This window comes from Felis catus, chromosome B4 (genome assembly GCF_018350175.1).
Source record: "Felis catus isolate Fca126 chromosome B4, F.catus_Fca126_mat1.0, whole genome shotgun sequence".
NCBI lineage: Eukaryota > Metazoa > Chordata > Mammalia > Carnivora > Felidae > Felis > Felis catus.
The window spans coordinates 29410130-29554308 of record NC_058374.1 but is presented as its reverse complement, the minus strand read 5'-3'; the positions used below and the strand labels follow the sequence as shown (position 1 = coordinate 29554308).

The following is a 144179-nucleotide window of genomic DNA, read 5'->3' as shown; positions in this document are numbered from 1 at the left end:
CCTGCCTAAGCCAATTTGGTCACCCACAATTATTGGGTCCTTTTAAGGATGAATGGATATGGGTCACCACAAGGTAAGTAGGTTTGTTACATGAAACTACCTCTCTTTTGGGCAGTTTGTTACAAATGAAAGCAAGTCTCAAGAGAACTCTGTCACACCTCCAGATATTTACTAGCAAGCTGGCAAATAATAGTTGTAGAGCCTGTTCTGTAAGTTCCATGAAATGGCAGCTCTTTGCTCTCTCCGGCCTGCCATCAAGAATCTTGCATGAAAGGTTTGCTTAAGGTGCACTCAACAATGTCCTCGAAGCAGGATTCAGCAGACGTGGTCAGGACTGGGTGAGAGAGACTCCTCTGGAAGCCCAGGACCCAGGACTTGGGCACCATTTCAAAGTATACAGACAGCAGGCTTGCAGGGGTAGGAGGATCACAACAATGTAACAATGTTTAAAGCTTGTTCACACAGCTTAAGCCCCTGTCATTTCACCAGTGTAAAATCAGTAAAGCTAATGGTTAAATCCTTGGTGATGATCTGAGATAAGGCTAACTGAAAGGCCCAGAGTTTTCCTCTCTGGAATATGGGCTCCAATATGGAATAGCTTTTCAAATGCCAACTAAACACCCCTAAATTGAAACCCCAATTAAGAATGGGAAGACCACAATTTACACACACACACATACACAACACCTTTGCTTAAGTACTTAAAAGTAAATTGCAGACCATGTAACAGCTTACAGCCTTTCAAATCTCTTTTTATGTTTAAAATTTCCTTTTAATTTTTTTTAAATGTTTATTATTGAGAGAAAGAGAGAGAGAGGAGAGAGTGGAGGAGGAGCAGAGAGGGAAAAATACAGAATCTGAAGCAGGCTCCAGGCTCTGAGCTGTTAGCACAGAGCCCCACGTGAGGCTCGAACCCACAAGCTGTGAGACCATGATCTGAGCTGAAGTCGGACACTTAACCAACTGAGCCACCCAGGCACCCCTCTTCTTGTGTTTTAAAAGTAAATTACAAGGGTGCCTGGGTGACTCGGTTGGTTAAGCATCTGATTCTTGATTTTTGACTCAGGTCATGATCTCATGATTTGTGAGTTCGAGCCCCACATCAGGCTCTGCTCAGAGCCTGCTTGGGATTCTATTCCTCCTTCCCTCTCTGCCCCTCCCCCACTCACTCTCTCTCAAAATATATAAACTTTTTTTAAAAGTTTATAATAAAAAGTGAATTACTGCCAGTGTAACAGCTTACAGCCCTTCAAATCTCTTTTTGTGTTATCCAAATAGAAAAACACTAGACACAAAGTCATAGAATGAAGATCACACCCAGGCTCAGTATTGTGCCCAACAACATAGCTGGCTATGTGCATGACCCTCAATCCTCCGTCTGCTTACCTGCCATCTCTCTAGGTTTATCCTTCTGTTGGCAACCCAAACCATCTGGGGAAAGTGCCCCTACAATGACTACATGATAAGATATAGAAAAAAATCAGAGTCTCTTTTTGAGAGAGAGAGAGACAGCACAAGTGGGGCAAGGGCAGAGAGAGACATGGGAACAGGGGATCCGAAGTGGGCTCCGCCCCGACAGCAGAGAGCCTGACACTGGGCTCAAAGTCACAAACTGAGAGATCATGACCTGAGCCAAAGTCAGACACTTAACAACTGAGCCCAGGTGCCCCTCCATTTTTTTGAAATGGAAAAAAAACTCAGGGTCTCTTAAAGGGTAGATCTTGGTGCCCTGAGCATCTACTGCAAATGGTTCATGGAAAGGTTACAGGGCAGGGGCCTGGAAGATGTCCCTGAGAAAGGAACCCAGAAGGACACAGTCCCTGGTCATGGAGGAGCCGTGAGTGAACAGAGGTTAGACACCTGGATGTGGGAGGAAACTGGAAATCGGAAGTCAGAAAGGAGAAGTGCAAGACACAGTTGATTACATACGACCTTGAACATGGAACATGAACAGATTAAGTGTCCATCAGCTGCCTTTGCTATTCATGACTTTCCAGATTAGCCAGTTCACGTGTGGGTGACTTATTTTTTTATTTTTTTTGTAATTTTTTTTTACATTTATTTTATTTTTTTAAAGACACAGAGAGACAGAGCACAAGTTGGGGAGGGGCAGAGAGAGGAGACACAGAATCCGAAGCAGGCTCCAGGCTCCGAGTTGTCAGCACAGAGCCCGTCGAGGGGCTCGAACTCACAAACCAAGAGATTATGACCTGAGCCGAAGTCGGACACTCAGCTGACTGAGCCACCCAGGCTCCCCTCAAGTGTGGGTGACTTTTTAGTAAGTAGTGCTGATTATTCATTCTGGAGAACTTTGACCAAGAGGTTCTTACATTTTGGTTCGGTTAGGCTCACCAGGGGAATTTATTTGTAATGCAGATTCCACAGCCCCATGCCCAGATGTCCACATTCAGTACGTATGGAGTGGGACTCAGAAATGTGTATTTTTAAATACCCCAGGTGATTCTATTGCACACAAACCAACGGGTACCACTGCCCTAGGTTTAGTGTACTTTTTTTTTTCTGCAACAAGGAAAAGAGCTCTATTAATTATTTAAGTACCACATACTCCATGTAAAATTTGAACAATTCCTAAGAGTGTAAAGGAAAAAAAAAATATCCAGCTGAAATCCTAGCACCTGAGATGTATGGTTCTCTTATGAACATTTTAGAAACTATCACCTCAGGAAATGTTTAGGCATCAATGAATATATATACTCTTGTATAAGTAAGATCATATATATTTGGATGCATACATATTTAAATGCATTTTTTTCTTTTGTTCTCTTTAGTTACCCTCCCCCACTCTTGCCCGCATCTCTACACCTGTGATTGTGTGTCCCTTCATATTTTTCTCTGTTTGCATAATCATAAAAAAATATCTACATGAGATTTTTGTCATTATTTGACCAAAATATGTGTGAGTGTGTGTTTTAATATTCACCATATATGTATATACATACGCTGATCTAATGATTCCTTTTAGTGGCCCCGGTGCACGGTACTCCATGATATGGCGCAACAGGAGCATTTGTTGTTTCCCGTATTCTGCCACCACCAACAGTGCTGTAAGAATCATGCCCTGCCCTCAAGGAGTTTCTAATATTTTAGGCTCAGCTGTTGTGTTTGGAGGCAGATCCATCAGCTTTTTGTTGTATAACACACCAAAACTCAGTGGTTTAAACTAATAATCATTTGACTCAGAGTGAGGCCAGCTGGGTGGTCCTCCTGCTCTGGGCTGGCTCAGCTCATATCTATTGGACTCCTACATGCATTTTTGGTCAGCTGGCCTCACTCACAGGTTGGCAGGCTGTTTGGTCTGGGGGCAGGAGGGCCTCAGCAGGGACGTCTTGTCTGCTCTGTGTGGGCCCCCCTCCAGGAGGCTGGCCCTGGTTTTTTTCACATGGTGTTCACAGGGTTCCAAAGAACAGCAAGAGAGCACAAGGCCCAATGTGCAGGTCCTTTTCAAGTTTCTGCTTGCACTTCTGCCACATTAACTTTTCTCTCCCAAAGCAAGACAGACGGTCAAGCTCAGAGTCAGTATGAGAAATGGCTACTGACGGGGAGCAGAATTTGCTAGCCCCAAACATTCCACTTTGACATTTTCATCTCAAGGCAATTGAGTGGAAGCAGATACAAGAGAAGCCTCTCTGCCCTCCCCCTATTTGCCTAAAAGCAAGACATAAATTTGTACAGAAGTCAATCACCGACAACCCTAGCCCCTTATCAGCCCAGAGAAGACTATCTATAACTTTACTGGCTAGACCTTACCTTCCTTCGGTGTCCTATATATTTGCCTTTTCATAACTTGCTGCCCGAGAAACTCCCAGTCTTTTTGTTTTGTGTTGTCACTTCTCTGAAAGTTTATTATTTTTGTTCTGATGTTATATAAGCCTAAGTTCTAGCCACCTGTTTGAGTTACTCATCTCTGAGTTTCTCCCATGTGTATATGAAATATACATGTTAATAAACTTGTTTGTTTTTCTTGTGAATTGTCTTGTGTTATAGAGCCCCCGCAAAGAACCCAGAAAGATAGAAGGAAAAAGACTTTCCCCTCCCCTATACTACCCAAGAGTATGGATTTAAGGAGGGGAATTATGCTTGCCATTCTTGCTGACAACTTACCACAGGGACTGTCTGCTAAGAGGTTCTACACGGTTAATAGAAAACCAAAACCCTTGGGAAATTGGCGAATCACAAGAAAAGAACCTATCATTTCCTGCCCAAAGATTGGTTCCAACGATGTGACAAAGTCAGCACATTTCTGATGATCTAAGTGTTGCAGAACTTCTCACTCCAGGACTCCTGGGACACAGTCTCCAGAAGAGCTGATTGACACTTTCTGGTCTGTTCTCTCTCCCTCTACAAATGGTCCCAAAGGAGAGCTGTCCTGGCAGCTGCTGTCTGCACCTGCTACTATGAGGCCTCAGAAAAGTTCCTTTTTCCTTGGGGCTCATGTATCCCGGGGTTGTATGTGTATATCCTGTGGAGTGACCCATTTAGAGCAAGTCCTTAGTAGAACACCAAGCTCCCACTGGTATTATTTTTCTGACTCTGCACTGCTATCTCTCAGGGTCATCTCTGTTGCCCGCTTTTGACTTTGGTCTTGGGAAACTTGGATTCTAGTCATGTGCATTCTCAGGCAAGTCACTTTATCTCTCTGGATTTCACTCCTTCTAAGAGAAGCGAAGGTCAAGAATGGTGCTTTTCAAGATCTAATGTGTATACAAGTCACCTGGAGATCTTGCTAGAAATGCAGTATTTCAGGCCCCACCCTGAGCATACTGAGTTAGCACCTGCTCTTTCACAAAATCTCCTAATCTAAGCAGTTGTTCTCACTGTTGACTGCAAATTAGAATCTCATGGGTAAGCTTTAAAGTAAGGGTGCCCAATAAATTTCATATATAAAAACAAAAAACAAAAAAAACTCCTAAAAAAATAAATAAATAAAGTAAGGGTGCCCAGTGCCCCCTCCTACAGATTCTGATTTCATTGGTTGGGGTGCAGCCTGGACACCGAGCTCCCCTGGACTTGAAGGAATTGGGAAAGGAAGGACAAGCGGGACCTGGAGAGAGTGCTCTAGAAGACTCAGCCTTTGGTAGAGGAGCTCAGCCACTGCCAACCTGAAGCCAGCAGGGAAGTGGGCAAGGGGAGTTAATATCACACCCCCTCATTTCCTGCCAGTGCTTCCCATTCATTGAACCCAACTGAATTCCAAAGCACAAGGAAGCCCAGTTGATTCACGCCATAACTGTCAGCCTAGTTGGATGGAGAAGGATGAACAATGGGTCTCAAATGGCAAATAGAAATTGCTCAGCAAAGAATGTTTCTCTTGAAATGCAGATTCCTGGGCCCCATGCCAGACTCATTGCAGTAGGTCTTCCGTCTGGAGCTGAGACCCAGAAATCTGCATTTCTACAAAGTTACAGAGATATACACACTAAATTTGAGAAGGGCTGGGCAAGATAATCTCTGAAGTTCTTTCTATGCTATTACTCCTTACCTAAACTGCTCATTGTTCCCTTATACTCACTGCTACCGTACTTTGCTTGGCTTTTCAACTTGTGTGTTCTGCATCTCAAAGTCTGTTAGCTTTATTAGGTCTGCTTTCCACGTTTACAGTCTCTGAGCTGAACCTTGTAAGCGGGATGCTCTGGTTTGCTGTTTGCCTGGTCACATCGTGGAAGATTCAGCAAGCTGTAGCTGGACCACAAACACCCAATTGTAGCCCTCTCATTTTCAATCTAATAATCACAGGAAATGTCGGCTAGAACTTCTATGTAACTGTTCTCTATCCTTTTCTCACAGCCATGATGAAGAGTAGCAGGGTCTCACCAAACATAGAATCTCACTTTGGAAGTCTTCAGGCAGATATTCTCTGTTTTAACACATAAATATTAAGAATGATGGTTTAAATATTTACCAGAGGAAAATGGGAGGAGTATATTCTTGAGAAGACATTTGACTATACACGACATTAAAAATTCCTGAGGACTGAATCTTGTATCACCTTTGTGTAACCCAAACATGCTATGCTCCACCACCTGTAACTACAAACAGAAGTCACATTTTATGCTGATGCTCAGCTTCATACATCACAGTTCTCCATTGGCTTGATCATAGAAAATGGTTTTACCTCAGATCTACTCTTCCCCTCCCCGAGGATTTCTAGAGGTCAGGGTGCTTCCCATGTGTCCACAAATGTTCTGTTAGCTGCAGTCGCCACGAAGTGTTCTCTCTGTCCCTCCTTTCTGGTTCCCATGGGTCCACAGCTGCAGCCCACACCCTTTTGGGGAGAAGCCTCACCACCACCACTGCCCTCCTAAGAAGGCCGCAAGCCATACCCAGGATGCTATCTCTGGGTGCTTCCAAATTTCCAGTCCTTGGGAGTATTAGATTTGACTTGACTTTCATGAAGAGGTGGGGGAAATGTCCACCTCCCTGTCCTGAAACACAGTTTTCATGGCACAAACTGTTAATTATTTTAATTTTTTTATATTTCATTTTAGATAGAAAGAGAGAATGGGGGGGAGGGGCAGAAAGGAAGAAAGAGGGAGAATCCCAAGCATGTTTCATGCCCAGCATGCAGCCCATGTCAGGGCTCCATCCCATGATGCTGGGATCATGACCTGATCTGAAATCCAGAGTTGGACACTCAACCGACTGAGCCACCCAGGCACCCCAAATTGCTATTTGAAACCACCGGGAGCTTCTGCCCACTGCTGGAGGTGGAGTCTCTATGTTGCCATTGTTGAAGCTGGAAAACAGCTGTATGAGAGTTGGGAACCAGGTGTTGTATTCTAGGGTAGAAACTCTCTCTGGGCTTCAAGGAGGCCTTCCCTTTGTTTCAAATAAGGACAACTCTTGTCTCATTGTGGAAACCTCAACATCAATAAAGTAAATCAAACGAAGATGTTTCAGACTGAGACGTTAATTAAATATTTTCAATTATGTCAGTTGGGTGGATCTTCAGCAGCACTATAATTTTGCTGATATTTTGTAAAATATGTATTTTGACTGGACTGTTCCTGAAAAGTATTGGATTTTTTTTTTTTTGAAAAGTGTGTGTGTATGCATGTGTGTGTGCATGTGTGCGTGTGTCTATGTGACTTTTCTGCTCAAGTATTTGCTTTCAGGACATCATGAGATGAGACCTCACCAGCCATATTCTTCTTTTCATCTCAACTGAAGGAGAAAGAAGGAACTTGCCGACACTGGACTGGGCTTAGGGCGGAGCCGGCAACACCGAACGGCTGGAATTCCACACCTGGTGTTACATAGGACTAGTGATTCAGACTGGGAGAAATATATGATCAGCCCTTATGCCTGCCCCACCTGGGCCACACACAACCACCCGACACCCTGTATGGAGGCTGAGTGATATCCCACCTTCAATTATCCTTCTGCAGAAAAGGAGGGTGGCATCCAGGGCTCTGGGCAGGGGGCTTATGCTCTGGGGCTTCCTGGAGGCTGGGGGCTACAGAAAGCAGCAGCCAGTTGGAGACTTCCTGAGAGAAAGCTCACTCACAGTTTCTAGGAGCAGTGATGTCCAATACTGGATTTTGAGGTTTTGTTTTCTGCATTGTATTTCCTTTCGGTCTCAAGCCTTCGGTCAAGTTGTGTTACCATGACAACCTGGAGTTAGCTATACTTCAGAGTCATGCCTGTCCAGCACTCAAGAGCATGGTGACAGAAGCACAGTGACAAAGTTAGCAAGGAGCGACGGCAAAGAGAGAGGGAAGAGGGCTCAGGGTGGAAGCAACAACCAAAAAAGAACATTTTCAACGCATATGGACTCGTCATAGACTCTCAGAAATATTGGGAGAAGGGAGCCCAGCAGACTGGGCTTTCTGCAGTGAGGCAAATGGCAAACTGGGCTAGTTGGGTGGAAAAGTTTACCACCCTTCCACTACCTCATCACCAAGGCTGAAGAACTTGACATCTTCAGCCATCCTTGTTTCCTCACATCCTATACAGCCCTGCTTCTGCCTGGGATCTGACAGAACCCTTAAGCCCAATTTCATCTTCTCACCTTTGCCCTCTGCCCTGAATCTCATAAGAAACAATTCCATCCATTTCTAACCTCCTGAGCACAGTCCAAGGGACGAAAAAGGGAGTGAGTACAATGGCTCTCTCCCTCCTCCTCCACTTCCTACCATCTCCTGGGATTATGCAAAACTGTCCTTCCTCTCAGGGCTACAAAACAAAAGTCCTTGTGCACATAAATGGATTCACACAGAAGCAGCTCAGCCAGCTCAAAACATTGTGTTGCATTTATCACTAGCTCTCTAATGGACTCTTTTTGGTGGCCTCAAGGGGAACTCTAAGGGCAGCTTCACCCCTTCACGTAAGGTACATCTTTCTGCCCAGGAATGTGCAAGAAGAGAAAGACCTTGTGTGGCAATTTAAAGATGAATCGCAGGGACCTATCACACCAATCACCTGTCTCAGTATGGACATCCCCTTCTCAGGCAATCCTCATCTGAGCACCAAGCAGCTCTTCCCAGGGCGTCCAGGCTTCCCTCACTGGGCCCGAATCTCTACTCTTCCAATCCACGAGGCCAATCTTGCACTATCCTGTCCCTGGCCACCACCGTAGATGTCATCTCCCACTTACTCTCTCTTCCCACATAGTCTCATCCCCATTCTGCTCTGTATTTCCTCTCCAATGACCCTTGCCTTTCCCTTGTTTCTTCAGGAAACACTATTCCCTCACAAACAAATGCTTTCATGTTCTTACGTGTTAACCCATTTATGCAGTCAGACAGCAATATTTTTAGAGAGTCCATAAATGTAACAGGCATTGCCTTGTGTATTGAGAATATAGTGATAAATAACATAAACAAGTGTCTGCTCATGGGGCTTACCCTCTACTGGGGGACAAATAAGATAAATGAGTAACAGTAAATAAATGACCAAGAAACTTTCAGACAGTGATAAGAACTTTGATAATGGAATAGAGTGATTGGAGGCACAGAAAGTGTGCTTTCTTAGATAATTTGATTAGAGAAGGTCTTTCTAAGAATGTGATATTTGAGACAGATCTAAATGGCGGGAAGAACTCAGCCATGGGGCAGTTCCAGGTTGAAGTTCTCACTCTATAGATCGGCACCACTATACATTTGTCATTTCTAACCTTGGATGTGCCCTTAGAACATTCCGACAATCCTTTTATGTATGCTGGCCATACACTCCTCACATGCACTGCTCACTGGATATTCAAAATGTTCTCAGAATCATATCCATCCCTGCCTTCTTATCTCTCAAGAGAGTCTGTCTTCTACTTCACAGAGACAACTTGAGAGTATCAAAGGACATCTCTCTCAATGTCCTGCCTCCCTGTACCTGCAGGTACTACTCCTCTGAACCCATATTTTCTCCTTCCTTCTCATCTCTGTAAAAGTGTCCCCTCCCCCCTTTCTACATTCATTATGTTCTGGATCCCATATCCTCCCATCCCCTCAAGGACATCACCAACCTTTGTCTATAGTTTCAACTTTTCCCTCTAGACTGGCTTCTTCCATTCAGCATGAAAGAAATGTTCACATCCCTCTCTTCTTAGCAGGAATACATTCTCTCATGAACTGCTGATGGCTGTGTAAGTTGATTAAAATAAAAATAACAACAATAATACATTCAACAAGCATTTTGCAATACATTTCAAAAAACTTAGACTTTTGTTGGGGCGCCTGGGTGGCGCAGTCGGTTAAGCGTCCGACTTCAGCCAGGTCACGATCTCGCGGTCCGTGAGTTCGAGCCCCGCATCGGGCTCTGGGCTGATGGCTCGGAGCCTGGAGCCTGTTTCTGATTCTGTGTCTCCCTCTCTCTCTGCCCTTCCCCCGTTCATGCTCTGTCTCTCTCTGTCCCAAAAATAAATAAACGTTGAAAAAAAAATTTTTTAAAGACCATATCATATATACCAAAATGTTAACAGTGATAATGTAGGAGAGAAGGGATTATATGAAGCAGTTCATATTTTCATGTCCCAAATGCATGTTCTAAATTTTCTATACTAAGAATATAAGGGTTACTAATGAGGGGTGAATTTATTTTCATATTCCTCCTTTGTTCCTCTATATCCCTTAATCACTTGTCTTCTTTCAGCGATAAGCTTTTCCAGTGAGTAGCTTTCTCTCATGTGTCCATTTCCTCCTCTGCCATTCTCTTCTCAATCCACTACACTCTGTCTTCTGACTCAACCATCTCCCTGACATTCCAGTTGCAAATTCAGTCGTTCCCTTTGCTGTCTACATCTTCTTTCACTTCTGTGCATCATTTAATATCATTGTCTATTATCTCCTTGAAATTCTAGCCTCTTTGGATTCTGCAGCACTCTTGGTTTCGATCCCTTTTTTCTGGCCACGGCTTCTCAGTCTCTTTTTAGGTCTCTTTTCAGACACCTACCTCTTAAATGTTAGCGTTTCCTAGAGTTCCATCTTTGGTCATCTATTCTCATTCAACACATTCTCCTGGGTAATTTCAAAGGCACACACAGCTAACCGTTCCAACCATGTGCCTCCAGGTGATGGCACCAGCATAGTGTAAGCAACTGCCCACCAGATAGTTTCACCTGAAGGTCCTACACATTCCTCAAAATCAACATGTCCCTAACAGAACTCACATTTCCCTAAGAGCTTCCCTCGTATATTCACTATTTTGGATAATGACTTACCATCTGGTCATTCAAGTCAAAAATCTATAAATGGCCCCAGGCCCCTTTCTCCTACATTTCCCCAACCCTACACACATTAGTCTATTTTTTAAATTAGGGGTTCCAAACCATCACCTCTCTTTCAAGATGCTTACTCCATATGACCTCTCTCAGTAACTGATCTTGCCTTCTCAGAGAAAATTAAAACTACCAGTTAGAATTCCTTCACCTTCCATGCATTCTCTACCGTGCTAGAAGCTGGAGATATAAACATGAAAAAAGCACCTGGAGCATCAAGTCTATTGAGCATTGGGGATTTGTCTGAACATTAGGAAAGATTTTTTTCCCCAACTGGTGTACGTTATGTTAATGTTTAGATAAGACAAGGTGTAACCTGTTTGGTCAGATTCAAGGATAACTTTGAATTGCATGATTGAAAATGGCTAAAAGTCAAGGCAATAAAATGTGGCATAGGTATCTGAAAAAGTTTCTGTAAAAATCTTAACCCCTAAAAATGCACAGCTTGCAACTTGAATTCTAGATTGTTAATTTATATTTAAAAATCCTATCTTTGGATCCACTCATCTAAAAATACATAGCAAATCTGAGTTCAGCCTGTTTTCTGTGAAGGCACACAGAGACAGGCACAAACAGCACAATACCACTGCTATGATGGACGCAGGAATAGAGTTCAATGATCACAAAGATGTGTGAGGAATGTGAAGGGAAGCCTCCACAAAGAAGATATCATTTGAGCTGGGACTTGAAGGACATTTACAGTTTATCTACGTATAGCCTTTCATGTTCCCAAAAGGATTAATATAGTTTTGAAAACAAATGCAGGACTCTTACTTCCAGAAAGATGGGGTGGACATACTTTTCCCTATTCTTCTCACCGAGTACAGCTAACACCCCAGACATTACATGTGAAACATGTAAAGACTCTGAAAGGTAAAGATAAGGCAGTCAGGGACCTCTGGACACGAAGAATGACAAGGAATGAGTTCCCTGGGTTTTCTTTTTTGCCTCATTATCCCAGGCTTGGTGCTGGAAAAACTGGCAACATGGAAACACCAATAAGAACAGAAGGAAAAAAAACACCCAAATTCAAGAAAAGCCTGTTCTTTCTCCCCGAAGGACCAGGAAAGGGATAGCCTAGAAAAACAAATAACTTTCAGATGGCCACTGTCTTTCAGGCAAACACCACAGAGAAAGCTATGGCTCTACCTTCACTCCCAACAGCAAAGAGAGTAGGGAGCCTAGGCTGCCACCCTTCTCAGGTCGATAGTAATGAAGCATCTACTGGGAGTGGCCGAGGAAACCTATTGGAGAATTAAGATTTTCCCCACTGTACAGAGGTAACAAGGCCACCCTCCATGGTCTCATCAAGAGATATATGTGGAGCAAAAAAAGCCATCCCTGTGCCTCCCATCCAGGGTGGTCTCAGTGGTGGCCTAGAGGGGGGCCTACATCTCACTCTTTGTTTGCAGTAACAAGGAGTCCCTGTCTCCCAGGTGTCAAGGGAGGCACAATAAGAAACCCAAACTTCAATCCTTATATGGCAATGAGGCTGAGCCCACCCTTTGTTGTCAGAGCAGTGTCAGAGTGGTCTGCTGAAACAAAGATTTAAATAAGATCCAGAGTTCCCCAACATAATACTGAAAATGTACAGGTTTCAAGTGAAAATCACTCTTGTGTCAAGAACCAGGAAAATCTCAAGGTGAATGAGAAAAGACAGCCAACATATGCCAACACCAGAATAACACAGACATTAGAATTATCTGGCAAGGATTTTAAAACAGCCATCATAAAAATGCTTCAATAAGCAGTTGCACACTCACTCTAAACAAATGAAAGAATAGAAAGTCTGAGCAAAGAAACAGAAGCTATGAAGAAGAACAAAATGGAAATTTTAGAACAGAAAATAGAATAATGAAAATGAAAAACTCATTGGATGGTTTATCAGTAGAATAGAGTGACAAAGGAAAGAATCCAGGAACTGGAAGGTAGAACAATGGAAATTACCCACTCTGAACAACAGAGACAAAATGGATTAAAAACAGAATGAACACAGCCTCAGAGACCTGGGGGAAGATACCAAAACATTTGTGTCATCAAAGTCCCAAGAGAAGAGAAAAAGTATGAGGCTGAAAAAATATTGAAAAAATAATTACTAAAATTTCCTGAAATTTGGCAAAACACATAAACCTACAGATTCAAAAATCTGAGGGATCCCAAACAGAAAAACCCCAAAGAAATCCACACCAAGACATATCAGTCAAACTTATGTAAACTAAAGACAAGGGGGAAAAAATTGAAAGCAAGGAAAGAGAGATAACACCTTACCTATAGGAGAAAAACAATGTGATTATGTTTAATGGAGTCACTGAGTTCCTTAAGTCTATTCTTGTTTTAGATAATTCTTTTTTCTCTCTTTTGTTCAGCTTTATTACTGTCCATTATTCTGTCTTGTAGGCCATTAATTCATTCCTCCGTTTCTTCTTCCCTCCTGTTGTTATCAAACATGTTTCGCATTTCATTTAGAGCCCTTTATCTCTGCTATGTTATTCCTTATCTCTGTGTTAAGAGTCTCACTCCCGTCTTCTACTCTCTTCTCAAGTCCAGTGAGCATCCTTATAATCACTGCTTCAAACTCTCCATCAGGCCTGTTACATAAATCTATTTCACCTAGCTCTCTGGCCATGGCTTTGTCCTGTTCTTTAATTTGGGACAAATTCCTCTGTCTTCTCATTTTTTCTAAGTCTCTGTGCCTATATCTCTGTGTTAGAAAAGTCAGCTATGTCTCTGTTCTTGAGGGTAATGACTTTATGAAGAAGAGGTCCTGTAGTGCCCTCGTTTGTATAGTGTCCCCTGTTCTCCAGGGCCTGGCACTTCCAAGAGTGTCCCCAGTGTGCTGTGTGCACTCTGCTGTTGTGTCCTGGCCACTTTATCCTTCAGGCCAGTCATCTGCAGAGGCTCTCTTTGCCTGTTGTGGGCAGTGTTCAGTCCCTGGTCTGAATGTGGTACATTTTAAATCTGCTTGTGAAATAAGACCTGTCACTGCTGCCACCAAAGATAAGGGCTCATAAAACTCCCAGGTCAGGTGATGTGGTGCTGGCAAGGGTTTAAGGGTTTGGACCAGTCTTTTGGCGGGGGGGGGGGGGGGGGGGGGAATGAATGGGGGGGTGTCCACCTCGCTGGGACTGAGATAACTGTGACCTGGAGGGGTTGTTCCACAGGAATGCAGGGGAGGGAAGGCAGGGCTTGGTGTAAGCTAATTAGGTTTCGAGTGTCTGGTGTTGTGCTGTTTCCCACAGGTGGTCTTGGGCTTATGCTCAGGGGCAGGAGAGGGAAATGGCACTGGCTAGTTCCTTTGTTCCCAGAGGGGTCTGTCCATGAGTGCTATCTCTCTGGGATGCCATCTGAGATGAACAAATAATCTCCCCAGTGTGTGCCCCAGATGCTCTTCAGATTGCTATTTCCATGCTATTTGTCCATGGGTTGTTGGCCTCCCTTCTATCCTAAAGCAACCCCAGTGTCCTCCAAGCTCTCCCAGAGCCAAGGAAGCTGACCTTCAGAACCCCACTGGTTGCAAGAACTCATGAAATTCAGCCCCTCTTGCTTTCAAGCCAATTGCTATGGGGATTCCTCTTCCTGGTATGGGTTCCTCCATGTGCCTACTCTGACTACTCTGTCCCTTCTCTGTGACTAAGGCTCCCTCCCCACCACAGCTGCCATTGTCCATTTCTCTCCCAAACCATGTCTCTTCACTTCCTACCTTCTTCAATGTGACTTCTTCTCTCCCATTAGTTGTGGGGTTTGTTCTGTCAGACTTCAGGTCGATTTCTGGAGTATTTAGGATGATTTGATAGTAATCTAGTTGTATTCATGGAATGAGATGAGCCTCGGGTCCTCTGACTCTACCACCATCTTTCCCTCTCAAGTCTAAGAGGAAAACGATTTCAACAACAGCAGATTTCTCATCGGCAACCATGGCGCCCAGAAGACACTGGCACAGCATTTTTCAAGTGCTGAAAGAAAAGGGATGTCAAGCCAGAATTCTATATCCAATGAAACTATCCTTCAGGAATGAAAGAGAATCAAGACATCCTCAGATGAAAGAAAAGTATGAATTTTCAACTAGCAGACCTGCTCTAAAAGGGTGGCTAAAGAATGTTCTCTAAACAGAAAGGAAGCAGTAAAAGAAAAAATCTTGGAGTATGAGGGGAAAAAATAGAAAGAGTAAAATATGGGTAAATTTCCTTCCCTGCAATTTTCTAAATTATGTTTCACAGTTAAAAGTAACACTCTCTGATGTGGTTCTCTCTCTCTCTCTCTCTCTCTCTCTGTCTCTCTCTCTCTCTCTCTCTCTCTCTCTCTATATATATATATATATGTGTGTGTGTATATATATATATACATGTGTGTATATATATATATATACATGTGTGTATATATATATATATATATATATATACACACATATAAAGGATGTAAAGGGAGATACGGTTTGTATAGTTTACTCAAAGGGGTAAAATCTTGACGCCAGTACCAGTAGACTATGGTAAATTATATATTACACAGAGGTGGCACAAGAGAGATTTTTGAAATGGTGGAACAGTTCTAAATCTTGATTGCACCGATGGTTACATGAATCTATACATGTGGTAAAATGACATAGGATTACACATACACACACACTTTGTACCAATGTAAATTTCCTGTTTTTGATATTGTGCTATAGCTGCAGAAGAAATTTCCCCATTGAAGGAAACATAAAACTTTACCTAAAAGAGTTAGGACTGTAAACATCATGGCTGGCAAATCATAGCTCTTGGCCAAAGCTACTCCACACCCAGCAGGTGAACTCAAAGAGCTTTCAGGGCTGTGTTTGAGATAAGAGTCAAAAGACCTTCCTGAAGTTTTGAAAACCTTTTGTGAAAATTCAAATCACCTTTTGCATTCAGAAAGCTTAGCAATTTGAGGGCAGATGATAAACATGAATGACTAAATTTGTAGTTAGAGGAAAAACAAGGTGAAAACCGTAGGAAACAGTTTTCGCTTCATGGACCAACGTTCAGATAACCCAAAGCTGAATGAGAAAAACAGCTCAGAAATGAGAGAAATACAGGCAGAGAAACAATAACGAAAGGAAGAAATTGAATGGGGTGGTGTGGTATCATGCAAGCCTTTTGTCATTGAAGGAAACACTTGAAGGCTCTCTGGTGTCAGCTCAAGTTTAATCCTTGCGTCACACAGTTATTTGTATAAGAGAAGGCAAATGCTCCTGGACTGAAATCCCATCATCCTCTGTGAGGACACTGGGTGTGTGTTCCCAGCCCACATATCTCCCGTTAAATGTCTTGGTAGAAGAGCTCTACTCACTTCCTCAAACCTGCCAGGTGTGAGGGGCTTCATTATGAACAGGGAGCTATAAAGCACCATATCTATATGATATAATAACCAGCAGGGTCAGTGACTTTCTCTTCATTTTTGTTTCTTTGCTCTGAGCTATGTATTTAAAATAAGAACATAAATAACAATTCGTCTGCATTTGTTGAGTGCCTACAGAGCACCATGCTAGAGCTTTGGAGGCAACACCCCCATGAAGTGGGTGATTAGTAGCCACCTACAGAAGAGGACACTAGGGCACAAAGCCACTGCTCAAACATGGCTCTGACTCTAGAGACTGCATTCTTTTTTTTTTGTTGTTTATTTATTTATTTATTTTGAGAGAGTGTGTGCATGCACAGGCAAGCAAGGGAGGGGCAGAGAGAGAGAGAGGGAGAGAGAGAATCCCAAGTAGGCTCTGCCCCCTCAGCACAGAACCTGATGTGGAGCTCAATCTCACTGAGGTCATGACCTGAGCCGATATCAAGAGGTGGATGCTTAACCAGCTAAGCCACCCAGGTGCCCTGGTAGAGACGGCATTCTTAACTTCTCCAAAGCCTCCCGATGAAGAGGAATTCTAGCTTTTTTCCCCAAGTGCAAGTGAATCTGCTTTTTCGCCTGGATACAATTGGCATTTTCTTGAGGTGGGAGGTTAATTAAGGAGCCCATCGCAATATATTATGATATTTTCATGCAAAATATAAGCTAAAGTTCCAGTGACTTGATGTGGGTTATCAAAACAGAGACTAACAGTCTGAGTCATAGAGTAATTTATTTCAAATTTGGCTTCAGCACCCATCGCTAAGTAATTTCAAAAGTAGGCCAGCGGCGTGGGAATGGCCAGAATGACGTCATGATTAGGCAATACGATTCCCACCCTGAAAGACTGAGGCCTGCATTCAGGCAAGGTTCTTGCCTCTTGCCTTCCCCCACCGCAACCACCCACCCATCCACAGTTCCGATTAAACGAGTTGCTCCCCGTTTTGTGGTTTTTATCTCCTAGCTATGCAGCTGCCTGATGTGCTCTCATCTTTCAGGTTGAGCTGCCAAGTTTCCATTCTGGGCTCCAGAATGAAGACAAAGAATCACCCTCCAAAGTGGTGCTGGAGCTTTTTTCCCCGTCCCTTTTGGCATCAGTGTTTTTAATGGAAACTTGATTCACTTGTCACCAAAAAAAACAAAAACAAAAAAAAACACAGAGAGTGCTGCATCAGAGGTGTTGGACAAAGCCTCCCCACTGGGATTCTATTTCAGGGGTGATCACTCTGCATGCTGAGAAGAGGGCTTCAATGAAAAACCAGAAAGCAGGTTCCTCCCGAGGGGTTGGGTGGAACTTTTCTGAGACCCCAGGGGATCATTTTGAGCAGGGGAACATTCTTGTGCCAAATTGTGTCAATCCTGGGAGGTTCTCCCTCTCTGGGATGAAACATTCACAATTTAATGAAGTCAAACATAAAAACATTAAGATTCAAATGTTTTGAATACTTAAATACCATCTGATTGTTCTCAGAGATGGGCTCCACTACCCATGAACTGCTGGCCAAGCTGTAAAATGGGAAAGATTATAGAAATCCCTACTTCAGGGTTTGCTGGGAAGATTGAATGAGGTAAGGACACAGATTAGTGACCAGGCACACGGAAAGCAGTAGAGTGAGATATTTAATGGCAGGGACTCTGGACTCAATTACCTGCGTCAAAAATCTGTTACTACCATTTATTAACCAGGTGAACTAGAGCAAGTTATTTGATCTTTCAGAGCCTCCATTTCCTCATCCAAAATGGGGTGGAAGTGATAATAAATGTCTCCTCATAAGGTTGTTGTGGGTGTTCAGTGAATTAATATGTATAAATCATCCAGAACTATCATTAACATATGATATGTCCTTTATAAGTGTATTCAATCCTTATTATAGTAAGTGTCCAATAAATGGTTTGTATGGATATATTATTAGTTAATTTTTCCTTCTCTAACACTACATGCTAATATTTAGATGCCTATAGGTGGTTTTAGACGAAATGGTCATCCTTGCCTATATATAGAATAAACTTATGGCTACTAGGTCAGAGCTCAGAAAGAGAAAGATAAATAATATTTACTGAGCATCTACTATGTGCTAGATACTTCATGTGTATAGACTAATTCAATCCTCATAATCAACCTGAAGGTAAATGTACTACAGGTGAGGACAAATATGCAGACAAATAATAATTTACTCCAAATCACAAAGCAGAGGACAGCAAAACCAAGATCTAGAGACAGATATGGCTGAATCTAAGCCCACATCTTACCCCTGTCCTCCTGCCTTGGGAAGGAACTCAGATTGAGGTTTATCACCCCACCTGCTCAGTGAAACCCAAACTTACTTCTAACAGGAGGCAAGGTCTTTCGTTCCACTTTAGAATATAGGTTTGGAGACGCACACACCTCCTGCTGACAAAAATTCCCACTGACGTGTAAGCATCTGACATAAAATCCTTTCCTGATATCAGATTTGGTGGTGGCAGGAACAAAAGGGCACTCATCCTAGAAGAGGGAAGCCAGGTCAAATTTAGGTCATGACTTACTGCTGTCCTGGTCAGTTCTGCTTACTCTCGAGAACTCTAATTTTTTAAAATGTTTATTTATTTTTGAGAGAGAGAGAGAGAGACAGAGCGCGACCAGGGGAGGAGCAGAGAGAGAGGAAGACAGAATCCAAAGCAAGTTCCAGGCTCCAAGCAGTCAGCACAGAGCTCAACATGGGGCTCAAACCCACGAACTGTGAGATCATGATCTGAGCCGAAGTCGGATGCTTAACTGACTGAGACACCCAGGCGCCCCGAAAACTCTAATTTTTAATGTCTGTTCCTGGTGGGGCTGCCAGACTTTAAAGCCTATATCTATATCATCTATATCTATATCTATATATCTCTATAACTATATCTATCTATATCATCTATATCCATCATCTATCTATGTATACTTTAGGGGTGCCTGGGTGGCTCAGTCAGTTAAGCCTCCGACTTCAGCTCAGGTCACCGACTTCAACTCGCGGTTGGTGAGTTCGAGCCCCGCATCCGGCTCTGCGCTGACAGCTCAGAGCCTGAAGACTGCTTCGGCATCTGTGTCTCCCTCTCTCTCTGGCCCTTCCCCCCTCTCTCTCTCTCTCTCTCTCTCTCTCTCAAAAATAAATAAACATTAAAAAATACTTTGTTATATATGTATACTTTATATTTTATATTTTTTAGTATATGAGTATGTCCTGTGCAATATTTGGGACATACTGAAAAGTTATTGGTGGGTTTTTCTAAACTGAAATTCAAATTTAACAGGGTATCCTGTGTTTTAGCTGGCAGCCTTAGTTCCTTGACCTGAAAGATTTCCACTGAGTTTGTCACAGAGACAGAAGAAATAAAGATACCATCACTGAGCATCAGAGAAATAGTCCTAATGCCTTCCTAACCCACAAGCTTAAAATAAACTTTGGGCTGCACTCAGGAATGTCTGGTCTGGGCCTAGCAACAGCATTTTCCAGAGTACCAAAAAGGGCCTGTTGACTCAGGGAGTGGTTGCCAGGTCTGGAGTAGCAGCAATGAGATGATGAGGAAGAGTGGACAAGATGGGACTTCTGTGTGTGTGTGTGTGTGTGTGTGTGTGTTTGAAGTTTGTTTTATTTTGACAGAGAGAGAGAGAAAGTGCACATGTGTGAGTAGGGGAGGGGCAGAGAGAGGTGGGGACAGAGATCAGGAGTGGGTTCTGTGTTGACAGCAGAGAGCTGGACCCAGGGCTCAAACTCATGAACCGTGAGATGCTCAACCAACTGAGCCACCCGGGTGCCCCTTGCTTTTGAACCCTTGTGTTAGTTTCCTGTTGCTGCTGTAACAAGTCACCACAAGCTTACTGGCTTCAAACAATGTTCGTGTATTATCTCACAGTTTCTGTAGGTCGCATGTTCGGGTGGACTTAAACATATACTTTGCTTAGTGTCTCGCAAGGCTGCAACAAGGGGTTAACCTGCCTGGGCTCTCCTGGAGGCTCTAGGGAAGAATTTACTTCCAGGCTCATTCATGTTATTGGAAGAATTTAGTTCCTTCTCATGCAGTCACAGGACTGAAATTTTGGAGTCTTCACTAGCTGTCAGCTGCAGGGATTTCCAGCTTCCAGACATCACCTGCTTCATTGGCCCACGACTCTGTCCACCTTCACCAGGGCATCCAGTCCTCATGCTTCAGATTTCTCTGACTTCCCCTTCTGCTGCATTTCTCTGACTTCTGCTTTCCTCTTGTACTAAAAGTTCATGGGATTACATTAGGCTCACCAGATAACCCAGGATTATCTCCTTCTGTTATGGTCAGCTGATTAATAACCTTAACTACATCTGCAAAGTCCCATCTGCTATGTGATATAGTACAGTCACAGGTGTAACACCAAGGAGCAAAGATCACGGGGTCAGAATTCTGCCTTGGAAGTTGACAACTCATTCTGGCCAGGTCTGATGACTTGCCAAAGCAGAAGAGCAACTTCCCATAATATCAGGGGCTCCCTGTGTTCACTTGGCCACTTCTCGTGTGGTGTGAAATACTCAGGATAGAATCAGAAGATCTCGGTTCTGATCCCAGCTCTGTATCTACCAAACCAATCCAAGTGAACTTAGACAAGTCATTTTTTAAACAATTCTTTTAAGTGTATTTATTTATTTTGAGAGAGAAAGAGAGAGAGTGAGCACGAGTGGGAGAGGGGCAGAGAGGGAGAGAGAATCCCAAGCAGGCTCTGCGCCATCAGCACAGAGCCGGATTTGACGGTCGAACTCACAAACCGTGAGATCATGACCTGGGCCAAAATCAAGAGTTAGAGGCTTAAGCAAGGGAGCCACCCAGGCATCCCAACAAGTCATTTGAAGTCTCTGTGTCTCCAGCTACTTTACCTGTTAGGTGTAACATATGGGATAAGGCCAAACAGCTACATGTGGTTTTCAGGCCTGACCACCTGCGATTACTAAGGTTCCATCTGCCAGTCTTCAAGGGGGGAACCTGCCCTCCTACACACAGAAAGGAGTTGCAGTCAGGGCCTCGGGTCCCCTGCCAGCCTTGCTCTTACATACATCCGCATTCCTAGCCCAGGCACATCCATCTGAAGTCCTCTTTATCAGGGAGGCTTTGGCAGAGTCCTTCCTCAGGAGACTCTGCCAAGACCTCCTTATAGGGAAAGGGAGGAGAAAACTCGAAGACACTCTTTCTCTACGCTGACTTGGTATTCAGTACTTTTCCACTCCAGTCCTCCTCTCTTTGTTCCCCCACCCTCAGCCCAGCCCTGGGTCCATAAGCCTGGGTCCAGGAGCCTTTTGCTCAGAGCTCCCTCAATAGGGAGACAATTTCCCCATCTGCGCTGATACATCAGACCCTTACTTAGTTCTATTCCATGGGGAAAATGAACAGGAGGAACCAGCACATTTCCCAACCTAGCTTCTTGCTGCTCATGCTAGGCAGCAATCAAAGGCTTGACTGTTATTTCTTGTTGGCTTGTCGTCTTCATCGGCTACTCCAACACCTGGTAGTCCAGCTCTCTCCAGCTCAGCAGAGCACTTGACAACACTGGACTGCCTAGTTGCTTTAGCAGAGACATGAGTTACGTGGCTCATTCATTCATTTATTCAATAGCATTTATTCAGCACCTGTAATGGGCTGGGCACTTGCTAGGTGTCAGCGATACAAAGATGAGTAAGACCTGTTCCATCACGGCAAGAAGGTTACATTCCAGTTGGGGCATGTGACCGATTAATTATGACACAGTGTAATTAATTCTCTCATCAGGTATTTGTTGAGGGGCACCTAGGTGGCTCAGTCAGTTATGCATCTGATTTCGGCTCAGGTCATGATCTCACGGTTCATGAGTTTGAGCTCCGAGTCGGGCTCCATCCGCACTGGCAGTGCAAAGCCTGCTTGAGATCCTCTGTCTCCTTCTCTCTCTGCCCTTCCCTGCTCATTCTCTATCTCTTTCTCTCTCAAAATAAATAAATAAATGTTTCTTTAAAAGTCTTTGTCAAAAGCCTAACTTCTCACTTGAGATCTCATGATTCTTTGAGATAAATTTTATGGTTATCTTTATTTTACAGATGACTAAATTAAAGCTTAGAAAATAAATATTTTGCTCAAAGTCCCACAGCTTGTGATAGATCAGGAATCAAACTCAGGACTTTTGATTTAAACATAATGCTCTTTCCTTTATCCCAGTTAGAGACAAGTTCTATAAGGACACAAAAGAGGAGACTGATTCTTCCTGGGGTTAAAGAAAGAAGGCAATGCTGTAATCTTCAGGACTTTGGAAAAAGTGGAGTGCTATGTATGGTGCTTTCTCTTATTATCATCATCATTTACACTCTTATACTTTCAATACATAGACAAAATAAAAGTTCCAAGTCATCTATAAGCCATCATGCAAAGACCTGCCCTCTCTTGGAGGTGGAAAGTCCTCCAGTTGTCTCTGTCACAGACCTCATTCATAGTCACTTCCCCCGAGTCTGTACTGATGACATCTTGCTCATGCAAGGTGCAGATGGCTTTCTCCAGGAGGGTTTTGGGAAAGTCTGCCTTTACATTATGACCCATTAAACACAATGACTCTCAAAAACACTGGTTCTTTAATGAGGTCGTTTAAGGATCAGAGTTCTATCTGAACATAAAGGAATCCATTTATTCCATCTCACTGGCTTGAAGGAAAAAGCTAATCGTGGGTGTTTGCAGAATGCTGGGTAACAATAAAGGGCGAAGCACTCAGAGCTAGAAGGACAGCAAAAGTGAGCATGATGTAATGGTCTCCTCCCTAAAATATTTCCTCTCAGCTCCCCACGAGTATGAAGTTGTTGGCAAATATTTAAGATAAGTACTCTTGTCTAGATCCACTCACTGGTGCTCTAGGGCTCTGTCCAGACAGAGATGAACGCCACGGAGCCTAGCCTAGCATATGCCCCTCCAAAGTGGCTTCTTATTTTCATTTGTTTATTTCACCGCCATTTCCCAGTCCTTCTTCCTTTCTAGGGTGCCTTAGGAAAATGCAGCAGGCCATAGAGCACCAGAGTCCCTGGCCTGTGGCTTTGCATTTGCCCCCTGAGAAATTCTGCAGACACAGAACGAGTCCAATTTTCTTCTCTTGGGTCCCCCTCAGTGACTAGTTATGATACTCTTTTTTCCTCTTAGCTCCCAGGTCCTCCCAGGCAATAGAGCTTCAAGGTGAGAATAAAAAAGATTGACTTTAGTTCAGCCAGGTTTTGTAGCCAAATCATATCCTCACTCAACATAAGCCTTCCCAGTTATCCAATAAGACTAGTGTAAACATTTATTATCTGAAAGTTTATAAAATACTTTAAGTTCATCGGAGAAGCGTCCTAGAGAACAATAAAGAATCTTGCTGCTCTTCTTGGCTACTGCTTAGTAATAGTGATTGATCATTGGAGTCCATGTTCATTTGCGTTTCTTCCCTTAATAAATATCTATTGAGTATCTACTTACACGCAGAGTTCTCTGCTGGACACCCATCATGGTACAGATACACCATCTCTGTCCTTCCAGAATTTAGCATTTACTACTTAAAATGAGCAAAAAGGAAGAACTAAAAGGTGTCCTTGGTGGTGTGTCATGTTGTTCCAAGCAATATGTCACAAAATTGGACATTTGGAATAACCACACAAGGTTGATCCTGACACGGCTGGCTTCACTCATATGCTTCTCTAGACATCTGAGCGGCAAGCCCAGAGTCCTCTTGTTGGGCTTAATGCTTAATGTAGTTTGGTGTCTGCAGGAGGCCCAACAGAGTTAATTTCAGGTCTGTTTGTGAGCACTTTGGGGCTTTAAGTGCAGTCATTTTTAATTCATGTGATTCAGAGGAGACCCTGAAATAGTTGGCTTCCCAGACCTAACAGCCGGGGGCATGAGCATTTTCTATGGGACTAGGGACACCACGCCTTAGTTGGGGCAGGGAAAGTGATGACTCACTCTGAACCACTTAGGTAGGGCAGGAAACAGCTGATTCTTTTGTTGCTGTTCTAGGCGGGGCCTGCATTCCCTGGGTGGACAGGTTGCATTAGGATTCTGGCCAGAGTTTTAACTGCTCCTCTCTTTCTTCGATTCTTCCTGGGGATCTGGGGGAAGAGAATTGAGCCATGGGATGAGCTAAACAAATAGGAAGGAAACATGGTGCTCTGCCAGGCCATCTGCTCTAAGTAGGTTCCAGTAAACCTGAACAGTGGTGCCTCATAGGGAGGTAAGTGGAACCAGGAGGAGCACACAACAAACAAGTGATTCTTCGCACACTACTAGCTTGGAAGCTCAGAGCACCTGGTGAGCAACCCCCAAAGTTGGCACTTTCCAGGAACTGCCAGCAGCCTAAAGAGAGCCTCTTACTTGGGCACTGCTGGGTTGAATTTCATTGAATGGTGACATTAGCTTACTTCCATTCTTCGCATCTCAGAAGAATCCTCATTTGTAAAATAAGATTGATAATAGGAGTCACCTAGAGGGTTGTTTGTGAAGATTAATGAATAAAAACATACAAAGCACCTGCATGGTTCAGAATTAAAGCTTAAAATTTGGCTATTTTTTTATAAGGGTGTCAAGAGGAAGACATGCATGGATCAACCAATTGGTACAGACGCTGATTATTAAATTATGGCTGGAAGCAACCTTGTGTTTTTCTTAGCTTTAATGAGCCATAGCAAAGAAATAGTGACTCTGCACCTTTGAAGCCCAACCTGGATACAGGTCTCTCCTTCTAAACCTGGGGCCATGTTCCTTCCTGGTGTAGACCAGTACACTTCAAACTTGAATGGTACATAAGTCACCTGGGAGTCTCACTAAAATGCAGATTATGACTCAGTAGATCTGGAGGTAACTGAGAGTCTGCATTTCTAACAATCTCCTGGGTGATGCTACAGATGCTGGTTCACAAACTCTGAGTACTGAAGATTCAGTCCCATAGAACCCCCTGTGATGGTGGAAATCTGCACTGTCCGATTCAGTAGTTACTAGTCACTCCCCACATCTGATCATGGAACATTTGAAATGTGGCTCTTGGAAACTGAAGTTTTTATTTAATTGACGTGTGAATAACCACATGGGGTTAGTGACTATAGTATTGGACAGCACAGCTCCAGACCCAAATGCTCAGAAGGTCAAAGTCGTGGATCCTCGTTACAGTCACAAACAAAACTATGTTCAGGACTACATTATATCTTAGATGACAATGGAGACTGAGCAAAAAAAAAAAAAAAGTATATAGCTCTACCCAATCCATCTACACACCCAGAAAATAAAAGGATATACTCTGGCACATGTAAATGTTAGTAAAATAACCTTCTTATTTGCAGATGAACTTCCTGGTAGAGCTGTCTGATCGACTTCCTTCTCTTGCCTCTGAACCTGGAGCTAGAACTGTTTACTACCTGCATGTTGGAAAAGAAAAAAATAAAAAGAAGGTATTTCATTAGTGATTAATTCAGTGATGTCCTCCGTTTCAAAATTTTCACTTCTTAGTTGTTTTGCTTGCATATTTTCAGGGTGAGCCCTTCATATCCATATATATCATAGAAATAGGCATTGTCTGAACTTAGAAAATGGAAAGTTGAATGAACTTAAATAGGTAAAAAGATCTTTATCTGATTGTATTGAAAAATAATCATATAAGAACTTGGAATGTTTAATAAAGAATTTTGTCAGGTTGAAAATTATAATCAAGTCCTTCGCTTTCTTCACAGTCGTTCCAAATAGTCTTTGATTTCTACAAGTGCTTTCTTGGATGGGGTGGACGTGTCAAACATCCTGGATAAATAGTGATGAGACTTACACCCATATCAGTGACAAATAACTGAGTCTGATCCAGAGCACAGAGCTGGATTTTGAATAGAAGCCAGGGCCTGGTGCTTTCACATTGATATGAAGAGGAAGCCAGCCTCCTTTTTCACCACATCTTGGTGAAAAATGCGTCAATGTTATTAACTGCATTTGATATTACATGTAAGAGATCAATTTCAATCATCTCCAAGTTGTTGTACTGATTTGAGAAATGATATTTGGGATTTTTTCTGACACTTTGCATTTTTAACATGTGAATATTTGGAACCATAGGCAACAGATAGGTACAACGTAAAGAGCTATTATATTAGCTCTGGCTGTATATTGATTATATGATAATATAACTATAATTATGAGAAACTCATTGCAACAAATATCAACTAGAATTTGATAACAATTAAGGATATAATGCTTATCTTTCATTTCATGACAATAGAAAATACTTTCTATATCCACATTACATTTTAAAAAATATTATAGAGATGAGATATATCAAGAGACGATCTGATATATGCCGCTATATCATGCTACCAAAATGTGTAGAGAATAATGAAAGGGGGACCTTTCCTGCCATAGAGAATAGTGAAAAGGGGACTTTTACAATCAACATTCACATAGAAATTAAAGTGGGTGTACATGAAATGCCTTCAACAATAGACTATAAAATGCATAAACCTTAGACATTTTATTATGACACAGCACGTAATAGATTCAAGGTTAACTCTCAGATGAGAAAGAATGCCAGTGGGTCAAGGTATAAAGGAGTATTTTTCTCTTTTCTCTTCTTGTCACCTCCTCTCTCCCCTATTTTCCCTTTCTAGCTACCTCTGTTTCTTAACAACTTTTTAAAGTTTTTCTTTTGTCCTTTGTTTATCCCATATCTTCTTCCACTGGAGAGATGTGTCCTCATAATTAGTCATCAAAATGTACCCAGTCCTGTGCAAGATGTGACAGAAAGGCATAAAGAACACATAGAAGTTTCCTTCCCAGAGGAAATTTAGAACGATATCTGGAGACAGCCTTCATATATGAATCAATGAACATATAAGGAACATAAGTGATTGAAAACCACGCACCAATCACATAGAAAAGCCAAGGTGGTTACCACAAGAAGGAGGAGAGAAAAAAATGTCAATGGGAATTCACGATGTAAGGCTGATGGCTGGAAAGTCAAGCCAATATTGGATGTTGTAGGAGAATAGGAGAGGCTAAGAGTCTAGTTTGCAATGAGAATTCATTCAGGTAAAAGCAGTCTGGGCACACAAGGCCACCAAGGTGAGAGCTCCTGAAAGAAAACCTTCAGCAAAGCTTTTACTGTGCGCCTATTGGCCGTGGACAGGCTAGCTCTGGCTGTTCAGTGGTACCTGCACCCACAGCAGAACATCTGCCCAGAAGAGACAGAGAAGTATATATATGGATCATAAACTCAGGAGTAATGCAGGGATCTAGGAGTTGATGATTGGATCTGAAACAGGCAGAGCTGGGTCATCAAGATCTCAACCAAGCACTTCTGGGTGGTTTGAAGCTGCATGTTCCTTTTATCTTATTAATTGCCTTTCAGAGAAAGTGCTGGGTAATGTTTTGTTCATGTTTAATGATCCGGCCTTGACCATCAGCCTGGGAAAAAATTGGTCTGAACCTATGATGGTTTTACATAGCACCTTTGGAGTTGAATCTTGTGAGTTGTGTTCTTAATAAAACATATTTACAAAAGTGTATAATCATGGAATTGACATAAGACAGATTGACAGGAGAAAAACAAATTTAATTTCATATGTCTGGGAACCCTGCAAAGATATGAAACTCAAAGAAGTAACCAAAGCAGTCAGCTTTTATACATTTAGAGAAAGAAACAATACATTTGTAAAGAATTGACAAGACAAAGATGTTTGTGCTTAGGGTAGTAAATTAGTGAAAAAATAACAAGATTTGTTCACATAGCCTTCTTGTCCTTAAATTCTCTATATCTGATAAGGATGCCTTCCATCCTCCTGATACACATAGAAGATTTATTTCCTGCTTTTAGGGGGACAAAAGAGCGTCGGGGTGTCCTTCCACTGACTTTTATTAAAAAACTTTAATTCAAAATAATCAATGTGCCCAAATGGCGTATTTTGGGATAGCATATCCTGTTCCTCTTCAGGAGCAAATAAAAGCAGATAAATAGTCAAGGCCTTAGGAAATACAGGAATTGAGGAATAAGAAACCAGAATGTGGCCTTGATAAATAATGAAACCATAAAGAATAAAGAAGATGGGGCTCCTGGGTGGCTCAGTCGGTTGAGCGTCTGACTTCAGCTCAGGTCATGGTCTCACAGCTTGTGAGTTCGAGCCCCGCGTCGGGCTCTGCACTGACAGCTCTGAGCCTGGAGCCTGCTTTGGATTCTGTGCCTCCCTCTCCCTTCCCCCAACCCAGTCGCATTCTGTCTCTGTCTCTCTCAAAAAAAAAATAAACATTAAAAAAAGAAGAAGAAAGAAGAGAAAAAATTATGATCACTTAAAAAATTGTTTAATTCACTACTATAAATTAATGGGATAGAGTTGAAAATGACAAATATTGAAATATACAATAGCTGAGAGGTGAGAATATAAAAGCATGTTCTTAAATTCTTCAAGTTTGAGAACTAAGGGACATCAATGAGATTGCATCTACTAGCACCACAAACAGATTTGAAATATTAAAAACTCATACAATTATTTTCTTTACTCATGCAAATGCCTCGATAGTTGCCTTTTCCATTAAATTGATGAATAGACCTTTGTCTCAAGTGTCCTTGAGACACAGCCTTTGTTGAGAATTCCTGGGGGTTGGGTGGGGGGAGTAGATGAGGGAGGGAGAACGGTACTATACAGTAGTTTAGAAGACAGGATAGTTCTTAATGCAACTAAATAGTTTTTTGTTAGAGTCCCAGGACATCTCTGAAGTTAGGAAGCCATACCCAAGCACGTGCTTCAGAGGGTGTTCTTGTCTGTATGTCAACCCCAAAGCTAAGAGCTTTTCTATGTACTGCCCACCCTTTTCATATTATAGTTATTTGTCCCTCTGCATTCCCATTGGCTGAGGGATTGAGTGATCATTGTTATTCTCTAGCTAGCTTAATATATTTGAAATGTGCTTTAAGAGGAAAAAACAGAAGGAAAAAGCCATCACAACTAGATTTGACTGTTGATTAAGGAGAAGAAACAATGGTACTGGTTTAGTCAGGATTCTTTTGGTTGGAGTGATAGGTCCCCAGTTCAGACTAGCTAAAGCAAACAGGGGAGGTTATTCAAGGACATTAAAGTGTCTTATGGAGCCCAAAGAGAGGTGAGGCCAGGTCTCAAGAAGGAATGATCTAGCCTCTGAAAGGCTGTCAGCACCATCTTGTTCTTGCTGAATGTATATCTGGGTCCTTCCTTCTCTCACCCAGGCCCTGAATCCTACCTTAATCACAACCTTAATCTTTTAGATTTCTCTCCAGCCTGGGCACCTAGTAGGGGCTTAATAAGTATGTACCCAGCAGGTTAGTTCTTCACAAGGTGGACTGTCAAACCCCCCAGGACACCGCACACAAATTATCATGACATTGACAGGTCTAGGGATTGCCACAAAGAGTTTGTGTCGTATCATTATTTTACATCAAACAAGGAGGCAGCTATGATTGCTGTGGGATCACTTGAGTGCAGCAGTCAAGAAAGAATTCTGACTGGCTCAGCCAGTAGAGCATGCAACTCCTGATCTCGGGGTTGTGAGTTTGACCCCATGTCAGGTGTAGAGATTGCCTTAAAAAAATAAAATCTTAAAAAAGAAAGAGAGAAAGAAAGAACTTTTGAGATGTTTTACAGTGTAACTTAGTGAGTTTATTTAAGTAACACAGGGACAGAACCTGTAGGCAGAAAGGGGCTCTATGCTCTATGAAGCTGGTGTTTATATGCTTAGTGCTCAAAGGCAAGGGGATGTGCAGGCAGTATTAGATCATAAATGTCCTCTTCAAATTTCTACTCATAAAACTACTTTTGCAAGATTTCCCTGGAGCTTATCATTCAGTTTGATATTAACAATCGCTGAGCTATACAGGCAGTCATGAGACCCTGTAAGAATATAGCAAGCAGCACCTATTTGATCCTTATCAAAACTATGCAGACTATAGGTCAGCCTTCTGGGATAAAGGTGAACATTTTTCTGCTTCTGTCCCTCATCATAATGACATGTCAGTCCGTATTTCTAGATAGAAAAAGAGATAAAGTAATGAATCCAAGTAACATTGAATAGACGCAGTGGTGGTTTACTTTGTTTTCAATGTTCTCCCTCATGTTAAATATCTAAGCACCAAGTTTTGCTCTTCCTTCCAAGTTTGGTTTGAAGTGGCTTCCAGTTTGACGCCTTCAAGGCACAGTTTGATCCCAGCTTGATCAAGAGCCACCTCCCTCTTTGTCAAACTTCAAAGAGTTTGGCAAAAGTTCTTCTTCTGAAATGCGTGTGTGTGTGTGTGTGTGTGTGTGTGCGCGCGGGCGGGCGCGTGCACGTGTGACCTGTGGCTTTCTAGGAAGAAACAAAGTAAGACAATCGAGCTCCAGCCTTTGATTCAAAATCTTCTCATCATCTGTGCTTCTGCATGACTGCAAACTGCTGTGTTCTGTCCTCTTCGTTCTGTGCAACTTTCCACACACTCCTACCCAGACCAGCCTTCCAACAGGATCACACCGAGTTCCCATAAGCTTAAAAGATTAATGAACAAAGACAGCCCTATATTATTCTCTTTCTTTTGGTCCTGCTCAAGGACTCCCTGGGCATGCTACCTTCTGCTTTGAGCTGCAATCACTATTGTTCCCTGTACTGAAGACTGTACTGTAGGTAGGGACCAGTAGTTTCCCTGCCCAATGCCATTGTGCTGAAAGAGCTCCCTTTTCCCTGTTGCTGCACCCCCAGTGGCCTAGGTACTGTTGGTTCCCAGGGGTCCATGGCACTGAATGCCTCACCTAGGGGGTGGCGCCTCTGTGGTGGGAACAAAAGTTACCTCTTTGCTCCTGACAACCAATGCCCAGATCATCCTGTGTTGTTTTGTGTTTAACAACTCAAGTTAAAATGCATTTTATCTCTAAGACAGCACTTTCAATATTATGGCACTTTGAAGATAGTGTGTAAGCACAATATAAACAAACCTGCAGTGAAGGAAATTTTATGTTTTAATTTGGTGGAATGTGTGTGTGTGTGTGTGTGTGTGTGTGTTTTCAGTTTGGTTAAATCACAATCTGCAGCTATTTAGAAAGGAACAAAAAGTAGCAGTTTCCTGATCCACTTGATAAACAATTCTGGGCCTCCAGTCTCTTTCATGGTCCATGGGATTGAATTTAAAAGCCAAAACATTAGGTTTAAATAGAAAAAAAGAATGCATTTAAAAAGGCAAAGCAAGATTCTTTTTTTTTTTTTTTAATGAAACTTGAAAACTTGACTTGAAAGAGATTCCATGTGTAAAGTTGCCTGAGGAAGTTTATCAAACTTTTATTCTTTTGTTTTATTTTTGCTTTAGGTAAGAAGCAATTCAGAATATGAGTTTTGACACCATCAGTAGCTGGACTTTGTATTCTCTTTCATCAATAAGCAATTTCATTTTCTATATAGTTGTAACTTATTTATAAAGAGAAGTTTTATGGAAAGCTTCACTTGCCAAGCATAGCTCAAAGGTACTTCACACCGCATTTCTGGAAACCTCTGTTTTCTTTTTAAGACCTGCCTAAGAAAGCTACGTCGATGGATGTGAGAGACTTTAAACTTCATATAGGTCATTACCTTCATGGGAAAAAAGACCATCGTAGACACAAAACAAGAAAGAGAACTTTCTATTGGAGTGATCATATCATAACAAAATTATTTGTAGTTTAAGAGAGATCAAACATCACATGAACATGGGGTTATCTTTATTAACATTTTACCAATCTTGTCTGTAAATAGTAGTGGAGTCGTTTGTCTATACCTGGCCCAACAATATCCACATAGATGACATTTGCATTTAGTGTCCTCCTAACGTACTTTATAAACATTTTTCCCCAGATGTCTGATTCCGCCAAGGAACCCCCACCTTGGTACCTGCTCAGACCCATGAGAACCTGTGACTTTTATGTTTATTTATTTGCTTCAAATTTGTTTCATATTGACTTTTTCTTCCATGATAAAGATATGCTTATTAAAGCAAATATTAGAAAGTACAGACAAGCAAAATAAAAATCACTTGTAAACCCATTCTTTAGATTGAATGATGTGGTAGGTGAGCCTTCAGCTGTGACATGGTGAGCCTTCAGAAAGCAGTGTGACAAAGAGCAGGGTGGCCAGAGGGACTGTTGAGTCTCCAATTTACCTCTGGTGGGAGTGGAAGCAGCTGTGTGTGCGTGTGTGTGTGTGTGTGTGTGTGTGTGTATAGAGGGGATGCTCAGTTCCTAATAAGTTGGGGAATTTGAACATTTAGAGAAGGGAAGAATCCTCTAGAAACTATGATCAGTTTGTCCAGAAGTGGAGCATGTAGTGAAGCAACCAACTATACAAACGGAACAAGAATATTTTTGTGCCCACTGGGGAGAAACAAGTTATTCTATGTGTCATTGTGCCTGTATAGGTGTGTGTAATTTTTACTGAGGGCAGCACATTAATTGGTATTCATTGCTATAGTACAGGGAACTTCAAGCATGATTGACAGAATAGAGCAAAGATTTTTTTTTTTTTTTTTTGTAAAATGGCTTTTCTGACCTACCTCTCAAGTATTGAACTATTTTACTGATATGCCAGGCCAGTTACATTCTGTGTCATAATTGGTTGGATAGAAATAGGGAAAAGCCTATAAAAGATATGCTGGAGATTTACTGAGAAAAGGAACTCCTAGAGGCAGGTAAGTTCTAAAAGTTTCTGAAGCCCCAAAGCCCTGAAATCTTTCCAGCCCAACTCCCTACCTCTACCATATGCCATTGGCCTGGTAGCAATTACAGCCTCTCCTTAGTCACAAGGTTTTGTTTTTCGTTTTCCATTTTTCTAAAATTTAGAAACATTTCAAATGAAAACTTCCAAAGATAAACACAAGTAGAAAGAACAGTATAGTTAACAGCTAACCACTGAGGTTCAAGAACTGCCAATGGCTCCAAAAATCACTTTGAAGCAAATTCCAGACATCACATCATTAGATAGATGATGATAGATAGATAGATAGATAGATCTTTAAAACAAGGTAGTTAGGGGATGAGTGGGTGGCTCAGTCGGTTAAGCATCCGACTTTGGCTTGGGTCATGGTCTCGCAGTTTGTGAGTTTGAGTCCCTCATTGGGCTCTGTGCTGACAGCTCAGAGCCTGGAACCTACTTTGGATTCTGTGTCTCCCCCTCTCTCTGCCCCTCCCATGCTCATGCTCTCTGTCTCTCAATAATATATAAATGTTTAAAAAAACTTTAAAAAAAAACAAGATAGTCTGCTTAGGCTGCCATACAGAATGCCACAGACTGAATAGCTTGAACAAGAATTATTTTCTTGCAGTTCTGGAGGCTGAAAGTCCAAGATTAAGATGCTGGAGGGCTGGTTTCCAGTAAGACCTTTCTTCCTGACTGGCAGGTAGCTGGCTTCTCACTGGGTCCTCACATGACCTTTTCTCTGGTGTACTCCTATGTCTCTTCGTCTTCTTATATAGACACCAGTTCTATTGAATTAGGACACCACCCTTATGATCTCCTTTAATCTTAATTACCTCCTTAAGGACCCCATATCCAAATACAGTCCCATGCAAGTTAGGGCTTCTATATATGGATTTGAGGGGAGAGACATAATTCAGTCCAAACACAGAGATTTCTTTTAACATAAATACAGTATCATTATCACATCTAAAAATAGTAACAATAATCTCTTAAAATTCAATATTTAGCCAAAGTTCAACTTTATCCAATTATTCTTATAAATATTTTTTATAATGGCTTCAAAGTTTCATCTTATTTTTTTTCAAAATTTTCTCTTATTGATGATAGTCTGCGGGAACATCTTGTTTTTATCTTTAAATCCATCAATAAGCATGCATTTATTAAACACTACTATATACTCAGCATATTTCTTTAAAAATTTTTATTTAAATTCTATTTGGTTAACATACAATGTAATATTTGTTTCAGGAGTAGAATGCAGTGATCTGTCACTTACATACAACATCCGGAGCCCATTACAACAGGTGCCCTCCTTAACACCAATCACCCATCTAGCCCATCCCACCCACATCCCTCCACCAACCAACTCTCAGTTTGTTTGCTATCTTTAAGATCTCATGGTTTTTTTTTCCTTTCTCTTTACCCCCCTCCCGTATGTTCATCTGTTTTGTTTCTTAAATTCCACATATGAGTAAAATAATAGGATATTTGTCTTTCTCTGACTTATTTCACTTAGCATAATACACTCTAGTTCCATTCATGTTGCTGCAAATGGCAAGATTTCCTTCCTTTTGCTGGCTGGTAATATTCTATTGCATGTCAGAGCACCTAGGTGGCTCAGTTGGTTAAGCATTCAGCTTTGGCTCAGGTCATGATCTCGCAGTTTGTGAGTTTGAGCCCTGCATCTGGCTTTGTGCTAACAGCTCAGAGCCTAAAGACTGCTTTGAATTCTGCGTCTCTCTCTCTCTCTCTCTCTCTGCCGCTCCCCTGCTCACATTCTCTCTCTCTCTCCCTCTCTCTCTGTCTCTCTCTCAAAAAGAAATAAACATTAAAATTTTTTTTAAATATTCCAGTGTATGTATATATACCACATCCTCTTTATCCATTCATCTGTCGATGGACATTTGGGCTCTTTCCCCAATTTGCCTATTGTTGCTAATGCTGCTATAAACATCGGGGTGCATGTGTCCCTTTGAATCTGTATTTTTGTATCCTTTGGGTAAATACCTAGTAATGCAATTGCTGGATCATAGGGTAGTTCTATTTTTAACTTTTTGAGAAACCTCCATACAGTTCTCCAGAGTGGCTGCACCAGTTTGCATTCCCATATACTCAGGATATTTCTAAACACAATGAGGAGCTAAATATCCAGGTCAGTAAATGGTAAGTAATGAAGTCAAGGACTTGAATAGGGCCAGATGACAAAGAATATTAAAAAACATTTTTAAAAAGCATAGCAAAGTTTAAACTTGATTCAGTTAAAAACTGATAACTGTTGAGGATTTTTGAGCTTTGAGATAGCAGGATGAGCTTCAACTTCTCCAATGAATGACAACGCAACAGTGACAATTTCCTTCACCTCTCATAATGTCTGAATCCTCAGTTGGCTGAAAGATCAAGAGAAATAATGCTTGTTTTATACAAACGTGATGATAAAAATATAAAGATTATACTTAGTTTATAGAAAGTTGTCATTATAATCAACTGATTAGAAAACAGGAATCTGCAAAGTAAGACTCTAACTATATACACATATATAGCTATATTTTAATACTCAATAAAAGATTTTAATTAAAAACTATATGAATAATATAAACAAGAACATCCTTGATGGCCAGGGGAAATAGAATGAAAGAAATTAAATTTCAAGACTCAAAAAGTAAGTTTTTCTGACATTTTCTACCTTTGCATTTAAGTTTTTTCACTATATAAGTCTTAACCAATGCTGTTAAGAGCTAAGTACATACACAGACAAATGCTATGTAAAGGAAATTTAACTATGGTTATTTTGAGCTAAATGGATTATAAAATAAACCTAAGACCTCATTACAGGCCAAGTTTTTGCAAAGATATAAAAATTGAGCTGTGGTTGGCAGGGATGCGTGTGATGGAGTTTTGAAACACTTGTAATCTATGAGTCAGTACCTCTGGAATGCTGGAGAAAAAAGAATGGCAGTAATCAATCCAAGAGGACACAAAGGCATGTGCTCTGTGAACTGTTCCAAGTCTATTTTAGCAAGTGCACGTGTCTCCAAAATGAAAGATACTCTCCAAATGGTCAAATGGCATCTGGATCATATAAGGGTTTTTTGTTGTTGTTATTGTTGTTGTTGTTGTTGTTGTTGTTTAGTCTTTTAAACCATTTCAAATTCAACAAGATTCTCCAAAATCTTCAGTAAAAAGAACAATTTTCAAAATTTAGAAAGGGCCTTAAGGAAAAGGCTTTATTGGGACTGGAGTTTACCATTAAAAGGATATTCCATAAAAGCACATAATTCTGAATACTAAAAAAGCAGAAAATAGCACGGAAATATCACAGAAAGTAGACTGTGTTTTGTTTGGTGATTTGCCAAAAGGATTCACAAGACTCAATGGCAGGTTATACTTATGGCTAAAATTTATTACAGCAAAGTATACTGAGCAAAAGCAGCAAGAAATAGATGTGCATCAGTGGAGTCCAGAGAGGTTCAGCACTGTCTTCCAATGTCCTTCCCCATCTAAGTCCGTACAGGAGCATTTTCTCTCTGGTAGATCTATCTGGGATATAGATGGAATGTCTCTGCCTAAGGAAGTCCATTTGAGTCTCAGAATATGAGGCTTTTACAGGTATCTATGTATCACCTAGATACATTCTACTACACAACCAGCCATGGCAACCAAAATCAAAACTCCAACAATTAACACAGATGCACATCATTACTCTTGAGATTTGCACAAAACAATTTGACCAGCCAGCACAGCGTGACCCATTGCTCCAAGTGTATATAACAAAATTATCAATCATTAACATAAAAAAGATTCCAGGGACCACATTCCTAGGTGTTGGCCAAGGGTCTATTATGGCTCCTTTGGAGACATGTAAGGAATAAGCATACAGACCTGCTGTGATAACTCTTTAATCACTGGTATTTTGGTATGAACCAAAGGGAGCAAGCTTGCAAGTGATAACCCTGAGAGCATGCCTTGTATGCTCCATCACTCTTCCTTTCCCAAAGTTTCTCCTCCAGCAAGAATGTCTTCCACATCCTCTCCTGTCCTAATTTCCAAATCCCATATACCCTTCAAACTCCCAAGGTACTGGTTGATTCCCCAGAGACCCATGTTGAGCTGGTAGCCATTATCGTGCAGTCAGGACCAGCTACAGAATTTGCAGGGTCTAGTGAAAACTAAAAATACCGGGCCACTTGTTCAAAAACTATTCAAAAATTTACTATAGTAAAGCTTGACAGTGACAGTAAAATTTTAAATCAAGAGAAAGACCTAGCACAGACAGCCCTGTTGCATGGGTTGCACACCCATGAAGCCCATCCTGAGCGCAATGATCTTTCAAGAGGCCAAATTACCGATCAGAAAGATGACTTGATGATACGTTCTGGGTCCATCCATGTTGTCACAAATGGCAAGAACTCATTTTTTTTTAAGTCAGACAGAGAAAGGCAAATATTATATGATTTGACTTACATGTAGAATCCAAAAACCAAAGCAAATGAAAACAAAGAAACAGAAACAGCTCATAAATACATAGAACTGGTGGCTGCCGGGGGGGGGGGGGGGGGCGGGGGAGGGTGGAATGGGCAAAATAGGTGCAGGAGACTAAGAGATACAAACTTCCAGTCATAAAATAAATAAATCACAGGGGCTCCTGGGTGGCTCAGTCGGTTGGGTGTCCGACTTTGGCTCAGGTCATGATCTCACGGTTGGTGAGTTCAAGCCCCACGTCAGGCTCTGTGCTCACAGCTCAGAGCTGGAGCCTGCTTCAGATTCTATGTCTCCCTCTCTCTCTCTGCCCCTCCCCCACTCACGTGCACGCGCGCGCTCTCTCTCTCTCTCCTTCAAAAATAAATAAACATTAAGAAATTTTTTAATAAATAAATAAATCACAGAGCTAAAAAGCACAGCACAGGGAAAATAGTTAATAATATTGTAATAATGTTATATGGTGATAGATGGAAACTACATTTATCATGGTGAGCACTGAGTAATGCACAGGATTTTCAAATCAATATGTTGTACACCCAAAATGAATATAACACTGTATGTCAATTATATTTAAGGTGAGTATACTCACCTTAAAGTCAGTTCGCTCAGTCCTGCCCATCGCTGGCAGTGTGACCTTGGAAAGTCACTTAGCCTCCCAGACTAATTCCTCCTTGATATAACAGGAATGATATTGACACTGAGTTCGTGGGGCAATTGTGACTGTTGAAAGAGATAATATACATGGAGGCACTTTGTAAACTAAAGTGCTATGCAAATGTTATTAGCCTTCTCTGCAGAGATATTTCCTTCTAGGTAATGAATACTGGCTGTTATTTCCTATTCCCTGGATAGTACTCAAGATGCACTGGCAAATACTTTCTTTTCTGAAATTTTCCCCCAGACACTAATACTTCTCTCATGATAGCATTATAACATAACCTCATATTATGCTTTCCAAGTCATACAGTACAGTTGCAGTGATAGCTGATATGTCAGGAGAGACTGATACATTCATATCATCCCGGTTGAATATCTTCTATGGATGGCTAATCTTCTGCACCTGATGTTTTATTCTAATTAACTTCAAATTCATAGTGTCATTTCCAAAACTTGTCCTAAATTGCAGATCCATCATGCTATATAATGCCTGCAGTTGTCTATGAGCAAAGTACATTTTTCTCTCATAATCTCTTACCTTCTTAACTACGGCTATGTATACATAAAGATCTTGGTAAATATTTTGCCAAATGAATGAATCAGTAAAGGAATGAATGAAGAAAGGTTATAATCTGGAGATACCAAAAGATTAAATGCTGAAACTTGTTTATGATCACCAAACATGATTACCTTTGATGTCAGAAATAATTGTTTTCCTGATTGCTACCTAAAGACTTCCCACACACGGTATTGTATCCTAGGTAGTCACAGTACTCAATCCTAGGAAAGACACAGTCGTAGTGAGAGCAGCTGCTTGGGCTGATGTAGAGTAGAATGAAGTGAGATGAGCCACAGATCAGCTTATGCACACCAGCCCTTCCTGGATGGGAACAGAGCTCTTGCCTTGGGGTTCTGAGTCAGTTTCAAAGTTGTCAAAGGGGGCATCCTAGAGCCAGATCTGGAAGTCGGTGGCACTATTACTTCCTGACTTTCCTCCTTACTCTCCATCTCTCCCCTCTTCTTCCCCCACCACATAACAAACACACAATCAGGGCCACTGTTGATCTCTCTTAGGCCAGATTCAAACCATGAGTCAGCTCTAGGACTGTCCCCATCCCCATGGAGCACAGGAGTTGGACTGGTCCTCTTAGAAGAAGTATAGTGTGGACCTGAACTCTTGGCTCTGAAAGACTAGTCTAGCTTTTGGAAGGTGCTTACAGGAAAGAAACCAATGATTTTCATTCCAAACTTCTGTTTTTTTATATGTCTTTGGGTGGCATGTATTATCAAAACTCAATTAATGTGTGCTGTAAAACTGAGTAGAACTCCCACTCTGGTCAACTCACAGAAATGGAGAGGTCAAGTATAGAATGTGACTGTGATCTCTGATAAGTCTCTTTGTCTGAATATTTGGAGACTACCCAAGAAATTCCAATGAAAGTAAATTGCTTACTCTAAAAATGGAAGTGTTCAATTTTTAATGCCATGAAAGAAACAATTGAATGACTCAGAGCATTCAGCCTTTAGGATGATTAAGAAACCCCAAATTGTTACGACACTAAGTTCTTAAATGAAGCAGAATCCTCTTTGAGCAAGTTAAAATCTTTGCTGCCTGTGCTCCCAGGGCTCTAGAAACAGAGTGAAAATAATTAAAGCATGATTATTGCAACTTTGACAGCACTCCTGATTTGGAGATGATCTTCAGCCTCAGAGATCACAGAATGCTTCAGTTATATACTGGCTCTATTAAATAGAATAGTAAGTCAAAATGTGTCATCTTGGAGGAGCTAATGTTTCCTAGGGGTGGATTTAGTGAATAGAATTTTTAGCAGTTAGAATGAGATTTTTTCTTCTTGCTATAAGAAGTGGCTTTTCTCAGCTAGACAATGATGAAACTCCCTACTGTTGGAAAAGGAGAGAACAGTCACAAACTATGTTATAATGGAAGATTCATTATGAACTTTGGCTTTTAAAAAAAGCCATAATTTTCTAGCTTGATCACTATTAAATTTGCTCCCACCGCAACAGCAACACTTTTGCTCATTACAATTTTTGGTCCCTAACACTATTCTCTACCAGAAGGTGAAAGGACTCCTAGAAGGTACCAGATTCCATGTCTTGGGATAAGAAAAACCAGGATGGTTTTAGAAGATCACATCTTGCCAAAAAGCAAAAATGTCTCTAAGGAAGCCAGAAACAGGGCTAAAGGGCAAAGCAACTTGCTTGAACAGTCTCCTGCTGTAAAATAGAGCCTCAGCAAACAATAAATGTTATTGTTAATATAATTAGGACAAGTTGAATCTAGGAAAGGCCATGACTTTACAATACCCCAAAAGAAACATTAACATAAAATTATACAAAAGGTCATTGTGGTACGTACACAAGTGAGTGTGAGGAAATATTTTATTGTATTGATTTTAATAAATAAAAGTATGTGTGTTTTCTTTCTTTCTTTTTATTTTAGAGAGAGAGGGAGAGAGTGAGAGAGCACGTGCAAGCAGAGAAGTGGGGCAGAGGGAGAGACGGGGAATCTTAAGCAGGCTCCATGCCCACCACAGACCCCAGCATGGGGCTTGATCCCATAACCCTGGGATCATGACCTGAGCTGAAATCAAGAGTCAAATGCTCAACTAACTGAGCCACTCAGTTGACCCTTTCTTTCTTTCATTAAATTTATGCCTATTTATAAAGTGTGGACATTACCATCACACTCTATCCATGTGAGTGAAAATAGTGAATACAAGCTAGTGGAAAGTCCCAGAAATTGTGGACACAGTACAAAGTACAGGACATTTCTGGTGGTCACACATAAAAACAGGGAAGAAAGGGTTTAACATGCAATCACTACAGAAAGTCATACATAAGACAGAAAAAAAGGGTTCAACAGTGAAAAATGAACCAAATGTCCTAAAAGAAAGCTAACTATGCTTCTAGGTAATTAAACCTCTTGATGGCCCTACTAGTTATAATGAAATACCAAAAAGGAATAAAAATGGTTTTAATAATGGTAACAGATGAAGTGGACCTATCAAAATGGAAAAACATGTTATTTAATACTAGCCAGCCAGGAGTTTAAAAATAAATCATTTTGAAGAAAGATACCAAATTGTAAAAACAAAAAACAAAACACCTAAAACATATGCTAAAAATGATCTTGAACAGTTTTACTAATAAATGGAACTGATAAATGGAGCTTGACTGTACACAGGAACGTCTGCCCTATTACCCATAGACTCACTCAGGTCTGACTCACATCAGATCCTGTGCTCTGACCAAAATTTAGTTGATCAGCTCCATCTTATAAATGGTCCAGTCCGGGAATATTCTTTTGGATCTGGTAAGATCACTGAAATCCTGGGAAAGTATCCAAATAATGTAATGAAAACATTAGAAAGATATTGAAATAAGAATAGCTATAACCCCCAAACAGTATAAAAACAAGTTCAGGGGAAAATGAAGAAATATGGTAGGGCCATTTTGATGATGTCTCGGAAGTAATCTGAGTGTGATAATACACTTTATAATCATTTGTGTATGTTTTATCAAAGGATTTCAAATGTTTTTAAAAATCATCAATACTAATACATATACCTGTAATCATTTAAATTGTTTAAGGGAATTAATTAACTTGATTTTTAAAATTTAATTTAGAGAGAGAGAGAGCACACGAGCAGGGGAGAAGGGAAAAGGGAGAGCAAGAGAGAGAGAGACAGACAAACAGAATTTCAAGCAGGCTTCACACTCAGCACAGAGCCGGATGCAGGGCTTGAACCAACAATGTTTGGCATTGGGTGCTCAACTGACTGAGGCACAAAGGTGCCCCTAATTAAATTGTTTTTTAAATGCTCAAAAGAAGTTTTAGTTTTCAGTGATACTTACTAAGGTATATGAGTTTAACAACCTGAGCATTAAACAAAGTATAAATAGTTGTGAATATTCCTTTCCATGTCCCAAAGCATTAAAGAGTGTAAACATTAGGAGAGGTGACATGTGGCAGGAATAGCCTGGACTAATGACAATGCTTAATCAGGGAGGTGGTAATGCACTGGGGCAGGGGAACAGAAGGCCTTTCTTGTACCAGATTTATTATGTAGGCTTATGGGTAAAGAGATGTTTATAACATTATACTCCATACATTCTTCTGTGCTAAAATATTTCATAAAAAAACAAATTTACAAGTGTACTTGAAGGAAGAGAAACTCTCTCTGATAAGAAAGAAGGTCTTAGTCCAAAATGAATGGCTAGATTGGCTCAAAATATACTGAAAAGTGTTCACACCTTGTAATCTTAACTCCAAAGGCAGAATTTTTCCAGTTCAAAGCTATTTTAAGATATTCTAAGCAACGTATGATGACAAATGGTAGCTCCACTTGTGGTGAACAGAGCATATTGTATAAACTTGTCAAATCACTATGTTGTGCACCTGAGACTAATGTAACTCTGTGTATCAACTAAACATTTTAACAACTGGTCAGGTTAGATAACTACATTACCATTATCTTGTATCATTTGATTCTAATGGCATTAACCATTAAGCATACGTTAATATATTACATGTCTTAGGTTTTTATGAGATTGTTTAACATAATGTCCAGAAATTAAGTCACAGTGCCTCTGCAGACTTTTGCTTCTGCTGTGCTTCAAAAACTGCATGTCTATGTGGGAAAACACTTACTGCACTAACAGTGTTTGATTTGTTGGCTTAAGCAGGCAAGTTAACAATAAGTTATTTTTAGCTTTTAAAACTCCAGTCTGGTTAATGTACAGTGTTATATTAGTTTCAGGTGTACAGTATCATGATTCAATAATTCTACAATTCAATTCAATTCTCAGTTTTCGTCATGATACGTGGACTCTTAATCCCCTTCTCCTATTTCCCCAATTCCCCACCCACTTCCCCTCTGGCAACCACCAGTTTATTCTCTATAGTTAAGAGTCTGGTTTTTTATTCATCTCTTTTTTTCTTCATTCATTTGTTTTGTTTCTTAAATTCCACATGTGAGTGAAATCATAAGGTATTTGTCTTTCTTTGACTTTTTTCACTTAACGTTATACCTTCGAGATCCATCTATGTTGTTGCAAATGGCAAGATTTCATTCTTTTTTATGGCTGAGTAATATTCCATTGTGTATATATACCACCTCTTGTTTATCCATTCATCTACTGATGGACACCTGGATTGCTTTCATATCTTAGCTATCTATTGTTAATAATGCTGCAACAAACATAGGGGTGCATATATCTTTCCAAATCAGTGTTTTCATATTTTGGGGGCAAATACCCAGTAGGAAAGTTGCTGAATCCTATGGTAAGTCTATTTCTAACTTTCTAAGGAACCCCCATACTGTTTTCCATGGTGGATGCCCCCATTTTCATTCCCACCAATGGTGCACAGTCCACATCCTCACCAACACTTGTTGTTTCTTGTGTTTTTTTTTTATTTTTTTTTTACATTTTATTTATTTTTTTTTTGAGAGAGAGAGACAGAGCACAAGTGGGGGAGGGGCAGAGAGAGAGAGGGAGACACAGAATCCAAAGCAGGCTCCAGGCTCTGAGCTGTCAGCACAGAGCCCGACGTGAGGCTCGAACCCACAAACCGTGAGATCACATCCTGAGCCGAAGTCAGTTGCTTAACTGACTGAGCCACCCAGGCGTCCCTCTTGTGTTTTTTATGTTAGCCATTCTGACAGGTGTGAGGTGATATCTCACCGTGGTTTTGATTTGCATTTCCCTGATGATAGAAGTTGTTTTAATATTAACTTTGGGAAGCAACAGCTATCATGAAAAACAACAATACAACTAATTCACAGCAATAACCCATTAGTGCAATATAGTGGATTAACTTTACAAGAAAAGACAAATATGAAAAATGCAGGTCTAGTGACATTCTGTACCTTATGCAGAACTTTGCAGTGGTGCAAAGCTATCATTTCATAGTCTGAAAATTGTGGTCCATCTAGGACACAGAGAGGGCCATTGTCAGCACAGGGAATTTTGTTACTAAGATTCACTTAAAATGGGTTCTTTTGTAATAGTCTTCAAAGAGAAGCTCTGTATAGAAGTCATTGGCAGGCCTCATGTCTGAATTAAGAACTCAATAGCCAAATTATGAAAGAGCCCAAATGTCCATCAACTGACGAATGGATAAAGAAGACATGGTATATATACTCAATGGAATATTACTTGGCAATCAAAAAGAATTAAATTTTGCCACTTGTAACCACGTGGATGGAACTAGAGCGTATTTTGCTAAGTGAAATAAGTCAGTCAGAGAAAGACAAATCTCATATGATTTCACTCATATGTGGAATTTAAGAAACATAACAGATGAACATAGGGGAAGGGAAGGAAAAATAAGATAAAAATAGAGACAGAGGCAAACCATGAGAGATTCTTAAACACAGAGAAAAAACTGAGGGTTTCCGGAGGGGAGGTTGGTAGGGGGATGAGCTAAATAGGTGATGGGTTTAAGGAGGGCACTTGGGATGAACACTGGGTGTTGTAGGTAAGTGATGGATCACTGGGTTCTACTCCTGAAACCAATACTACACTGTTTAACTAACTTGAATTTAAATAAATAATTTTTTAAAAAAAGAACTCAAAATCTCTAGACTTTTCTCATGTCTGGAATCAAGAACTCAAAATCTCTACCTTTAGGAAAGATTACTTTTTTCTCATAGTTGCCCCTGAGGGTTAGCAGCAAAGTGGAAGCTGAGAGAATTCTTCACTCATTCCAACTGGATTGATTCCAACTGACTATCCTTAATGCATGTATACTAAAACTTTGGGTTGTAATTTCAGTTAATCAATTCTGTGTTTGCTGATCCCACAGTTTCAGAAATGTCAAGATTTGATGCTTGTTATTTGAATCCAGACTGGCTCTTAAACATTTTCTTTTTTCTTGGTAGCTTGTAATATTACCTCTCTGTTGTATCTTGTAATAATTACTTTTTTATTGCTAAACTCAACTCTAAGACAATGGGGTTTGGGGACATCTCTCCTTATTAACATAGTCACTATGTGCTAAAAGTGAAAGCAAATAAAGGAAACATAACACAGGTACTCACAGCACTGCCTGCAGGATGTCTCAGCTCTGCAAGGATCCTGTGGTAGAGGGGAGGCACCACCATGTGGTCCAACACAGCTGAGTTTGGCCTCTGGCTTCTGGCATTTGGCTGTGTGACCTTCAGCTAAGTATTTTACTTTTCTGGGTCATAGTTTTCTAAGTGAAAATGCCTAACAATACCTTTCTTAGTACGGATGTTGTATTCAGGGCCAGGATTAGGATGAAGTAGAATAAGATGGTTACATAAGCACAGAATCGGAATCTTTCTTTACTTAAAAATGTTGATATTTGTTACATTGTAGATTTCTTTGCATTAATTTTGATTTTTAAAATAGTGCAGGGGTGTTTGGGTAGCCCAGTCCATTAAGTGTCTGACTCTTGGGTTCGGCTCAGGTCATGATCTCACGGTTCGCAAGATTGAGCCCCGGGTCGAGCTCTGTGCTGACAGTGCAGAGCCTGCTTGGGATTCTCTCTCTCCCTCTCTCTGCCTCACACCCACCCCTCAAAATAAATAAAATAAATAAGCCTTTTTAAAAAAGTCTTTAAAAAATGGTGTATTAAAGTATATTATTATTTATTTCCTTAACTGAATTTTTGTGAATCCCTCTTAATTTATGCCTGAGACATATGCCTCATTTCCTCACTCTGGTCTCAGCACTGATTGCATTTTCTATCTTTATAATTTGCAACATTATCCAAGGCAGAATTCTGGGAATAATCCCAGATCCCTCATTCTTAACCTCCTTCTGCATCTAAACAATTTGCAAACTTCATAGATTCTACTCTTCCTCTCTCTCATTGCTCTTCTGTTCTCCATTCCTACAGCCCTATTTGTGTCTCATCACTTCCCTCCAAGATGACTCCAAGAGCATCCTAACTAGTCCACCCTAACTAGTCTACCTGTCTTCCTTCCGATGCATCCTCCAATCATTGCCAGTGATATCTTTCTAAAAGACAAATCTGATCACATCGCTCTCCTGCCTTCAAAGATTTCTCCTAGCTTTCAGAATAGCCTAAGCTCATTCCCAACCCTTTCATACCCTGGCCCCTGCCTAGTTCTGTAGCTCATTTCCTGCTGTAGCCTACATACACTCTCCGTACATTGTGCTGTTTCATGTCACTGTGCCTTTGTACATACTGTTCCCTCTCTCTGGAATGCTCTTCCCACCTCTTTATCCAGCTGACTTCTTTTGTTTCAAAGTTCACCTCAAGAATATATCCTCTGGAAGGGCACCTGTGTGGCTCAGTCAGTTGAGCATCCAACTCTTGGTTTGGGGTCAGGTCATGATCCCAGGATCATGCGCTCAAGCCCATAATTAGGCTCTGCACTGAACATGGAACCTGCTTAAGAGTCTCTCTCTCTCTCTCTCTCTCTCTCTCTCTCTCTCTCTTTCCCCCTTCTCCCCAGCTTGCACTCTCTCTCTCTCTCTCATTCTCTCTCATTCTCAAAAAAAATTTTTTTTCCTCTGTAAAGAATTGGCTGCCTACACCATTGAATTTATCTACCTAGTTTCTGTGTTTCCAAAGCACTTCATGTATCTATCTCTATCTACTATCATGCTATGCTGAATTCATTGATGTACTGACAGTACATTAGACAGGAATCCTTTAGAACAGGAATCGTGACTTTTTATCTTTGTTTTCCATCTCCTAGCACAGTGCTGATGGTACTCAGTAAATATTTGTTAAATGAATGAATTATATGAAAGGCATAATAATACCCAGGATACAGTAGGTACTCAAAAGAATGGGTCTTCTTTTTTTATTTGTTTTTGCACCCAACCACCCTAATAATAAATTTAGAGTCATCGTTCTCAATAACCAGATACTTTTTAAGAATTGATACTTTTCTTAAATAAAGAGTCTCAAGGCATTTGTTGATTTTATCACCACTGGTTGGAGGCTTTGTTTGAAGTTATTTTAAGTTAACTGAACAAACTGGGTAATGACGTGTGCTGGTCCCTGCACCCTAAAGGATGGATAAGAAATGATTGCTGATCTCAAAGAACTTTCAATTTAATACAACTCAGTGTGACAAATACTCACTGTATGCTTCTATAGGACATATTGCAATAAAGTGCCAGAGAGTGTCATACAGAAACTATGGGGATCACGTAACTTGTACTTGTAGAATCAGTGGAGTGAGATGCTGGAAAGGACATTCCACATGGAGGGTACAGAGGTGTGGATGTGGGAAGCCACAGAACATTTGGAAACAGAAAACAGGTCCAATGGGGTACATGTAGGAGAATGGAGGGAGCAAAGGTCATTGAGAATATACTGCAGAGGATGTAAAATACCACAGTGAGGGATTCATGATTGACCTAAGGCAACAAGAAACCATAGAAGGTTGTTGAGCAGAAGAGTGTCATAACCAGAGATTTGCTTATGGCAGGTTACTCTGCAGTAATAGTAATAGTATCATGGATGTTTACCATCTAAAAGGGATCAAGCCATTGTGAATTACTTAAAAAAAACAAATACACTGAAAACTGTACCTCTTCTTGAAAGACTAAATGTGAGAACTCATACTTAAAAAAAAAAGGAACTATACACTACATTTGAGTAACCTAAAATATTTTAAATTTAGGAATATTTGTGTGCAAAATATGGTTTTTCTCAAGTTAGAAGGAAAGGTTGGTGGAAAATTGTTGCTTCTTATTTACTGAGTTGGTGATTTTCCATTCTTCCTACTCAAGGACAATCTGTGGTCTGGAGGTCTTGCCATTCATCCACTAGATCTAACAGTCAACACAGAAACTGGCTAGAACTCACCTCTTCTCTTCCACATCTAACATGACCCTGAGTGTGGCAATCTCCATGAAGAGATATGAAAATGAGCTGATTTCTAGAACCCAGAATAGCTGTTTCTCTAGAACATGATATGTTCACAGTAAAACACCAGTGGTGTGCATAAACTATTTGAAAATACATGATGTAAGTGTCACCTTAGGAAAATCTGATGTAGAAATGTTTGTGAAATCTGAAGACATAGATAAATAAAGGTGTGATTCTTCATCCTTATTTACCTTTGCATTTAAGACAATTAGATGTATATATGGACTTCTGAGGACAAATGAGTCATGAGAAACCAAGTTTTTCCATACTTCAGCTGTCTTAAAAATCTCAGGTTACAGGGGTGCCTGGATGGCTCAGTTGGTTGAGCATCTGACTTTGGCTCAGGTCATGATCTCACAGTTCTTGAGTTCAAGCCCCACATCAGGCTCACTGCTGTCAGCATACAGACCCTTCAGATCCTCTGTCCCTCTCTTTCTGCCTCTCCCCCGCATGTGCTCTCTCAAAATTAAATAAAACATTTTTTAAAAATCTCAGGTTACAAAGAATCAGGTGAAACAAAGAATCAGGCACAACACAAAAGCTAAGAAGCTTTTGAATTATTATTACTCCCAGGAAAACAACTTCTGGAGCAACAGGGCAGTGGTGTTCTCAAACTGTGGTATAAATTAGAATCATGAAGAAGTTCTTCTATAAGGGGCACCAGGCTGGCTCAGTCAGTGGATTGCGTGACTCTTGACCTTGGGGTTGTGGGTTTGGGCCCCACATTGGGTGTAGAGATTACTGAAAAATAAAATCTTCAAAAAAAAAGAAGTTCTAAAAGAACTGTGCCTGGGCCCCATCTCTGGAGATTGTTTTGGTAGCTCTTGGGGAGGAGAGGAATCAGTTATCTGCATTAAACACACGTACATAATTTTGATACCAGCAAAGTATGACAACCACTAAAAAAAGGACTACTCAACCTCATGTCTCCCAAATCCCCAAGGACCCAACTGTCTTTTTATATTTGTCTTTAAAAAAAATACTTGTCTTTTTATATTTGTACAGTATTTTCTAAAGGGAATGCATGCTTTAAATCCTTTATGATTAGAGTAAAATTCTTCCAGATGGTTGAAATTCCATTATCTTCACATTCTTTCCATATTTTATAATGAGCTGACATAGGCCCATGGAAAACTAAGAGAATAGAAATAGAAATGCCATTGGAAGATGTGTCGGTCCAGATGCACTGAGCAGCACAGGCCAAAATGGGATTAAATGTGTGAGGTTTTTATTAAGGAAAATGATGCTGTGAGGGAAAGTGGAGGCAGGAGGAGGGGAACTAGGGAAATCTGGGGAGAACTCACCAGCCCCACACATCTGACCCCAAGCGAAGGAGGAAGAGAGAATGCTGGGCAGCGGCATCTTAGACCACTGTATAGTGCAAGGAAGATTCAGCAAAGCTGTCAAGGATTTCTCAAGATGAAATAGACCTAAGTTTTTAAAAAAGGATTTAGATTTGATTTCCAGATTCTTCCTACCTGTGTGATCCTCAGAATCAACCTAGAAAATGACCTTGAGAAATTAGTGGCTTTGAAGTACATCGTATCTCCTAAAGAAAATTTCCAACTATCACTGAGATCTTGGAGTATTTTTTTTTATTTAATTATTTAAACCTCACCCCTGGAGAAGGGCGACTTATCACCATTCCATTAGGGATTCTATATCACTCATTCATTAAATTAACAGAACAAACAAGATTCTAGAAATGGCTCCTTAAATGCAGAGTGTTCTGATGTTAAGCACTTTCCACTATTCTGGCATTACCAATATTTTGGATATTCCTGTACATGCCACAGTCTTTGATTCTCAGGCAAATCCTAGAAAGGCAGCTGGGCCGATAACAATGATTACTGGTGGCAGTTCCATAGAGTAGATATTCATTATTTCAATTGTTTCCAAAGCATCCAGCAACATATTAGGATCTGCCTAATCCCTACCATTTTAGAGCTTCCTTTCCTCATATAGCATCCATTTACCCTCCAATGACATACTGCTTAACATTTCAGTCTGAAGCTTCCAATGAAGTGCCTAAATATAACTTGTGTCTAAGAGGAAGGTTTTCCAATAGTAGTATATGCAAGCAGCCCCCACTTTGTATAGTTCCTATGTGCCTGAATTTCAGTTACCATGGTTTAGGTAAACAACACTAGTTCTCCAACAATAGTTCAAATTTCAGTTACCATACACTTGACAGTATGGAGTAATTGCATTCAGTAATTGCTGCTAGGCCTTCAGTCCACAAATCTCTATGTAAATAACAGATGTGCAATACAATCGGCATCCAACACATCACTTCTTTCCAGGTCTACCAGTTATTGGCCGTTGCACATCTGCTATTCAGTTCTTGCACAAACAGCAAAGTGTGAAGTTGTGTAGACTTTTTGTCTCCCAGCAATAAACTCACGTGACATTTTACAAAAATGGGTGACAGAAAGAAGGAATTGGGCAACAGAGATGAGAATGCAGCAAAGAAGCAAATAGTGATAAAGCTAACAGTGAAACTTGAACACAATACATGAGTTTTAGAAGAACTAACAGTGGGAACGATGTCTCTGCTCCCGTGGACACCTCTAGAGGTACAGCCAGAGGAATTCAGTGAAGGCAACTTATCGGCATAAATGGGGAAAGCAGTCATGATGGGAAAGGATGAAGATATCCCAGAGGAAGTGAGGTTGGCAAAAAATTCACACTAAAGGAACTCACGGAGACACTACACCATATTGAAAGCACAAAGGATAAATGTTGGAAACTTAGGAATGTGACAATTCACTAAGGCATAGAAAAGTTGCTTGTTCCATATTGCAAGTTACATGACAAGAAGAAGGCAAGCGCTATCCAAATTATTGATAGATTTTTACAAAGAAATTAAACACATTAATCTTTACTGTTTCTAATGTGTTAACTTATAATGTACTAAATGTCAGTTCTACTATTTTTTAATTTTTAATTTTTATTTACTTATTTATTTAAAGTAGGCTGTATGCCCGGCATGGGGCTTGAACTCACAATCCTGTGATCAAGAGTCACATGCTCTACCAAGTGAGTCAACCAGGCACCCCAGGTTTGTTTGTTTGTTTGTTTGTTTGTTTGTTTTTCTATGCCTTAATAACTGACAGAGTTTTTAACGTTTTGAGAAAGTATTTAAAGGTCATAGAACAATTGCCATTTTTTCCCACTAATAGTTAAGATTGTTTTGCATGTTTCCAACTTACACAGTCATTTTTACAGTCCTGCCCTACTGTGCAAAGTGAGGACTGCCTATATACATTTCAAAGGGGCAAAATATCAAGAAACAAAATCACAGAAATTTGTATCCAGTTGATAGTCTTCTGTAGTACTGAAACACACTTCTTCATTCTACCAATTGCAAATTGTCATTTAAGTTTTTATTTAAAAGAAGCAACTGTTTAAAAATGTTCTTTGAGAGCAAAAGCCATCACAACCATGTTTGACAGAAAAACACAACTGTTCAAAGAGCCTCAGAAAAGTCACCCTTGAATACATTTTACTACACACACCATTGTAACAGTTACTGCATTATTCCAGATTTCCAACTCCTTTTTCCCCCAGTAAAGCTTAACGTTTACATTCAATGCCATAAGTCTGAGGCAACCAGGAAGATAGTTTCTTAAACAACTAGAGTTTGGAAGTTGCAACCTTCAACTTTCTGCTCTTTGCTCCATATATTCTCTGTTTTTCCCCCCACCTCTTGTGGAATCCAACCCCCCAAATTACATTTCCACCCCTGGGTGTTCCCTGGGCCAGCATTACTACACCAGCTGTACTGAGAACACCACTGTACTACTTAGAGGGACATATATTTTACATGTGCATACAGACAAACATAATTGAGTGAAGGAAGATATGAGAAGCAGATCCGGGATTGTGCTTCTGGACCGAAGGACTAATGAATTAAAGAGTAAAGCTGGGGGATGGGATTTGGGGGAATTAGAGGAAGGTGGTCAAAGGTAGAAACTTCCGGTTGTAAGACAACTAAGAACTTAGGGATGTACTGTAGAGCATGATGACTGTAGCCACTGCTGCTGTGCGACATATAGGAAAGTTAAGAAAGGTGATCCCAAGCGTTCTCAACACAAAGAGAAAAATTTCCCCTTTATTGTTTTCCTTTCTTTTCTTTTTACAGTATCTATATGTTCCCTGAATCTATTGTGGTCATCATTTCACAATACATGTAAATCAAACTGTCATGCTGTATGCCTTAAACTTATGCAGTGATGTACATCAATTATTTCTCAATAAAACTTGCCAAAAAATAAAGAGAAATGCTTTCTGCCTGATATGACCCTTGTGCTGTGAAAGCAGCCAATGGCTTGGTCAGGATGGAATTCCTATGAGGCACCTGGGACAGTTGCCCTGAGGTGGGCTGCCAGGGATGAGTCACAGGGAGAACTGGGAATCTACCCTTCCCAGCCCCTCCTCTAAAGGATGAAACTTTGATGACGCTTCAGCAGGGAATGCGGTTGCCAGAGTGTGTGTGGCAGTGAAAATGTGTAACTGTGGTTACATCACTACCCTGATCTCCCACTGTGGGCGTCACCCACTCCTGGACAGTGCTGGATCTTCCCTGCTTCCTACTTCCCACACAACTTCCTATTCTCTCTGCTCTGGAGGCAGACTGGGAAGTTACACTTTCAAGGGAATAGGTGGTTACATTTTCAGGGCTTGGCAACCAAGAAGAATGGCAATTCCATATACAGAAGTTTCTCTTCTTACAAAGACATAAACAAAGTCATTTTTTCATGTTTATTTATTTATTTTGAGAGAGAGAGAGAGAGAGCATGAGCAGGGGAGGGGCAGAGAGAGAGGGAGTGAGAGAGAGTCCCAAGCAGGCTCCAAGTTGTCAGCATAGAGCTCGACATGAGGCTGGATCCCACAAACCAAGAGATCATGACATGAGCCAAAATCAAGAACTGGCCACTTAACCAATGGAGCCACCCAAGCTCCCCTAAACAATGCCATTTCTTAAGCTGTCCTAAGTGACACCACATCACTGATTAGTGGTGGCAGCAGGGCACAAGTGATGTATTTTCCCCCTAGATCGGCCTTATTGGTCTCTAAGATGGTGGAAAAGCTGCTAAAACATGGGGCACTTGGAGATGACTGCTGGGAAGGGGAGTGAGGGATGTGGGCCCTGCCTAGAGGTGGCGTAAAAGATAAGACCACTGGGTAATGCTAGAGGCAGAGTGTCAAATTCACACATGAAGCCTCAGTCCCATACCTTAGAATGTGATGGTATTTGGAGATTGCATCTCTAGAGAGGTGAGCAAGGTAAAATGAGGCCATTAGAGTGGATCCTAATCTAATCTGACTGGTGTCCTTATAAGAAGAGAAAATTTGGCACACAGAGAGACATCAGGGATGTGCACCCTCAGAGGAAAGACCATGTGAATATATGTTGAGAAAGTGACCATCTGCAAGCCAAGGAGAGAGGCCTCAGAAGAAGCCCGTTCTGTTGACACCTTGATCCTGGACTTCTAGTCTCCAGACCGTGATAAAATAAATTTCTGTTGTTTAAGCCACCCAGTCTGTGGTATGTTGTTATAACAGCACTAGCACGCTATTAGAGGCTTGATAGACCATAATTAAAATTAAGATTCACCTGAAATTTTTTTAAAAGGGAAGAACTGCCAAGGTCCCCCCAAACAAAGAAAGTCTGAGGAATTGTCACAGGCAAGAGGAGCCTAAGGAAATATGGTGATTAACTGTAAAGTCGTATCCAGATGAAATCCCAGGGGAAAAAAGGATAGTAGGTAAAAACTAAGAATATCCGAATAAGGCTTGGACTTTAGTTGATAATAATGTGTCACTATTTGTTCGCTAAGTGTAATCAAAATACCATATTAATGATAGATGTTAGCAGTAGGGAAAAATGGGCAATGGGTGTGGGATTCACAAAAGCATTTTGTATTAACTTCACAATTTTTCTGTAAATCTAAAACTTTGAAGTTTAATTTTTTTATTTATTTTGAGAGAGACAGAGAGACAGAGAGAGGGTGCAAATGGAGGAGGAGCAGAGAGAGAGGGAGAGAGAGGGAGTCCCAAGCAGGCTCGGTGCCCTCAGTGCAGAGCCTGACACAGGGCTTGATCCCACAGATGTCGAGATCACAACCTGAGCTGAAACCAAGAGTCTGACGCTCAACTGACCAAACCACCCAGGCAGCCTTGAAGTTTAATTTTTAAAAAAGAATGGGAAGCAATATATAAAATTCTAAGATGCTCTAGTGGCAGGAATGCCATCAGTAGTTGCCTAGGAGGGGCATTTGGGAGAGAGAATCACCTGCAAAGGGGCAGTTGGTAGGGGGTAGAGGGACTATTATGGTGGTGGCTACAGAATTGTACATCATTAAGAAAATTCATCAAACACCTTAAAATGTGTGAATTCCATTGTATGTAAATAATACCTTCATAAAAGAGACAAAGGTAATGGAAAGATGTTAAAAGTCTCTTAAGTTGTTGTATAAGTGGTTGTGGAAAATCACTTTAGCAGCAGGATAGAGAATGTTTTGGGGATGAGATCAGCACCAAGGCAATTGCAGAAGCCCAGGCAAGAAGAACAAGCCAGAGTCTGAACAAAGAGCTAGTGGGTTGAGATGGATGATTTCAAACTACACTGGAGAACAGCAATGGCAATTTAAACAGCTAGTGCTCACACCCATTTTCTCTTTTCTCCCAGCCCCTGAGAAGGAGAGGATATCATCCTTGCTTTACAGAGAAGAATTGACTCCAAAAAAGTTAAGAAAATCCTAGGAGCTTAGAGAGATGTCACAAATGGGCTGCTGGCAGGTATCAGGACACTTCTCTTCCTGTTAGAGTTCACTGCAATTGATGTTTAGGTCTTTTTTTTTTGGGGGGGGGGGGGACAGAGAGAGACAGAGCATGAACGGGGGAGGGGCAGAAAGAGAGAGGGAGACACAGAATCAGAAACAGGCTCCAGGCTCCGAGCCATCAGCCCAGAGCCTGACGCGGGGCTCGAACTCATGGACCGCGAGATCGTGACCTGGCTGAAGTCGGACGCCTAACCGACTGCGCCACCCAGGCACCCCGATGTTTAGGTCTTAATATTGCCCTTGGTTATAATATTTGTTTATGCTATGGAAGGTGATAGTTACACAAAATATAGCAGTATAAGCTATCACGTAGTCTTCCATTTTAAAATTTATAGACCACAAAAAAATAAATAAAATAAAATGTATAGACCACAAAGCTCAGAGATTAATAGCACATTGCATACCAACCTCCAGATCAATAACACATCTCATATCTACGTTCAGGGAAAAGAAAACCAAAACGTGCCCAAGTCAGACATTAATAACAGGTTATTTATTTTTTTAATGTTCATTTATTTTTGAGAGAGAAAGAGCGTGCAAGTGAGCAGGGGAGGGGCAGAGAGAGAGGGGGAGAGAGGATCTGATGTGGGCTCTGGGCTGACCGCAGAGAGAACCCAATGTGGGGTTCGAACTCACGAACCCCAAGATCATGACCTGAGCTGAAGCAAGACACTCAACCGACTGAGCCACCCCGGTGCCCCAATAACAGGTCATTTTTAAAAACACCTGATAACTGAAGGTCATTGAGTTCACACTTCTCTGTATCCCCCAGAGTGGGTAGCACTGTGCACTATTCTTACTTGAAGTACTATAATTATTCCTTGATTGGTTTGTCTTGACTAGAGTCTTATTTATGTGATTTGGGGGTAAATGAAGGCATTTCCCACAGTGGAGCAGACTTTAATAATAACCACAGAAATTATTTTTTTTAATAGATGACACTGTATGAATGAAACATCCCAAGGGAAATGGAGCTTATTTTCATTCACATGTGGTGACAAATAAAATGTATCTGTGCACACACATGATTGAGGGGACCACCTATTATATGAGCCTGGAATGGATCTAATATTTACTGGATGCTTATTTATTGAAGTATTTGTTTTAAAGCCTTTATTCCTCACTAGAAGGGGCAATGTCTGCATTATTTGCCATGTTCACTGACAGGTTTAGGAATCAATAAACACCCATTGATTAAATGTGTTTGTTACTACATAATGAGGCAGGGATTTTGTGTGTTATTTCAGTGAACCCTCTCACCAGCCCAAAGGGTAAGAATCATTCTAATTGGGGCGCCTGGGTGGCTCAGTCAGTTAAGCTTCCAACTTCGACTCAGGTCATGATCTCGTGGTTTGTGAGTTCAAGCCCCGAGTCCGGCTCTGTGCTGATAGCTCAGAGCCTGTTTGGAGCCTGCTTCAGCTCTGTGTCTCCCTCTCTCTCTGCCCCTTCCCTGTTCATATTCTGTCTCTCTGTCTGTCTGTCTGTCTCTCTCAAAAATAAATAAAACATTTTTAAAAATGTTAAAGAATCTTTCTCATTAAACATATGTGTAAACTACAGAGCTTCAAGGTTCTACAGCAAATTAAGTGCCTACACCCAACAGGAATTTGAAACCAGAGGTACATAGACCTGCAAACGTGGGCTTTTCCACTGATTAAGAGTAGAGAGACAGGGCGCCTGGGTGGCTCAGTCGGTTAAGCACCTGACTTTGGCTTAGGTCATGATCCCACTGTTCGTGAGTTCCAGCCCCACATCAGGCTCTGTGCTGAAAGCTCAGAGCCTGGAGCCTGCTTCCAGTTCTGTGTCTCCCTCTCTCGCTGACCCTCTCCCACTCATGCTCTGTCTCTTTCTTTCAAAATAAATAGATGTTAAAAAATTTTGAAAAAAAAAAAGAGTAGAGAACCACCTCGGAACCATGTGTGTGTACCTGGAAAAAGTACTCTTTGCTTTTGCTACCCTTCGGGTGCTTCCTCTAAAAAACAAATTAAAAAAGGCCCTACGTATATTACTATTTTCAACCTTCCACTGGATAATGATTATAATTTCACATTTAGATTTTCTTTAACTCATGAGTTATAAACCAGCAGTTTACAGGCTGAATCTGATCCTCCAATATGTTTTGTTTAGCAAGTGATTTTTTAAAAATTGAATTTTTGGGGGTGCCCGGGTGGCTCAGTCGTTGAGCCTCCGACTCTTGGTTTCCACTTAGGTCATGATCTTACAGTTCATGAGTTCAAGCCCCGTGTTGGGCTCTCCTACTCTCTGCCCTTCTCCAGCTTGCTCTCTCTCTCTCTCTCTCTCTCTCTCAAAAACTAAATAAACAAACATTTTTTAATTGAATTTTTGCACAGCCCCCACCAGACCCTGTTGTCTAGGACCATGCTGTTTTGCTCATTTATGTTACCTGCCTAACCACTTGCAGGCAGCCCTAGAGGGGCTAAATTAAAACCAAAGCCCAGTTAAAATGCTAATGCCCCTGGCAGGGGTTAATACTTCTGTCACTAGTTTGTACCTTCCTGTGACTAAGTGTACACCTCTACCGAGGAGAGATTTTTGAGGGGGAAAGATCGAACATCTGAGTGAAGAAAGCAGAGGACATACTGGGAACTGGAAGAGCGAGAAATCAGAGATGGTCCATATTTCTCCCATAATCCTCTGCCTCCCTGCCTCCTATCCACCTCTCAAAGCTTTCCTTTGTCCACCTGCTTAATCTCAAGTAGGAATCCTCAACCAATAATTTCCTGCTAGTTATCATTTGTTTCTCTGGAAAACTTAATAACCACAATAATTACCCAAGGCAATAATGTTCTGTAGTAATCTATAACTGAGATATGCCTACTGTCTCAGCCTTGCAAGAGCTCACTTCCCTTTATGCCAAAACATGAATAGTCTAAGCCTCCATCCTGTATGGAAGGCCAGTATTTTTATTAACAATAATTAACTTTTATTGAATACTTATTATGTGCCAGGTACTTTGATCTTAGTTTAAGCAAGAATATACCTTGTTTATATAAATCTTCATGAATAATCAATAATTTTCAAGGACAGAAGAAGCAAAACCATATTTAAGAAAGAAACATTATCTGAAAGAAATAATTTGCAACAATGTAACCCTCACAATGAAGACAAATGTTGGAAACATTAGTGAGGACAGTATAGCTCATTTTCTAGAATCATTTTTTTTAAGTTTATTTATTTTTGAGAGAGAGAGAGAGAGAGAGAGAGAGAGAGAACACATGGGGGAGGGGCAGAGAGAGAAGGAGACAGAATCCAAAGCAAGCTTCATGCCATCAGGACAGAGCCCAGTGCAGGGCTAGATCTCATGTATGAAGAGATCGTGACCTGAGCCAAAGTCGAACACTTAATTGACTGAGCTGCCCAGGCACCCCTCTTGGATCTTTTTATTACAAAACAGTATCTTTACTAAAAAGTCAATCAACATGTTTTTTTCCAAAAACAGGGGTGTCTGACTCTTGATTCTGGCTCAGGTCGTGAGTTTCATGAGTTTGAGCCCCGTGTCAGGCTCTGGGCTGACAGTGCAGAGCCTGCTTGGGATTCTCTCTCTCCCTCTCTCTCTCTTTCTGCCTCTCCCCCACTTATGCACCCTCCACCCCCTCACTCCCTCCCCTCCACTTTCGCCCTCCCACCTCCCACTCTCATCTCCCCCCTACCCCTCCCTGTCCCTGCTCTCACACTGTCCCTCCACTCCTGCACTCCAGAGCTCTCCCACACACGCATGCTCTCTCTCTCTCTCTCTCTCTCAGAATAAATACATAAACTTAAAAAAAAAAAAAGACTTGCAGGAACAGAACTTGTGGCTATTTATTCTTCCTAAGGGTATTATAAGTGGGACAGGCGAATAGGATTTGGGTTGAGGGGAGCAAGGAGGAAATAACAATGCAGACATAAATGGTTTAATATGAAAGTTACAGATTATATATATACAAAGTATATATCACAGATATGTGTATTATAGATGTATGTACATATGTTGCATATATGTATGTGAATATGTATGTGTATAAAGAGATAGCAAAGAATTCTATTATAAGCTTAGCTAGATCTCACATTTTCCTTATAGTCCTGAAAACAGAGAGCAAGTTATTTTACAGTGAGTGAAATTTGGCAAAAGGTACTCTGAACTACTTTCCTATATTGATTTGAAGATTTTGTAGTCAGGACACACATTGTACTCTGATGCTGGCAAGTCATTTGCTTATTCTCAGCATACCAATGATAAAATGGAAAAGCTGCCTGTGAATTATAGATACCCTACCTAGAGTTTCCATTTTGACTTGCTAAATCAATCAAAGTGTATTTGATTCCATTTTATCACAAATATAGTGTTTACATTCTAGCAGAGTCTAACACTTTTGTAAGTCTACCAAATCTTAAAAGTCAGGGAAATAACCCAAATAAAACTTGTCCACTTGTCCACTTGATCTTCAATTTTTCTCAATTATAACAACACATTTTCTTTCTAGTGGTTCCCCCACTCATCAATAGTAAAGCCAGCTCTTTGTTTTCCTGAACATCAGATCTATCAACTGCAAATGTGCTGCATACAAACCATTTTTAGAGACATCGAGCAATTACATCCATTCTAATGCTGCGAATAGAAGGTTCGATGCCTAATAGGTTCACCCAGCAGATGAGATCCAGCACTATTTAATTACTATCCATAAGTGATATATTTGCAGTTCCAGGATCTTGAAAAAGACCACAACCCTTATAACAGTTGTGTTTATACAGCTTTGACATAGTAAATAACTTGATTATGTTGCATTTTTGTGCAGCTGAAATCCAAAGGCAGGGCTGTAGTTATCCTGATTAAAGTAGTACTTTCTTGCAGAAGGCTTACCTGGAATGGACGTTCCAATAGGATTAGGATTAGGATGAGAGAAAGCTCACCTTCTTAACTAAAAGGGTCTCCCACTTTAGTTTATTTTATTATTAATATCATTTTTACTTATTTATTTGAGAAAGAGAGTGCTCCTGTGTTCAAGTGGTGGGGGAGGGGCAGAGGGAGAGATAGAATCTTAAGCAGGCTCCACCCCCAGCACAGAGCCAGACTCCACCGTGAGATCAGGACCTGAGCTGAAATCAAGAGTTGGGTGCTTAACCTACTGAGCCAGGGCCCAAGAGTCTCCTACCTTAATCCTGTCTATACCTAAGATGCCTATGGTAAAATATCAGACCATATTGCTAACAATTATATTGCCAATAATACTTAAGCTCCTCCAAAATAAGAGAAAATTATTCATTACTTTCTAAATAAGCTTTGTCCTGACTTCAAATCTTGTGGATTGATAGTCCAAAGGCAGGTGGGCAGTGGTGACGCACATCCGGGTTCAAGCTTTCAAAGGTTCAGCAGCATTAGGACACACACTAGAAAGAGTTTATTATGGCGCTCTGTTAGAAAAGCTGGAAGGAAGTACCTGAACTTCCGGGTAAGTGTTCACTAAAAATGAATTTTAACTTGTCTGCCTTTCAATTCAGTTATTCAGGCATTTGCTTTCAATTTTATTTTTGGTAAAGAAAACAGCAAAGGAAGAACATAGACTGAAGTTCTTACTATTACAAATCAAGTCTTTGCAGGAATACACAGTATAGACTTCCTAAGTGCTCTGCAATAGTGGTATGGTGGATTTCGTGATGTGTCAGCCAAGCTCCCAAATCCCCCATTTATGATGTAGGCTTGTGGTTGACTCCCAGTCTCCCTGGGAATCGTCTTCCACAGAAGGGAGCTGCCTCACCTAAAATCAGGCCCCTTCCCCAGGGGTAGCCAACATCCAATGACCAGCTTTTTATCTGTATTAGAATGACTTTGATGGGCCATCCCTGTTCTGGAAAAAATCATTTCCCACACAATCATTGGAGGCAACAATGCATCACACTGCCATTCCTCTGCTTAATGCTGCTTCGCTCATTTTCTTGTAGGTGGTGTTGCTGAGAGCACACCCCAACGAACCTCCTGCAAACAAATCTCTGCCTTCGAGACTTTTTCCTGTCAAACCCAACCTAAGACATACGGCAAAAGTTTTTGTTAGACTTAAAAAATAACTACTTTTATGTCATTGTAGATTATTACTGTATTAATTTGTTTTCAGCAAATGGACTGGCTGCAGTAAAATTCTTGCTGGTTTTCCTGTGCATCAGTCTGCTTATTCCTAAAAATATAAACATGGTTGTATATATGTTTATTTAAAAAGGAGTCTGAAAAAATTACAAATTGTAGAATATATACAAGTCCGGTTTAAAAAAAAAAGAATTAACAAGCTTGCCAAATCATAGTAAATACATGAATAAATAGGAAGGTCTTCAGTTTCTACTTTCTCAGTTATGGGCATTCTCCTTATAATGATTATAGTTAACATAATATATATTTAGTATTTATATATATGACATATATATATTATTATATGTAATTGTTAATATTAGGAATAAGAATAAGAATGAATAAGAATAAGAATAAGAATAAGAATAAGAATAAGAATAAGAATAAGAATAAGAATAAGAAAGAAACCTTGGGCATTGAAGACATGACCGGAATGTACCTGGTCAAACCATGGTACATCCAACCCAGTGTTTTGCATGTGAGAGGCAGATTTGGGGCAAGATCTTGACTGTCATCCGTGATTTCATCTCCAAAATGTCAGGAAGTTTCTCCAAAATATCCATTCTTTATGCTCTCATGGCACTGCTTTTAAAGGACCTATCCCTGTGATTTATGTTTATTTTAACTCCTCCACTAGACTAGGACCTCCTCATTGAGAAATGATCCACATTTGTATCCTACACCATCTCTTGAGCAGAGCAACCATAATTAATAGTTACTCATTGAATTTCAATTTCAATCAGTATAGGATTTATTAGCACTTATGAGATCCTGAGCACTGAGCTAAACATTGTTGAAGAAAATGAGTCACACTTACTGTCCTCAAAGAATTTATTATATTCTTGGGGTTAAACATATTTAAACAGCTAGACTGGCTAATTAAGTATGGCAAGTTGAATATTCACATTTATCTTTGATCCCCCTGACATTCCACTAAAGTAACAGTAAAGAAACACAAAAGTCCTAAAGCTACAAGTGGAAAGAAAACTTAAAGATCATCAGCAAACAGGATTTCAGCAACATGTTGAAAATGTGTAACTGCCTACATAGGCTGGAGAATGCTAAAACCTAGGCTTGCAGGGCAGAAAACCAGAAAGTAAGTCAATTCTTCACACAAAATGCAGAAAACCTCAGGAATTGTAGACACCAAGAGGCAGGGGTGCAAGGTAGAGCTGAAAATAGGTAGGTTTAGTTGAAAGATTATATTGGGAGCAGTAAAATGCAATCCCCTCCTACTCAAGTGCCAGAAGATTGCCCCATTCCTCAGCACAACAGAAGGAAGAAAGCACTCTCTGAGGAAGTTGAACCAGAGAGACTGTGGATTCAGGGACACCAGACACAGCTGAAGTTGTGATGAGTTGCCTTACTGAAAACAGTGGCTCAGTGGGTTGAGCACCTGACTTTTGATTTTGGCTCAGGTCATGATCTCACAGTTCGTGAGATCAAGCCCTGCATCGGGCTCCATGCTGACAGTGCAGAGCCTGCTTGGGATTCTCTCTTCCTCTCTCTCTGCCCCTCCCCTCCCCTCTCAAAAATAAATTTAAAAAATTAAAAAGAAATCCACTCATTTAGAGAATAAAAATTTAGAAAAGCATATATATGTTTATATACAAACATATATATGTTTATATATATGTTTATTTCAGTTTGGGATCAGCATACCAAAAACATTAGCATATCCAAGAAATGTTATCACATATTTGTGTACACACACACACACACACACACACAAGCCAACATAACAGTTAAAAATAAACATGACACGGGGCACCTGGGTGGCTTAGTTAGTGAAGCATCTGACTCTTGATTTCAGGTCAGGTCATGATCTCATGGGTTTGTGGGATCAAGTCCCACATTGGGCTTAGTGCTGACAGTGTAGAGCCTGTTTGGGATTCTCTCTCCCTCTCTCTCTGCCCGTCCCCTGCTTGCGCTCACTCTCTCTTGCTGTCAAAATAAATAGATAAACATTAAAAAAAATAAGCATGACACACAAAAGCCAGAGATGGAAAATAAGAAAGACAAGAGAAGCATAGGTAAAAAGAAACTAAAAAAGCTCCCTGGAAGAAAAATGCAGATCACACACAGATGATCAGGACTCAGAAGGAATCAGACTTCTCAACAACAACAACAACAACAACAACAACAACAACAACAACAGCAGAAGCTGCAAGATGGTAAAAAGAGCTATACAAGTTAGGTAATATAATTATAATGCACAATTTAGCTAAGCTGTGACTGATAGAATGTAAACACTGTACAATAATTAACTAAAAATGGTGATGGAAATATGTTGGGAAGAGAAGGGGAAGAAAATGTGTGTGTTGAGTCAGATGAGGGGCAAAATATAAATAAAATATATATAAACTCTGATATAAAAGAGTTATATTTTCCTTTAAAAAGAATAATAAATCAGGGGTGCCCAGGTGGCTGAGTCAATTAAGCGTCCAACTCTTGACCTCAGCTCAGGTCTTGATCTGCAGGTCATGAGTAGAAGTCTCATGCTGGGCTCTGTGCTAGGTGTGAAACCTACCTAATAATAATAATAATAATAATAATAATAATAAATCAAAAAGCAGCAATAAAGGAATGTTATGTTATTTAGGACATGGAGATAAATACCAGAAAAATTGTTAAAGAGTTAAAGTGATAGCTTTGAAGAATAGAAATGAGGACTGGAGTGGGTTGAGCAAGAATTTATGTGGTTCATTGTTGTAATTCTACTTTAATTATTTTTTAAGTTTGTTTATTTTGAGAGAGAGAGGGAGAATACACAGCAGAAGAGGGGTAGACAGAGGGAGAGAGACAGAATCCCAAGCAGGCTCTGCACCATCAGTGCAGATCCCACATGGGGCTCAAGCTTATGAACTGTGAGATCATGACCTGAGCCGAAATCAAGAGTCCAATGCTTAACCAACTAAGCCACCCAGGCGCCCCGTAATTCTATTCTTAAACAATGGATGTGTGCTATTTTGATAAAAACATTTTAAAAATATGTTCTAAAGAATTAAACTGTGGTCTTAAATAGAGTGCAGGAGTTTTCTATCTGACTGTGAAAGAATTCTATTCTGAACAACCATTTGCAGGAGGTGGAATTTGGGGAAAGATGAATGGAGTTTGGTGGCCATAAGGAAAATTCAGGGTGAGATCACAAGACTTTGAAATTAGCAAAATATAAGGGGTCAGTGAAAAGGCCAGTTGCCAGGAATCAAGAAAGTAAGATGTTGAACAGTGAGAAAATCCTACATAAATAGGGGGAAGTCAGATGATAGAAGGCTTTGGACTCTAAGCAGAAGAATTTGAACTTGCTTCAGTAAGAAAAAAGGGAGTTGTTGTGGGTTCTCGAGCAATGCAGTGATGTAATAAAGAAAGGTTTTAGGGTATTTAATGTGAAAATTATTGTATGTAAAATAGTGGATACGGAAGGGAATTGTTTGGTCTCTTTCACCATTGTATCCCCAGAACCTGTCTCAGTGCCTGACTGGTAGTGGGAGCTCAACCCATACTTACTGAATAATCAAATGGAAAAGAGGCTGGGCATTGTCCTAGTAATCCAGACATGTGGTAGTAAGGCTTGGGACTAGGAAGGGATAATAGAAATGGAAAGGAACAGGTGCCTCTTGTACACATTTCAAAAAAAGAAATACTGTAATTTCCTATTCTAAATGCCCATTTAAAAAGTCATTTCACATTAAATATAAACAAATTTTCTCATAGTAATAATGTTATAAATAATGTTACATTCTTAGGCCCTCTCTAACTATAATTAGTCTAAAATATAGTCCAATCTAAGTACATATATTATGCTTAAGTAACATTTAATAGGGTCGTTTCTGGTAGATAAATTTTAAGTTCCAAGTTGTGGGTTTTCATACCAGTTGTGTATTGCCATTAATAAATTTTCAAAATTGAGCATCTTTAAACAATAACCATCTATGACATCTCATGATTTTGTGGGTGAGGAATTTGGGCAGGCCTCAGCTGGGTGATTCTTCCGTTCCAAGGGTGTCACTTAAGATTACTCACTGATATTTATCTGCAGGGTGTACTGGTCTGGACAGTTCAAGGTGGCCTCCTTTGCAAGTCTGGAGCTTGGGTAAGGACAGCTGGAAGGCTGGGATAAGCTGGGACTATGGTTAGAGTGCCTACATAAACATGGCGTCTCTAGCAGGGTAGTTGATCTTTTTATGTGGCAGTTGAGACTTCTCTGAAAGAGTGTTCCAAGAGATCTAAGTGGAAGCTACAAGACTTCTTCCCACTTAGTCTTAGATAGCATGCAATGCATCACAATTCTGCCACATTATATGGTTACAAGTAAGTCAAAGGGCCAGGAGAGAGGCCTAAATCCAGGGATGCTTGCTTTGTTGGAGGATCATCTTTGGTGGCTAACTTCCACAATGGAGATTTAATGTTCTAAGTTTGTATAGGTACTTAATTCCTATCCTTCTCAAACTATTCCAAAAAATACAAGAGGAAGGAAAACTTCTGAATTCATTCTCTGAGGCCAGTATCACCCTGATACCAAAAGCAGATAAAGACCCCACAAAAAAAGAACTACAAGCCAATATCTTTCATGAATACAGATGGAAAAATCCTCAACAAAAATATTAGCAAACACACCCAATGATACATTGAAAAAAATCATACACCACGATCAAGTGGGATTTATTCCCAGGATGCAAGAGTGGTTCAATATTCGTAAAACAATCAATATGATACATCACATCAATAAGAGAAAGGATAAAAACCATATGATCATTTCAATAGATGCAGAAAAATCATTTGATAAATTACAACATCCATCACAATAAAAACCCTCTGCAAAGTAGGTCTAAAGGGAACATACCTCAACGTAATAAAGGTCTTACGTGATAATCCTACAGCAAACATCATACTCAATGGAGAAAAATTGAGAGCTTTTCTCCTAAGGTCAGGAATAAGACAAGGATGTCCACTCTTACCACTTTTATCCAACATAGTACTGGAAGTCCTAGCCACAGCAACCAGACAACAAAAAGAAATAAAGGGCATCCAAATTGGTAAGGAAGAAGTAAAACTCTCACTATTTGAAGATGACATGATGCTATATAGAGAAAACCTGAAAGACTCCACCAAAAAACTACTAGAACTGATAAATGAATTCAGTCAAGTCGTGGGATACAAAAACAATGTACAGAAATCTGTTGCATTCCTGTACACTAATAATGAAGCAGCAGAAAGTGAAATTAAGAAAACAATTCCATTTTCCATTTACAACTACACCAAAAACAATAAAATATCTAGGAATAAGCTTAACCAAAGAGGATGAATTTCTTTTATTAGTGTTTTATGGAAGATATTCACAAACCAAGAAACAAACTCTTAACTATAGAGAAATGATGGGTACCAAAGGGAAGAGGTGGGGGAATGGGGATTAAAGTTATACTTAACATGGAAAAAAAAAAAAGAAAGAAAGAAAGAAAAGAAGAGAAGAGAAGAGAAGAGAAAAGAAAAGAAAAGAAAAGAAAAGGAATGCCTCTGTCTTTACTGTGCCAACGTTGTTTAAAGTTTTTTAAAACTTTAGCATTAATAAAAAGATTAAATCTCAATCAATCTGTATAGGTACAAGTACCACTCACATTTTCATCAGAAAAAAGTTGTATTAATGAGTCTCAAACTGTGTCCTCAAGGAAACCTGTTTCATTGCTAATGTGGAATAATGCCAGTCTTTTCCATATTTGGAAGAAAAACTGGGATTAACCAATTTTTAAAAAGTCAATCTTTAGTTTCACTATGAAAATAATTCTTAAAGCCTATTGCCTGATACCACTATTCCTCACTGATGTGACAGGACACGTTTTTAGAAATATTTTGTTTTTCAAGTAGCATTTATCTCCTTCCTGGTCCTAGGCAGAGTCAGGTTCTTTATGCTCCCTTGCCCAGAAAAAGTGTGAATGTCAGATCCGAAAGCAGAAGTCTCTTGCAGACACTTCCCTCTCTGGATTTTGTTTTCATAAAGTCTGTGCTTCCAGAATCTGCTGTGCAGAAGGAAGGAAGAGGCAACAGTTGCAACCAAAGTGCCTTAAACAGCAGATGTTTCCAGAGCTTAATTCCTTGGCCCTTCCATCAACCTCCTTTCCCGTCCCACACACATGAGTCACCTGAGTCACCTTTTTGGAACCCCGACTGCACGGAGACTTTGAAAATCGCTGCTCTAGAGCAATCATTCCCCAGGTCTGAGGTGAAGACACAAAGGAATGGTGGAGTGGAAGTTGAGGAACTTCAGACACAAACTACCAGATTTCTCTTCTGCATGTATAAAGGATGAAGTAAACAGCGGAGTTAGAGGTACCTGGAACTTGTTCATAGCCTGTGAGTATGGAAGAATGCTGATACTGGTAATCAAACTGGAAAAGTTGAGCAGTTGAACTGAGTATTGGCAGGAAGCAGAGGACAATTAGTTAGTCTCTAGAATGTCAAATGTAATGTTAAGGTAATGCATCCTAAACAAGGTGGCCTATAAGCTGCTAGAGGAATGGGAATGTCACGCAAGTGAAAAGGTCAGGGTTGTAGATAAGAGTCTAGCAACTGTTGAAGACATGGGCTCAGAGAAAGAGCAGAGTGCAGAGGACAGGGTTGTCATGAAATCCTGTTAAAAAGATGGAAAACTAGTGGCCCACCTGCCACAACAACCTCCTTCTTTGAGTGATTGCTTCTCTCTTTCACTGAAAATTTTGTTCTCTAAAATTATAGACTCTCAGAATCATTGTTTGAAATTATATCAGTAAGAATAAAACATCCTACTCTTTCTTCGAGGCTCTAAGACATAGAGAAGCTGCCTTGATTGACTTCCAAGACAGGTGCAGAGATTTGGGTCAGAGGTTTCTGAAGACAACTTTCCACATCTATCTTAACTTTGTAGTCCCCAAGGAAACAGGACTTTGGGTCCACTTGTACTCTAGACCTGAGGTCACATCTCTGCTTTGTTTGGAGCCTACTGAAACACAATTTTATTAAAATTTTACCTAAATGCCACACTTCCCCCAGAGCCCTTTAACTCCATCTTTGCCTTTGTTTGGCGAGATGTCCCGGAGTTCCTCAGGTGTGAATTCTCCCTCATTGCTGTGGATCAACAAAGCTGTGTCTGTTGAAGTTTGGATTAATTTCTGCAGGCATTTGGATGGTAGGGCGAAGACTGAGCACTGGAGGTTTGTACACTCCAATCATTCATTTTTTACAAACCAGAGAAAGGGTTCCTGATTGTCTTTGCAGTTCTTCCACAGCACCTTAGAGAGACTTCCAGTTGAGAGTCATTATGGTATCCACCTTTGTAAAAAGCCACTTCAGCTTTTTAGCTGACATATAATCCACAAATTTATCCAGGTCTTTTAAGACCATCTTCAGACTCGGGTCAGTCATTCCTTCAGTGTTGAGATGGACGAGTTCCATGTATTTATTACCGGAGAAGCGGGACCTCCGATTGACTGAGGCCCTTCTCCCCAACCACCTTGCTCTTCCACATTTCTTCAGCAATCTTCTGCATTCCTTAAGAGAAATGTCCTTTTTCTTTCTTGTCTCCCCAACGCACTCTCTCAGTAAAGAGTAACCGCTTAAACCAGAGAGCCAAGCCCCACCCTTCGCTTCCAATCTTCCTTTCTCTGGGAAAGCGCTCTAAAAAGGTGGGCTAGGAACCAATTTTATCTCCAGACCAAACAGAAGGCAAACACCTCCTTATTAGGAATACAGTATTTTATTTAAACAAGCTACAACATAAGGTAGTTTTAACAAATCCCTTGACCCCTGAAGAAGAGAAAACTAAGCGCGTCCGCCTTCGCTCTGGGAAATTCTGCGGCCAGAGAATTGCCCGGTCAGGCGGCGGGGCAACCAGAGGTACTTCTTCTATAAGAGAGCTTTCAGTAAAACTCGAATCGGCAACCCCAGGGCGAAGAGTGGCTGCAGGGCGGCGGCGCGGCCCAGCGCGGACGCGGATTGGTCATCTCGGCTGGGACCCGCCGCGCGTGCGCCGTGCTCCGCGCGCACCGCCCATCCCGCCGCTCAGTCGCCGGTCTTCGGCCTCTGAAGTGGTCGGGCGGCTGCCGGCAAGCCGGCGATCAGACTGCCCGGCGGGCGGACGGCGGGACCGGCCTGCTGTCTCCGAGGAAGAGGGACGTGGCAATTTTTCCGGTGTCTAGAATCCCGTCGGACCCGTGCAGCCTGCCCAGGCCGACGAGGGAGAAACTGAGGAGCCGCAGACTCTCCACCCGTGCCGCCGCCGCCATGGCTGCCATGATGGATCGGAAGTGAGCCTCAGGGCGACTGCTACCGGCGCCGGCGCTTCGAGTCTGGGTTCCCGGGCCACCGCCGCCGCGGGAAGGGCGGGCGACGCGCCAGACTGCTGACTCTCTCGGCCTTCGCGACCCCTGTCCTCAGCTCGGGCCTGCTTCCTTCCAGACTGAGAGGCGGGGAGTGGCTCCCGGTCTCCGGCCCCGGCAGCGAGGAAGATGGCGGACCCGGCCGAGTGCAACATCAAAGTGATGTGTCGCTTCAGACCTCTCAATGAGTCTGAGGTGAACCGCGGCGATAAGTACATCGCCAAGTTTCAGGGAGAAGACACGGTCATGATCGCGGTGAGTGACCAACGCCCCTACCCCCAGTCTAGCTCCTTCGGGCCTGGCCGGGCCCCGAGTTCGGGGAAGTGGCGGGGTGCAGAATTGAGAGCTAGCAGTGATGACCCCAACCCCGCCCCCGAGTAGAGTTTGCCGGTTCAGATAACCCTGGGGAGGGAGACTGCGCGGCTCCATGGCTGTTCCTGGATCGCCCCTACCCCGATCTTAAGTGCCCAGAGAAGGGAGGCGCCTGGTCTCTGTCTGGGACACTCCCCCACCTGGGGCACTGGAGGAACTGTCCGGGGTGTAAGTTTAGTGCATATTTGCCTGTGTGTGTGTGTGTGTGTGTGTGTGTGTGTGTGTGCGCGCGCGCGCGCGCCCGCGCGCGCACAGTTACTGATGCTGTTGGTGTATTGGACTACCCCAAGTTTACCATTTGTAACATGTGCAAGATTAAAGTTTAGCTAAGAACGTTGAGCTTCAAGACTAGCCCTATTGTACCTTAAATAGTGAAGATACTTCGTTTTATAGGAGATAAAGATACAACTATTTGCTGAACTGTATTGTTTGCCTCCCGGGAGAAGGAAAAATTATCAAACAACTACAAATATACCTGTACCTCAAATGTTCACCCACCCGTCCTTTGAGTGATGAATGAACGTTCATGTTAACTATTATAAATGACAAATTGAGGACTGTAAAGAGTGAGTTTTATTTTGAAATCGGAGTGATCAATTTTGTTCAATTTTATAGTAGATCTAGCAGATCAGATTGGATCAAGTAAGTGCCCAGAAAAATCTGTAATCTCTTACTGGGTTTTATGGGGTAAGAGCATAGCAAAGAGTGTTAACTTTTTGTATTATAATTGTAAAGGTAAGCTTTTTAAAAAAAATTAAAATTTGACCAGTAAGCTGGATTGATTTCTTGTTAGCATTAGATCTCTACTTCTGCCTTGAAGAAAAACTGATTTTGATAATCTTAAGGACGGAGAAATAGTGTCCTTTGTACTATAAAATATAAAACATAACTAGAGTTGGCTGATCATTGTCAGGGAAACCAGAATGTAAGGTTGATTTTTTTGTGGTCTGATCTCTGGTATCAAAAGGTCCTCTGGAAATAGAATTTCCAGGTTAAGAAGATTAAAATGGATAGCAGAATATTACATACCTAATTGTGACTAAAAATTAAATTTATCTTTCTTGGTAATGCGATTGTGGCAGAACTTTTTTCTACATTGCTATCATGGTACAAAATCTTAATGTTAATCTTTTCTCTAATGGCATTCCATATTTAGCATATTGTTTGCACAGCCTAATTTGGAAATAGGACAGAGGGTCACAGGAGATGGGACATTGATGATTAAGAGCATTGACATAGGAGATAGGACTGAACTTCTTCAAGAGTTTCTATGTGAAAGTTTGCAGAATTAAGCTCTAGGTAATGAGTGTCGTGTCATAGCCCTTTGTTGCTTGGTAGGCTTTTGGCAAACAAATCATTAGATTACTAACAACTGCCAGCCACTACTGTGTAAAGACTGTCCGGCTGGCTTTTTGTTAACAAGTTCATGAGAGAAACTAAATGATACCATGGTGAGACTAAGAAGTTAAGCACAGAAGTAGTCATCCTTTTCCTTTAGGATGGTATCTTCTGTGGAATCAGAGGAGGCTTGCAGGGCCTGGGTTGTTGACAAACTGGCTACTAGCTGCTCAGAGTTTTTGTGATTACTCAGCAGTAACAGTGGTTGACACATTGAAGCTATTTCCTTTTTTGATTTGTATTAAGAATGCCTCATTTCTGCAGATTTTTGTGTGTGTGTTTAAACAAATCTATAAGTATTACAGGATTCATTTGTTGGAATGATAGGATTTAGGATTCACAAGATGTATCGAGAAGGCAACTTTCTGCCCAAATATGACATAAAATATGAGGACAGTTAAAACAAGTAATTACCACTGGAAGCACACATGTATTCTAGGTTGTTCCCTTTGAATAAAGTTCTTGGACGTTCCTTAACAATGTAAATAAATTTAAATGATAATAGAAATAATGAATAGGTGATTGAGTTGTGAATCTGCAATAACAGTTGGCCTTTATGTAAACTGGTAAGCATTTTTAGTCTTTTTTTTTTTTTTTTAAGTTTAAGCAAAAATACAACGGAGTCCTGTAGCCTTAAGAAATATAAGAGGACAGGTTTAGTTCATTATTTTCAAGAATTAATCTGCATTTACTGGGTCATTGGTTACTCTGAGGTCTCAATTTTTTAAATGAATTTATATTTTAAAAGGTTGGGAATTTATAAGGAATAGCTGAGAGAGTGAAATTTAAAAATTTGTAGGTAAAGTCATGTGTTGGTTTATTTTGTTCATTTTACTGGATCCTGATTCAAAAGAAATGGTTTTAAGAAGGAATTGCTGCAGTGCGTCATTTAAAACTAAATTATTTTAAACATGATTTAAACACATTTTGTAGTCTTCTGGTTAAATCAAGATTTAAAGAGTAAGTAGTTTATAATGTTACTGAATTATAGGTATAATCTGTGCTCCTTTAGAAGATAATTTTTAAGGATTCTCATTTTCATTGAAGTTCAATTTCCAATATATTGTCCAAACTTTTTTCTGTTACATCACTGATTTTAATATAATATCCCATGGCAGGCAAATCTTGTAATCCTATAGTGTCTCTCTGTGTTTTGCAACTTTCATACAGATTTTTTTGGTAATTAAGTGCTTGTTAAAGAGGTATAAGTATCACATATTGAATGAAATAAATGGATTATTTAAGGAAAACCTTTAAATGATAAAAATAGAACGCATTTGCTTTAAATAAGAGAACTTGTTATCCACAAAAAAAGGAGGACAAGGGAAACACCGTATTTAGTTGAAATGAGCCTGCCGAAAACTCCAGGAAAAAAAAAGTCAATAGAAAAAATTATTTCTTTATGCATCATAAAAGTGGAACATGCGTATGTGTATCATTAAGTATCTTTATTAATCATTGTTCCTTATATGGTATACTGTAGAGGCTGTCAGAACCAAAAACAGGCTGTTGCAGTTCATTGAAATTAGAGGAAAGTAAAACCTAATTAGATAATCTTGTCCAGTTCCTTGCTTATAGCTCAACATGATTTCTCTTTTCAAGTGAATGATGATTTGGTGTTTGATCCTAATTACCTTAAGAGTGAACATTAAAAGAGAGGAAGTCATCATCACACCTGTACAGTTGTGGAATCTTAGCTAACAGTCATTGTCAAACTAAGGAAAATCTGATAAGCTATAATCCCATGTGATCTGAGGATCACTACTCAAAATTTTAGAGAAAGGTATATATGCCTGCTAGGAGGGTGTCCTTTATAACCAGATTTGATGTTCTGCAGATACAAACAGGAACCACTTCACTAAGAAATCTGAGGTATGGGGTGCCTGGCTGGCTCAGTCTGGAACATGCAACTCTTGATATTGGGATTTTGAGTTCAAGCCCCACCTTGGGTGTAGAAACTACCTAAAATTAAAATCTTAAAAAAAAAAAAAAAAAAAGACAAATCTGAGGTATGGTTGCAATTCAGATAAACATTCCTATTTGGTTTTGTCCACTTGAAGCCTAAGTCAGATATGAATGTATCTTATGACTTGGGGTATCTCTGAAGGTTCATAGAAATAAGACTATATAATGTACATTTCAAGGCAAAGAACCAGGATTTTTAAGATACGGATGTCTAGATTGTGAGTGTTCCTTTGTTTAATTCATTTGAAAGATTTTTAATTAAGAGATGTCCCTTAATTGTAGACCCATTAGAAGTTTTTGTTTCATGTATCTTGTTTTTCATCCCAGGAAGCTATGGTCAGTTAGTAACTTCAGGTCTTGATCTCTAATCAAAACATTTGCCTTATTTAACAAAATTATAGTTTAGTTTTGGAATTTAAAATAAAACTTTTGTCAACTTAATGCTTATAAGTACTTAATTTTTGATTTAACAATGATGTAACATCTAAAAAAAATCACTCAATCCTAGCTTAATTATTTTTTAGTTTGCGTATTTGCGATAAGGAATGCTACAGTAAACAGCTGTATAAAAGTACTTTTGAGGCAGGTTTTACTATTATCCATTATTTTGGGTATATCTCTTACTAAGTGAAAGTTTAAGACCACTGTTTTTATTGATGTGATAATGGAGATGACTTAAAACTGAGTCGTGTTTGTTCTTTATATACATATATAATTTTTTAAGTTTATTTATTTTGAGAGAGACAGTGTGAGCAGGGGAGAGGGAGGGAAAGAGAGAGAGAAAGAGAAAGAGGAAGGATCCCAAGCAGGCTCCACACTGTCAGCGCAGAGCCCGACAGGGGGCTTGAACTCATGAAACTGAGATGCTGACCTGAGTTGAAACCAAGAATCAGACACTCAACCAGCTGAGCCACCCAGGCACTCCTGTTCTTTGTATTTTTTATTTTTATTTAAAAAATTTTTAAAGTTTATTTATTTTGAGAGAGTGTAAGTGGGATAGGGACAGAGCAGGGGCGGGGCGGGGGGGGGGAGTAGCGAATTCCAAACAGGCTCCGCACGGTCAGTGCAGAGCCCTATGTGAGGCTTGAACCCACAAACCTCGAAGTAGTGACCGGAGCTGAAATTGAGAGTCTGACGCTCAACTAACGGAGCCACCCAGGCACCCTTCTTTATATTTTCGAAATGTTTACTTTAATAAAATTGTATTACTTGACTTGCTTTGGAGGATGCAATTGTCTTCATGCTATTACCTTATTTTCTGTTGATTAGTTTGTTTCATGCAAGCAAAATTTGAATTAATCATTGTTTAATTCTTGTTTTCATAGTATCTTTTATACATTTTTTATTAAATGCATATTTTGGCTAATTGCAGTCTGTTCTTGACTCTTTACCATGAGTTCTTTAATGCCAGATGCTGACTCCATTTCAATTCAGTTAACATTGCATGACCACTTACATTAGATCTTAGTACACAGCTTCTTACCTTAGTATTCAAGATTCTACCCAGCCTTATTCTCTGTTCTTTGAACTCTACAGTCTGTACTAGCTAAATAACATTTCTAAAACTCTGTTAATCGTTTACGATATCTGATACCTGATAGGTGCTAAATGTTTGCTGGATACATACAGAGGAAAAGTTACTTTCTTTTTGCATAGGAAGAATTAGCATGGTTTATCTGTGGATGGGGATTGTTATTTTGATTGTACATGTGTTTGTTTTCAATCACAATTATGTCTTATAAAATCAGTAAAAGATTTTTTTTTTTAGTTGCACCTGTAAAATTGAATGTTAATGTCTTTGTAGAACCTTAGTGAAAGGACATTTAGGCAAAGAATAATCAGACATTGAGATGCCTACTTTTAATTGAATACCAAAGTGAGGTCATCTTAGTATATCCTTTAGGAATGCTTTCAGCTGCAGAAGGAAAACAACTAATAGTGGTTTAAATAAATACAAGGTTATTTTTCTCATATAAAAAGTCTGCAGATAGGCCCTTACTGCTACTACTTAATGACTCTGTTATCTGTTGTCATCCTTAAGTTAATTGATTTATCATGATGTTTGTAAGATGGATGCTACAGCTCCATCATTCCAGAAAGGAGAAAGGGCAGCTTCAGCTGAGATGGTCCTTTTTATCAGAAAACAACCGTTTCCCCGAGACCCTTCAGGAGACCATCACTTTATTTACAGAATCCAGAACTGGGTCACGTGTCCACTAGTTGCAAGGAGACTAGGCTATCTGGTGGTTAGCTTCCCAACGTATGTAGTGGAAACTGGCATGGAGAAAGGGAATTAGGAATGACTTTGGATAGCCCTTTAAGAGTGTCTGTTTCGTTGTAATTTTCATTATATTATTGCAGACTTTGGGGAAGGAGACTGGGATGTAGTTTCTAAAAAGTAAGGTCTTTTTTTTTTTTTAGCTAAGGCCTGAGAAGTCTTCTGTAATGTTAAGGATTGTTTGGGAAGTCATGATTGTTTTATATTTTAGGGTCCAGTGTCTGTCCTTTCCTTTAGGAGCAGGTAGAAAGCAGGCATACACTTCCTTTCAAATACTTAGAATCCCCTTGCCCTCCTCTCATCTGTGCATGCTTACTTTTTCTTCTTGATTACTAGATTGTTCCTGCCAGCATTTAAACTTGTTCAGGTCTTACCCATCTTTAAAAAAATTTTTTTTAGACCTGTAGCCTGATTTCCGCTCTATTCAGTTACTTCTAATACTTTTTAAATCTCTTTCCAGTCTGACCTTTGTCATTGGATACTTTTCAGTTTTGCCTTGACCTCACAGCCATATTTGACACAATCAGTCCCTCCTTGATAATTCTTCCTTGACTTGCATGGACACTGATTTTTTTCATTCCATCCCTGTGGCTCATTCATCAGACAATATCAGTAGTGTTCTAAATGAGTCCCCAAGATCCTTTCAGGGGACCCAGAAGGTCAAAACTATTTTCAAAATAACACTAAAATGTTATTTGCCTTTTTCATTGTGTTGTCATTTACATTTGATCTTTGCTCCTTAAACTTCCAACTTAACTTCTTTTGGCTTCCTGCATTCTACAAGCTTCTTTCTGCCCTAGGATCTTTAAGCATCCCAATACCTAGCTAGGCTACTTCCCATCCTCACCCTCCCATGACTAGTATTGAAGAGACAGGTAGTGAGCTATTCTTCAGTTCTTAAACATCCCTTCTCCAGAGTCATTCCCTGCTATATTTCTGCTTTCTCCCAGACTTGGGTTCTTCTTTTACATGGTGTCACAGCACTCCATTGCATGAGTCAGATATCTAGTCATTTAATTATTTGTCTGATGCCTGCCCCACTATTACTTATGCTCCATTAAAGTAGAGAGTGTATCTATCTTGGTCATCATTCTAGTAAGATGTCTAGTATATTAGGCATTCCATAAATATTTGTTAAATGAATGAATGATTGGAAAGCTGTTGCAGTAAAATGAAAAGCCTAATGGGAGTAGTGGAAGGAGCTCTGAACTGAACGGAGATTTGGATTTAAATTTTAGTTTTGTCATTAACACCATTTATACCTTTCAGGATTCTAGTTTCCTTGTCTGCAAAATGATACTATTGAAAATAGAGCCTCAGTACTTGCCAGAGTAGACACTCATTAAATAAAAATTCACTCAACAATATTTCACTATCATAGTAGTGCTAGGCCCTGGAAATCTAACAAAGACATTTTTGGTTTTGTAAAGTATGAATTTGTACTTAGTGATCCCTAAGGTCCTTTCTACAAAGATACTATGACATGAAGTAATGCATAGTAAGTACTCTATTTCAAAGGTTAAATATATGATGACATCTTTAAAGGAGCTTAGAAGTGTCCATTCACCTTTAATTTGTGATGTTGACACCTTTGTTTCTGTTTTTCAGTCCAAGCCTTATGCATTTGACCGAGTGTTCCAGTCAAACACCTCTCAAGAGCAAGTATATAATGATTGTGCAAAGAAGATTGTTAAAGGTAAATATATTGCTATGTTGTCCCAGCAGTAAGTAAAATTTGTTTGTGATCTTCTCCATTTACCCAACATTTTTTTTCATTTTAATTGCCCCCCCCCCGTTTTTAGTTAATTGTAGAAGACAGTTTAATAAAAAAGATAACATACAATTAGTAAACACACTGTTGCTCAAATTCCATGATCTAATTCATATACAGTACCTAGTGAAGGGTATTATAAGAATTTTAGTGTTAACACACCTATTCTTTTAGAATGCATTTCTATTAGGTATTCCCAGGAGAGTTTCTAACGTAGCAGTTATAGAAATACAGCAGCATGAGAATGACTACAAAATAGTTAGACAAGTTTCTAAAAAATAGTAGAAAATGGTAGCAATCTATCATTCTTCCATTCCATTGTTATTTCTTCCCCAAAGACTTCTCTTGTGTTCAACAGAAAAATGCTGGAGGAAGTGTGTACATTCCAGTTAATACTATTAATTTGTACTAAGATTTTCCAAGTTTATATTTTCTAAAACCATAGAACCCTAGAGTTGAGAGAGGGTATGAGTGATATCCCAGGGAATACTAGGATAGAGGGGATGGGATTTGGTATAAAAGTGGACAGGTTAGGGTTAAGTAGGAGCACAGACAATTCATCCAGTAACAGGAGAATAGGTAGAGTTTTTGGATAGAAGTCCAAAATGATGGAAGAAAAATGCAGATCTTTTCATATTCCATTTTGTATGTGATACAGGGAGCAAAGTCATCACAGAATGAAGATGAGGGGGAGGGGGTCCTAGGAAAAAGAATGAAGTTGTCTGGCAATAGAAGTGAATGGATTAGGGACATGTGGCAGTATTGCCAGGCAGCATTAAGGGCCCACTTGAAGTTAGTAGCCAGAAGAGTTGAATTTACCTAGTTGGTGTTTTACCAGATGAGTACAAAAGAGGGAGAGAAAGACAGGAGAATTAATTGAGGCTGTAGTCAAGAGAATGATGATAATAGTGAACCATGGAATCTACGGTGAGTGAGGGGAAGGAGAGCACAGGTGGGAGAAATGGGTTTGAGGGACATGAAAAGAAGCGGTAAGGTTAATATATTATAGTCTTTGTGGGGTCAAAGGTTTGTTGGAATCAGGGTACTAGAAGGAATAATAGGGGGTAGATACTTAATTGGCCTTAGGGAAACAGTGTAGTTAGTAATGAATTAAATAAAAAGTCTAGAATATAACTGTAGAATTGACATCTGAAGGAGTAAAGGACAAGAGATCATGGAGAAAACTAGGCCCAGGATCTGAGAGATCAGGGTATTTTAATAGGATCATCTACTAAATGGACATTGGAACCACCAAGAATTACAACAGGAATAGTATTGATGAGAGACAGTGGACTGGATGTTGAAATCTTCATAGAAAGATGGAGAATTAACTTGATTCTATAAATGATTACAACAAAGAGGAACAGGCAGTGCCCTCTTTTGTTTGTAGGCATTAAGTAATTTTCCAAATGAATCTGTCATAGAACACAATTACATTACATTCTTTGATTTTAACATACTTTTTTAAATCAGTACAGCCTAAGATTTTACATGAGCTTTTTTTTTTAATGTTTATTTCTTTATTTTTGATGGGGGGGGGCCGGTGGGGAGAGGCAGAGAGAGGAGACTGAGAATCCCAGGCAAGCTCTGCACTGTCAGTACAGAGCCCAATGCAGGGCTTGAACTCATGAACCTTTGAGGTCATGACCTGAGCTGAAATCAAGAGTCGATGCTTAACCGACTGAGCCACCCAGGTGCCCCATATTCACTACTCAGTTATTGATTCATAAGCTCATGGGCAACTTAAATGTACAGATCTTTTTCACATCTCCTGTGGCCAACATTAAACCCTCTTCCACACTTGAGTATTGGAGTTTTAAAATTTGACTGACTATAAGGGCGCCTGGGTGGCTCAGTCAGTTGGGCGTCCGACTTCAGCTCAGGTCATGATCTCATGGTTTGTGAGTTTGAGCCCCGCATTTGGCTCTGTGCTGACAGCTCAGAGCCTGGAGCCTGCTTCGGATTGATTATGTGTCTCCCTCTCTGCCCCTCTCCCTGCTCGCTCTCTCTCTCTCTCCCCCTCCCCCTCTCCCCTTCTCTCTAAGTAAACATTAAAATAAATAAAATAAAATTTGACTATCAGCTTTCAAAGTGTGGATTCCATCTTATCATTTTAGCTCTTGATTATATTTTGAGTGGTGTTTTTATGGTTATCTTATTGGGATATATGTTGGCTGTCAGCATATTTGATAAGTCTGTTATGATGTCAGGGACTTGGAATTTGTTTCTTAAACTTTTTATAGGTGTTGTTGTTTGAAAAATATGACTCTAAATCATTTATAAAATGCTTAACGGGAGGCGCCTGAGTGGCTCAGCTGGTTAAGCGTCCAACTTTGGTTTTGGCTCAGGTCATGATCTCATGATTTGTGGGATTGAGCCCAGTGCTCTGCCTCTGCCCCCACTCAAAGTATAATAAGTTTTAATAAAGGCTTAATGGGCTGTGTTCCTTTGCCTAGTCTTCTGAAAACTAAATAAGGTTTTTGGCAGTTAATTAAATCACACTGGGTATCCATCCGACTTCAGATTCTCTTATACAGTTACCTAGTTCTTAGCTTGTCACATATCAACAAAAATTTGATGAAAAATTTGGATCCTTTTATGAAGTCATGGTACATGAGGCTGGTGTTTCCCCAGAGTATCAGTTGGGTGACCGTATCGAGACAGGAAATGAGTTTAGTTCAACCATAGCTTTTCCTTAGTGAAATTTTGTATACTTGTCTGTAGTTCCCATAATCTATCATTTTTCCTTTTTGAAAATGAGTATAACATTTACAAGTTAGTAATCTGCTGTTAACTTTTCATTCCCCATGGCTTTTAAAAATTAGCTTGGTGGCTGTGAAGTTTTTATCCATGGAATGTATTTCTCCTATAACTAGAAACCTGGGCTCATTTAAATCCATTCTCTGGATGTCTTATCCACTTCAGCCTTAAAGTCTTTCTTGGCAGTGTTTATTTTGTTGTTCCATTTTGAGGATAATTGTGTAGAAGGTGGTAATAAAATGGGAATACCTCTGTCTTATATTATCTGTTAACATTTTATTCTCTGGGCTATGCAAGTCTACTCATATATTAGTGTTTTTCTGAATATTTTAAAATCTCTTTTTAGGGCCTTAACTTTTTTGTTTTGATTAGACTCACTCATTATGGACTTCTGTTTTTCTCATGCTGTTCTAGTGATTTTTATCTCTTTTGTACATCCTTAATTAGTCTCTTAATAATAGTTTCATACTTACCTTTCTCAGAACCCTTTGTAATCTGAAGTCCTGAGGTACATGTTTCTATTACCTTCTGTTCTTTTTCATTACTGTTTACAATTTTAAGATGACATGATTCATTTAGTGAAATTTCCCTCCTGTTCTCAAAATTTGATCCCTTTTACTTCACAACAAATTTCTGTTTTACTGTTTAGAACTGAATTCTGAAGAGCAGTTCATTTGTTTGCATTATGGTTAAGAACACAGGCTTTGGAATCAGACAGACCTAGATTGAAATCCAGGCTCTGCCACTTTCTAGCTGTGCGACTTTTGGCAAGTTACCTAACCTTTTTTAAAAAAAATTTTTTTTTTTAACATTTATTTATTTTTGAGAGAGAACACAATCAGGGAGGAACAGAGAGAGACACAGAATCCAAAGCAGGCTCCAGGCTCTGAGCTGTCAGCACGGAGCCCGACGCGGGGCTTGAACTCACAGACTGCGAGATCAAGACCTGAGCTGAAGTCAGCCACCCAACCAACTGAGCCACCCGGGCACCACTTTTTTATATATATGTATTTAAAATTTTTTTTTAACATTTATTTATTTTTGAGAGACAGAGACAGGTTACCTAACCTTTCTAAGTCTCCATTTCCTGTTCTGTAAAATGAGGGTACTGTGAATATTTAAAAAGATGATTCATGGAGGGACGCCTGAGTGGCTCAGTTGGTTAAGCATCTGGCTCTTGGTTTCGGCTCATGTCGTGATCTCACGCAGTCCATGGGATCAAGCCTCAAATTGAGCTCTGTGATGACAGTGTGGAGACTGCTTGGGCTTCCCACTTCTCTCTCTCTACCCCTCTGCATGCTCTGCTCTCTCTTTCAAAATAAATAAATTAAAAAAAAAAAAAAAAAGATTCAAGAAAAAGAACTTCACCCAGGGCCTGGTATGAAGAAGCAAATACACAACAGATATCAACTGATGTTTGTTTCCTCTGTCTTCTAAGAGAGGAAATTATTTTATTAATTGAATCATCATAATTGTGCTTACGGTAACTCAGTCTACAATATTTTCACTCTACAAAATTAGGCTTCAAGCAACTATTACAGTAGAAACTTCTGTCACTGTCTCTCTCCAGCTTCTTTGCCAGCTTGTAATTTGTATTAGGAGAGTATCACCTGGCTATGACTTGCTCCTTTTATCTTCACCCAAATGCTGTCTACCATTTTGGAGAAGGCTGGATATTGATAGTAGGTAGTGGGACTTGTCCTGGGCAAGAACATGAATGTGGCAGAGTTAACGATAGATACATAGATGTAAGGAGAGAGATGAGATAGAGGTAGGTGGTGAGTGCCTGGTGAGGTATGAGGACAGGAAACCAATTTAAATACATGGCAGGTTGTCCTTGGGACAGTTATTGGCACACAAATCAGGTGGAAGGCCATGGTTAGAAACTGTTGGTAGGCAATAGTCAGCAAAATGATAGGTGAATTGGTATTTCTTCTGAGATGTGGATTTGATGAGCAAGCTGCCAAGGACGACCTGAAAGCAGCTAGTACTCTTTGGGCTCCTGATGGTTCACTGAAGCATTGTTTCATAAATCTCTGCACAAGTTTATGTTTGTATAACTTTATTATGTACAAAGTTATTATCTTTTCCTTTCTATAGATTCAGTAGATAGGTTTTCTTTATTTTGAGCAAGGTTTACCCACTTGTATTCTCTCGTGAATTCCAAATCTGAGGGATGTCTCTTCAGTTCTCTGTATGAAGTAGTTGTCATTTATTCAGTACTTGCTATATGCTAGTCATCTTACCAGTCCTTAATAGATTTCTCTGTTTCCTACTGGAGCTTCCTGACCCGAACTGTTTGCCACTTCATTTACTTTTAATTTTTCCAGATGTGGCCTCCCATATATTTATTTTAGTTCCTGTGTTCCTTGATAATACAGTACAGGGGTCAAGAGTATGTCTTTAGAGCCAGGACTGTCTGGGTTTGCATCCCGGCTCTATCTTACTAGCTGTGGAAATATGGGCAAATTAATATCTCTGTTCCTCAGTTTTGTTCTCTGTAAAGTAGGACTAAAAATAGTACCTTTCACAGGGTTTTGTGAGAATTGAATACATTAATGTATGAAAAATTATTAGAGCCTGGCACATTTTATGCTCTCAGATGTTAACAATTTTCTGATTTGTAATTCTCATAGCCTTCCTTAAGCAGACATTTTGCTGATGAGGAACCTGAAGTTCAGAGAGAGAATTGGCTTTTAGAAGGTGTTATGCTGTTGTCTTGCTTACTAAATGTTTTTCTTTCTTTCTTTTTTTTAATGTTTTATTTATTTTTGAGAAAGAGAGCACGCGAATGAGGGGGGGCAGGTGGGGACAAGATCAGAAGCGGGCTCTGAGCTGATAGCAGAGAGTCTGATGAGGGCTGGAACTCACAAACTGTGAGATCATGGCCTGAGCCGAAGTCAGATGCTCATCTGACTGAGCCACCCAGGTGCCCCTAAATATTTTTCGTTTTTACAGAGTATGAAAGACGTAATATTTGTCTATAGTTGTCCATCTCTGTTTCTCACAAGACCAGCAAAAGTGTATTTTAAAGAGTGAGGGAGGCATTAGAAAGATGCTGTGTGTTTGTAATGGTAACAATTATTCAGCAAGCATTCAAGTCCCTACTAAGTGCCAGTCACTGTGCTAGGAGTTAAACACAGTCCTGGCTTCAAGGAGTTTACAAGCAGGTGAGGAAGGTAGACAAGTTAATTGACTGTTGCAATAGAGGAAGGCAGACAAGTTAATTGACTGTTGCAATATACAGTAATAAGTATAATCTTTAAATGTAGATGCTATAAGAACACATAGGATAAGCTGCTCATCCAAATTTATTTGGGGTGGTTTATGGTGTTGGGTTGGAGAAAAAAGTAAAGCCTAAGCTAGTCTTAAAAGATGCACAAAGGGGCGCCTGGGTGGCTCAGTTGGTTAAGCATCCGACTTCAGCTCAGGTCATGATCTCACGGTCTGTGAGTTCAAGCCCTGCGTCGGGCTCTGTGCTGACAGCTCAGAGCTTGGAGCCTGCTTCAGATTCTGTGTCTCCCTCTCTCTCTGCCCCCCTCCTCATGCTCTGTCTCTGTCTCAAAAATAAATAAAAACATTTTTAAAAAAGATGCACAAAGAGTAGGAAGGAGAAAGATGGGTGCCTTGTGGGCAGAGCTGACATTGCATCAAGGCATACCCACCTGAGAAGAGCATCGTGAATGTGGGAAACAACATACATTATGGTATGACTGAAGTTGAACCATGTGAATTTGTCAGATTTGATCATTTTGACCACCAAAAGAGCATTGTGAGAGGAAGGATGATGGGAGGTGGAGCTGAAAAAGCAAACAAGAGCCAGGTCAAAAAGAGCCTAATTTTACCTGATTACAAATGTATGCTCTCCCGGACTTTTAAACAGATGAGTATTATTTTTTATTTTTTTAAAGATTCATCCTCAGGATGGGTACATTTCATTGTATATAAATTTTTTACCTCAGGGATGGAAACTGGAAAATGAATCCTAGTTAATGATATATGCATGGTGAAGTATTTTAGGTGAAAGTGTACTGAAGTCTGCAGGTTACATTGAAATGCATTAAAAAATGAGATGGATGGATAGATACATGATTAAACAGTAAAATTATAAAATGTTACTGATCAGATTTTAGTGGTTATAGGAGTGTTCCCTGTAAAATGTATTCACTTTTTCTGTATGTTTAGATTTGTTGGGGGTAAGTCACTAGAGAAAGCAAAGTCAGGGCTGGATATGAAGGTAGGCAAGAATTATTTTCCTACCTATAAAGTAAGTTTATAAACTTACTTTAGTTATAATGTGGTATGTCTAGAAATCACCTCTAATCAGTCATTGTTCTATCCCTTGCGCCCAGAGCAGAGCTTAGATCCTAGCAGGTGTCCAATAAATATTTGAATGTTGAATATTCCATAATCTCTGTAATCATACGAAATTTTTTAAGTTATGCTTGAAGTCCCAAATACAAATGTATTGTATACATTTGTTATCCTAGGTCCCTTCACATAACATAGTTTCACATAACCACAAATGATACTGTAATATTCGGTAGACATGCTAGTAAATATGATCTTGAGAAAGTCACTTGTTCACTTACCAGTATTTATTAAGTATTTATTTTGGTGGTTGCTAGGTATTTGGATCGTATCATGAATAGATATATCAAAAATTTGGATTTGATTAAAAGATATTAAGCAGAGGGTGTGACATAGACATACTGAGAACAATTATGTGTAAAGGAAGTGAATTGGAAAGGGTCTAGTACTTTTTTCTCTAGATGATTTCTTACTCAAAATTATACTGCAATGCCATCCATTTTAAATGTGATAGAAGATCTCTTAAAATTTTCCCAGAGGAGTAAATACCTTCTTTTGTTGTCGTTGTTGTTGTTGTTGTTGTTGTTGTTGTTGTTAAGAAATGTTTCTGTAGGAAATCTGTTAATATCTAGTTAGTTGAGCCCAATGTTGGGATTGTTCTTTTTTTTCTTTTTTAAATAACCAATTAAAAAAAAAAATACAAGGATTGACTTGCTTACTGATTTACCACTGTTGCCATCAGCTATTTCCAACAGAGTCTTCTTTTTTTTACTTTAGCTTCCTCTAGAATACAGTGTAATCTCTTAGTACCTTTTTGTCACCAAAATAATACAACTAAATCCCTAAAAATTGAAAATAAAAAGGTCACCTTGTTAAATTTTCTTTTTTCCCTTCAGCCTAGTAAAGAAAGATATTTAAATTAAGGTTAATGGTAGATTTTGGAGTACATACAGGGCTAGAAAATACTTAATTTCATAGGAACTGTCTGAGAATTTATTTTTGAGTTAGAACTGGGCTTATTAAGCTTGTATAAGGGAGACTGTTGTATGGGTTTGTGAGATTTAATCACCAATTAACCACTAATCAGTAGTCCTAGTTGTAAAAGTGAATTCATATCTCTATGTAAATTTGCAGAACATTTTTTTCCTTTTAGGTCATATAAATCTTTGGAATACAGGTATAATGACATTTGAGATATATGTACACTTATATAAGAAATGAATATAAGCAATGGAATTTAAATTTTGTGTTTTATTGACCACAGAAAGTAATCTGGGCTAGAGAGAAGGTAACTACTCAGGTGGATCATTACTAAGAAAATTACTATTAATGTATTCTTATTTTTTTCTTTAATGTCTTTATAAATTTTTCATGAACTAAATTTTGTGATGGTATCTTTCATATTAGTATAAATTAAATCTGAACCTTACTGTTCTTCCCACAAATATTTTATTGTGCAGATTTGATTATGCATGGATGAGGAACAGGGTTAATATGTATGTGAATTTTTTCAGTGTTTTCTAACATTCTTAAGTAATTTCTCATGAAACTTCCTTAAGGGGAAAAATAAATGCCCTGAAGTACAAAATCTCTTATTTTCTCATAGATGTACTTGAGGGATACAATGGAACGATATTTGCATATGGACAAACATCCTCTGGGAAGACACATACAATGGAGGTAATATTTTATAATCTGTACTTGCATGTGGTTTGCAGAATAGAGGTGCATTCATTATTTGCGAAATGATTTTACTGTGTTTAAACACCTTTATTCTGTTGCTTACTCTCCTATGAATAATACATAGATAACATCACTGTTGGAATCTAATCAGTTCTGGAGTTTGAAATTATATATTTGAAATCATATCTAGCTTTGTTTTGACAGCATAACCACACAATTATAAACATTTTAGAATTAACAGGAATTTTCTTTATAATGGAAATTTGAAATCTTGAACGTTTTATGTTTTCATTTCTATTCAGAGCAATTTGTTCTCCTCTCCAAATACCTGCCACTTTTCTTTAATAGGAATGTGTCCACAATTGTCGGTGCTGCCATTATAATAAGATGTGGATCTGCCCAAACTTTGCTTCTAGAAAACATCCTGTATCTTATGCTGCTGCTACAAAGCATCTGCTTTTGTTATTTATCTGAGCATTCTGTATAAATGGCTGAGTATTTTAGTGTAATTCACATTACTCGTTTCCATAAAGTTACGGAGAATAAGGACATTTCTAGCACTTGCGTGGATTTGACTTGAAGGAACAGTATGAACTTACATTGGAAGAAACAAACTAAAACTCTTTCTTTAGAATATGTTCATTTCACAAGCATGGACAGTCTAAATCTAATGATTAAATAAAAGGCTAAGATCAGTTGGTAACCCATGTTGTTGACATGCAGTATTTATGTATAATTTACAAATATATGTAATAGTTGAATTGGATTTTTTACATATTTGTAGAGCCATTTCACAATAAAATGGCAACAGTTACAATTTCTATCCTCTATTGGCTGTAAATTGTAGATTGGAAGTTTCTACTTTTAATTCATACTTAAAGTCTCATTTTCTGTTTAGGGTAAACTTCATGATCCAGAAGGCATGGGCATTATTCCAAGAATAGTGCAAGATATTTTTAATTACATTTATTCTATGGATGAAAATTTGGAATTTCATATTAAGGTAAAATCCGTGGGGTATTTTGTTTTATATTAGAATAATTTTATTCCAAGAAATAATAAATGCTCTTTTGTTTTAAAAATATTTTTAGTTATTTTATGGACAGTTACAGTAGAAAGATCATTAGAGTTAGTAAACTGAGGGTTCTTAATCTGCAATTAGATGACCTTAAACAAGGTCATAAAGTCTCTTTTGTCTTAGCCTCCTCTGTAAAGTGATGGAGTTTATTACTGAACTCAAAGGTTCTTACTGCTCTCATGAGTCTAATTCATTGAAGATGGAGATACGTAATAGAAATTGCTTTTTAGTTACATGAGCAGTTTAGAGAATTTAGATATTCCTGTTAGAACATGAGCTGTGGCTGAGTTGTTAACTCTGTCCTCTGGTATAGATGGTACTTGGCACTCAAACCCCAGTAAATTTAATGAACTAATTATAAATTATTTTATACTACTATAGTAGTATAAAATAGTAGTATATTAGTAGTATAGTAGTAGTAGTATAGTACTAGTAGTATAGTAGTATACTGTTATACTACTAATAAATTATTTTATAATTTTAATTAGTTGATCTTTTTTTACTTTATTTCTTTGCCCTTCAGGTTTCATATTTTGAAATTTATTTGGATAAGATAAGGGACCTGCTAGATGGTAAGTTAAATTCTTGCTCTTTTATCATTTTAAAATAGCACATGTTACTTTTTTTAATAGGTGTGAGACCATTTCTAAGTAACCTCTATGAAATTGACTTAAATTACAAGAAACCGATTTTAAAGTTCTTTTAAAGTTAGTTGAATTTCTTTTACACATTGAATAACTTATTTAAAGCACATATTTATGGGTGCTTGTGTTTCTTAAGTAGTAATTAGAGAAATGGATTGTAGTTAGAGGTCCTGAGTCCTAGTCTGCTGTCAGATACATTGCCCTTGGGCAAACTGTTCAACCACTCTGGCTTGTTATTTCCAAAATGTGGGTGGTAGAGGTTGCATTGGACCCAAAATTCTATATTGCTGCATTAAGTTTCTATTCAGATCTCCTCTAACTGTTTCTACAGAGTCTTTTTTAATAGTGATGTGTTCATATTTTTAAAATTTACCTATTATTAGGCTGCTTGGGAAAGGAAACAATCTATTGAATTAGCTATTTCATGACTAGTGTTAGAGTTTAGGAGAATGTTGCTGATATTATTTATTTGTCTTTTTCAGTTTCAAAGACCAACCTTTCCGTTCATGAAGATAAAAACCGAGTTCCCTATGTAAAGGTACTTATAAAATAATACAGAATGCTTGTTTAGAAAAATCCTGTAATAGGGGCGCCTAGGTGGCTCAGTTGGTTAAGCGTCTGATTCGGCTCAGGTCATGATTTCAAAGTTCATGAGTTTAAGTCCTGCATTGGGCTCTGCTGACAGCTCAGAGCCTGGTGCCTGCTTCAGATTCTGTCTTCCTCTCTCTGCCTCAAAAATAAATAAACATTAAAGAAAAATTTTTTTAAAGAAAAACCCTGTAAGAAAATTTTTTAAGGTTATTGACATATTAAAAAAAATTATTTTATAGGGATGCACAGAGCGTTTTGTATGTAGTCCAGATGAAGTTATGGATACCATTGATGAAGGAAAATCCAACAGACATGTAGCAGTTACAAGTAAGTAGAATGTTTATTAACACGAGTTAAGGTACAGAGCTGCCTTAAAATATCTTTATCAAGTTGGTTAATTGTAAGATTTTTATGTAAAGTGATGCTTTAGAAATTATTAGTAAGGGAAAGCCATGTTTGTTTATAGTTGTTTGTGTAATTTCATTGCAGATATGAATGAACATAGCTCTAGGAGTCACAGTATATTTCTTATTAATGTAAAACAAGAGAACACGCAAACGGAACAAAAGCTGAGTGGAAAACTTTATCTGGTTGATTTAGCTGGTAGTGAAAAGGTAAAATCTTTATATTCTGGTAGATATTTAAGCATTTTTATAAACTTTAGCTTGAATTTGGACTTAGGCATTATTCATTGTTAACATCTTGAAAACTTATCAAATTGGATTTGGTAGTATTTTTGAGAGTTTAAAAGCACTGATGCATTGCCAATGACTACTTAAACTGAAAAATCAGTTGCAAGTTACTATCATTTGTGCCATAGTCCAGTTCAACCAATAGGTGTTACCTTTTACTTAGGGTATATGTTTTTATTGAGAATTAGTTCAGCATATATTGTTATCAATTTTATTAGTTATTCTTTTCCTAATTTTTGGTATCTATTTTATCCATATTGGCAGTGGGCTCCCTGTGAAAACTGATAACTATCCATTATTAGTCTTTTCTGGTTTGGTTGTACCTATTTTCTTTCCTTTGGATGATTATTTAATTATTACAGACTCTACTGTGGACTATCATCTGATTATAATTTATGTGAAAATCAAAATAAGTTCAAATATTTTAATATTGGTCTCTGCAACCATTTTTGCTGTTTCACTAATTTGTTTCTTCTGATTAAAATGACATACCTACTCCCTTTTACTCAAGCCTTAAACATATCCTTCAAAGCCTGTCTTTAATTTTGTGAATTCTGAGAGGCTGTTTCTTCAGCCGACATTGCTAGTCTACTATTTTATCCTATCTTTAACATATGTATTTTATATCTTTTTTAAGAGCAGGTTTGCTTATATATTTAAATTCAGTACATAGCAGAATATCAACCTTATGATTTAGCAAATTTTAAAAGGTTCCTCTTTAATGGAGCAAAGGGGATTAACAAATAGTAAATTGCAAATGTACCTGAAAATTTGTTATTTTCAAGAGCACAAACTAAAAATAAAATTCGGGATCTCCTTAATCACATTCTTGTCATGGACCTACAGTTGTCAGAAGACCAATACTCAAGTAGTGATAGCTTAGAGTAAATAATTGACAAAATCATGAAGCTTTTCATTTTGTTGTTTGCTGGTTATTGATGACCTCTGAACTTTTTAGAAAATTCAAAGAAAATAATTCTTAAACTTACAGTTTTGTTTTCATTCTTTTGAAATCTTATGCATAGGTTAGTAAAACTGGAGCTGAAGGTGCTGTGCTGGATGAAGCTAAGAACATCAACAAGTCACTTTCTGCTCTTGGAAATGTCATTTCTGCTTTGGCAGAGGGAAGTGTGAGTACACACGTCTTCTCTTTCCCTATGGTTATCTTATGGGGAATTACTTAAATATCAATGCATGGATCAATATCAATATGCATGGATGTTTGTGGGGCCAGGGTGGAGCGGGCATCTGGTGTTTTTAAGTCAGTATGTGTAAATTAGTTGTCTTTAGGAATTTATAGTAGTATGTATGTTCTAGTTCCCATCATAATATTATCAGTTAAAATAGCCAAAACCCCTTTGTAATTTACTTACAGTATTTATAAACAGATTTTATTCTGTAGAAACCCATTGGTCTTTGTTTCTTTTGTTTTTGTATTGTAGACGTATGTTCCATATCGCGATAGTAAAATGACAAGAATTCTTCAAGATTCATTAGGTGGAAACTGTAGAACCACTATTGTAATTTGCTGCTCTCCATCATCGTACAACGAATCTGAAACAAAATCTACACTCCTGTTTGGTCAAAGGTTTGTTGTTAAGAAAATACAAAGTCTAAATGTAGATAGGTCTTTTGTTTATTAAATCTAGGAAAATAAAGGTAGATATTCAAATCAGTGCATATTGTTAATATGACACAACTTTTTAATTGAGAGATAATACAAGCAAGGTCCATTTTTAAAACTGCTTAGATTTGAATTAAGTTTTAGTACATATTGAAATCAAGTGTTAAATTCAGTCAAATTTATAGGAGAAGCTTTAATTAAACATTAAAGAAAATAAGTATTTGAGTCAGATAACAAAGAAAAGCTTGACAAATCTAATTCTATGTTAGTCTGTTGACAGGTTCAAATAATGAGATAATATGAATTGGTTAACCTAGGAAAGTCAGTAGTGATGATTTTATTTTTGACCTTCAACAATATTTTTTTTTTTTATTCAGCCTTGCAAAAGAATTAGGAAAATATGGGCCCTTTTTTTTTTATCCTCCTCTGGTGGTTAATTTTTTTTGTCTTTAAGCTATTCACAGATTTGGGGACTGACCCAAATTTATTTAGCTTGTTGAAGAAGCACTGTAGTAATTATTAGTAATTATTATTAGTAATAATTATTAGTAATTATGGGTCTTTGTATTTAGTCTAAAGATAATTAAACAGTCAAATTACTCAGCCATATATGCCATACATATATATAAAAAACAGATCTATAGATAGTAATTGAAAATAGTTAATTTTAGTCACACTTTTTTCCTGCAATTACTCCTTTTAGGGCCAAAACAATTAAGAACACAGTTTGTGTAAATGTAGAATTAACTGCAGAACAGTGGAAAAAGAAGTATGAAAGAGAAAAGGAAAAAAATAAGACCCTGCGGAATACCATTCAATGGCTTGAAAATGAACTCAACCGGTGGCGTAATGGTAATAATTTATAAAATCTGTCATTTTGAGTTTGTTGAATATGAATGTAAAACTATTTTATAAATTTGAGACTGACACGAATATAAATAAGAATAGCAAAGCGTATCCATTTTTATTTTTTAAGTATTAGAGATCATCAAATAAAAATGACTACAGTCTTTTAAATTCTGATTTTACCTGAAATAATAAATAGAGGCATAAAGGCCATCTTGGGAGCTATAGCAATGAAGGCACAGATGGCAAGTTTCCTAGATTAGGGTGGAAGCAATAAAAATTACAAGATTTGGTGACTGGATTTAGAAGATGGGGGTGAGTGAAAAGTAATTGTAGTTTTTTAAATCTCAGACTGAGCAGATAAAGTTGGTGAGAGCTGCTGAAATTGAATAAAATTGTCATTAGTTTTAGACAGGTGGATGTTTATTAACTATCTGTTGTCTTATTTTAGGAGAGACAGTGCCTATTGATGAACAGTTTGACAAAGAGAAAGCCAACTTGGAAGCTTTTGCAGTGGATAAGGATATTACCATCACCAATGATAAACCCGCAGCTACGATTGGAGTTACTGGAAACTTTACTGATGCTGAGAGAAGAAAGTGTGAGGAAGAAATTGCTAAATTGTACAAACAACTTGATGACAAGGTACGTATTGTTCACATTCTATTTTGTTTTAGAATGTTATGACATACAGGTATTTTTATTATCTAATTTTAATATTGTGGGTCCAGGTGACCTGTGTATACATCTTTCCTTGATTTGTTAACCTTTTGAAAATCGTAAAGTTGACCCTCAGACAACACTGGTTTGAACTGCATGGGTCCACTTAGATGTGGGTTTTTTTGATACAGTACAGTAATATAAATGTATTTTCTTTATGATTTTAATAACATTTTCTTTAAATACTACATATAATATAACATAAAAAATACGTTAATTGTCTATATTATTGGTAAACCTTCTATTCAACAGCAGACTACCAATATTTTAAGTTTTGGGGAAGTCAGAGGTTACATGTGGATCTTCAACTCCATGGAGGGGTCAGCACCCCTAACCCTTGTATTGTTCGAGGGTCATTTGTTTTAGTAAAAAATATAAAATCACAATTTCTGTTTCTGTGCAGAAACTATGTATGAGACCTAATTTTTTCCCCCTCTTTAATTTTCTGAAGGAAATTGAACATTGGGTTATTGGAGAGCCTTAATGAAATGATCTCTTAGAATCAGGGGTCTAAGGACTCAATAATAAAGGTGATGCAAGAGATTAGAGAGGGAACAGAATAAAGTGGTAATAGTGTTTTCCTGCTTTGATTATATCCATTAGAAGTGTGAAAAATAACAAATTACAAAAGCAAATAGGAAAGGGAAAACGAGAACAGTGAAGAGACTAGAAGAAAATAGTTCTGGTTTTGTTTTTAGGTGGAATTTTATATGTGTTGTAGGCAGATATGGCAAGTTTGAAGTAGCTGAATGGCCTTTCTATCTATCTTTCCTTCTTTCTTATTTAAATTCAAGTTAGTTAACATATAGTGTAGTCTTGGTTTAGGAGTAAAATCCAATGATTCATCACTTAATATAACACCTGATGCTTATCCCAACAAGTGCCCTGCTTAATGCCCATCACCCATTTAACCCATCCACCCACCCACCTCCCCTCCAACAGCCTTCTGTTTGTTCTGTGTTTAAGAGTCTCTTATGGCTTTCCTCCATGGCTTTCCTCCCTCTCTGTTTTTATATATTTTTCTTTCCCTTCCCCTGTGTTCCTCTGTTGAGTTTGTCAAATTCCACATACGAGTGAAATCATAAATCTGTCTATCTCTGACTGATGGATTTTGCTTAGCATAATACCCTCCAGTCCTATCCAGTTTGTTGCAAATGGCAAAATTTCATTCTTTTTCATCACCAAGTAGTATTCCAGTGTGTGTGTGTGTGTGTGTGTGTGTGTGTGTGTGTGTGTGTGTGTGTACACCACATCTTTATGCATTCATCAGTTGGTGAACATTTGGGCTCTTTCCATAATTTGACTATTGTTGATAGTACTGCTGTAAACATGGGGGTGTGGAGGTGTATGTGCTCCTTCGAATCAGCATTTTTGTATCCTTTGGATAAATACTGAGTAGTGCAATTGTTTGGTTGTAGAGTAGTTGTATTTTTACTTTTTTGAAGAACCTCCATACTATTTTCCAGAGTGGCTGTACCAGTTTGCATTCCGACCAACAGTGCAAAAGGGTTCCCCTTTCTCCACATCCTTGCCAACATCTGTTGTTTCCTGAGTTGTTAATTTTAGCCACTCTGACTGTTGAGGTGGTATCTCAGTGTGGTTTGGATTTGTATTTCTTGATGATCAGTGATGTTGAGCATCTTTTCGTGTGTTTCTTAGCCATCTCCATGTCTGCTTTGGGAAAATGTCTATTCATATCTTCTGCCCATTTCTTCCCTGGATTATTTGTATTTTGAGTGTTGAGTTTGATAAGTTGTTTATAGATTTTAGATATTAACCCTTTATCCAGTGTGTCATTTGCAAATACCTTGCCTTTTAGTTTTGTTGATTATTTCCTTCACTGTGCAGAAGCTTTTTTATCTTCATGACATCCCAATAGTTCATGTTTGCTTTTATTTCCCTTGCCTCCAGAGACATGTCAGGTAAGAAGTTGCTGCAGCCGAGGTCAAAGGTTGTTGCCTGTTTTCTCCTGTAGGATTTTGATGGTTTCCTGTCTTACATTTAGGTCTTTCATCCATTTTGAGTTTATTTTTGTGTATTGTGTAAGAAAGTGGTCCAGTTTCATTCTTTTGCATTTTGCTCTCCAGTTTTTCCAGCACCGTTTGCTGAAGAGATTGTCATTTTTCCATTGGATGGTCTTTCTTGTTTTGTTGAAGATTAGTTGGCCATATATTTGTGGGCCCATTTCTGGGTTCTCTGTTCCATTGGTCTGTGTGTTTGTTTTTGTGCCAATACCATACTGTCTTGATGACAGCTTTGTAATACAGCTTAAAGTCTGGGATTTTGATGCCTCCAGCTTTGGTTTTCTTTTTCAAGGGTACTTCAGCTATTCAGGGTCTTTTCTGGTTCTATACAAATTTTAGGATTGTTCGTTCTAGCTCTGTGAAGAATGCTGGTGTTATTTTGATGGGGATTGCATTGAATGTGTCTTGCTTTGGGCAGTATTGACATTTTAACAGTATTTGTTCTTCTTTCTGTGAGCGTGGAAAATAGTTTTCAGTGTACAGATCTTTTACTTCTATGGTTAGGTTTATTCCTAAGTATTTTACGGTTTTTGGTGCAGTTGTAAATGGGATTGATTTCTTGATAGCTCTTTGCTGCTGCTTCATTATTGGTGTATAGAAATGCACCACATTTTCTATATATTGGTTTTACATCCTGTGACTTTGCTGAATTTGTGTATCAACTCTAGCAGTTTTTTGGTGGAGTCTTTCAGGTTTTCCATGTAGACTATCATGTCCTCTGTGAAGAGTAAGAGTTCGACTTCTTCCTTGCCAGTTTGGATACCTTTTGTTCTTTTTGGTGTCTTGATTGCTGAGGCTAGGACTTCCAGTACTGTGTTGAACAACACTGCTGAGAGTGGGCACCCCTGTTGTGTTCTTGATCTTAGGGGGAAAGCTCTTAGTTCTTCCCCATCGAGGATGATATTAACTATGGGCCTTTCATATGTGGCTCTTATGATGTTAAAGTATGTTCCTTCTTTCCCTATTCTTTTCAGAGTTTTTATCAAGATGTTGTATTTTGTCAAATGCTTTTTCTGCATCTGTGGAAAGGATCATATGGTTCTTATCCTTTTTTTTATCACATTGATTGATTTGAGAATACTGAACCAGCCCTGCAGCCCAGAAATAAATCCCACTTGATCACGGTGAATAATCTTTTGATGTACAGTTGAGTTCAATTTGCTAATATCTTGTTGAGAATTTTTGCATCCATATTCATCAGTGATGCTGGCCCGTAATTCTCCTTTTTAGTGAATGGCCATTACTTTCAATAATAAATTTAAACATGTTTATTATTTTTTAGCATTTAAAGTATTTAATGAATAACTTTTATAAGTTTAAGCTTTTTTAATTGCATGGTAAGTGTTATAATTATTAATTGAAAGACATTCCATCTCTTTCAACATTTTTTTAGGAGATTGAAATAAGCAATGTTGGACTTGGAGAAACAGTTTTGAAATACCTTGATTGGGGGAATAGTAACCTTATAATTCGTATTAGAAAATAATTAGAATCAGATTGTGAGCAATTTTGTTACCTTGGTACTTTAAAATTCTAGGATGAAGAAATTAATCAACAGAGCCAGTTGGTAGAGAAACTAAAGACACAAATGTTGGATCAAGAAGAGGTAAGTTGAATACTTTACATACTACTTTCAGGAGAGCTTTATAATTTGTCGTTATTATTTGAACATAAAAGATGAACCTACAGATCTCAAAATATACTAGAGTCCATTTAAAAATGTTTTGAATGTGACTGCTTCTCTGTGGGTTGTGCTGTCTGTGCTATCATATGGGTTGAAGCAAAGATTGATTTCCTCTTAAAGTATTTGTTTTTATTATTTTTTTTTAATGTTTATTTTTGAAAAAGAGAGACACATGAGGGGGGAGGGGCAGAGAGAGTGGGAGACACAGAATCTGAAGCAGGTTCCAGGCTCCAAGCTGTCAGCACAGAGCCCAACGCAGGGCTCAAATTTGTGAACCTTGAGATCATGACCTGAGCTGAAATTGGACACTTAACCAACTGAGCCACCCAGACACCCCTAGGAATTTGTTTTTTGTTTTTTGTTTTTTTTTAAGTTAGAGTTCTAACTGGAGGGGAGAAGGTAACAATTTTCAGTATTATTCTTTAACATATTTCTAATGGACTTTTTAACTCTGTCTTCTTCTTTCCTTGCTTAAAATATGGTGCTGTTTTATCTCCTTACTCTCCCCAAAACATTTCTTACTGATTCTTGAGAAAGACTTACTACACTGGACTGGGATAACTTCAGACTCTCCTTCCCTTCCTGGAAAGTATTTCCCCAAGGAAATGAAGGAAAGAATATAAAAAAACAGCATGTTTTATTATCATTCACTTAAACACACAGAGTTTAAAGGGATGATTAAACAAGGAAAATACTGATTTCTGAATTACTTTGACCTGTCTTTAATAATTGCATAATTTGAGGTATGACTTATTGTGGGAATGAGAATATCAGTGAATGAAATCCTTTGGGACTCCTCTCTCACCATGTCTACCCTCATTGAACCCATTCATTTCTGCCTTCTTTCAAGTTTCTCTTCTCTAGTTTGTCACCTAGTTTGGACCGTCAATTTATCTTACCTGGGAGAGCAGGGGGATAATTGAAAAATGGTACATCATTTAAGGTTTGTTTTGGAAATGTGGGCAAAAACTGTAGAGCTTCAATAAGGAAAAGATAGCCACTGTCTACCAACTTAATCCTGGTCACGTCATCTTTGCACTTATTTAAATTATAGCATGTTTTCTCAAAAGGGGCACTAGTAATTTGCATAATTTTTCATTATATTATTCTGTTTTGTATGTTATAGGACATTTAGTACCCCTGGTCCCTACTTCTAAGTGCCATTAGCATTCTGCCCCATTAGAAATACTCCTACACATTTCCAAATACCCCTTCTTCAAAGCCACTGACCCTGGATGATTACAGTGTTCTCCAGACTAGTGTCTTGGTTTCTCTCCGGTTCAAATTTTATTTGTTGATACTAAATTTTCCTGGGACATAATTTAGGTGTCACCCCTGGTTGCCCAAAGAAAATCTGAAATCTTCCAAACATCTACTAATTTCCTTGTTTTTCTATGCTCACCATTCATGAACCTAATATGCCTGTTCCTTTCTATTACATTCATTTACACATGACTAAGATACCTATTCTAGGGGCATCTGGGTGGCTCAGTGGGTTAAACCTACAATTTCGGCTCAGGTCATGATCTCACGGTTCGTGAGTTCAAGCTCCATGTCTGGTTCTGTGCTGACAGCTCAGAGCCTGGAGCCTGCTTTAGTTTGTGTCTCCTTCTCTCTCTGCCCCTCCCTCACTTGCATGCACATGCACGCTTTCAAAAAATAGACATTAAAAAAAAAGTTTTTAAATGCCTGTTCTAGCCTCCTTCTTTGTGAATAACCTACAGAAATACCTACCCTCCTGTTTTAAATACTACCAAGTACTTTTTATGTGTTATGTCCTGTTGCCTCTTTTATGGCTCTTAACATTCTATCTCATGCGTTTGTTTATGTACCTGTGTTTCTTCTACTAGATTCCTCAAAGACAGAGTCATTATTTGATTTCCTTGCTGTCTCCCACAGTGTCTAGCACATTGCCTGCACATAGTAGTTAGTAAATCTGTTGAATGAATAAATACTAACAGCTAATTGCATCCATATTTTATTCACTGTATATAGCATATGATGAAGCAAATAGATTTTTTTAAACCTGTATACTTTTACTCTTTCATGTAGCTTCTGGCATCGACCAGAAGAGATCAAGATAATATGCAAGCTGAACTGAATCGCCTTCAAGCAGAAAATGATGCCTCTAAAGAAGAAGTAAAAGAAGTTTTACAAGCCTTAGAGGAGCTTGCTGTCAATTATGATCAGAAGTCTCAGGAAGTCGAAGATAAAACTAAGGAATATGAATTGCTTAGTGATGAACTAAACCAGAAATCGGTAAACTATGATTTTGTTTTCTTAATACTTTATTATTATTTTTTTAATGCTTGTTATTTTGAGAGTGAGAAAACATGCATGCGTGGGAAGGGTGGGGGAAGAGAGAGAGAGAGAGAGAGAGAGAGAGAGAGAGAGAGAGAGAGAGAGAGAGAGAGAGAATAAATCCCAAGTAGGCTCCACACTGTAGCGCGGAGCCCGGCATGGGGGCCCGTCTCAAGAACCATGAGATCATGACCTGAGCCGAAATAAAGAGTCGGATGCTTAACCAGCTGAGTCTCCCAGGCGCCCCTAATACAAGTATTCTTAATTGAAATTATCTCAGTAACTTCTTTCTATGTAAGCCCAAGACTGATGGTATCAATTCTTAAGGAATTCCAGGTCTCAACTTCACTTCCTCCTTTATATGAAGCCTTAGAGGTAAAGAAGAAGGCTGTTTTTTTAGTTCCTGAAAGTCTATTAATGGTAATTAAAATGCCATTTTAAGACTTGCTGACTGTTCTTAATATTCTGATGTTAAAGGGGAAATAAGTTAGCTTCTAGTTGCGAGAATAACTTCTAGTAAAGTTATTAGATGATTGTTCAAACTGTAAATTGAGAAAAAGAAAAATATATAACTTCATATAATTTGGGTTTTGTTCACTGTTACACTCCCAGCCCCTGGAGCAGAGCCCACCTGGCACATCTTCCTTGTGATTCCACAGTAGATAAGAATCTTTGTTTGTCATCATTGCTATAGAACAGGATTTGCCACCCTCCTGGAGTGATGCTGAAGATAATAGATAGCTGTGATAATGACTGCTATACCTCCAGCATCACCGTGGATGAGCTTTCTCATTAAGGATTTATTATTGCTAATGCTAACTTCTTGTCTAGAAACCACATCTAGAGTTGGACTCAGGATCAGTGTTCACTGCTTACTTCCCTGTCCATGTTCATCTATCTAAAGGAAAGCAATCAACACTATTTCTAAAGTTTTCGTACCCCTGATAAATTCATTTTCCCTTTCTAATCTCCAAAGTTACAGTTAAGCTGGAAGTTACAATTTCACAGCATGGAAACCAAGGTGCCTTTATAGCTCTTACTGAGTTGCATTATTAGCAAACCTAATTACTGTTTGGAAGAGCAGTAGGAATTTCTTACATCTCTATAAGCTGTAAGTTGGTCTTTGGTCACCTATTTCAGTCTTTAAGACATTTGTGTCTGTGTCCCAGTTACGAAGCTGAATCTGTCAGCACTGTATTGGTAATAGGAGTTAGAAACCTTATAGCGTTCTGCATCTTTGTATATGCGTACAATATTCCTGCTCAGTTGTTAGAGAAAATACCTGGTGATTTAAACATTAAAGCTTACTACCTGGGGCTCCTGGGTGGCTCAGTCAGTTGAGCGACCGACTTCGGCTCAGGTCATGGTCTCACGGTTTGTGAGTTCAAGCCCCGCGTCAGGCTCTGTGCTGACAGCTCAGAGCCTGGAGCCTGCTTCTGATTCTGTGTGTGTGTCTCTCTCTCTCTGCCCCTCCCCCCACGCATGCTCTCTCTCTGTCTCAGAAATAAATAAACATTAAAAAAAATTAAAAAATAAAGCATACTACCTTATGAGACTTGAAAGATACCTGGTATTTTATATTAAATTGGGTGAGTACACTACTGATATTCAGAAACTTAAGGAAATGACTATAAGAAACAAAAAACTGAAATGATGGCATCTTTACTCATTTATTTTTAGTGCAACTTACTTTTAGTCAGTATCTGACTTGTGCTATAATGATTAGTTTTAAAGTGGCCAAAATGGTTGGCCTTTTCAAAGCTGTGGTGACTTTCTTGTTGATAAACCAGCTATTATTTTAAACTTAAAGTAATTAAATTCGGTAATACTATTTCATCACTATCTCCTAAATAACTTTATATCATGTAGTAGTAGTAATTATCAGGTGGATTCTTTCCAGTGACTGTGTATGTAGAAAGTATATAAAGAAAACCTACAAACCATCTAGAAAATTCAGTTCTAACATTAATTTGCTCAGACGCTGTTTCCAAATATAAGCTATACTGTGGAAGTAAAAGAAAATCCAATCTAATTAATATGGAAATTTCCCATTTCTAGTCAGAAAATATTACCCAGTCTCAAAAATTAGTGAAATGATACAAACTACCTGCTCGTAATGGAGCATAATATGGCTATTTTATGTAGTCTATTAGGTCTGAACTATTTTGTAAGTTTGAACTGAGAGCTGTCCCAGAACTCAGTAGAATAGTTCAAAAAACTGAAAGTAGAGGGGCACCTGGCTGGCTCAGCTGGTTGAGTGTGTGACTCTTGATCTCATTGTTGTGAGTTTGAGCCTCACGTTGGGCGTAGAGAATACTTAAAATTAAAGTCTTAAAAAAAGTCTGAACTAGAAAATAATGCTTTTGTAAGTACCGGGTGAAAACTTGGGATGTGTCAATATTTGAAGTAATATTTCATTTAATAGATTTAACTGTGTCTTTTGTTTGGATTATGTTAGGCAACTTTAGCAAGTATAGATGCTGAACTTCAGAAACTTAAGGAAATGACCAACCACCAGAAAAAACGAGCAGCTGAGATGATGGCATCTTTACTAAAAGACCTTGCAGAAATAGGAATTGCTGTAGGAAATAATGATGTAAAGGTAAGTAATAATAATCAAATATTAAGCATAATTATTTGTACACCACTCATACTTCTGTTTACTACTAACTTTTTACAAATTTCTTTTCATACCCATTATCTCATGCACAACAGCAATGCATAGTAGATGGTAATAGGTGAGAAAAGAATAAGGGGCACTCAAAGTATTTCAGTAAGTATTTATTTGGACCCCATGTTTGGTTCTTTACTATGTATGTTTGCATTTAGGAATTATGTTAGTTACAGTACTTGAAAGTATGTCACTGGGACAACAGTGAAGATTAGCTCAGGGAGTAAACTTGTAAATGAATTGGCCTGTGGTTTGTTTTAAATGTTTGAAAAGATAAAAGATGGATATGCTTATTAATTTTTTTAAGTTTTATTATAAAAAATTTTAAACAGTAGAGAGAATAATACTGTGAACCTCAGAGTTATCAAAAATTTGCCACACCTATTTTATTTATGCCTTTTTTCTGATAGTCTTTTTTAGGGTACTAACATTGGTTATGTTAGCACTAGGCATGTGGTAAAAAAAAACGTTTAGTGACCTGGTTTTAAAACTTAGACCAGAAAAGCACACTAGGACTCTTAGCTGCAAGCACATGCACATAATATGAAAGATTTGTATGTTGCGCTAGGTATTTGTTTGGATTTTATCTTCTTGATTAAAGCTTAATTTTGTAACAGAGAACAAACTAGGGTTGATAGTGACAGCCTACTAAGAATAAGAAGCCCAGTTTAACAAGAGCTTGAAATGAGTAAGTTTGCAATGTGGAACACATATTCCTTTTGTCAATTGTTATTCAAATTTGCTGTTTGTTGATGGAGGCAGGGATTCATTCTCATATATTATTGTTTAACATTGTCATGCCATTGAAACAGAGGGAAAATGTTATTGTTAAATACTGGATGACTTGACTTGTTCTCTCTCTTCACTCGCTTGTCTTTTCACTTCATCACTCGCTTCTGTCATTCATTAGGGTGGTCTAATGTGAGATGATAGAGCTGTGGGAATCTTTTGGGATGGAAAAGTAAATTTACTTAATATCACTAAACACTAGAATGGTGTTCAAAATTTGCTTTGTAGATTTGCAGCTTCTTTTTAGAAAAATCTTCCCATTTTGTGTTCAACTAATCTTACATGAAAAGGTGGTAAAGATAGGGAAAATAAGAGTAGAAATTTCGGCTTATGTTCAGTGGTAGAGCCAGTGATAGAATACAGGTTCCCTTACTCCCAGACTGCTTTTTTCACTATACCATTATAGCATTTTGAAAACAAATCAGCCTTGCAAATAGCTTCTTTTTTTTTTAATGAATGGATTCTCAATATTTTTGTCATTTGTATGTAATTCTTTTCCTCTTAACATCACCAGTAAGTACTGCTTGTGTTTTTTACGTTATGGTTCACTCGTGTTGTACAATTTTGTGGATTTTGACAATACATAATTCAGATCCACCATTACAATATAATAATGTAGATTACCTAACAAATCCCTTTTTACCCTATTCACGCCTCAGCCCTGAACCTCTAGCAGCCAGTGATCTTTTCACTATGTGTGCAGTTTTGCTGTTTCCAAAATATCACATAGTTGGAATTAGACAGTAAATGTCCTTTTCAAACTGGCTTATTTTTCTTAGCAATGTGCATTTAAGGTTCTTCCGTGTCGTTTTGTGGCGTGATAGCTCATTTCTTATATCACCAAATATTCCATTGTATAGATGTACTAGTTTGTTTATCCATTCATCTATTGAGGGCCATCTTGGTTACTTCCAGTCTTTGGCACTTATACATAAAGCTGCTATAAACTTGTGTACACGTTTTCTTGTGGACATAATTTTTCAATTCAGTTGGGTAATACCTAGGAGCATGATTGCTAGATCATATGTTAAGATAGTGTTAGCTTTGTAAGAGACTCCCAAGGTGGCTACAGCATTTTGTGTTCCAACCAGCAGTGAGTGAGAGTTCTTGTTACTTCACACCCTCACAAGTATTGGTGTCACAAGTATTGGTTTTTTGGTTTGAGATGTGTAGTGTTATCTTGTTTTAATTTGCATTTGGGATGTTTTGTTACCTTGAGTTCTTTGTATATTTTGGGTAACAGTCCTTTACCAGGTATGTGTTTTGCAAATATTTCTCCAAGTCTGGCTTTATCTTTTCATTCCCTTTAATTTTAATGATGTTCAACTTGAAAATTTTTTCTTTCAGGATTGTGTTTCTGGTATTGTATCTAAAAACTCATCTCCAAACCCAGGGTCATCTAGATTTTCTCCTATGTTCTAGAGGTTTTTTGGTTTTATACTTACATTTAGGTCTATGATCCATTTAGAATTAATTTTTCTGTGAGATAAAAAGGGTCTGTCCAGCTTCATTGTATTACATGTGGCTGGATAGTTTTTCTAGGACTGAATCTTGAAGATCTATCTCCAGGTTACCTGGATGGCTCATTCGGTTAAGTGTCTGACTCTTGACTTTGGCTCAGGTCATGATCTTATAGGTCTAGAGATGTGGGCTCTGCACTGAGTGTGGAGCCTGCTTAAGATTATCTCTCTCTCACGCGTGTGTGTGCATTTGTTCTCTTGTGTTCTCACTGTCGCTCTCAAAAAAAAATCTCCATTGAATTGCCTTTGCCCCTTTGTCAGAGATTAATTGACTGTATTTGTGTGTGTCTGTTCCTGGGCTCTCTTCTGTTTTAGTTACCTGTCCTTTTGCCAGTACCCCACCATCTTGATTACTGTAGCTTTAGTAAGTCTTTAGGTTAGGTAGTGTCAGTTCTTTGATTTTGTTGTTCTTTAGTGTTGTGTTGGCAATTCAAGGTCTTTTGCCTTTCCCTTTAAACTTTAGAGTCAAATTTGTTGATAGCCATAAAATAACTTGCAGGAATTTTGATGAAGATTATGTTAAATCTATAGATGAAGTTAGGAAGAATGGACATCTTGAGTCTTTCTTTCCATGAATATAGAATATCTAACATTTATTCAGTTCTACATTGATTTCTTTTGTCCTATTGATTTTATACCTATTCTATTACATTTATGCCTAAATAATTCTTTTTTTCTTTTTATTACAATGTCAGTGCCACTGTGTTTTTAATTTCAAGTTCCCTTGTTCATTGCTGGTATATAGGAAAGTGACTTTGGTATATTAATCGTGTATTCTGCAATGTTACTATGATAGTTTATTTTAGGAGGTTTTTTTTTTTTTTTTAAACAATCCTATCTGCAAAGACCGTCTTAATTTCTTCCTTTTCAAGCTCCACTTAATTTTGACACTGAATATTGTACTGGAATTTTGTAATGAAACTTAAGGAATGTACAGTTACCACAGTTCTTTTGGTGAGCTTAAGAGTCATCCTTCCTCTGCCACCTACACATCAGTATTTGTAAAGTTTTAAATTTGGACTCACATATGATTAGGAATGAAGAGGAAATCAAAAATAGAAGCAAGTGTCATCAGTTTTGTTTGTTTTTAGGTTGCATTTTTTTTTTCTCTTGCAAGCATGTATTAACATTAAGTTTTAGAAAATAAGGAAGGCAAGGGACTCCTTGGGAGGCTCAGTTGGTTAAGTCTCTGACTTTGGCTCAGGTCATGATCTCACAGTCTGTGGGTTTGAGCCCCACGTCAGGCTCCATGCTGACAGCTCAGAGCCTGGGGCTGCTTTGGATTCTGTGTCTCCCTCTCCGCCCCTCCCCTGCTCACCCTCTGTCTCTGTCTCTTTCTCTCTCTCTCTCAAAAATGAATAAACATTAAAAACATTTTTTAAAAAAACAAAATAAGGAAGGCGAGGCGTCTGGGTGGCTCAGTCAGTTAAGCGTCTGTCTTTGGCATAGGTCATGATCTCCCAGTTCGTGGGTTTGAGCCCCGTGTGGAGTTCTGTGCTGACAGCTCGGAGCCTGGAGCCTGTTTCAGATTTTGTGTCTCTTTCTCTTTCTGCCCCTCCCTCCGAGTCTGATTCTCTCTCCCTCCTTCCCTTCCTCCCTCCCTCCCTCCCTCTCTCTCTCTCTCAAAAATAAATAAACGTTAGGGGCGCCTGGGTGGCTCAGTCAGTTGAGCATCCGACTTTGGTTCAGGTCATGATCTCACAGTTCGTGGGTTCAAGACCCGCATCAGGCTCTGTGCTGACTGCTTGCTTGCTTCAGAGTCTGGAGGCTGCTTTGGATTCTGTGTCTCCTTCTTCCTTTGCCCCTCCCTTGCTCCTGCTCTCACTCTTATCTCTCAAAAATAAATAAATGTAATAAATAAATAAATAAATAAAGCAAGCAAGCAAGCATGCATTAAAAAACATTATTGTATTTAATTTTTCTTTTTTTTTCTGACAGCAGCCTGAGGGAACTGGCATGATAGATGAAGAGTTCACTGTTGCAAGGCTCTACATTAGCAAAATGAAATCAGAAGTAAAAACAATGGTAAAACGCTGCAAACAGTTAGAAAGCACGCAAACTGAGAGCAACAAAAAAATGGAAGAAAATGAAAAGGAGTTAGCAGCATGCCAGCTTCGTATCTCTCAAGTATGTATTATTATAGAACAAAGTTTAAGGAAAATGACCTTCTATAGGTTATTTTGGGTAACAATTAAAAGGGTAATGCAAGTAGTTTTTTCCTAGGTTCACTGCAGTATAGCAACATGAATGAATTTAACTGGGTTATGTTTATTGACATGTATAGAAATTTATTAGAAAGCTGTAACTGATTTGACTATTGAAGAATTCTAGGGTAGACAAAACTGCAAGACCCGTTTTCTGGCTTTGGCAACTGAATGGATGAGGTCCTTCACCAAGATAGGAATTATGTAAGGAGGGAAAGAGAGTAGTATTAGATGGAGATAATAGTAAGAATATTATCTCATATGTCAGCTTTCAGTACCTTAATGTGCAAATGTTATAAGTTAAACAGGTGACCATTTCAATGATTAAATTCTTTATTGTTGCAATATATATTTAGATACATAGATAAAACCTTGCTTTCTGTTAACTTTATCTGTAAAATGTGCGTGTAAGATTTTTTTGCACTTCATTCATATCAGTATATTTTTTCCCAAAAGCATGAAGCCAAAATCAAATCATTGACTGAATACCTTCAAAATGTGGAGCAAAAGAAAAGACAGCTAGAGGAATCTGTCGATTCCCTCAGTGAAGAACTAGTCCAACTTCGTGCACAAGGTATTAGCTTTCAGTGTTTTATGACTTCTTGTCTATATTCTTCCCTTAGTATAATTGTAGTAAACTTATATTCAAACTGATAGAAAATAGTAGGAATATGGGTAATTTGCAATAGGAAACAAATAATACCTTTTAATGTGGCTTTGACACATATTTTTGCAAAATTGTGTTTGAATGTGGAAGTGGTCAATCTAGGAATTTCCCACAGAGTCATGAGGTTGTATATATATGTATAAGTCGTAATATAGGGGATGTGGTGGAAAGCTATCTCATTCCCTACCATTCCCTAACCAGTCTGTTCCAGGATTAGGCAAAGAAAATAAAAGAAACCGTAACCATAATACTAATAACACAATGGATATAACTAAGAGTCAAAATGTTCTGAACTTCAAGAGCAAGATTTACTGTATGGCATTTGGATAAAGTCTAGTACTGTTAAGCAACAGATCCCTCATTAAACCTATTTGCTCCTTGGTTTATAGGAAGAACTTTAAGGCTTATTTCTTCTCCTGTTTTCTCTCTCTACCCAAACAGAGAAAGTGCATGAAATGGAAAAGGAGCACTTAAATAAAGTTCAGACTGCAAATGAAGTTAAGGCAAGTTTGATGTAGCATTAGATTCTAATGACTTGAACTCGTTATTCTTATGTTGATTAATCTTACCTTAACATCCTTTTCCCCCAATAATTTTAGCAAGCTGTTGAACAGCAGATCCAGAGCCACAGAGAAACACATCAAAAACAAATTAGTAGTTTGAGAGATGAAGTTGAGGCAAAAGAAAAACTTATTACTGATCTTCAAGAGTAAGTAAACTTTTCTTCCCTCTAAGATATTAGAAGTAACACAGAAAGATGGACTATTTAGCAAGAGGCAATAATAAATTATTGATGGACAGTATGTCCATTTTAGAATCCTGCATTTTTCATTGATACTGTCATTTTGACTTGAAGATAAAGATTTTTTTTAGCTTATGAGCATAACTTCTAAGTTCCAGATGAAATTTTTAAAAATTAACTTCCTCTTTGAAAATTTCTTAACAGAGAAAAAACTTTATTGGAAATTGTGAGGTTTAGAAGTTTTTAAGTTTTTATTTTATTTTAATTCAAGAAGTTTTTTTTAATAGTTGTTGTCATCTTAGTTTTTCTAGAAGAGGTTTCCCTATTTCCATAGCCATATGCATATATAGCCTAGAATTTATAGAAATTGGAGGTCTGCAATCAAATCATGATTTGAGTAAGAACCAGAGGTGACTAACAAAAAATGATAAATTTTGACATGTGGATCTTAATGTTAATACCTAATTGATTTAGGGACAAGGTTCAGGGAAATGATGAATATAGAATGAGAGTCATTTCAAACCAAAATATGAAAAATATTATATGACTGAAAGTAGTAGCCACATGCTCTTCCTTTCTTTTCTCCCTGCTGTGAGGACAGGATAACAGGTAATCTTGAGTATTTCAGTGATGAGATTATAGAACTAAAGAATTTGATGAAAACATTTTAATGGTGCCATTCAGAAAACAATGCTGTTGATACTGTGTTATGTTTTTTTCTTTTGTCAGCCAAAACCAGAAAATGATGTTAGAACAGGAACGTCTGAGAGTAGAGCATGAGAAATTGAAAGCTACAGATCAGGAAAAGAGCAGAAAACTACATGAACTTACGTGAGTAAATGTTTTAATTCAAGTTTAAAAATAAAAACTAGAGGGGCGCCTGGGTGGCTCAAGTCGGTTAAGCGGCTGACTTTGGCTCAGGTCATGATCTCACAGCTCATGAGTTCAAGCCCCACATCGGGTTCTGTGCCGACAGCTCAGAGCCTGGAGCCTGCTTTGGATTCTGTGTCTCCCTCTCTCTCTGCCCCTCCCCTGCTTGCGTGCTCTCTCTCTCAAAAATAAATAAACATTAAAAAAAATAAAATAAGATGAAAACTAGGGGGATATCTGGGTGGCTCAGTTGGTTAAGTGTCTGACTCTATTTCAGCTCAGGTCATGATCTCATAGTTTGTAAAATCGAACTCCAAGTTAGGCTCTGTGCTGACAGCATGGAGCCTGTTTGGGATCCTCTCTCTGCCCCTCCCTTGTATGCACGCTGTCTCTCAAAATAAATTTTAAAACTTAAAAATTTTTTAAAAATAAAAACTAAATTAGAGGATTGCAGATATTATTCTTGCTATATCCAATGAATACATTTTTCAGTTTGTAGAGGTTAAAGGGTATTTTTCTTAAACCTCTGATTTGGTTTGATTTACACCTTAAAACTTGGCAATAACATACTATATGTTATTGTAGTTTAGCAAAGGCAAGATACTGTATTTTTCACTGATAGTCAAGATTCAGATTTCTGTGCTACCATATTAGTTGAAGATCCATTGTAAAAATATACCTTATATGACATTAAGTCATTTCAAAGATTTCAGGGTCTGCCAAAAAAATTGAATTTTTGTCAGATTTGATTTTGCATAAAAGACGATTACTGTTTCAGCCTTGCCTCTTGAACAGAGGTTTTCATCATTTACTTTTTTCCTAACATACTAAAAATATAGTCTGTACTTATTTTTCTAGAATCTGAGCAGGTACAAAACACATGATTATAACTTTTCCTATCTTGAATTTATGAAAGACGATTTGTAAGTGGAACTGCTGTTATTAGGATGGTCACAGATCAGGATCAACTCAGAGTTGGTTTTATAAAAACTAGCGAATCTCAACCATAATTTTGTTTAGAATAATTCTAATATAAAATACATAAAATGTTTTAGTCTTCAATAATTTATAATCTCTAATTCCCACTTAATAGGAATTATTTTGGATAAATAGCAGTGTGTTCTATGTGGCACTAAGATATCAGAACCACTCCTTATTCTTTGAATTCTGCTGCATTTTATTTCATCTCTTCTGCTATAAGGGTTTTTTTTTTCCTAATAAACTATAGATTTAGAAGGAAATTATAAGGCATAAAAATTTATTTGAAAATAAAACTATGACTTTATGAAATTCAACTTGAAAATTATGTATATTCTTCTGTTAGAGTCATGCAAGATAGACGAGAACAAGCAAGACAAGACTTGAAAGGTTTGGAAGAGACAGTGGTAAGAAAAACTTGAAAATAAATAAGATAGTGGGATGTTTAATGGGTTTCCCCTGGCTTATGACTAAAGTTAAAGACCAAATTCCAAAAACATTGCTGTTCTTAATTCAAGGCAAAAGAACTTCAGACTTTACACAACCTGCGTAAGCTCTTTGTTCAGGACTTGGCCACCAGAGTTAAAAAGGTAATAAAATAATGCTGAGGTGGGTATTTATGTAAGTAGTGTTTACTATGATTATTTATGTTCATAAGTGAAATAATTTTATATTATCAAAACAATTTCTGTGTAGTTAAGGTTAGATTTTTTTTTTAATCTTTAATGTTTTTGTAGTATTCATTGACCTTCTTTTCTTAGAGTGCCGAGATTGATTCTGATGACACTGGAGGCAGTGCTGCTCAAAAGCAGAAGATCTCCTTTCTTGAAAATAATCTTGAACAACTCACTAAAGTGCACAAACAGGTAATAGAGAGTGTATTTTATGGTAGCTGCAAATTAAGAAAAAAATTGAGGAGTGTTTATATATTTCAGAGTACTAAGGAATTTTCATACCCTGAGCTGTTCCATTATTTTTTTAAATTTTTTTTTTCAACGTTTATTTATTTTTTTTGGGACAGAGAGAGACAGAGCATGAACGGGGGAGGGGCAGAGAGAGAGGGAGACACAGAATCGGAAACAGGCTCCAGGCTCTGAGCCATCAGCCCAGAGCCTGACGCGGGGCTCGAACTCACAGACCGCGAGATCGTGACCTGAGCTGAAGTCAGACGCTTAACCGACTGCGCCACCCAGGCGCCCTGCTGTTCCATTATTTTAATCAAGCAATTATATAAATAAATCACTAGCAGTTTTTAGGGAACTTAATATTTTTAACAACCCTTTTATCAAGAGGCCATTTATTTCTTTTCTAGGATTTTAAGTCTTGTCAGTTTTTCTCAGTTATTCATGGTAATTAAGAAACATTTTTTTATAAATTTTTTTTAATGTTTATTTTTGAGAGAGAGAGAGCATGAATGGGAGAGGGGCAAAGAGAGAGGGAGACACAGAATCCTAGGCAGGCTCCAGGCTCTGAGCTGGAGCACAGAGCCTGATACGAGGCTCAAATCCATGAGCTGCAATATCATGACCTGAGCCGAAGTCAGATGCTTAACTGAGCCACCCAGGTGCCCCTTAAATTTTTTTTTGGTGTTTTATTATTTTCTTAGTGCACGAGCAGGGGAGGGGCAAAAAGAAGGAATTCTAAGCAGGCTTTTCACTGTCAGTACAGAGCCTGATGCAGGCTCAAACTCACAAACTGTGAGATCATGACCTGAGCCAAAATCAGGAGCCGCTTAAGTAAACTGAGCCACCTAGGCACCCCCATGGTAATTTAAAAATCTTCAATAGATAGGTCTTTGTAGTTACAAATACATTTTTTTGTCTTTTGTCTTTTTACATTTAATGCCCCAGAGTGTGAAATAAATAAAATAATGAGGCAGTTCATTTTTTTTTTTTTAAATAATGCTTTCACATTACCTAAACTATGTGGGTTTTTATTGTTTTGCTTTCTGTGCCTTGATATGTGACTTAATTATTTTTAAAGTTTCTTAGTGCACTCAATTGTACATTTCGTTATTGTAGACCTGATGTTTGCACCAGAGTAAAGTTAAGGGAATTTTAGCCTTTTTTTGCTTTCAAAACTTGATTTTAACACTTAACATGGTACTTACCAGATGTTACAATTTCCCGTCATTGGCTAGTGGGGAGAAAGAACCCTTTCCCTCAACCCCTCCCAAAATTAAATGAAGTTATATTTTGTGAGACACACATATGGATCTGTATGGATGTATGTATTCTTTGCTTATTGCTGCCTAAGTTGTTAGATAAGTGGAAAACATTAATATAAAATGTAGTTTTCTTTTCTAACGAGAAGTTATGAAACATTCATATTTCTTCAATTCATCTTGTTAAGGCTAAAATCCTTATTTTCTTCATGTACTTTTAGTTGGTACGTGATAATGCAGATCTTCGCTGTGAACTTCCTAAGTTGGAAAAGCGACTTAGAGCTACAGCTGAGAGGGTAAAAGCTTTGGAGTCAGCACTGAAAGAAGCCAAAGAAAATGCATCTCGTGATCGCAAACGCTATCAGCAAGAAGTAGATCGTATAAAGGAAGCAGTCAGGTCAAAGAATATGGCTAGAAGAGGACATTCTGCACAAATTGGTTAGTAGAACACATTAAAACCTTTTAACCTTGCTTACTTTGAGTGTTTTTATTTACTTGAAAACGTAATCTGATTGACAGATTCTGTGTTGTCATGGTTGTATTTGTCTTTATTTCTAACTTACCTAAGAGTGGCATTGTTGAGAATGAAGAGCAAACTGAGGAATAGCCACATTCACAGGAAAAAAAGATAAATAAGAACTAGACTAGCATGCAAAAATGGTCAGGAGGAGGTGAAGCTATAAAAAGAGCATTTTTTTTTAATGTTTATTTATTTTTGAGAGAGAGAGAGGCACAGAGTGTAAGCAGGGGAGGAGCAGAGAGAGGGGGAGACACAGAATCCCAAGCAGGCTTCATGCTCTAAGCTGTCAGCACAGAGCCTGACCCGGAGCTTGAACTTAGAAACCAGAAGATCATGACCTGAGACCTCAGCTTAACCAACTGAGCACCCCTCTATAGAGAGCATTTTTAAAGCAGAGAGACTTGCAGGAATATGCAGTCTTAGCAACAATATTACATGTTTTAGAATAATTATTGATACAGGAATTAGGTTCTTAAGAGACTAGGGATTGTATAGGTCCTGGAGAAAAGGCTATAACTGAAAAAAAGAATTCTCTGAGGAACAAAAAGGCAAAGAAAAACCACATTTGGGAATTGTTGTGAATAAAGAGAAGAGTCATGTGTTAAGATTTATGCTAAAGTCAGCTTTTGTTTTTCACACTAGCTAAACCTATTCGTCCTGGGCAACATCCAGCAGCTTCTCCAACTCATCCAAGTGCAATTCGTGGAGGAGGTGCATTTGTTCAGAACAGCCAGCCAGTAGCAGTTCGAGGTGGAGGAGGCAAACAAGTGTAACCTCTACACATTACCCACAGGTTTGTAGTTTATATCTGGCTTTGAGTCACAGCTCTACATGGAAATATTCAGCCATTGGTTGTTAAATTTGGATATCCATATTGGGTTGTTTTTTTTTTTTTTATGTATGTGATTATAAAAGTAACTTGGCATAATTCCTTCTAGTCTTTTATCATAGTTTAGATCTCATACTTTATATTCAAGTTTGCATTCCTAACATCTTTAACCTTACATACTGGAATATTTAAAAAAAAATTTTTTTTTTTCAACGTTTATTTATTTTTGGGACAGAGAGAGACAGAGCATGAACGGGGGAGAGGCAGAGAGGGAGACACAGAATCGGAAACAGGCTCCAGGCTCTGAGCCATCAGCCCAGAGCCTGACACGGGGCTCGAACTCACGGACCGCGAGATCGTGACCTGGCTGAAGTCGGACGCTTAACCGACTGCGCCACCCAGGCGCCCCATATACTGGAATATTTTTAAAAGCTCTTGTATTTTGTCTAATGGATATACCATGGCTTATAACTATTCCCTTTATGGGACATTTAATTAAATTAAGCATGCTAATTCTTTTTCTATATTTACTATAAAAAGATGTCTCACATTTCATATACGGAAATTTCAGTTTGGAAAATTTCAAGTGTGAAATATCTTTTTGCGTTCTCTTACCTTTTAGATTATTTTCAGAAGATTCCCAGAAGTGGAATTATAAGAAAGCATGAATATTTTTAAAGTTCTTGATACATACTAGTACATTGCTGTCTAGAAGGACTAGGCCAAATTGCGTCATAGCCAGGGATACTGTCTATTTTGTTGCATCTTTGCCAGTATTGAATATTAATAGTTTTTAAACTTCTGTTTTAATATAAGCATCTCCTTGATTTATTAAGAAGTTGGATTTTTTTCATATATTTACTGGCTCATTTATATTTCCCTTTTTTTTTGAGTTATTCCTGTATGTATCCTTTTCCATTTACCTATTGCAAGTGATTTTTATTTGTTTCTAGTTGTACAGGTAATGTCTGTTCCTTATAGGAGAGTAAAGAATTCTCACAAAGTAGAAGATACATTTCATCCAGAGATACCACACAATTTATTGTGTGTATCTTTCTTGTGTTTTCTTTACATATTATAATTTTTTTTTTAATATTTCTTTTTGAGAGAGAGAAAAAGCATGAACAGGGGATGGGCAGAGACAGGGAGACAGAGGATTTGAAGTGGGCTCTGTGCTGAGACCAGACAGCCCAATGGGGGGCTTGAACTCACTAATCATGAGATCATGCCTGAGCTGAAGTCAAACTGACTGAGCCACCAGGTGCCCACATATTTTCATTTTTAGATTAAAAATTTCTAACTATTGATAAATACTCTAATAACATACTGCTCCTATTCTAGTACATGTTTCTTTGTAGCCTTCTTTAACTTGGCAATGTGTTCTGAACATTTTCTTCTACAACATGATTGACTAGTTAATAAGCTGCCTAGTATGTCATCATCTAGCAGAAACACAGATTTTTGTTGTTTAGAAAGTCCCAGATGTATACACGCTTTGGGTACTAAAAATACTAAGATTATTACGTTACCTATTAACACTTTCTGACAAATACTAAAGTCCACTTATTTGCATCTTGCTTATTTTTACTTTGACACATTGGATAAGAATGGCTCTCAGTTTGAGTAGAGAATTAAGCAATAGTCTGAAGGATTCAAATATCCCAATAACTCATAAAAGTTTTTTGTCCACAAAGTATAGGATTTAAAAGAGAGTAACATAGTGAAGAGTACAGACATCGGAGTTCCATCAGTTTGAATCCTGAGTTTTCTACTTTTAGGAACTTCAAGTTACTTTTTTTGTATATAATTTCTTTCTTATTTTGACTCCTTTTAAATTTCTTAAGTATGAAAATAAATTATGTGTTTATGATCTAAAACTAATGTATCTGTAAACATAACATTTTTTCTATATCACAATAGTATCACACCTGACAATATTTTTAAACATTGTCTAATACCAGTCCATATTCATATTTCTCTAATTGTTATTTTTTTCCTAAGTCCTTTATAGCTGGTTTATCTAAACCAGGGTATAATCCATGACTGCTATTTACATTCAGTTAGACCTCCTTAGTCTCTTTTAATCTAGAAAAATTCTCCCCTTTTTAATGACATTGATTTACTGAAGAGACTAGGCTAGTTCTCTTGAGCATATGCCACCTCTGGGTGTGTTTGTTTCTATGTATAGTAAGTAGCTTTGTTCCTCTATTTGTTGTAATGAAAGCATTTATTAGATTGGGCATAAGTAACCATTCTTAATGAGACTACCACATAAAGTAATAATGTGTTTAATATTAATATTGTATTGCATTAATTTAATATTAATATCGTATTGCATCAGTAAAACAGTGGTTTTCCTGCCAATTAGAGGTGGCCTCTGTTTTTCTCCATTTGGAGTAATTAACTTGTTGAAGCCCCTTTGCCACAAGAATGAAAGTCATGCTTGAGAATTCTACAAGTTAAAGTGTTACCTAGTACACAACAGTTGTACAGTAGATGCAAGTTGCCTTTTCTGGAAGTGTAGGTAGGCAAAGGGATTTTCAAAGCATATATATACATACAGATAAAAGTTTATTCTTTTTGGGTATTGTCCTCACATCAGAATTCATGTGTAAACTTTGCACTATCATTCATAGACAAGATAGACCATGGCCTTACTTAAATATAACTAAGTTTTAGCTTGAAAGTAGAATGGTGATCCCAGTGTAATGACAGCAGTTTAGCACATGAGGGAGATAGCTAACCTGTCCAGATGAGGTTTGCAAGACTTGAAGTAGTCGTTTGCAGGTTTGTTTCATTGCTGAGCCAGAGGATAGTGATTGTTATTTTTTAAAGCCTTGCAGTCTTGGGGCGCCTGGGTGGCGCAGTCGGTTAACTGTCCGACTTCAGCCAGGTCACTATCTCACGGTCCATGAGTTCGAGCCCCGCGTCAGGCTCTGGGCTGATGGCTCGGAGCCTGGAGCCTGTTTCCGATTCTGTGTCTCCCTCTCTCTCTGCCCCTCCCCCGTTCATGCTCTGTCTCTCTCTGTCCCAAAAATAAATAAATAAATAAACGTTGAAAAAAAAAAAAAAGCCTTGCAGTCTTAAGCCATGATTGAGGAGTATACAAGCCTCATAAGTGATAAAGTGTTGAAAAATTAGATAATATGTAGAGAAATTTTTAATTAAGAAACATTTTGAGACACTGGATTTATTTCTGGGAAAGACAACAGTGTATTAATACTGATTCTTTTAGAACCCAGTTTTACGTGGCTGGTCTTGTAGTTTGCATAATACTTTCGACAAGTTGAGTTTTCCTAAACACATAGGTAAAGAGGTAGTTTAATACAAGATGCCTCCAGGTAACAGCAGTTGGAATTGTTTATTTTAAGGTTACTTTTCCCACTCCATGTATCTCTTGTATATCCCTATTCCTGTCCCCAACCCCCACTTTTTGTTTTTCTTTTCCAGCTACCATGTATAAAACTTTGCTAGTTCATGATCCTTGGCTTAAAAATGTCATGGATATCGTCTACTGCTCCCATTTTATTAACCATTTGTTTCTTTTTACAAAAAAATGTAATTCCTTCATTTGCTCATTCATAACTCTCTTGGGGAGAATAAAGGGCTGACCTTTTAAGCACTATACTGCTTATAAACTACCCTGTTTAAAACTTAAGGAAAAGGAAAAGGAATAAAATCATTTAATATTGCCAGTCTTTTTAATTTGGGGGAAAGTGGTCTAAGCTGTTGGCTAAAATGTTTTTAAAGTATTGGTGTATTTTATGAACTTACTTCCATCTTTTTCATGATTGTTTGGAAACAAGTTTTGTATAAATAAAAATATTTTCTGTTTTTCATCTATTTTCAGGCATTGAAAGTAATTGAATAAGAAGAGGACATAATATCAAGCAGAGTCTTTCAGTGACTATAACCTCTACCCCCTGGGAATTGTAGAATTATAACTTTTTTTTAATGTATAAATTATACCTGGCTTGTACAGCTGTTTCCTACCCACTCTTCTTGTAAACTCTGCTGCTTCCCAACACAACTAGAGTGCAATTTTGGCGTCTTAGGAGGGAAAAAAATGACAGTTTACAACTGTGGTCCTATTTATTACACAGTTTGTCTTTTGTGTCTTAAATTTAGTCTTCACTGTGCCAAGCTAACTGTACCATATAGGATTGTGCTTTTTGTACTTTTTTGTGTGTGTGTGTTTATTTTTTAATCTCAGTTTAAGTTACCTAGCTGCTACTGCTTTTTATTTTGCTTTTCTTATTACGATGTCTTCCTTATTTAGGGAAAATGGAACATTTAGATTAAATGTCTTAAATTTTACCACTTAAAACACTACATGCCCACAAAATATATCCAGTCAGTACTGTACTTTAAAATCCCTTGAAATGATTTCAGAGTTAAAATTATTTGTATCGTCTCTGAAGTTTGCTTCTGAAAACTACTGTTTGAGCACTGAAACCTTAAAACTGCATAAGTAGGCATTTGAGACTGAGCAATGCTACTTAATTCTCTCATGAAATGCCTGTTGCTAAATTATCTTGAAGCAGTCTCACTTTATGAAAGAGAGTTTGGAGACTCTTCCCAGTTCTGTAATCAATATGGCCTGATGGAATGAAAATACCCTGCTTCATTCTGGTGAGCCTGCTAATTAATATAAGAATTGGACAGATTAATTTATCATCTTAATATAGTGAAATGAATTAAGATACTACACGATCAAACAGCATTTTATATTGTTAGTGCTGTATCGATTATTCTAAATTTATAGTCTGTGAAAATTGAGAAAAAGTATGGAAGAACAGGACAAGTATATGGTGAACTTACAAACACGTTGATTAATTTTGGTCTGAAATCCTTGAGGTGTTTTTAATCTGTTAACACCAAGTCATACACTATAATTTATTTCTTGTTTAGTCTAGAAATGATAAATTGCAAGTCACTAATCCTCAAATTATTGTGTTGGCTATAGCCCCTAATTTTGTAATTAGTACTAAGTGTACCTGTTTTTGCCATTCTTCTCAGCTGATTAGGCGACGTCAAGTTTATTTTCAGAAGCTATAAAAGTAATAAGGAAAGAGGTTTCAATATTTGCTTCATCTGTGCGTGGGGTGACTACAGCTATATTAGCAGAAATTTGCAGAGGATGAGGATTTAAGGTTATTCAGTCAGTAAAGAAAGTTGGAGAGTTCTGTGTTAGGATCTGGCTGGCAGAATTAACTTTTTGAAAAAGTTTTATACACAGATATTTGTATTAAATTTGGAGCCATAGTCAGAAGACTCAGATCATAATTGGCTTATTTTTCTATTTAACTATTGTAATTTCCACTTTTATAATAGTTTTGATTTAAAAGATAAATTTATTTATTTATTTTTTTAACAGTCAAAAATCCTTGCTGTTGTAGTATGCAACCTTTAAAATGATTGTGTTGCTTTTGATCAAAGAAACACTCCAGAAATTGAGATGAAACCTTGGTGTGCAGCAAGATTGAAGTAATACAGTTAACTTTAAAAAAAAAAAAAAAAAAGTGCTATAGCCTATTTATGATGATAGTTTTCTAAATGGAGAAATATTTGGCTGCATTCACATAGACATTTATATTTTGTTTTCAAAAGAAAGCTTGCTTCTTTGGCAGTACTCTTAAATGAAGCAGATTTTTTTTTTCTCTTTTATCTGAACATGGTAGTTTCACTCTTGTTAGATGTATCACGGGTATTGGTGCTGTGTAACAAACAATTGTAACTAGCATGTGGTTCAGAATACACAATGTTAGGGTTTTTTAATATTGAAATGGTTCTTTTCTATTTATAATTTCAAACTTTCACAAAGTGTACAAAGAATTTCATAAATTAGTTTTCAGTGAACTGCTCTATTTGCTACGGTAGGTCATTAAACAGCATTTACTCTTATAAATGAAAATTTCTGATCATCTGGAACATTGACGCTTATTTCAATTTGCGGTGTCTTTTTTTTTTTTTTTTTTTTTTTTTTGACAATATCAACGTTCCTCTGAATGGTATTGATAAATGGTTCAGAAGAGAAACTCAGTGAAATAAAAGAATAATATTTATTCATGGTGAGCAATTAAATTATTTGCCTAACTTAAACTACTATTTGTAACTTTCAATTTGATATGAGGTGACAGAAAAGAGTCTTGAGTATACCTGTGGAGTATGTGGGTTTATTTTCAGTGCTTGAAGATACACTCAAAGATTATTGGTTTGGGAAGACGCCATATAATTTTAAGTTAACCTGCATGCTGTAAATGTGTTTTATGTTTAAATAAAGAGGAAAATTTTTTTGAAATGTAATAACTTTCTTAAAACTTAGTTGATGAAGTATTAGGTTGATTTTATATGACTAAGAGGCCTTTTGTCTTGACAGAATAGTGACTAATGTGTCATTATATTCATGTATATTCTGTTTCCTAATGTGTTACTCTTTGGACAGTGGGTATTAAATATGTAGGCTGAAAACTTCAGAGCCAGAAATGAAATCAGTCTCACCCATGTTATTTTACTTTAGCCTACCTACATGGTTCTGTTCATCTGAGCCTGATTGTTTTATTAACCTGTGTAAGAAGTGTTTGTTTTTCAATGCTTACTCGGTGGTCCTCAGTGATCATTCAAGCCTAGCTGGAGAAAACTAAAGAAAGACTGTTCTTAAGTTCTAGTGGTGATTTGGCTTTTTGTTGGGGGGGGGGGGTTGTCGGGGTGTATAATATTAAATTCTTTAATAGAAATGTTTAATTACATATAAAAGCATACAGTAAATAATGAACGTCCAAGTACCTCAACAATTTTCAACTCAGGGCTAATTCTGTTTAATCCATAACCCCCACTCATGTGCCCCCTCCCCCATATATACATTAAAGCAATCCTGGATATATGCATTTCTTCATAAAATTTCAGTATATTATGCATATTAAAATACATGCTCGTTAAGCAGTGCCTGGTTGGTTCAGTCTGTTAAGCATCTGACTTGATACTGGCTCAGGTCGTGATCTCGCAGTCATGAGAACGAGCCCTGCATGGGGCTCTGGACTGAACGTGGAGCCTGCTTGGGATTCTCTCTCTCTGCCTCTCCCATTTTCCACACTCTCTCAAGTATATACTCCTTAAAACATAGAATACCAGATACCATTATCACCAAAAAAACGAATAATTCCCTAAACAAATTCAATTTTATAAACAATTTGTTTGACTCAAGATCCAATTAAAATCCATATATTGCAGTAGCATCCACTTCATTTCTCTTTCTCATTTTTCCCCCTGTAATTAGTTTATAAGGAAAGCAGGTTCTTTGTTCGGTAGTTTACCAAATTTTGCTGTTCACATTCCTTTGATACTAACTCCTTGGTCCTTTATATTTCCTATAAATTTATCCTGGATCCACAGACTTCATCAGGTTTAGCTTTTCTGTTGAGAGAGGTGCAGCATTGCTTCATAGATGCTGATATTCTTCCATCAGGTGGCACATAATGTCTGTTCTCTTCCTGGATTATTATTTCCCATTAATGATCAGTGCCTTTATCCACCAATTATTAGGGGTTGCAGAATAGCAGTAATATGTGATGATGCTTTCATTTGTTAGTTGCAGTAGAGAACTGCAGAGGAAAAACAGGATAAATGATTCCTTGCAAGTCTTAAAGTCAGTCATGTCACTACTATCTTCCAGTGGTGACCAGTAGTGCATTTTTTCCCTTGTTTTTGTTACTTGGTTTTCTTTTAAGTGTACTCTGTGAGCCTCCAAATCATTTTTCCCTTTTATGGAGGAATTGAAATGGAAACCGACTCTTACATATTCTCTCCCACACTGGACACTGGTACAGTGTGTCTTAGGGCCTCCACTGTGCTAGCCACTTCTGTTGCATTTATTTCGATAAGCTTAAATTAAAAAGGTGTTGATATATGTTCTGTGGAGTGACCAGATGTCCAGAACTCTCAAATTTGACAGAGGTCAGGAGAGTTAACATGGCCCTGGAGCAAAATTGTACATGAATGTTGTCTGCTACATATGACTGTGAACTGCTTATAATCTGAAAGGAGCATGTTATATACTGTTTTGGCCAGTGGGTGTGGGAAGGGAGGGCACAGCAGTTTCAAAGGCTTCTGTTTGGCCTCTGGGATAGCCTGTGTCCTACAGGCCAAAGATGCATGTGGGGCGCCCTGCCATCTATTATGTCAATTCTGGTTACACATGGAGAGATAAGGAAATGACCTATAAGCTGAGTCCACAGTATATACAATTTTTTTTAAAAACAATTCTATACATTACCCAGTGCTCATCACAAGTGTACTCGTTAATCCCCATCACCTCTTTCTTCTGTCCCCCACCCACCCACCTCCCCTCTGGTAACCATCTGTTTCTTCTCTGTAGTTAAGAGTTTGTTTTCTTGGTTTGTCTCTCTTGCTCTTTTTTATTTTTCCTTGGTTTGTTTTGTTTCTTAAGGTCCACATATGAGTGAAATCATATGATAATTGTCTTTCTCTGATTTTGCTTAGCATTATGCTCTGTAGCTCCATCCATGTTGCAAATGGCAAGATTTCCTTCTTTTTTATGGCTGAATAATATACTTTTATATATATGTGCCACATCTTTATCCATTCACCTATCATTGGACACTTGGGCTGCTTTCACAATGTGAGCATTGTAAATAATGCTGCGGTAAACACAGGGATGCATGTATCCCTTTGAATTAATGTTTTTGTATTTTGGAAGTAAATACCCAGTTAGTGCAATTGCTGATCATAGGACAGTTCTATTTTTAACTTTTTGAGGAACCTCCATACTGTCTTCCAGAGTGGCTGTAATAGTTTGCATTCCCATGAACCATGCAAGAGGGTTCCTTTGTCTCCACATTCCCACCAATACCTGTTGCTTGTGTTTTTTATTTTAGCCATCCCGACAGGTGTGAGATGATATCTCATGGTGGCTTTGATTTGCATTTTCCTTGATGATGAATGATGTTGAGCAAATTTTCATGTGTTGTCTGTTGGCCATAGGAGTCTTGGGAGAAATGTCTGTTCATTTCTTCCACCCATTTTTTTATTTGGATTTTTTGTTTTTTGACTATTGCATTGTATCAGTTCTTTATAGATACTGGTTATCAGATACGTCGTTTACAAATATCTTCTTCCATTCAGTAGATTGTCTTATAGTTTTGTTGACTATTTTCTTTGCTGTGCAGAAGCTTTTTATTTTGGTGTAGTTGCCAATAGTTTATTTTTGTTTTTGTTTCCCTTGCCTCAGGAGACATATCTAGAAAGATGTTGCTACAGCCGATGTCAGAAAAATTACTGAGGATTTCTCTCTAGGATTTTTATGGTTTCCTGTCTCACATTTACATTCTTAATCCATTTTGAGTTTATTTTTGTGTCCAGTTTCATTCTTTTGCATGTAACTGCAATTTTCCCAACTCCCATTTGTTGAAGAGACTGTCTTTTTCCTATTGCATGCCTCTTTGTTGAAGATTAATTGGCCATATAATTGTGGGTTTATTTCTGGGTTTTCTATTTTGTTCCATTGATCTGTGCATCTGTTTTTGTGCCAGTACCATACTCTTTTGATTACTGCAGCTTTGTAATATAATTTGAAGTCTGGAATTGTGTTACTAACAGTTTTGTTTTTTCAAGATTGCTTTGGCTATTCAAGGTCTTTTGTGGTTCCATACAAATTTCAGGATTATTCTACGTCTGTGAAGAATCGTGTTGGCATTTTGATAGTGATTGCATTACATTTGTAGATTGCTTTGGGTAGCATAGATATAACAATACTTGTTCTTCCAGTCCATGAATGTATGCAGTGTAAGAGCACTTAACACATACATTTATAATTTGATCAACACTGATGTTTATTACTGTGCCTGTACATGTTCTCCTCTCCCTCTCCCCACCACGATGATGCTTCAGACCCCTGAGTGTCAGTGCCAACCCAGACTGTGTCCAACAGCCTCCCCTCAAAACATTGGATATATCTATCCCTCTCTCCAGTGTACAGTTCTGAGTAAATGGCCAGAATTCCGTTTGGGGTCAGATAGGGAATTTAGTCTGTGCATGCTGTGTTGTTGCCAGGTCCTTCCTCCTGGATACCAAACCTCTTCATTTTGTGTTCTGGGTTGAAAAACTGGCTTGGGTAACTGGGAAAGGTATTGTGACTTTATTAGGGCAACTGCCCTTAGCTTCCTTGTTGTCTTCCATCATTAATATTCTGATGGTAAAAACTGAATAGTATCCTTATTTGCTGCCCATATATGTTGCCCTTAGATATACTGTGTTCTATTAGCCATATCCATAATTGTGAATCCAGGCCCCTAAGCTGCCAGGTCAGCCCTGCTACACAGTATGGTAATTATATCCTTCTGTCTTCTGGTAGTTAGGTATCACCACCTGGTCTTTATATTGGAGAAGGTAGGGAGAATTTTGTCATCTCCATCGCGATCAGTAATCCTAGTGGGTTGTTTTTTTTTTTTTGTTTTTTGTTTTTTGGGGTTTTTTTAGCTTTTTTTTTTCAACGTTTTATTTTTTTTTATTTTTGGGACAGAGAGAGACAGAGCATGAACGGGGGAGGGGCAGAGAGAGAGGGAGACACAGAATCGGAAACAGGCTCCAGGCTCTGAGCCATCAGCCCAGAGCCTGACACGGGGCTTGAACTCACAGACCGCGAGATCGTGACCTGGCTGAAGTCGGATGCTTAACCGACTGCGCCACCCAGGCGCCCCATTTTTTAGCTTTTTTAATGTTTATTTTTGAGAGAAAGAAAGCATGCACGCAAGCAGGGGAAGAGTAGAGAGAGGGAGACAGAGGTTCCAAGGCAGGCTCCATGCTGACAGCAGAGCCCCTGTGGGGCTCATACTCCCCAAACCACAAGATCATGACCTAAGCCAAAGTAGGAGGGCTCAACCAACTGAGCCACCCAGGCACCCCAGTGAATCTTGTTCTATAACAGCCTCATTTACCATCAGGCATCGGGCCCTACCATACAGAAGAAAGTCACCGCTGAACTTTTTACCTTAACCAAGTGATCACCAATGACACATGTGGATATCCTGTACCCTTGATATGTAATGAGAGCACTTTCCTGTTATTCTCCCCCAAAACTCCTAACCCCAATCTGATCATGAGAAAAACATCAAACCAAATAGAAGATCATTCTACAGAATGCCTGACCAGTACTTTTCCAAAGTGTCAGTCATGAAAAACAAGGAAAGACAAACTCACAAATCACAGGAGACTATGGATTCTTGACAACCAAATGCAGTATGGTATCCTAGATTGGATCCTGGAACAAAAAGCCATCAGTGGAAAACCTGGTGAATAAGTAATGTATCACTTAGTTTCTTAATTTTGAAGCATTGGTGATGAAAGATGTTAACATCGGGAGAAACTGAGTAAAGGGTATAAGGGAATTCCCTGTATTACTTTACAACTTTGTAAATCTAAAATTATTCCAAGAGAAAAGGTTTATTTAATAATTTATAAAGCGGTAAGAAACAGAGATACAGCGGTAACATTCTGGAAACTAAAGCAGACTCCAGAAACCTGACATTGAAGTCAACAGTGAAAAGATTGCTAAGAAGCAACCCAGTATCTCGCCTCCCGTAGAACTCTCAAATGTTCATGAATATGACATCAGGTACCAGTAGAAGGAGCTTGAATATAGGATGAGTTGAAAGTATTTAGGACTTTCAGTTTGATCCCCAGATGGGCTCTTCAATACTATACAGCTTGCAACAGCATCCCAGCATAAGCCTGTGTGTTTATTTAGAAGGGGTAAAACAAGGTCTCTATACTAGGAAACACCACAAAGAGTTGAGGGGAGGGTAACATACTGAAAACAAAGAGTAAGGAGCATGACAATTATCAATTTATTGCCTCTTATCCCCAAACTCACCCTTCATTGCTAATAGAAGTTGAATTGTGCTCCTCCCCCTGCCCGCCCAAATTCCTATATTAAAGTCCTAACCCCTAGTACCTTAGAATGTGACCTTACTTGAAGATGGGGGTCTTTTCAGAGGTAATCAAGTTAAAGGTCACCAGAGTAGCTCTAACCCAATATGGCTGGGGTCCTTGTAAAAGACGAATTTGATACACAGGGAAGATGATGTGAGGAGACATGGGGAACAGCGATCTACAAGCCAAGGAGAGGTCTGGCACAGATTCTTCCCTAAGCCCTTAGAAGAAGTCAACCCTGCCAACACCCTGATTTTGAACTTTCAGCCTCCACAGCTGTGAGACCATAAGTTTCTGTGAAGTTAACTAGGCTGTGGTACTTGATTACGGCAGCCCTAGCAAACTACTACAATTGGCTACACTACAATATTGAGTTGGACCCTCAGGCATTTTTCCTTTTCTCGTTTCTTAGCTGGCATGCTTTCATTTGCTTTTCTTGTTAACACTATCCAGTTTTTAGTGGTGTGTTTGTGATTTTGGATGGAGACATCCAGTGGCTCTCAACCCCAGGGTACAAAGTCTCTAAGCGAGTTTGCAGCCCTGCAGCATGTGACCACCTCTCTTGTTGGCAAATAGACTTCCAAAGTCCTGACTCCCTCTGAGCCTGCCCTTCAGCCTCGTGGAGAGGCATTTCCTGCTCACCTGTACTCTGGAGGGATGTGCTAGCCTCAACCCTGTTGTATCCCAGTGAGGTGTTTCCTTTTTCCCAGTTCCAGTCATGGTTCCCCGCTTGCCAACCTTGGCCTGACTGCAACCTAGAGGGATGGTTCTTGCTTGCCTGGCGACTGTGGTCCAGTTCTAGCCTGAGAACCCTAGCAAACTTCACCATTCAGTGGGCTGCAATCACCTTCACCAATTAAATCTGAATCCCAGACATGGGGACAGGGGGCCCCCTTCTAAGTTTGTTCCATTCTTGGGTACTCTCCCTTAGCCCTAGACTGTTCTTTAAAGTTCTCTGTACCCAAACCCATGGGGGAGGGGAAGAAAAAAAAAAAAAAGAGGTTAGAGTGGAAGAGAGCCAAAGCATAAGAGACTCTTAAAAACTGAGAACAAACTGAGGGTTGATGGAGGGTGGGAGGGAGGGGAGGGCAGGTGATGGGTATTGAGGAGGGCACCTTTTGGGATGACCACTTGGTCTTGTATGGAAACCAATTTGACAATAAACTTCATATATTGGAAAAAAAATAAAAATAAAAGTTATCTGTACCCATTTATACTTAATCCCCTTGGACCATGACTGATACAGAGAGTAATATGAAAGTTTATAATGTGAGTATTTAGACCCTCAGCCCTTTATTCCCTCACTTGGCTACCTGAATGCTGGCAGCCAGGCTTAGGCTCTCCATCCAGGAGATTAGAAGATTGCTCTGTGAAAAATTTGACAGCTGATACTGGGGGTACCCAAGGAAGCAATTTCAGAATTGCAGGCAAATCCTATTCATACGAACCAATTGCTTCCAGTCAGCTTCTTTGTGTCCCCATCTTAAATATGTACAGTCAAGGATCATCAGACATTTGAGGAAAGCCCTTAAAAGGTGAAAGAATCAAAACAAACAGAATTAAAAAAAAATATTATGACGGAGGGAGGCAAACTATAAGAGACTCAAATACTGAGAACAAACTGAGGGTTGATGGAGGGTGGGAGAGAGGGGAAAGTGGGTGATGGGCATTGAGGAGAGCACCTGTTGGCATGAGCACTGGGTGTTGAATGGAAACCAATTTGACAATAAATTATATTTAATTAAAATAAAAATAAATATTATGACAAAGAGTGGCTCTATGAAGGGAGAAGAGAATATTTTAAAGAAATGCCACTAATATTCTCAGGTTTTAAAATAGTAAAAAAGTTTGTCTCCACTAAAAAAGAAATTAAAAACCAAGGGACCATAAAAAAGAAATATTCAGAAAACAAAATATCTTGAAAATAGAAATGAAGGGGCACCTGGGTGGCTCAGTCGGTTAAGGTCATGATCTCACGGTTTGTGGGTTCAAGCCCCATGTTAGGCTCTGTGCTGACAGCTCAGAGCCTGGAGCCTGCTTGGGATTCTGTGTGTCCCTCTCTCTCTGCCCCTCCTCCACTCATGCTCTGTCTCTCAAAAATAAATAAAAATGTTTAAAAAAAAGAAAACAGGGCGCCTGGGTGGCCCAGTTGGTTAAACGTCCGACTTCGGCTCAGGTCATGATCTCACAGTCCGTGAGTTTGAGCCCCGCATCGGGCTCTGTGCTGACAGCTCAGAGCCTGGAGCCTGCTTCAGATTCTGTGTCTCCCTCTCTCTCTGCCCCTCCCCTGCTCATGCTCTGTCTCTCTCTGTCTCAAAAATAAATAAATAAATAACATTTTTAAAAAATTAAAAAAGAAAATAGAAAATAGAAGTGAAAAACTCAATAGAAGGGTTAGAAGATGAAGTTGAGGAAACTGCTACCAAAATAGTACCCAAAAATGTTGGAAAATAGGGGGAAAAAAGAAATTAGAAGACTAGAACAAAAGGACCCACATGGGAATAATTAAGCATCCCACAAAGATAGAACAGAGGAAATAATCAATGAAATAATTCAAGAAAGTTTAACAAAAGGTCATCAGTTTCTAATGTACAGCACAATGGGTAAAAATAGACCCACACTAAGGTACATCATTGTGATATCTCAGTACAAAGAAGACCTTAAAAAAACAACAGATTTCATACAAAGGACTGAGAATCTGAATGCATCAACCAACACTGGAAATTACAAGAAAATGTATTACGACCGTCAAAATTCTCAGGGAAAATTATCTCAATTCATATAAAGGAAGTAAAAGGTTTCCAGACACACAAGTTCTCAAAATTTTACTTCTTAGAACCCTTTACTGGGAAACTATTGCTAACCAAAATGAGGGATTAAACTAAGAAAGAAGGTGTGGGACATGCAAAAGAAAGGTTCAACAAAAGAAGGGAATCATCAAGGTGACACATAAAGAGCAACCAGTCCAGATTAGGGCCAGTTAGAAAGCTACCAGAGATATGTTTCCAAAATAAAACAGATTAATTGATGTGTTTAAAGATTTGGAGAGGAAATTTATATAACTGAAGAGTAAGGTTAACCAAATGATTGGTACATAGAACCATGAAAGAAGGTAAATTACTGATTCAAAAAGGAACCCTAAGTGAGAAAGGAAAAGTTGCCATAATATTTAACATGGCTCAGCTGCGAGTGGCATATTTCATTGTCACAGTATATAAACACTGATTATTAAATTCATAAACATGAATTATTAAATTCATGATATGACCTTATTTTTTTAATTTTTTTTTTTAACGTTTATTTATTCCTGAGACAGAGAGAGACACAGCATGAACGGGGGAGGGGCAGAGAGAGAGGGAGACACAGAATCGGTAACAGGCTCCAGGCTCCGAGCCGTCAGCCCAGAGCCCGACGCGGGGCTCGAACCCACGGACCGCGAGATCGTGACCTGAGCTGAAGTCGGACGCCCAACCGACTGAGCCACCCAGGCGCCCCCATGATATGACCTTATTGAGAAGAAGAGGGGTTAAGGGTGTGGTGTGTATGTGTGTGTGGGGGTGTGGGGTGTGTTTGTGTTTGTGGGGTGTGTGGGGGGTGCACTCGTGTGGGGAGTGTGGGGTGGGCGGGAGGGGTGTATTTGTGTGTGGTGGGAGGGGTGTGCGTGTGTGTGTGTGTGTGTGTGTGTGTAGTAATGAAAAGGGTTCATTCTTCATCTTCCATAGTGATAACTGATGATGCTTAACCATGAATAATCAAGAAGTAGCAGGGATTTGGAGATGAAAAAAATGAAAAAGGCTGCTTCTGGAGAGTGGGAAAGAGGTGAGGTGGGGCAGGGGACCACTTTTTAGTTTTGTTTATTTTGATTGGGGGGGAACCACTGTTTTTGAAACAAGTTTTCTACAGCACGTTTGACTTTTCAGGGCTCAGCTCTGTATTCTGTCATCAACAGCTCTGCTGTGAAGATGGCTTTGGATGCTAGCCCCAGGTTCTTGACCTAACAGACTTTAACTTGTTCATTTGTAGAACAAAGAATTGTCATTTGAAAACCACAAGGTGACTCTTAGATCTCTTGTTGCTCTATAATTCTTTGATGCCAACTAACCTTTCCTGGAGATATAAATATAGCAACTGGTGCCTGCTTCAGCAGCACATATACTAAAAATTGGAATAATACAGACAAGATGAACCCTGTGTAAAGATGACATGCAAATTTGAAGCATTCCGTATTTTTAAGTAAAATGTTTGTCTGAGTTCAAATATATATATAAGATAAATATATATAACTCACATCTGAAAGGTTCATTTTAAATTAAGCCTTTATAATCACTGACGATGTGCAAAAACAAATCCACCAGTTCTCTGAAATGGAAAGTTATTGAAATTACTTCTTTATGAAATAAATGTTTCTAAAGTTTGAAAATTTAGAAGGGAATTTTTTTAAATTGTGGTAAAATGCACATAAAATAAAATTTACCATTTTAATAATTGTTAAGTGTACAATTCAGTAGTGTTGGAAAAGAAGTGCTTTCTAAAGAAAAATGTACACGGATATTAGCTCAGGACTAGAATTATTTGTGTCATGATCTATACCAGAATATTTATTTAATGCTCTTCATATTAGTTTAATGAATTAATGTTAACATTACGAACTTTCAAATGTGTCCACTGAAGCTAAGATTAGAACCTATGACAACTATTTAAAATATCCAAGAAATTAATTCATTTTTTCACCCACTTAACAGTTGACAGCCACTTGAAATAAAAAATAAAGTAGCGTAACTAAATCTAAGCAATCCCAAATAAATGCTCATTGTTTCTGGAGAGATAGGCAAGACATCACCAGTGTGAGCTACAGAAAACACCCACATTAACATCTTGGATATATTATTTTCTCACTGAATAAAAAGTTAGGCACACAGCTTTTCTATACAATAACTGGAATTGTGCACAGTCCCCCTCCACACTGCTCTGAAAATGAACTTTTGTTTTATGCAGATGTAGGCGAGTTAGAATGAACAAAAGGCATACATTTGAAGGCTGAGAACATTCAACTGAAAAGGAAAAACAGATTTTTCTCTCATTAGACAGGAGACCAGATGCAAATGGTTTACAGATTGTTTTGCAGTGGGCAGGTTAGAGGCAGACCAGAGGTCTTCGAACTGTCCTATCTTTGACAGTGGCTGTCCACCGGCAAGTGTTTTCTAACTGCTCCTGCCAAGGTTCCCAACGTGGCCTATCTGAAAGAAAACACAGGAACAAGCCTGGTCTCCTTTCTGGTCTCCTCTGGCCCAGTATCTGTGTCCAGGACCAACTTCTTCCTATACCCAGTATTGCAATACCTTGCTCATTTTGGGGTCTGAGTAACTTACTAGAGGACTGAGCTCAACAGAGAGCTGATGGGACTGGAAAACTGCAGCAGACCCTTGAACTTTTATGGGAGAAGAAGCATGTATAACCCTTCTTAAGAAGACTGATGGAAAGATGCTTGGTTACCAGGAATGTGGAGGTCAGATCCCTGAGCCTGGACGCAGAGGCAACCGTGAGCCCTTCCTACCCCATCCTCCACACACATGCTCCAAAAGTCTAAGTTCACTCTGACATCTGACAATAACTCCACTGAGAACTAGGAAGCCAGAAAAGTGTGCTGTGTCTTTCCTTGGCCACTGCTAGTGGTCACGGTCCAGAATGATCACACCCTCTGCTCCGTCCAATTCAAGCTTTCTTCTCCACATTTCTTGATCCATCCCTTAAACACTGATGTTCCCATGGCTCTTCTGGCAATGCATGGTTTCTGTTACGGGCTTTCATGATTCTTTTTTTTTAATTTTTTTTTCAACGTTTATTTATTTTTGCGACAGAGAGAGACAGAGCACGAACGGGGGAGGGGCAGAGAGAGAGGGAGACACAGAATCGGAAACAGGCTCCAGGCTCCGAGCCATCAGCCCAGAGCCTGACGCAGGGCTCGAACTCACGGACCGCGAGATCGTGACCTGGCTGAAGTCGGACGCTTAACCGACTGCGCCACCCAGGCGCCCCTGGGCTTTCATGATTCTAATGCAACCATTATCTATATGTCAATAAATCCAAAATCTGCTTCTCTAACCCTAAGCTCTCCCTTAAATTTCTAACTCATATGTCAACAGCATGCAGCCCATATACACTTGAAGACCTCACAGGCACTAAAAATCCCCCAAGCATTATGTGTGTAAATAAACTCCACAATCTCTTAGTTGAAATCCTTGGGGACATTTTATGGAATTTTGAGTTTCACGAATTTAGAAAAGATAATAATGTACAGTATATAAATACCACCACCAGTGAGGTCTAGACCAGTATCTTATAATCAGTTTTTTTCTTCAGCAAAATGTACCACTACTCACATTAAGTGGAATTTACAAAGGCTAAAAGTAGTCTTATGTCAGCAGAGGTTACATTTTGTTATCAAATGAGTTTGCACCAAATTTACCAAAAACTTCAGAGCTTTTCAGATGTTGGAATGGTGAATAAGTGATTCAACCTTATTTGTTCCATATATGATATTAAAGGGCTAATGTCCCTAATATGCACAGAGCTCTTAGAAATCAATAAGTAAAACAAAGATGAAACCTAAAAGGAAACTGGATGAAGGACACAAGTAGACTGTTTAAAGACAATATTTTTTAAATGTTTGACCATACTAACTATAAGCTGCAAAGATATGAAACCTGAAATAGTAAATTATTTTCTGCTTATCAGATAAGCAGAGACAAAAAATAAATAACTTAGCAGGGAACCTGGGTGGCTCAGTCAGTTAAGTGTCCAACTCTTGGTTTCAGCTCAGGTCATGATCTCACAGTTCATGGAATCAAGCTCCACGTCAGGCTCTGCGCTGACATCATGCAGCCTGCATGGGATTCTCTCTCCCTTTCTCTCTGTCCCTCCCCTGCTTGTGCTTTCTCTCTCAAAATAAATAAATAAACATTAAAAAAAATAATTTAGCAAAGGTAGAGAAACAGGCACTTACATATACTATTAGTGAGCTTATATTTGTAAAAGCCTTAGAATATTGCCTAGCACATAGAAAGCTTTACATAAGTGCTTATTAAATAAATATTGGCAGACATTTTTATTGGTAAAAACTTTTGGGAAGACAAGTTTTCAATAATTGATATTTATTAAAATTTTAAATGTGTATATGCTGATATTCAGCACCTCCAGTTCTAAGAATTTATTCCACCAAAAGACTCAAACAAATATATTTTACATAGAAAGATGTTCATCAAATCACTGTAATCATGAAATTTGGAAACATCATTTCCCTAGGGGAAGAAGAGAATATCTTCCTGGGGCTCACATTTAGGAGTAGAAAAGCTTTTCCCAGAAGCTTCCCAGTAGACTTTTGTCTCATTGGACATTTCTGGAGTCCATGAACATTCCCATACCAATCCACAGCAAAGAGAATGGCATTCCTCCAGGCCAGTGGTTCTCCAACTTTTTTATCTTGGGACCAACCCAGATGCTCAAAAAAATTTATCTCCCCTGGTCGCGCTCTCTCCCAAACAAAAAATTAAAAAGAAAATAGCAACAATAAACCCATTAAATGTTAATATAAGTTAACATAGTTATATTTTCCAAAGCAAAAGCATTTTTTAAATGTTCATTTTTGAGAGAAAGACAGAGCATGAAAGGGGAGGGGCAGAGATATAGGGACACACAGAATTGAAGCAGACTCCAGGCTCTGAGCCGTGCACAGAGCCCGACACAGAGCCTAGACCCATGAACTGTGAGACTATGACCTGAGCCCAAAATCGAGAGCCAGATGCTTAACCGACTGAGCCAACCAGGCACCCCCAAAGCAAAAGCATTGTTAAAATAAAAAATTGTAAGTATTTAAGGTGTACAACAGGATGATTTGACATACATATAAGTGGTGAAATGATTACTACAATCAAGCTAATTAATAAACTTGTCCTCTCATAGTTACCATTTGTGTGTGTGATGAGAGCACCTGAAATCTATTCTCTCAGCAAATTTCCAGTATTCAAGACAATATTATTAACTGCAGTCATCATGCTGTATGTTAGATCTCTAGACTTACTTATCCTACATACCTGAAACCTTGTACCCTTTGGCCAACATCTCCCCATTTCCCTTACCTCTAGGCCCTGGAAACCACCTTTCTACTCTCTGCTTCTATGTATTTGCCTCTTTTAGAGTCAACATACAAATGAGATCATGCAGGAGTTTTTTGTTGTTGTTGTTTGTTTTTGTTTTGTTTTGTTTTTGTTTCTTCTGTGTCTGGATTATTTCACTTGGCATAGTGTCCTCCAAGTTCATACATGTTGTCACAAGTGGCAGGATTTCCTTCTTTTTTAAGGCTGAATAATATTCCATTGTATGTACATATCACCGTTTCTTTATCAATTCATCTGTCAACAAACACTGAGGTTGTTTCCATATCTTCGCTTTTGTGAATAATGCTGCATGAACATGGGAGTGCAGGTATCTCTTTGAAATGACAATTTCATTTTGTGTGTGGGGGAGGCCGGGGGTGGGTGGGTTATACCCAGAAGAGGGATTTCTGGATCATATGGTAGTTGCTTTTAGCCATATAGTAAACATATTTGATGAGAACAGTGGCCTTGCTTTCCATCTTTGCAAAGCACCTTAATATTTGGTTTAGTGTAAGACAGCTCGATTCTCATACATGCTTTTGTATTCATTCAATCTGTTGAGATCTATTAGTAGTAGTGTTTTTTTTTTTTAATGTATATTTATTTTTGAGAGAGAGAGGGGACAGAGAGGAGAAAGGAGAGAGGGAGACAGAGGATCCGAAGCAGGCTCTGTGCTGACAGCAGAAAGCCTGATGAAGGGCTCCAACTCACAAACTGTGAGATCATGAGATGAACTGAAGTCAGACTCTTAACCGATTGAGTCACCCAGACTCCTCAGTAGAAGTATTTTTTAAAAATCCAGGCTCATTCAGGGGCACCTGGGTGACAGAGCCTGGAGCCTGCCTCAAATTCTGTGTCTCCCTCTGCCCATCCCCCCACTTGCTCTCTCTCTCTCTCTCTCTCTCTCTCTCTCTCTGTCTTTCTCTCAAAAATAAATAAACATTAAAAATAAATAAATAAGAATCCAGGCTCATTCAGATATGTAGCCGGAAACGGGAGAAACTCACAGACCCTTGAAAAGGATCTCAGAAACCTCAGGGACTCCGGCTGCATTTTAGGAAGCTCTCTCCTGAAGGGAGGCCCACCCCTGGAGGAGGGGGTAGATCACTAGGGCCTAGGGCTGTTAGGAGAATGGGTGGATATGTAAACTAAGTCACACTGTGTTGGGAAGGAGAGAGGAGAAAATAGATTCTGTCAGGAAGAGGAGAGGACAACCAGCCACGCCCCTCTACAAACTTTTCTCCAGAACACATCGAGAACAAGGTTTGGTTGTTTGTTTCTGTTTCCCAATTGTGGTTAAATACGCACAACATGCACTTTTTCATTTTAACCATTTTAAAGCATACAGGCATCAAGTACACTTCCACTGTTGTGCAACTGTCCCCACCACCTATCCACAGAACTCTTCATCTTGCAAAACTGAAACTCTGTCCCCATTAAGCAACCCTCCATTCCCCGTTTCCCCTGGCCCCTGACAGCCACCACTCCACTTTCTGTCTCTAAGAGTTTCATGACTCTGAGTACCTCGTATAAGTGGAATCGCACAGCATTTGTCCATTTATACCTAACTTATGTCACTTAGCGTAATGTCCTCCAGGTTCATCCACGCTGTAACATGTGTCAGAATTTCCTTCTTTTTCAAAGCTGAAGAATATTCCATTTATGCACGTATATTTAGTTTATCCATCCTGGTGACAGGCAATTGGGTTATTTCCACCTTTTGGTTATTGTAAATAATGCTATTATGAACATGGGCCTACAAATAGGTGTTCAAGTCCCTGCTTTCAATATTTTGGGGCAGACACCCAGGAGTGGAATTGCTGGATCCTACTGTAATTCTATTTTTAACTTTTTGAGGAACAGTCATACTGTTTTCCATAGTGTCTGTACCATTTTACATTCGCACTGACAGCGCACAAGGGTCTCAATTTCTCCACATTTTCACCAATACTTGTTATATATTTATAAATTCCTAATAAGTATGAGGTGGTCAGAGTAATCTTTTAAAAACATAAACCAGATCATGTCATTTTCCTGGTAAAACCACAATGCCTTTCAGCTATCTTGTAAAAGTGAAACTCCTTGTTATGAGTGCTGAGAAGGCCTTGTGGATCTGGCCCCATCCTTTTCTCCAACCTCCTCTCCTACACTGTCCCCTTGCTCACTGTCCTCTAGCCCATGAACTTTCTGGTTTATTATTATTATTATTATTACTATCATCAATGTTTATTTATTTTTGAGAGACAGAGAGAGGCAGAGCACAAGTGGGGGAGGGGCAGAGAGAGAAGGAGACACAGAATCCGAAGCAGGCTCCAGGCTCTGAGCTGTCAGCACAGAGCCCGACCCCGGGCTCGAACTCTCGGACCATGAGATCATGACCTGAGCCACAGTCAGAAGCTTAACCGACTGAACCGCCCAGATGCCCCCCTTCCTGTTTTTCAAACATGCCAAGGCGTTTCCACCTCTCAGCCTTTGCACAGCCTCTTCCCTCTGCCTGGAAACCCCTAGAAATCCCGACCCTTCCCAAGGCTGGCCCTCTCCCCCTCACTCAGGTCTGAGCTTAAATATAGGTATTTCCTGAGTGCTGCTCCCAATCACTTGTATCAGACATTTCACAAATGTTTCTTAAGCATCTACTATATGACAGGCCCTATTCTAACTGCTGGGGGTATAGGGTGGACAAAACACTAAAATCCCTACCCTTATGAGACTTCTACTCTGGTGACTGTCTACAAGGTGCTAATCACCACTGCAATCGTCTTGTTCATCTTTTCAATGTTTATTTTATTGGCTGGTCATTTTGGCATATTTATAAAGCAAAAGTTGGAAACAACCCAAATGCCTGACAGTGGGAACTAGTTTAAAAATGTATCATTCATCCTTAATAATATAAAGTCATACGTCTGTTTTAAAGAATGAGTAGACCTATACGTACTGCCATGAAAAGGCAGCCACATGGGACATGGGACACATGGATGTACGCCTTCTGAGTTCCCTCTGCACCAGCCTCCTCTCAGACCCTCAGCTTCCTCTTCACCTCAGCACGTGGTTCTACCATCTGGGCCCAACACATGGGCCCAATCCCTGGGCCTGGGAGAGCAAGGCTGTATCCTCTTGCTGCCTCTACATAAACAGGCCAAACACTTGCCCAGAGTTTACCTGCTCCTGCTACTTCTGCCCTTGGATGAGACCACACGGCAGGGCATGGGCTCTGACATCCTAAGTGGCCACACAAGAGGACAGGTGAGGCAACATGGAAATGTGGGAGTTAACACCCCCGGGGAGACTTTTGCCTTTACTGAGTATTTCAAAAAGCTTTTCTTCATATGGCTTACATCTCTCCATATTTATCATATTAGAAATTAAAAGTGAAAAAACATTTAAGTATTTATTAATTGATTTTAAACATCAGCAAACACTCATTGTATGCAAACATAAATAGCATATTTTATATGAAAACAAAATATATTTTCCAGAACAAAAAAAATTAAGCCAGAAGAGTGGTATTGCTTTACACTTTAGCAGGTCTCTTACCAGAAAGCTCAATTCTCCTATCTGCTTCTGCATTCAATCTGTTGCAGTATCATACTTTTTTATTATTTAAAAAAATTTTTTTTAATGCTTTTATTTTGAGACAGAGAGAGACAGAGCATGAGCAGGGGAGGGGCAGAGAGAGGGAGACACAGAATCCGAAGCAGGCTCCAGGCTCTGAACTGTCGGCACAGAGCCCAATGTGGAGCTCGAACCCACAGACTGTGAGATCATGACCTGAGCCGAAGTCGGAAGCTTAACTGAAGTCGGAAGCTTAACAGGTGTCCCTGTTGCAGTATCTCATTTTGGTTTAAGTTCATGAAGATAATCTGGCTGCAGATGTGCAATTGGAAAAAGCAGACATAGCATTTTCAGATAACTGGAAATTCTTCTTTGATACTGCACCAAAACTTGACAAGTATTAGTTTCTGAAAGGTTAACTGCAACATGGAATCTGAAACCGCATCAATAAACTCTCTGCACTCCATTATATTAAAACACATTATTCATTTGTACTTTGGGTGGATATTTCACCCAAGTGTAATACTGATCTTACAGACACCTGAAATGGTCTTGGGGATTCTCAAAAGTCCATGGGCCACACTTTGAGAAGTGATGATTTATTTATTTACTTGTTGATAGTTTGTTCTTCCCAATCCTACCCTCCAGAAAGTCAGCTTCACAGGAGCGGGAACATTGTTCATCTTCAATCCCTTGAACCTAGAACTGTACTCAATAGTCACTAGTTCAATGAATGCACCTCAGTGATTCTTTAAGAGAGGCATCCCATAAAGTTATCTTATCAGCTTACAGGGATGGCTCATGGTTCTACATGATTTGAGACTACATTAAATTATTTCCCCAGGATTTAAAAAATTGATGTCATAAAGACAAATTAATTTAAAACTAACTAGCTTTAAAAATCACAAATTTTGCCCTTAAGAAACAGATTGTGACTTTCAATAATAAATATTTATTTCCATAAACATTAAATAAAATACAGTATAATACAATGTCAAGTACCCTTTAAGAAATACGTGGTACAAAATTCTACATATGAGGTCTATCTAACCAATGCTTTATGAAGGAATTCTTCCTTCTTTACAGGAAGTATGCAGAAAGAAGAGTACATGAGATTAGGCTAAAAGAATGTTGTAAGAAAAAGATGGAAACAAAATAAGAAAAAGTTACATGGCATCTCTTAAGAATATTCATAAAAGCTCTGGTATTTCCTGGAAGTTAGAAATGAAGAGTCTCAGGCCCCACCAGACCTACTGTGCAGATGATGTTTTCCAAATATAGCCGTACAATATGTTCCATTCCACATGTTGTGAAGTTGACCCTTCTCCCATCAAGTGATGGGGGCAAAGTCTCTTCCCCTTAAAAATGGGAATACCTTTTGGACTGACTCAACCAATAGATTATGGTAGAAGTGACACTAGGTGACTTCTGAGATTACATCATAAAAATGCCATGCACTTCCACCTTGCTTTCTTGGGCCACTTGGTGAAACCCAGCCACTATGCTGAAGGGAGCCACGCATACACTTGGAAGGGATACATGTGAGCTTCTGGTCAAGAGCCTCATCTAGGGTCTCATTCAACAGACAGCATTAACCACTAGACTGTGTGAGTAAATATTCAGATGATTTCAGTTCCCAGCTGTTAAGTTATCCTCAGTATCCAACTTTCCCATCTAAGCATGTATGGGGACAAGCTTTCCCTACCAGGCCCTGTTCAAATTGCAGGTTTGTGAGCAAAATAAATGAGTAATCACTTAATGGCTGTTCTAAGCCACTAATTTGGGATGATCTGCTGTCCAACAGATAACGAGAACACCCACTGAATCAGTATCTGCATTTTAACACAATCCTTCAATAATTCATATGCACATTTCAAATGTGGGAAGTATTGTGTTCGCTTTGGCAGCACATATACTAAAATGTGGGAAGTATTGATTTTTTAAAAGTTTTTATTTAGACAGAAAGAGAGGGAGAGAGAGAAAGAGAGAGAATGCAATCAAGGGAGGGGCAGAGAGAGAGGGAGAGAATCTGAGTTGACAGTCTAGAGCCCAATGTGGGGCTCGAGCCCAGGCACTGTGAGATCATGACCTGAGCTGAAATCAAGAGTTGGCACTCAACCAACTGAGCCACCAGGCACCCCAAGAAGTATTGATTTAAAGTAAAATTGTGTGACATGTAATTCTCCTACTGCCTTTAACAACACTGATTGCAAATTATGAAAAACTTCATACTGAGTTAAAATTGTATTTACAGTAATTATTCCCAGAAAGCTAGATGTGCTGTGTTCTCTAGGTGTTAAAACTTGTCCAGATCATGGGTCTGACTCACAGTTGGAGGGTATTTTCTCCATGAGAGATGGAGAAAACTGGCTAAGTAATCGAGGCAAGTCAAAAGATTTTAGAAGCCAAGATTCCTGAAATGTTGTAAAGATGAGGACTGAGGATGTGTGACTGTCTAGCAAACTTACTCATGTCAAGGGCAGTAATCATTTTAATAGCAGGTGGCTTAAAACTTTTAAAAACAGATGGTGTCATGCTACCAAAATGAAATGCAGATGAACATATGCAGGTGTTTGCTATTGTTAAAGCATAACAACAAAACTGTAATTCATCGCATTCTCTGGGGGCAGGTTTTAAAAGTGTGTTAGCTAAAGGCTTATGGTTTCCTAAAGCAGTGTAGAGGATAGCTTTCATTCCTACTCATGCATGTGGTTAATATCACCATGGTTAAGTTCTTTGTTCAGTGAAGTTGAACATTTCACTTATAGTGCTCTAAATTCTAAGTCAATCCAAATCACAAAGATCCATGAATAATAATCATCAGCTGTCACATGATGTCAAACAATTGGATATTTGGGAACATCTAAATTTTTAAATTCGTTTTTCCAGTTTCCAACCAGATATTTGGCATCCTGTGACCACAGCCAGGTCATTTAGCATTTCCTCCTATCCCTATCAAACTCACCTGCGTTTAGACTATTCCTGCAAAGAATAGCCCTGCAGCTGCTGTTACATTAATGTGCAGCTTGCTTTATTCCTTTTCCAGTTATAAACAATAACTCATTAGTAAGGGTTCTTGGTTGCAAACAACAGAAACACATTCTGGCTAATGTAAGCAGAAAAGGATTTATTGGAAGACTAATAGGGGCTCATGAACACACTAGGGGGAGGAGTTCCAGGCTTGGGAAAGGGCGGGGGTCAAAGAAGTCCCAGCCCCACCCACTTCCGCACCTACAGTGCTACCACCACAGGGAGACTATCCTCCAAAAGATCTAGCGGCCTCCTGGGTCAAAGTCCTCCTGGCTTCTGTGAGAGAGAGGTGGATGTGAGATGGGCAAGCTAAAATTTCCCCTTCTGCTGAGATTCCTCACTGAGGAAGAAATACTATTTCCCATAAGAAAACTGGGATGTTATAAGGAAATAGGATGATGTTGGGCATCCAAAACCCTCTATACATCTGCTATAAATAATGTGTAAGACTTGTTTACATTATGAACTAATGCATGTTCATTGTGGGAATATATAGAATTGGTTTTTTAATGTTTATTTGAGAGAGAAAGTGTGCGTGAGCAGGGGAGGGGCAGAGAGAGAGAGAGAGAGAGAGAGAATCCCAAGCAGGCCCCTCGGGGTCAGCCTAGAGCCCAAAGTGAGGCTCTATTTCATGAACTGTGAGATCACGACCTGAGCTGAAATCAGGAATCAGAGGCTCAGCCCGCTGAGCCACCCAGGCACCCCTATAGTATTTTCTTTCTATATTTTTTTTTCTAAAATTGGAATTATATTGGATGTACTATTTATAACCAACTTTTTTCTCCCAACACATTGTGATTATTTTCCATGTCATTAAACTATTCATCTGCTTTTCAATTGGTTTTCAGTGTTGGCATAGTATTTCTTCTCTGTATGTATTTTAATCACTTAGGCAATTTTTACTTTACCTTTTACTATTGTAAATAATGCTGAACTGAACATACACTTCTTTTTTTTTTCTCTTTTGCTTAAGTATGTTGAAGGCTTACCATATATCAGGTAATATGCTAAGGTGCTTCGTGTGCATTTCCTCGTTTACTCCCCACAATGCCCTGTGTGGTAAATCCTATTATTATCACCATTTTCCAGATGAGGAACATGCTGCTTAGAGGCTATAAAGAATGTGCCTAAAATGACATGGACACTGAGGGACACTAATTACTGTGAAGGTCACACAGCCAGCAGAAGCAGAACCAGCCTGCAAAGCTACAAATAACTCAGGCTCTGAACTTCTTAAGTTCCTTCTTATGTAGCAGTTGTTGGATAATCCACAAATAGTTCCTTAGGATAATAAAGAAATCAAGAGAGGTGGCATTGAGGGAGTAAAGGCCTTTGATACATATTATGAGCTGCTCTCCTAAGAGCACCAATTTTATACAACCCCAGAAATCAATTAAAGGGCCTATTTTCCCACACTCTCGGGAAGGGCCTAGATGGAATACCTGCTAGGTATTACCTTTATTAGAGAACCTTTGTAAATCTACCTGGTAGGAAAAAAGGTACCTTGGTTGTTACATTTTGCATGTTTTGTATTATATGATAATGCTACCTATGATTTATGATGTTTTACTATGTGTCAGTCAAATGTAAGCCCCAAGAAGGTAAAGATTATGTCTGTTTTGTTTATTGCTGTATCCCCAGTACCTAACAGAGTGCTTGGGACACAGCAGTCACGTGATAAAAATTTTCAGAGTAGAATAAATAAGGGAATGTGCCAGGCATTGAGTTTAGCACTTTATGTGGGTTATCTCAATCTCATAACACTCTATGCTTTAGCTAGTATTGACACTATTAATACTTTCACTAGTATGTCTGATGCAGTAGGAACTGCCAATGCCTTGCTTTGAACCTCAGGTTCAGCTGTTCTAAAGTAGGACTGCCCATCTCCCTCGGTCTTTCCCCAGATGGATTCCTTGTACAATACATGAGCTATATTTTAGGTCGAATCACCCTGAAATCATTCCAAACTTGGTGAAAATATGTCCATCCGCTTTCCATGAAGTAGTAATGGAAACTTAATTTTTTAGGAGTCTTTTGCTTTTTTTATTAGTTAGAAAAGGTCCATTTTTTATTATTTTTTAAATTTTTTAAATGTTTTATTTATATTTGACAGAGAGACAAAGCAGGAGCAGGAAGGGGCAGAGAGAGATGGAGACAGAATCTGAAGCAGGCTCCAGGTTTTGAGCTGTCAGCACAGAGCCTGACATGGGGTTTGAACTCACCAACCATGAGATCATGACCTGAGCTGAAGTTGTTTGCTTAACCGACTGAGCCACCCAGGAGCCCCAGAAAAGGTCCATTTTTTAATTTAGCTTTCTGATTCTGTGTTTGTGCCTTCAACACTTTCATAATGATTTTCTGCTCCTCGATCAGAAAAGCACTCTTGATCCTGTCCTGCAGACATTTAGCAACCACGGAAGCGCCACAGGCCTGGAGGACATTTTTTTTGGTTTTAGACAGTCTCATAAATACTTCAGATCTCATTGCACAAACCCCTTGAAGTTGGCCTGGGCACATGCCACATGTGGATTTTGTGTACTGTCCCCACTCTTCTTGTTTTAAAGAGAAACAATTGTAATACCAGGGGCTCAGGGCAGCCTAGTTTTGCTAGAGGTTGTATTTGTAAAATTGCCTACAATGGTATGTCAAATGCGGGACCATTTGAATGCCTCGAGATACTATCCCTAAAAGGGAAAAAACAGAAACCTAATTTTATTTATAGAAGTTGGAAAGAACTCTCCATGTCTTAAAAACATTAGCCCTAATCCTCTGTCATCCTTTGTCATATAGTTTGCAAATACCTTCCAATATTTTTATTTGCCTTTTAGTTTTATTTACGGTATTTTTTTACTTGTAAATATGGTCCCTTTTTTGTAGCAAAATCTATCTGTCTTCCCCTTTATGATTTCTTTCTTTGCTGTTATGCATAAAAGTCTTTTCTACTTTAAGTAGGCTAATAATCATATATAATAACCATTTCTTGATGGAATTATCTGGATATAGAATAAAAACTCTGGCTTTCCAATGCAAAATCAAGCTGGTGGTGCACAGAATCCCTCTATTTCCATGTAATGGCATGAGATTAGCTTTGAAACTGCTCCAGGGCAATCTAACCCACTCAAGGGCCTGGGATGTCAAAGTTCTCTACTCTGGAAGAGAAGATGGGAGCATCAGTTTTGTTTCCTCTCCAGATCCTACAGACTGGTTATATGCTCTCCAAAGAGCATCTATCATCACAAGCACTACTTCAGTTCCTTGGAATCAATAACTTTGGGTATGTTAAAAAAGAAACATTAGGATTTCCAAAATGGAGCCACTTGTGTTAAACCCCACATCAGCAAGCCAAGAGAGGTTAATACCTTAACTAAGTGCAGTTTCAGCCCCTCCTAAGATGTAATCTTAACCAGTCAGTCTGAAATGTCCTAATCAGCACTAGTGAGGTAATCCTAGTGACTTTGACTTTGCTGGAAACAATCCATTCTTTTCCCCCTTCTGCCTATAAAAGCCTTCCATATTGTAGAGCTCCTTGGAGGTCCTTTCTATTTGCTAAATGGGATTCATGAATCATTGAAAAAAGCCAATTAGATCTTCAAACTTACTCAGTTGATTTTTTTAGCACTGTAGGAAATGAGAAGGGATGTCTGTATGTACATGTGTATATTCATACAATTTTCCTTATAAAGCTCAAAGGACTGAACAACAACAATAAAAATTAAATAGCATTAAAACAGTTCTCTATAATAGTGGAAAGTTAAATAAGGAAGAGGAAAAAAAACTCAACCAAATGTAATGTGTGAAAACGGAATTTTCTCTGCACATGAGTGAGAATTGCTCAGGATGAATGAATTTGTACCATACAATGAGTTAACTGGTAACAAACGGTGAATTCCAGGTATTCACTGAATTCCAATGAATTCCAAGTAAAGGCCCCTGCTTCCATCCTGTAAGAGAAAACCTGGAGCCTGAAGATGGTGGCCAAGGAAGACCATGACTGAACTCAACTTCCCCCACAGATACCAAATCTATAGCTACAAAAGGGATAATTCCCTCTAAAAGAGAACAGAAACCTAGCTGAACAGCTGTCTCCATAATGAAGGATAAAGGGGCCACACTGAGAAAGGAAGGAGAGGCAGAAATACAATCTCACCAAAAACTTCATTCCCCACACAACATGCAGCAACCCATACACAATAGGGAGGGATCTCACAGGTCTGAAGTCTCCCTGAGAAGTGAGAGGTTTATGCCCCATATCAAGCACTCCAACCCTAAGGATCTGCACCAGAGAGATAAGACCCCCAAAACATTGACTCTGAAAATCAAAGAGGCTTATATCCGGGGAAACTGGGGGGCTGTGGGAATCTGAGATATTTCCTATGAGGGGTTCACATGCAGACTTACTCATCCCAGGAACCAGCACAAAGATAGAAATTTGAGAGGTGACTGGATTACATGTGAAGGACACTCATTTGCTAACCTTAAAGCATCTGCCAGAGGGGCCAGGGATGAGTTGAGACATTCTTTGGGGATGGAGGCACCAGCTAGTGCCATTTTTGCACTCTCCCTCTATTTTGCTAGTACAGGCAAATATGTGTGGACACAGCCTCACTAAAGCCACCAACGAGCTGCACGCCCAGCATTCCCACATCTCCCTAAACCTGTGGACATGTATGGCCCTCGGCACACTCATGCAGCTTTCCCCAAGCCTGTGTGTGAGTGCAGTCCAAACAGGGGTTGTCTCTTGATGGTCTGGCCCTGGCAGCCTGAGTAACTTGTGTTTCTGAGTCCCAAAAGACTATAACAATTGGAAAGTTAGTTCTGGGCAGGCTATAGCACCCAGGGCACTGCACAGATAGCAAACTGAAATGTACTCTCAGTGTACCTGAGAAAAAGGCCCATCTACTTGTCCTGGAGCTTCAATCAGAGGGATAGCCTTCAACTTTGCCCCACTTTAGAGGTTACAGAGGCACTTTGAGGGAACATAGCAGGGAAACACCATCTTTGAGCCCTTCCTTGGTCTCACCACAGCTTGCTGGTACCTCCCAAAAAGGAATTTATATACCAATCTGAAGCTGATTTTTGCAACACGGTTGATGATGATGATGATGATGATTATTCTACAGGTCTGTATATATTTGCATACCTTATTTTTATTTTTTTAATGTCTTTTTTTAAATGTTTTTATTTATTTTCAAAGGAGAGAGAGAGAGAGAGAGAATGCAAGTGGAGGAGGGCCAGGGGGTGGGCAGAGGGTCCAATGTGGGCTCTGTGCTGACAGCAGAGAGCCCTATGTGGGGCTCAAACTCATGAACTGCGAGATCATGACCTGAGCTGAAGTCAGACACTCAACTGACTGAGCCACCCAGGAGCCCCTGTCTTTTTTTTTTTTTTAAAGAGAGTCACTTCAGATCCAAGGACACACACACAAACTGAAAATAAAGGGATGGAAAAAGATATATCATGCAAGAAAGCTGGTGTAGTTACACTTATATCAGAAAAAATAGACCTTAAAACAAAGACTGTAATAAAATACAAGGAAGGGTATTACATAATCATAAAGGAATCAATGTAGTAAGGAAATACAACATTTATAAACATGTGTGTACCCAACATAGGAGCACTAAATATATAGAGCAAATATTAACAGATCTAAAGGGAGAATACACCAATACAATAGTAGAGGACTTTAATACCTCACCTTCATTACTGGGATAGACTACCCAGAC

General features: G+C 38.9%; 1 protein-coding gene and 2 pseudogenes across 2 annotated transcripts; 2 read left to right on the top strand and 1 right to left on the bottom strand.

The window, feature by feature from the left end:
• Positions 1 to 68747: 68747 nt before the first annotated feature.
• On the top strand, positions 68748 to 117278 carry KIF5B (kinesin family member 5B). Of its 2 annotated transcripts, none has more exons than XM_045061104.1 (26): positions 68748 to 69334; positions 76701 to 76788; positions 85541 to 85614; positions 86516 to 86620; positions 87219 to 87267; positions 87822 to 87877; positions 88170 to 88257; positions 88420 to 88544; positions 89648 to 89752; positions 90065 to 90210; positions 90950 to 91098; positions 91544 to 91737; positions 95374 to 95442; positions 97573 to 97779; positions 100280 to 100423; positions 104743 to 104928; positions 105462 to 105579; positions 106114 to 106175; positions 106272 to 106381; positions 107144 to 107245; positions 108609 to 108669; positions 108781 to 108852; positions 109024 to 109128; positions 110648 to 110864; positions 111589 to 111739; positions 115626 to 117278. In XM_045061104.1, the coding sequence occupies exons 1-25, from the start codon at positions 69209 to 69211 to the stop codon at positions 111717 to 111719; spliced, it is 2889 nt and encodes a 962-aa protein (XP_044917039.1). In that variant the 5' UTR covers positions 68748 to 69208; the 3' UTR covers positions 111720 to 111739; positions 115626 to 117278. The 2 variants fall into 2 exon arrangements, with proteins under 2 accessions (XP_044917039.1, XP_003988259.2); XM_003988210.6 differs by having other exon boundaries at positions 68749 to 69334; positions 104740 to 104928.
• Positions 117279 to 127852: 10574 nt separating this feature from the next.
• LOC111561552 lies at positions 127853 to 127952 on the top strand (annotated as a pseudogene).
• A 12763-nt stretch (positions 127953 to 140715) lies between these two features.
• LOC123386813 lies at positions 140716 to 143524 on the bottom strand (annotated as a pseudogene).
• Positions 143525 to 144179: the final 655 nt, after the last annotated feature.

Coding starts and splice junctions, on each gene's coding strand:
- KIF5B (XM_003988210.6), top strand. CDS start 69,209: ATGGCGGACCCGGCCGAGTGCAACATCAAAGTGATGTGTCGCTTCAGA. Junction 87,268..87,821: donor GATAAGGGACCTGCTAGATG/GTAAGTTAAATT, acceptor TGTCTTTTTCAG/TTTCAAAGACCAACCTTTCC. Junction 108,853..109,023: donor TGGCCACCAGAGTTAAAAAG/GTAATAAAATAA, acceptor TTCTTTTCTTAG/AGTGCCGAGATTGATTCTGA.